Source organism: Eleutherodactylus coqui, unplaced genomic scaffold, assembly GCF_035609145.1.
Source record: "Eleutherodactylus coqui strain aEleCoq1 unplaced genomic scaffold, aEleCoq1.hap1 HAP1_SCAFFOLD_19, whole genome shotgun sequence".
In the NCBI taxonomy this organism is placed as follows: Eukaryota; Metazoa; Chordata; class Amphibia; order Anura; family Eleutherodactylidae; genus Eleutherodactylus; species Eleutherodactylus coqui.
In genome coordinates this window covers 1,330,448-1,474,626 of record NW_027102012.1, presented here as the reverse complement: position 1 = coordinate 1,474,626, position 144,179 = coordinate 1,330,448, and the positions used below count along the sequence as shown (strand labels likewise).

General features: G+C 44.2%; 1 long non-coding RNA gene across 1 annotated transcript; it reads right to left on the bottom strand.

Moving 5' to 3' along the window:
* Positions 1–122,193: 122,193 nt before the first annotated feature.
* LOC136594202 (uncharacterized) lies at positions 122,194–124,733 on the bottom strand. The gene is made up of 2 exons (XR_010788505.1): positions 124,704–124,733; positions 122,194–122,332 (listed from the first exon to the last, which is right to left on the bottom strand). It is a non-coding gene; the product is annotated as an uncharacterized lncRNA (long non-coding RNA).
* Positions 124,734–144,179: the final 19,446 nt, after the last annotated feature.

Sequence of the window (144,179 nt, the reverse complement as noted above, 5' to 3'; positions counted from 1 at the left end):
TACTTCCTGCGACAGGGCGTAAACTTACGTCCTGGGGATAGCGCGAGATCACATATGAGGAGCTGGCTGTCAGTCATAGCCGGCGTCCCGCTGCAACAGTGGGGAGGGCATCTCCTTCCCTGCCACTTTTTAAATGCTTTTTCTCATATTAGCATAAAAAACCCCACATATTTGGTATCGTCGTGTCCATAAAGACTTGTAGAATAAATCAAACATGGTTTTTATCCTGCACGGCAAAAAGCGTTAAACGCAAAAAACTGAGGCAACATGCTAATTTTTAGTATTTTGCCTCCCAAAAAACGCAATAAAAGTGATCAAAAAAATCCGTATGTACCCCAAAATGGTACCAGTAAAAACTACTGCTCGTCTCGCAAAAAATAAGCCCTCACCGAGCTCCGTCCATGGAAAAATAAAAGTTATAGGACTTTGAATGTCGCGATTTAGAAAAAGAAAATAATTTCCAAAAAAGGGTTTTTATTGCGAAAAAGTGAAAAAAACAAAAAAAAAAGTTTTGGTATCATCGTAATCGTTACGGCCCGTGGAAAAAATGTTTTGTGTCATTTATGCTGATGATTAACGCTGTAAGAAACCCAACCAAAAAAATCTATAGCAGAATTGATGCGCTTTGAATTTGTATTTTTTATACTTACTTTTCAGTCGCTGCATTCCAGGAGACATTATGTTTTTTATTTTTCCATCAATGGATCCTCTGAGTGCTTGTTTTTCTTTTTTGTTTTTTTGCCGGAAAGGAGACTCTAGTACCCTGTTGTACTGCCTCTAGCTATGATACAAGGTATGATACAGGCGGGCATGGAGACTCTAGTACCCTGTTGTACCACCTCTAGCTTGAATACAAGATGTGATACGGGCTGGCATGGTGGCTTAGTACTCTGTTGTACCGCCTCTAGCTTGGATACAAGATGCAATATGGATGGGCATGGAGGCTCTAGTACCCTGTTGTACTACCTCTAGCTGGGATACAGCATGTGATACAGTGGGCATGGAGGCTCTAGTACCCTGTTGTACTGCCTTTCTTTAGGTGTTTAGCGCCGGTCCGCGGCATCGGCGGGAAGTTTTGTTCTAAACACAAGGCCCGCTGCCTCGTGTCATGTGCGGCGTGCCGACGCCGCTCACCACTAAAGCGATTACCAGCTCAGGTGCCGCAGCTCCCTGCTGGTAATCGCGCTATTCCCACTGATCCAGCGCACACTGACGTCAGTGTGCAGCCAGGATCCTCCTCCCCGAGTCCCCTGCTCATTAGTTCCGCAGGAGAGGACTCGGGGAGGAAGCATGCCAGGCTACACACTGACTACAGTGTGCTCAGGGCAATTAGAGAGGGAGCGACGCTGACAGCAGGGAGGAGGTAAGTATATGGGTTGGGGGGGGGGGTGCTTATTACTAGGGGGGCTGTTTATTTCTGAGAGGTGGTGGCTGCCTATTACTGGGGTGGGGGGTGCTTATTACTGTGGAGGAGGCTGCCTATTACTGGGGGGGGGGCTGCTTATTACGGAGGAGTGGGGGCTTCCTATTACTGGGGGGGGGGGGGAGATAAATTATATGCTGCCCTATGTGTGTGCTTGGGGGGGGGGGGGGGATAAATTTTTGCTGCCCTATGTGTGTGCTGGGGGGGCAGGGGGAAATACATTATATACCGCTCTATGTGTGTGCTGCCAGGCTGGGGGGGGATATATTATACTGCCCCCTTCATAACCCCGCCCCATATAACCAAAGCACCACCCATGTCCCGCCCCACTCTGCCGGGCCTTGTAAAAATGGTCTTGCTTGAAGCCGGTCCCTAGTGCCAAAAAGGTTGGGGACCACTGCTCTAGATCATGCAAACTCGTGGGCTGTGGAAGTTGGCGTCCCAAATGGTCATATATATGTTCTATTGGTGATTAATCTGATGACCCACACCCTCACTTGGATGTCCGTGCCCTCGACCCTTACCCCTACTCCTCATCATGGCGGATTAAGAATAGAGCAGGGCCCAAATTAATTAGCCGACTGTACAGCACTGACAACTATGGCTTAATTCACCGCACACAGAGACTTGTAGATAGCGGAATGCTATGCTGTGACTTGAAAAAATTAACCCGCTGTCTTGCGCTGATACCTAGGGGTAATTTACTGCTCGCAGAGATTTGTAGATAATAGAGGCTGTATGGAGTGGGAGAAGACTCTAAAGCCAGTGGATAGTGCTGGTAACTGTGGCTATCTCAACCCCACCAAGAAAAGGGTATGGTGAGACGCTCTGCACAGCGGCAGAGCTGAAATATTTTGCAGTGGCCCAGGAAATATTACAGTACTGTTTAGCGGTGAGACCTCTGTCTAATGCACTGCAGACACCGAACGGTATAACTGAAGTTGTTTGCAGTAGGCTAGGAAATGTTAGCCTGGGTTCACACAGGGCGGATTTGCTGCGGTTTTGCCGCGGATTGCCGTTACATATCCGCACTGCGGCAAAACCGCTGCCTTTGCAGTGCAATGCAGCACAAATGAGTTTTGCAAAAAAGCTGTTCTCACAGGGCGGATTTTTTCCGCACAGCCGCAGTGCGTAAATGCAACTGCGGAGCGTTTTTCAAAGATGCAGCATGTCCACTCTTCTGTCTTTTCCGCAGCTCTTTTTTCCATAGACCTCTATGGACGCAGCAAAATCCCTACCAAAATACTCGGCAAAAACTTTTAAAAAACTGTGGAAAAGAATGCTTGCGGATTTTTCCACAGGAAAATCCGCAAGCCAAAATTAACCTTTTGAAGTCGTTTTGCCGCAGAAGCATTTCTTCTGCGGCCAAACCGCAACGGAAAAACTGCGGCAAATCCGCCCTGTGTGAACCCAGCCTTAGAGTGCAGTTTCATGGTGAGAGCTGGTTGTACGGCACTGCAGGCTGAGAACGCTATTACGGAAAGACTGGGAACAGGCCTAGATGCGTAATACAAAAGTTGGTGCACTACTGCTCCCAGCCAGCCACAATTGTAAAGTACACGGATCAGATGTAGCCCTAAGAAGGACCGTTGGGGTTCTTGTACGGAGGATGAGGACTGTATAACTTTCCCTATAGAAGCAGCTCTGTCCCTAAACTCTGCGTTATGCACTGCAGGCTGAGAACGCTATAACTGCAAGGCTGGGAACAGGCCTAGATGCGTAATACAAAACTTGATGCACTACTGTGTAGCCCTAAGAAGGACCGTTGGGGTTCTTGCACAGAGGATCAGGAGTACTGTAAAACTTTCCCTGTATAGGCAGCTCCGTCCCTAAACTCTGCGTAATACACTGCAGACTGAGAACGCTAAAGTTGAAATGGCCTGCACAGCCCGAGATGGTTAAAAAAAAAATTGGTGCACTACTGCTCCCAGCCAGCAACAACAGTAATGCAGACGATGTGGAGTAGCCCTAAGAAGGACCGTTGGGGTTCTTGACGACAGGATCCTACTCTAACACTGTCCCTATATCAGCAGCAGCACTTTCCCTAACCCCTGCCAGCATGCGTCTGAGGCGAGCCGCGGGCGGGACCAGTTTAAGTACTCGGCGGTCACCTGATCGGCCCAGCCACTCACTACTGGGGGAAGGGGGGCACGTCACAGCAGGAAGTGGTAATGCCTTCTCTCTTTAATGGCTAGAAAATGGCGCTAAACATGCGAGGAAGGCAATGCAATTGACTCCAGTACCGCGTGGTGATCGTCTCGAGTAACGAGCATCTCGAGTACCCTAGTTCACTCCTCTCTAAACTAGATACATCTGATATTGTTGTAATTATTCTGACAAAATAAAGTCAACATGTCATTTTAGCTGCAGGTTGTTTACTGTAACCCCCCCCCCCCCCTTTACAAAAAATGGCAAACCTGAGGGTTTGTTTTTCATTTCAGCTCACTTAGAAATGTTTAAAGGGGTTGTCCCGCGAAAGCAAGTGGGGTTATACACTTCTTTATGGCCATATTAATGCACTTTGTAATGTACATTGTGCATTAATTATGAGCCATACAGAAGTTATAAGAAGTTATTCACTTTCCTGTTCCGTTGCTAGCGTCCTCGTCTCCATGGTGCCGTCTAATTTTCAGCATCTAATCGCCAAATTAGACACGCTTGCGCAGTCTGGGTCTTCTTCTTTTCTCAATGGGGCCGCTCGTGCCGGATGCCGGCTCCGTGTTTTCCGCCCCGTCACGTGCCAATTCCAGCCAATCAGGAGGCTGGAATCGGCACATCAGGAGGCTGGAATCGGCAATGGACCGCACAGAAGAGCTGCGGTCCACCGAGGGAGAAGATCCCGGCGGCCATCTTCAACCGGTAAGTAAGAAGTCACCGGAGCGCAGGGATTCAGGTAACCGCTGTGCGGATTTTTTTTTTAGGTCCCCGCATCGGGTTTGTCTCGTGCCGAACGGGGGAGGGGGGGGGGGGCTGTTGAAAAAAAAAAAAAACCAGTTTCGGCGTGGGACAACCCCTTTAATGCACTTTGTAATGTACATCGTGCATTAATTATGAGCCATACAGAAGTTATTCACTTACCTGCTCCGTTGCTAGCGTCCCCGTCGCCATGGTGCCGTCTAATTTCAGCGTCTAATCGCCTGATTAGACGCGCTTGCGCAGTCCTGTCTTCTCGCTGGTGAATGGGGCCGCTCGTGCCAGAGACCTGGTCCTCGTAGCTCCGCCCCGTCACGTGTGCCGATTCCAGTCAATCAGGAGGCTGGAATCGGCAATGGACCGCACAGAGCCCACGGTGCACCATGGGAGAAGACGGCGGTGCATCGTGGGTGAAGATCCCGGCGGCCATCTTGGTAAGGTAAATAAGAAGTCGCCGCAGCGCGGGGATTCGGGTAAGTACTAAACGTTTTTGTTTTTTTTAACCCATGCATTGGGTTTGTCTCGCGCCGAACGGGGGGCCTATTGAATTTAAAAAAAAAACGTTTCGGCGCGGGACAACCCCTTTAAAAGCTTTTCAGTACATTATGTGGTACATTAAATAATACAATTGAAACATACAACTTGTCCGTAAAAATCAAGCCCTCAGGTGGATATGTTGCCGGACAAATAAATAAGGTATGTTTTTTTTTTTTTTTAATGGGGAGAAAAAAAAGAAAAATGTTAAACCAAAAATTGGCCGTTAAAAAACCCCTTTAAGGACGGTCTCTTTACATATGGATGATAATCACTATCGTCCACATGTGCCACAACGCAAGAACGCAGATGAGGAGGGCATTGATGTCTATAGATGGCACAGCTATGTAGTGTATTAACTATGTTGGCTCAGTGCCTCCCTCTAGTGTCTGCTTATTAAACTGCATTTGAAGGGATAATCCTACCCAACACATAATGTCATTGATGGCATATTATGTGATATCTGATGCTATGTGATATCCATGGATGTCTGCACCCCCCGGGTAACGGCTCAACTGTCCCTTTAGCTTTTTTCTCATAATAATGCTGGTGAATGCAGCTGCACTTCCTTTACAGCAAGGTGTGGGGATTGTAGGGGTCCCAACAGCGGACCCCTCACTAATCAGACAATGATGAGATATTCTATCAATATACCATCCGTGTGAACCTGCCTCCAATTCTGTCATATGGCACTGCTAACGTGGGCACCCCGTGGCTGGCACTGTGCAGTGCTCTGATATTGTGAACGGGGCTGTTGTTGGGGTTGAACTGTTTACTGGGACACTATGGCTGCTACTCTTTATAGGGTCACTGTCAGGCATGTGTGACCGAGCTGTTCATAGGGGCACGCAAGCTGCCTGTGTACACTGTTTATGGGGGCACTCTATCTAGCACTATTAATGGGGGCGCTCTGTCTAGCACTATTTGTGGGGACACTCTATCTGATACTATTTATGAGGGCACTCTGTGTAGCACTCGGGTGACATTCAGTATCTTGCCCTATTTATTGGGTCGCTCTCTATGGGTCACTATGAGGGCATTCTATCTGATACCATTTGGCACTATTTATGGCTTTTGCTCGTGATCAATATGTGGATTTAGATCTGTCAGTGGGCAAAATCCGCGTACTGATTCATGGATCCGCATGAAGAAGTAACATACGACTTTTTTTTCTTGAATACACGTCAAAAAACGTGCTCGCAAATTTTTCCCACTGATGGCTGCAGCCACGTGTGGATCCACGGCAAAAACTGCAGCAGAATGGAATTCCAGGTGGAATCCACCTTGTGAACATATCCTTACTGTCCCCTCATCTCACCATGAGTCACATTCATTACTGTCCCCTCATCTCCCCATATGTTACATTCCTTACTGTCCCCTCATCTCCCCATATGTTACATTCATTACTGTCCCCTCATCTCCCCATATGTTACATTCATTACTGTCCCCTCATCTCCCCATATGTTACATTCATTACTGTCCCCTCATCTCCCCATATGTTACATTCATTACTGTCCCCTCATCTCCCCATATGTCACATTCATTACCGTCCCCTCATCTACCCATATGTTACATTCATTACTGTCCCCTCATCTCCCCATGTGTCACATTCATTACCGTCCCCTTATCTCCCCATATGTTACATTCATTACTGTCCCCTCATCTCCCCATATGTTACATTCATTACTGTCCCCTCATCTCCCCATATGTTACATTCAATACCGTCTCCTCATCTCCCCATGTGTTACATTCATTACTGTCCCCTCATCTCCCCATGTGTTACATTCATTACCGTCCCCTCATCTACCCATATGTCACATTCATTACCGTCCCCTCATCTCCCCATGTGTCACATTCATTACCGTCCCCTCATCTCCCCATGTGTCACATTCATTACCGTCCCCTCATCTCCCCATGTGTCACATTCATTACCGTCCCCTCATCTCCCCATGTGTCACATTCATTACCGTCCCCTCATCTCCCCATGTGTCACATTCATTACCGTCCCCTCATCTCCCCATGTGTCACATTCATTACCGTCCCCTCATCTCCCCATGTGTCACATTCATTACCGTCCCCTCATCTCCCCATGTGTCACATTCATTACCGTCCCCTCATCTCCCCATGTGTCACATTCATTACCGTCCCCTCATCTCCCCATGTGTCACATTCATTACCGTCCCCTCATCTCCCCATGTGTCACATTCATTACCGTCCCCTCATCTCCCCATGTGTCACATTCATTACCGTCCCCTCATCTCCCCATGTGTCACATTCATTACCGTCCCCTCATCTCCCCATGTGTCACATCCATTACCGTCCCCTCATCTCCCCATGTGTCACATCCATTACCGTCCCCTCATCTCCCCATGTGTCACATTCATTACCGTCCCCTCATCTCCCCATGTGTCACATTCATTACCGTCCCCTCATCTCCCCATGTGTCACATTCATTACCGTCCCCTCATCTCCCCATGTGTCACATTCATTACCGTCCCCTCATCTCCCCATGTGTCACATTCATTACCGTCCCCTCATCTCCCCATGTGTCACATTCATTACCGTCCCCTCATCTCCCAGTATGTCCCATCCATTACTAGGGTTGCCACCCTCCTGGTAAATGACCGGCCTGGACAGTAATTACATCTAGAGGCCGGTGCGGGTAATAATTTTTTACTGGCAATTTTAATTATGAGAAAAAATGATGTTATGGCGGGGTGGCAACTTGGACAAATGTTGGGAAAAAATAAGTAGCTGATTTTGTGCACAAATATAGCCAGCACTAAGACTTGTAACTTTTGGGATTTTTGCACCACACTCCACACTTTTAGAGAAGTAAGTGGGGGCACCTACTATATTTAGTAGAATTTACACCAGGGAACTTCCTCATAGCTGGTAACGATTTCTTCTTCTGGCACATGAGCCGCCCAAGACACTTGTATTAAGTGGCATAGACCTCTTACCCTTAATGCCACAGGACATAAAGTTACATTACTGGTTACAGTTACTGGTCTTAATAAATCAGCCCCATAGTGTTTAAACATAGAAGAAAGCCGTGTTGTGTCTCAGTCCAGCATGGAGAGGGTCCTGGAGCCGCTTGGGGAAGAGTTGGGAGGATACTCAACCCTCATTCCATCCCATGAATTACACCTGCTGCTCTGACTGACCAGGTGAGAAGAGCTGACTCTTTCTAAGTCACCCCGCTTGCCTTCTGCATATTGCGCTGTAAATGACACAGCGATAATCGCTCAGGTCGTTGTGTATAAATGGGCCTTTACAAATGTCTACTTTACTTCCATGTTCTAAAGTTTACACTTCATTTTTTTTATTCTAGTTTGGTCTGATGACGACTGGCTCAAAAGATTTTCTGGTAAAACACTGGAGGAGAGCGAACAGGCTGAGGGGACAGAAGCTCCTAAACCTGCAGCACAAGAGGTACTGGTCCTATAATAATCATAGCTCCAAGTACAGATATTAGGAGGATACAAAACCTTAAATCTTATTACCTTAACTCTTATCCTAGGGAAAAAGTATCTTCACATGTGGCATATAAGCGGCATATTTTCTACCATGGATTTGCGTGCGGAAAATCCGCAGCATATTACAATACAGACGAAGTGGATGAGATTATAAGAAGTCTCATCTTATCCACATCCTGACGATTGTTAATTGACCCGCAGTGCGAATTTTAAATCCGCAGTATGTCAACTTATGCTGTGGGCTTTCACTATGGATCTCAGCACGTCAAATGTTTAGGGTTGTAATCTGCCGTGAATTTGCACCAAAATCTGGACAATACCGATCCTATTTGGCCTATTGGAGGAAGAGGAATGGCCGTACCACACCCGCATTTTCCTACAGAAGACCTTATTCTTGGCGCGTAAAACAATAGCTACTTATTGGATGGCTGCGGGAATCCCTACGATCTCATGTTGGGTTCGGTCGGTGAATACAGTAATCTCCTACGAAAAAATTATTTACCAAAACAGAGGCTGCCCAAACAAATTAAAAAAAAATATGGGATATCTGGCTAGATACCAATTCCACTTTATCTGTAGAATGAACTCCCAGACTCATGTTCCCTCTCTCCACCCCCCCCCCCCCCCCACACGCTCTCCTGTGTCCCCATTTACTAAGCAAATAGCAAACGCAGAGCTTTATCTCATAAAGAATTCATCCAATAGGCATGGACGGTTTGAGTTTAATTGTTTAAGTTTATCGCAACCTAAAAGAAAAAATGTACAAGGAATATGTTATGTTATTACGTTTAAGCAAGTTACAACACAGTATGTACTATTTGTAATATCGAGTTTGTTTACCATATGATTTTATTATGTACTGTGCAAATTTTCCTTAATAAAGAAAATAAAGTAAAAAAAAAAAATCTGGACAATACATTCCATGTGGAGGTATCCTAAGTGTTTGATGGTTACTGGACAATGTTCACCCATAGCACTAACTGTGCTAACATAACATAAGTAGCTGTACTTACCCGTCATCTGCCGCAGGGACCCATCACTGCAGCACCACCATCCACCCGCTGTTTGAAGTGGAAGATGTCGTCACAGGTTATCACCTGACTTCTGTAATGTCACTGCCCGCTCTCCTGGCATCAACACTCACATCCCGGCACCATGATGCCAGGAGTTTGTAATAGTGTTACTTACTGCGATTTACAATTGGCTGCAGCGGTCAGAGGATATCTGTTGATGTCTTCCTTAACTTAACATCGGGAGCACGGTTGGGCTCATCACCATGGCAATGGAAGGGTAAGTACAGCTGATTTAGTTATTTCTAGAACAGTTGGACCTGTAGGAGAAATTGTTATCCGATAACCAGGCAACCCCTACAGCCGAACATGCATGCCTGTAAATGTATTTAGTGTCTGTCATCTCGTGCCTCTTTTTTTCTTTTATCTTCTTTATTACTTGCAGGGAGAGCCACCTGCTAAAAAGGTACGAGCTAACCCCCAGGTATACATGGATATCAAGATTGGCAACAAGCTTGCTGGACGTATTCGCTTCCTGTTACGAGCAGATGTTGTTCCGATGACGGTAGGTGAGTGTCGGAATCTGATATTGCATAAATAATTCATGGTCACGTTGCGTTGGCTGTACATAATAGTTCTAGATCAGAAGAAAAGCAGATAACATTGGTATTAGAAATAACATTTCCTTTGTGAGAAGACATACATTCATTCTTACAATTTGTCAATTACACTCAACTCGTTTAGCAGTGTTTAACCCCTTAGTGACCACCCCATAGTCCTGGCCCGCTGGGCTTTATCCCAGAGGAGGTAAAAACATGCTTCCTTCAGGGATTAAAGCCCTGCAGGCTCTGGACATGACAGCTCCATGCTGTCAAGTACCCCCCACCCCAGCGATCGCATTAAAGGCAATGTAAAGTTTAAAAAAGTTAGTTTTAGCTCCCCTTAATGGATCAGATCTCAGGATACTCACCATCCTTCGCGATGTCCCCCGGCGTTCTGGTCCTGCAGGACCTGGCGTCTGTGCATGCGCGCCAGACAGCATTACGTCACACGAATGCGCACAGGGCCGGGAGGCCTGGGAAATTTAAAAACTCCCTGCTCTCGGCTAGTATGAGTAGCCGAGAACACGGAGTTGTCACTGGGAGCCGCTGTATGTGGTCCCCAGTCACATGATCGCTGTTATCCAATGGATAACAGTGATCATGTAAAAAAATTTTAAAAAAGAAAAAAAGTTTGTTTCATCTTTCCTCATGGATCATATCTGTGAGGGCAGATGAAATTACGTCCATAAGGCCCCCGGCTTTATCTGCGGACTTTATCTGGCTTCTGTGCACACGAATGGGTATGTTACTAAACACAAGACAAATACTGGTATCCATTTTGGGGTGCAAATCCTCATTTTCATGTGCACTGTAGAAAAAAAAATGTATTTTAAAATGACATATTTTCAAAATTATGAAATTTCATTTTTTCCCCTCAAAATTGTATTAACTTCTGAAAAGAAACTGTGGGATCAAAATACTCATGACACCCATGACAGTGAATATATTAAGATGTGTATTTTTTTAAAATAGGGTCATTTGTGGGGGTGTCTATAATTCTGACACTTATGAGCCTTTGCAATCTTGGCTTGGTGTAGGAAAACAAAGTATTCCTCAAAATGTTAATTAATGTTAAATTTGTACATCTGCTAAATCGCGTGTGTAAAAAAAAAAAAAAAAAAAAGAGAGAGAAAAAAAAGGTTTTCAAATGTGAGTCCAGAATAGAGTAAACGGATGGAAATATATATCTTATCAAACATGTGTACGGTATGTTTGCATATGTTTGAGACATTGCAATTGAAAATAAGAAAAAATTACAACTTTTTTTTCCAATTTTGGCGCTTTAAATAAATTATACACAAATTCTGTCGGTCTAATTTCTAAATAAAGTACAACACGTGGCGAAAAAACAATGTCAGAATCACCTGGATATGCAAAAGCTTTACAGAGTAATAATAATTTATGTTAAAGTGACACATGTCAGATTTCCAAAATTTGGTCTGGTCATTAAGGCGCAAACTGGCTTGGTCACTAAGGGGTTAATAGATTACACAAAGTCCTTGAATAGAAGGGTTGTACCAGTAATATATATGGCCTTAAAGCAACCTTCCGGTCCTGAAACAAAATTTTTCTTGGTACCAGACGCCGGCGTTCATTTTACCTGCTGCTCTTCTTTTCCAGCTTCTTGCTACAAATTTACCAATTGATGGGCCCTTTTTAGTTCTCGGAGATGGTCACATAGGTTCCCTAACTATCTGATGCACATGGTGTAGTGTCGGTGCATAGGTACTCTGAGGCGCTCCACATTGCTTTGATTGGGCAGCAATGCTTACATGAGAAATCTGCAACCGTGGTGGTGTGCACGGAGTAGTGACAGGAGCTGTACCAGCATCTTGAAAGACTGAAGGGGGGCTAGGAACTATTAGATCCAGGGGAGAAAGCTGTGAAAGGAGAGCCGCAGGTTATATTACTTCCCTCTCCGGTGCCTTTTGAAAAGTCAAACAGTTTTGTAGTTTATAGTTTTTATAGCTGTTCCCTGGTTACCAGATAACATCCATTTAATAGGGCTAATGCCACGGGAAGTTAGGTGACTGCTGTGGTGTCGCTGCTCATTCTATCGGCGTTGGTACTCTCATTCTGAACACCGTGATGCCAGCAATTCGGGAACGCGGATGAAGAGCAGGGTAGTGTGATAGAAGTGCAGCGCTCCCATTGATTTCAATGGTAGTGAAGCCTCCCCTGCACGCTGATGACAATGTCCTGCTGCACTGACATCCACAGAATAGATCATCAGTTGAAAGAAGGCCAGAATACCCCTTTAATCAAGAATTAAGATACAGAGGTTGGGCTGCCTAGCATTCTATCCAGGTGCTGGGAATAGGATCAATGCTATCCTGTGTACTTGGGAAAACCTTTCTTAGGCCTCATGCAGATTTTTTATGCGGATTTCCGCAGCGGATGCACTGCGAGTCATTAAATTGATTTTTTTATTGCTTGCAGGAGATCGCGGATTGCGTTTTTTTTCCCACGCAGATGCCCTTCGGATCATCCGTGTGGAACAAATCCGCAGCCCCACCTCCCAGCCTTTCCGCCACCTCCCGAATAGATTATAACCTTTAAATCTGCAAATGTATTTGTGGATGCACTGCGGATCGTAAGCTCCCATAGAGATGAATGGAGCCACATCCGCGGTAAAATGGAGCATGCTGCGATTTATTATCCCCAAATCAAATTGAAAATCCGCTGATGTTAAATGAAGTGCAGATGCCCAATGCTTCCCTATGGGCGGCTTGATTTGCAGATCTCACACACAGATGCCACGCGTAGATTCAGCAACTCAAATCCACCCGTGGACATTGGGCCTTAGGTTTAAAAATAAAAATTGAATCTACTTGCTGTTGATGGGATCAGAGCTGTTCTGGCAATGTATACACGGCTCTGTCAGAGCTAGGTTATTACAGACTATTGCAGGATATTTCTCTGTCAATGACCTGCATGTTTCATTTGCATTTCCTGTCTTTATCCAAAAAATCTTTTTTTTTTTCTTCTAGTTTTATGTTCGTTAATCTTGTCCAATGTATGATGAAATAGTATTTTAATTTATTTCAGTTTCTCACTTTTTGAGATGTTTGCTTTCAGTGATTTAAAGCATTTATGTTTACATCTAGATCTACACCTGATCATGTCCAAGCGTTGTCCAGCTTTGGTACAACCCATGAAGTTTGACATGTTCAAGGCAAGTTTTTCAGCCATTGCAATGTAACAAATTTCCACACTCACTGATGGCAAGCAGAGATCTGCAAAATAGAATTAAAATGGAGCAATTAAAGCAGAAGGGATGTTAGAAAGCTGCAAAGCTATTTTACTATTGTACATTCATGAGTATTGGAGAGATACTTGCAGAGGCATGATTCTGGGTGGGGAGACCTCTGAGCGCCTGCCCGCCAGGTGATTTAGTCAAATGAACCATAATCCAGCCATCGCTTCAGATCGTCCGACCCTCTGAACGCTACCCATGGTTGCCATGTCTTGTAGTATGCTTCCCAAGTTTTGGGGTCATCGGCTCCCAGTTCATCAAATCTCATGAGGGTGTGGAGTTCCTCCACCCACACGCCCCTAGTGGGAACGGTTGAAGAGCGCCAGAACCTTAGGATAAGTCTTCTCACCGCTAGTATGAAATGTTTTAGAAGGCATAATTTGGCGGCTCTCATGCTGTCCGGGAACAGCGAGAGCAGGGCTAATTTCGGTGTCATAATCACTCTTGAGTGGTTGATGTGATTATATAGGGTTGTCACTAGAGATGAGCGAGCACCAAAATGCTCGGGTGCTCGTTGCTCGAGTGGAACTTTCCGCGATGCTCGAGGGTTCGTTTCGAGTAATGAACCCCATTGAAGTCAATGGGCGACTCGAGCATTTTTGTATATCGCTGATGCTCTCTAAGGTTTTCATTGGTGAAAATCTGCAAAACCCAAGAAAGTGCTGGAAACGACACAGAAACGGAGCAGAGGCGTCACGGAGGACGGTGGTACGATCGGCTGCGTACTCCCTCACCATCTTCTTACAGTGCTCCCTCCGACTCAGCCTGGACTTGGGAGGTGTGAGACAGTCTTGCTGGGGAGCCATAAAGCTGGCAAAGGCCTTGGAGAGTGTTCCCCTGCCTGCGCTGAACATGCTGCCTGATCTCCGCGCCTCCCCTTCTACGTGGCCCTCGGAACTGCACCTTCTGCCACTAGCGCTGTCAGATGGGAAGTTTACCATCAGTTTGTCCACCAGGGCCCTGTGGTATTGCATCACTCTCAAACCCCTTTCCTCTTCGGGAATGAGAGTGGAAAGGTTCTCCTTATACTGTGGGTCAAGCAGTGTGTACACCCAGTAATCCGTAGTGGCCAGAATGCGTCTAACACGAGGGTCACGAGAAAGGCATGCTAACATAAAGTCAGCCATGTGTGCCAGGGTACCTGGATGCAACATATGGCTGTCCTCACTAGGACGATCACTTTGAGTATCCTCCTCCGGCCATGCACGCTGAATGGAAGAGAGGCAAGCTGCATGGGCACCCTCTGCAGTGGGCCCAGCTGTCTCTTCCTCCTCAGGCTCCTCCCCCTCCTCCTCCTCTTCCACGCGCTGAGATATAGACATGAGGGTGCTCTGACTATCCAGCGACATACTGTCTTCCCCCGCCTCCGTTTCTGCCCGCAAAGCATCAGCCTTTATGCTTTGCAGGGAACTTCTCAACAGGCATAGCAGGAGAATGGTGACGCTAAGGATTTGATTACAGCATCGCCGCTCACCATCAGGGTGGACTCCTCAAAGTTTCCAAGGACCTGGCAGATATCTGCCATCCAGGCCCACTCCTCTAAAGAATTGAGGAGGCTGACTCCCACTACGCCGCCCATGTTGGAGTTGGTATTCCACTATAGCTCTACGCTGCTCATAGAGCCTGGCCAACATGTGGAGCGTAGAGTTCCACCGTGTGAGCACGTCGCACAGCAGTCGGTGCACTGGCAGATTAAACTGATGTTGCAGGGTCCGCAGGGTGGCAGCATCCGTGTTGGACTTGCGGAAATGTGCGCTGACCCGGCGCACCTTTCCGAGCAGGTCTGAAAAGTGTGGGTAGCTTTTCAGAAAGCGCTGAACCACCAAATTAAAGACGTGGGCCAGGGATGGCACGTGCGTGAGGCTGCCAAGCTGCAGAGCCGCCACCAGGTTACGGCCGTTGTCACACACGACCATGCCCAGTTGGAGGCTCAGCAGTGAAAGCCAGCGGTCGGTCTGCTCTGTCAGACCCTGCAGCAGTTCGTGGGCCGTGGGCCTCTTCTCTCCTAAGCTGAGTAGTTTCAGCACGGCCTGCTGACGCTTGCCCACCGCTGTGCTGCCACGCCGCGCGACACCGACTGCTGGCGACGTGCTGCTGCTGACACATCTTGATTGCGAGACAGAGGTTGCATAGGAGGAGGAGGAGGAGGGTGGTTTAGTGGAGGAAGCCTACACCGCCGCAGATACCAGCACCGAGCTGGGGCCCGCAATTCTGGGGGTGGGTAGGAAGTGAGCGGTCCCAGCCTCCACTAAATTCACCCAATGTGCCGTCAGGGAGATATAGTGGCCCTGCCCGCCTGTGCTTGTCCACGTGTCCGTTGTTAAGTGGACCTTGGCAGTAACCGCGTTGGTGACGTTGTCGTGCAGGGCTGGGACGGCACATCGGGAAAAGTAGTGGCGACTGGGAACCGAGTAGCGCAGGGCTGCCGCCGCCATCATGTTTTTGAAAGCCTCCGTTTCCACAAGCCTATACAGCAGCATCTCCAGGCTGATCAATTTGGCTATGTGCACGTTTAACGCTGGAGCGTGCGGGTGCGTGGCGGCGTACTTGCGCTTGCGCTCAAACAGTTGCGCTAGCGACGGCTGCACGGAGCGCTGAGAGACATTGCTGGATGGGGCCGAGGACAGCAGAGGTGAGGGTGTGGGTGCAGGCCAGGAGACGGTAGTGCCTGTGTCCTGAGAGGGGGGTTGGATCTCAGTGGCAGGTCGGGGCACAGGGGGAGAGGCAGTGGTGCAAACCGGAGGCGGTGAGCGGCCTTCGTCCCACCTTGTGGGGTGCTTGGCCATCATATGCCTGCGCATGCTAGTGGTGGTGGCTCCCCGGCTGATCTTATCGCGACAAACCTTGCATACCACAGTTCGTCGGTCGTCTGCACTCTCAGTGAAAAACTGCCACACTTTTGAAACAGTTGGTGGATTATTCGGTCTGGCCCTGCCTCTACCCTTGGCCACCGCACTGCCTCTTCCAACCTGCCCTGCTGCTGCACTTGCCTCCCCCTCTGAAGACCTGTCCTCAGTAGGCTTAGCAAACCAGGTGGGGTCAGTCACCTCATCGTCCAGCTGCTCTTCCTCCGAATCCTCTGTGCGCTCCTCCCTCGGACTTACTGCCCTTACTACTACCTCACTGATAGACAACTGTGTCTCATCATCATCGTCCTCCTCACCCACTGAAAGCTCTTGAGACAGTTGCCGGAAGTCCCCAGTCTCCTCACCCGGACCCCGGGAACTTTCCAAAGTTGGGCATTGGTCATGAGAAACTCCTCAGGTGTTAGAGGATCCATTTTTTCGCACTCAAGGCCGGGACCCGAGAACAGTTCCTGGGAGCCTGCCTGCTCTTCTGAATGTGTCATTTGCTGGGAGGGAGGAGGCTGGGAGAAGGGAGGAGCAGCAGCGAGAGCATTCAGGCGTAGAAGACTGGGTGGTGACGGTGGATAGTTTGCTGGATGCACTTTCTGCCATCCACGACAGGACCTGCTCACGCTGCTCAGTTTCTAATAAAGGTCTACCGCGTGGACCCATTAATTGTGAGATGAATCTGGGGACCCCAGAAACTTGCCTCTCTCCTAATCCCGCAGCAGTCGGCTGCGATACGCCTGAACCAAGAGCTTGGCCTGTGCCCACACCCTGACTTGGGCCTCCGCGTCTTCGCGCGCGTCCACGTCCTCTAGGCCTACCCCTACCCCTCAGCATGGTGTATTACGAGTAGAGCAGAAACAGAACGCTGTAATTAATTGTGCCGCTTATTGGCCTGTGGTTGGAGGCTGACTTCGCTTACGGAACGCACAACAGAGCCAGGAAACAATTATGCGCAAGCCTGTAGTGAGACCTAGGTGCGTATGACTGAGCTACTGGAATTCACAGGGCAGAACCAGTCAAGTGGCAAAAGGCTAGTGGTAGGCCTTAAGTATTTTGCTTCAATTTTTTAAAATGGTGAGGTGAAAAACCAGACAGACACCGTATGCAGCGTATATATGTATACTCTTTCCCTCTGGCGGGATGACGGCGATCATGTAACGGACACAGCAGAGCCAGGAAACAATTATGCGCAAGCCTGCTTTAACGCTTAGCTGGGTAATAATGAGCGACTACTACCCCCAGCAGACACGCAGTAAACTGAAGACGGTCACAGGCAGCCCAAATATAGTATTTTTTTCCAATTTTTGGGAAAAAGCCCACTGCCTATATAGCCTGTATATGGATTTCCCTGTTGGAGGATGACTGTGGGTATTGAAAGCACAGTGCAGCCAGAAAGAATTATGCGCAAGGCTGGGTATTAATGAGCGACTACTACCCCCAGCAGACACGCAGTAAACTGTAGACGGTCACAGGCTTAGCTGGGTAATAATGAGCGACTACTACCCCCAGCACACACGCAGTAAACTGAAGACGGTCACAGGCAGCCCAAATATAGTATTTTTTTCCAATTTTTGGGAAAAAGCCCACTGCCTATATAGCCTGTATATGGATTTCCCTGTTGGAGGATGACTGTGGTTATTGAAAGCACAGTGCAGCCAGAAAACATTATGCGCAAGGCTGCAGTAACACCTAGCTGGGTAATAGTGAGTGACTACTACCCCCAGCAGACACGCAGTAAACTGAACACGGTCACAGGCAGCCCAAAGATTTTTTTTTTCCAATTTTTTTGAAAAAGCCCACTGCCTATATAGCCAGTATATCTCTTTCCCTGTACCACTGTCCCTGCCTCACCAGTACTGCCCCTATACTCAGTAAAATGACTGCAGACTGAGGACGCTATGGTCTGCACGCCCGATATACAAAAAAAAAAAATGTGCAAAACTGCTAAAAGCAGCCTCAACAGTACTGCACACGGTCAGATGTGGCCCTAAGAAGGACCGTTGGGGTTTTTGAAGACGAAGATAACAGCCTAACACTCTCCCTATAGCAGCTACAGCAGGACGGCACTTTCCCTAATGTCTCTCAGCGTGCATCTGTGGCGAGCCGCGGCCGGCCCCAGTTTATGTACTCGGGTGTCACCTGATCTCCCCAGCCACTCACTGCAGGGGGGTGAGATAGGGCTGGAACTTCACAGGAGGAAGTTCTAATGCCTTCCCTGTGTTTCTATTGGCCAGAAAAGGGCGCAAACTTTTCTGGGAAGAAAATGGAAGTGACTCGAACACCGCGTGGTCCTCGTCTCGAGTAACGAGCATCTCGAGTACCCTAATACTCGAATGAGCATCAAGCTCGGATGAGTACGCTCGCTCATCTCTAGTTGTCACCCCTTCCCATAGGTCCGCTACTGGCCGGCAGTCCCACCAAATGTGGGTCATTGTACCTCGGCTCCCACTGCATTTCCAGCACGCAGGGAAGAACTGGTGAAAGATCCTCTGTAGGTGGTCCGGGGTCCTATACCACCTTGAGACTATCTTATAGTTGAGGTCTTGTATTTTGCCAGCTGTGGATAGTGCCCAGATTTTACACTAGTCCTCCCCCGTAATGTTTTCTCCCAACTCCCGTTCCCAGGCCTCCCTATAATTCAGAGTCTCATCCTCCGTCTCCCGATCCAGCAACATTTTATATAACGTGGAGATCATATGCCTCTGATTTAGACTTGACAAACAGAGTTGCTCATACTCAGTCAGGGGTGCCGTCAGATTTTCTTTCGGGATCAGCGTGCTCACAAACCCTCTCAGCTGAAGATATTGCAACCAGAATCCTGGCTGCGGTGGAGACTGGTTTAAGATCTCCATCATGGGTTTCAGTCCCGTTTGCGTCACTACGTCCCTCAATCTAGGGATTGGGTCCGCAGGAATAGCCAGAAGGCCCTTCTGATTTGTAGTAGCTTCAAAGAGGGGATTTGCTAAGAGCAGAGTTAGGGGGCCTGGGGCTGTAACCAGCCTATATTGAGGGGCGAAACTCGCCCATGCCTTAAATAGTTGGAGGCTGAAGGGGGAGATTTGGGTATAGACTTGATCCATTTTGGCAGAATCCAGGGAGCTCTGTATAGGCCATCTGTTTCGCCTGTGTGGTCTATATCCACCCATAGCTTTGAGTTTCTGCTTTTTGAGGATGTCAAGTACGCAGTTTGCTATGTTAGCTTTTTGGTAGAGGGAGAAGTCCGGTAGGCCCAGGCCCCCCTTCTCTTTTCTCCTCTTTAGCAATGAGTATCTCAGGCGCGGTTTGCGTCCTTTCCAAACAAAGTTGGAGATTAGAGATCGGATTTTTTTCAGTTATGTTCTTGGGAGCCCAATGGGAATTGTTTGACAAAGATACAGGAAACGGGGCAGTACATCCATTTTAATTACCTTGGGGTAGAGCGTTCCAGAGGATGGGTGCTGCTCTGGTGAAGTCCTGTAGGCGAGCATGTGAGGTTCGTACTACAGGGGTGTTTAGTCTGAGTGTGTTAGCCGATCGGAGTGAGCAGGCTGGGTGGTGTACTGACAGAAGAGAGGCGATGTATGCTGGTGCAGCGCCATGCAGAGCTTTGTGAGTGAGGTAGAGGAGTTTAAATTTAGTTCTGCAGTGGATGGGCAGCCAATGCAGCGACTGGCATAATGCAGAGGCGTCTGAGTAACGACTGGATAGAGAAATGGGCCTAGCTGCTGCATTTAGTATGGATTGGAGTGGAGCAAGTCATAAATGACACAATACATTTTTTCAGCGGTCGGTACGATTACAACTGTAACAAAAACATAATTTTTTAGATTTTTCCACTTTTGCACAATAGACACTCTTTTCTTTTGGAAATTATAATTATTTTTCAATCGTTCCATTGTCGCAGCTATGTGAGGTATTGTTGTTTTGCGTCACGAGCTGTAGCTTTTATTTTTCCCATTTTAGGGTACATATAGCTTTTTGGATCGCTTTTATTGCGTCTTTTTGAAGGTAAAATGAATAAATAAGCCTTTAAAGGGGTTGTCCCGCGGCAGCAAGTGGGTCTATACACTTCTGTATGGCCATAATAATGCACTTTGTAATGTACATTGTGCATTAATTATGAGCCATACAGAAGTTATAAAAAGTTTTTCACTTACCTGCTCCGTTGCTAGCGTCCTCGTTTCCATGGAGCCGTCTAATTTTCGCCGTCTAATGGCCAAATTAGACGCGCTTGCGCAGTCCGGGTCTTCTTCTCTTCTCAATGGGGCTCCGTGTAGCTCCGCCCTGTCACGTGCCGATTCCAGCCAATCAGGAGGCTGGAATCGGCAATGGACCGCACAGAAGAGCTGCGGTCCACGGAGGAAGAAGATCCCGGCGGCCATCTTCAACCGGTAAGTATAGAAGTCACCGGAGCGCGGGGATTCAGGTAAGCGCTGTGCTGTTGTTTTTTTAAGTCCCTGCATCGGGGTTGTCTCGCGCCAAACGGGGGGGGGGGGGGGGGGGGTTGAAAAAAAAAAACCCGTTTCGGCGCGGGACAACCCCTTTAATCTTTTTTTCTTATTTTCAACAGTTTTTGCTGCACAGGATTACTGTGCTCAAATTATAGCACAGATCATTACGGACACAATGATACCACATGTGCGTTTTTGTTTCTTACGTTTTTTCATATAAATAGGGGGTTGTGGGTTTTTTTTTCTATTTTTTAATGTTTTTCGTTTTACACTATTTAGTTTTTTTACACTATTTAGGTCCTCAGGAACTTGATCCATTGCAGCTATGATCGCTGTGGTAAGGCATTGCAGGACTTCTGTCCTGCAATGCCTTATCGCTGGTTAAAGCGATCATAGGCAATGGCAAAGCAGGACGCCTGTAGCTAACGTCATGTTGCCATGGCAACTCGTCGGCTCTCCTCGATTAAATCGGGGGGGGGGGGGGATCCAATGACATCACAGGGAGTGAGCTCCCTCTGTGAACCCTTTATAAACCTCGATCTACAAAGATTGCAGCGTGTATGGGGTTAACAGCATGGGTCGCTGTCCCAATGCACCCCTACTATCAGTAATAGCTGGCGCCCGCTGCCGGATACCGCAGGATCTCTTCAGATCCCGCGAGTTCCATATGACGTAAGGTTACGTCATGTTGCCTTAAGTACCAGCCTGCAAAGATGTAACCTTAAGTCATGTGGCGAGAAGGGGTTAAAAGAGGTTATGCCAACATGCACAATCCCATTCAAAATGATGATTTCCTCAGGCTCAACTCTTGTCACCCCCATTAAAAGCTGGTAATGCGAGGGAAAGCTGCTGCTAGTGAGATATTTCCACTGCAGGGAAAATGTGGTATTACAGGATGGACTTTCACATGACTGGTTTGTTCCGGCCAGTGAACCTTGTCTTTTGACATTCATGAGCCTTAATATGAAGAGGGGATGCCATCTCGGCACAATGCTTTCATTCAATAAATTGAGCTAATTGATTTGTACGTAAGAATGTCCACATTTGTGTTTTTATGTTTTTGTTTTTTTAATTTGCAGAAGACTTTCGCTTCCTCTGTACACATGACAAGGGCTTTGGCTGCAAAGGAAGCAGCTTCCATAGAGTTATCCCTCAATTCATGTGTCAGGGAGGTGACTTCACCAATCACAATGGCACAGGCGGAAAATCCATCTATGGACGGAAATTTGATGATGAGAACCTCATTCTAAAATACACAGGTGCAGGTGGGTAAGCTTATTTTGATAGATTTCACTAGCAGAGGTGTTTCCTAAATCATCACTTCAAGACCTTCATACTTATACCGCAGTTATCAAGACTATAATACGAAGTATCTAATAAAACTTAACCTTTATTAACAAACCATACAAATTTGTAATACTAAACACAAAGTCCCATAAACACTTAGGAGCCTAGTTACTTAAACTGTTGCCTTATACTCTGATCAAAGTAAACTATGAGCTGACTCGATGAGATAAATGTATTAAGAGGAACGTGCCTCTTAATATATTTGTGGCAATTGGCAGTACCTCCATGTGCCAGACTAACCCCCAAGCTAGTGTAGGTTTCAGCTACTCTGGTAGGCTATGGATGGCCATGCCTCCTAAAGCTAGACCACAACCACTTCTAAAAAAGTGCATCAAACCTAAAGCCCCTGAAAAGTCACAATTTTATATGTACCAACATTGCAACCTTTGTATTGCAGAAATTTGGCATACATAACTTAATAGACATGTCCCAATTTGTACAACATATGTCTCACTGTATATAGTCAATGATAAAGAAGAATTTTACCAAAATTGACTAGTAATGTCATTCAGGGTCACTTGCGGATCCTTCAGTCTGCAGCAATTGAAACACCCCTATACTAGGTCAGTATTTTAGGCGGTTTAGTTTTTCAATTCTAAGGTTCTGTCTTTGTACAGGGTTACTCTCTATGGCAAATTCTGGTCAAAATACAAATGGATCACAGTTCTTCATCACATGTGACAAGACAGACTGGCTTGATGGGAAACATGTTGTGTTTGGAGAGGTGATGGAGGGAATGGATGTTGTATGACAGATGGAAGTAAGTATTTGCAAACTTACCCCATGAATTCTCTTAAATGTATCTATAATTCAATGTTCTTAAATGGCAAAGATGGATGGAGCCCAATAAGAAACCTCTTCCCTTATTCAGAAGAAACTTTCTCTTTCTTGAAGGAGAGAAAAGGAAAAACAATCACTGCTGTGATAAGAAGTGCTTGATAATTCAAGCAGTCTAGTTTTCCACATAAACTCGGTCCTCTAACCATCAACAGAATCCAATTTATTCTATATTATATATTGTGTGTACAGGGTGCTTCACTTGAAGTGCAACCCAGTAACATTGTAATATTTGTGTTCGAAACAATGTCACGAGTGAACTCATCAGTCCTCACAGAGCATGTTGAAAGTGGCCACCGCTACCCTCCAAGCACTGCTGAACCCGGCACTCTGTAGTCAAGTGTGCTGCAACATGCCCACATCAATGGTGGCAATTTCATATCTAATGTTCTTCAGTGCGAGGTTTATTGACAAACCGTTAACCCTTTTGGTGGCCCACAGGGAAAAGTCTGCTGGGGTAGGGTCCAGTGATCTGTGGGACAACCCACCTTCGAGTTGATTCTGTCCCCCAAGAAAGAATGAACTTCCATCATGTTGTGGTTGGACATGTGACAAGTTGCCTCTCATTAATCCATTCAGATGGGTTGTCTATCCAGGGATTATTCCAATTGCTAGATTAGAGTCAGGGAGAAAATATTTTCCTCCAAATGGGGAAAATTGGCTTCTAACTCATTGTTTGTTTTTTTTCCCCTTCCTTCCTCTGGATCAACGTGTGTGTTTGTGTGAGAGAAGTAATAGGTGGAACCGAATGGAATGGAGTGTTTTTTTTTGTAGATAGCTGTTGACGCGTTTAGACCCAACGGTTATCACTCAAAATATGGCTTTTGAGCAATAATCTTTGTGTCTAAATGGGCATTTACTGTAAGATAGTTTGGATAAATGAGACCCACCTACTTGGAAATGTGAACTGCACACCAGCAGTTGAACGATACACCCATGGCATGAGACAGAGCAAGGGTCATTAATAAACTCTAGACTCCTGAACATGGTTACAGTTCTACACAAATAAGTTGGAATAAGGGTTACGCTTCCAGTAAAACACCCTGTATAATATATGTGAGTGCATATAAGATAGTGTGTGTGTAAAATATATACATGCAGATGTAGCAAACAATCTGTACTGTGCATGTCTGACGGTGAGCTGACAGAGCCAGCCGGTTTAAAGGAGATGTCCCGCGCCGAAACGGGGGTTTTTTTTTTTTAAACCCCCCCCCCCCGTTCGGCGCGAGACAACCCCGATGCAGGGGTTAAAAAAACCACCCGCACAGCGCTTACCTGAATCCCGGCGGTCCGGTGACTTCAATACTTACCGCTGAAGATGGCCGCCGGGATCTTCTACCTTCGTGGACCGCAGCTCTTCTGTGCGGTCCACTGCCGATTCCAGCCTCCTGATTGGCTGGAATCGGCACGTGACGGGGCGGAGCTACACGGAGCCGCTCTCTGCTCCATAGAAGAAAGCAGAAGACCCGGACTGCGCAAGCGCGTCTAATTTGGCCATCGGAGGGCGAAAATTAGTCGGCACCATGGAGACGAGGACGCTAGCAACGGAGCAGGTAAGTATAAAACTTTTTATAACTTCTGTATGGCTCATAATTAATGCACAATGTACATTACAAAGTGCATTATTATGGCCATACAGAAGTGTATAGACCCACTTGCTGCCTCGGGACATCTCCTTTAAGGCCTCATGTCCATGAGCACGCATAGAATCCGAGTGCAGAATCCCACAGCCATAAGGCTAAAAATGACATTTTCTCACCTATCCGGACGCGGCACAACTCTTTCATCATGGCCGGTTCTTCTTTCTTCTGCCCGGCGGATCTGTCCAAGAGTCTTTAAATCTCCTGCTGTCCTACAGGAAGCTGCAGAAAATAAAGTCTGCAGCGATTTTTATCCCGCTCGTGCGATCCGCACACTAGGATAAAATGACATCCGTAGGTATTTAATTACTTGCAGATGCCCACCTCATTAAAAGCAATAGGAGAACTCCACGGTCCTCTGCCATGGCTGTGACAACCAGACCGGAGGATTCCTGAAGTGATGCGAGGCTGTTTTCACAGGACCCGGGCCTTGGGCAGTTGGGAGGAATCACTGTCAGCTGAATGAGTGCTCGGCCCTGCAGCTACCTTAGGGTACGCATATGCTGCTACTAAGGTATATCTAATATTCTATTAGATTGGAAGCTCATAGCAGCAGAGTTTCTATTGTACATTAGATTGTAAGCTCTTAGGAACAGGTTGTATATGTCTATTTCTGTACAGCGTTAGCTCTTCTAAATCTATAATTAATGTATATTTGCAGCAGGACAGATTAGATCCAGGGTGATAGCCGATTGCCACATCTAGTGTTGGCAGGAATTATATTGGAAGGGATTGCCTTTCTCTAGATCAAGGGTGTCAAACTCCTTTTCACCAAGGGCCACATCAGGCATATGGTGACCTTCAAAGGGCTGAATGGAAGACAGTATAGTAAGGGCCTGTTCACACAAGTGTATTTGCATACATAATATGCAGTGAATAGAAGCCATTGATTTCAATGAGTTCATTCACATGATGTATATTTTCACACAGTATGACATATTTTGTTGCGTACTACGCACCCCAATAGGCCATTGGAGTGAATGGGCCGCGCAAATACGTGGTGAATGCGCAGGAAACCTATGTATTCACTGCATATTTGCTGACCCTTTCAGTGAGCCCATCTGCGTTATTTTTTGTGTAACCAAATATTCAGACATAAGCGATTTTTGATTGCGCAAATACACAGCGTATTTGTGCGACAGAAATATGATTACGCCCATGTGAACGGGCCTTAATAGTGACCACTATAGTGGTCGCAGTAGTAATAGTGACTCTCATAGTGGCTCCAGTAAAAATAGTGACCCCCACAGTGGCCCCAGTAGTAATGGCGCCCCCCACAGTGGCCTCAGTAGTAATAGCACCCCCCACAGTGGCCTCAGTAGTAATAGCGCCCCCCACAGTTGCCCCAGTAGTAAAAGGGACTCCCACAGTGGCCCCATTAGTTATAGCAACCCCCAAAGTAATAATTTTAACCCCCCATAGTAATATTAACCCCCCTTAGTAATAATATTATCACAGTCAGTAATATTAACCTCCACAGTAATATTAACCCCCATAGCACTATTAACCCCCCTCAGTAACAATAAACCCCCTCAGTAATAATATTATCCCCCTCAGTAATATTAACCCCAGTCAGAAATATAACCCCCCTCAGCATTAATAACCCCCCCTCAGTAATATAACCCCCCCCCTATAGTAGTAATAGTTCCCCCCCTAACCCATATACTCGCCTCCTCCTTGCTGTCAGCGCTGCTTCCTTTCTGCTCGCCCTGAGCCCGGGCGCACACTGACATCAGTGTGTGCACCCAGAACCCTTCCTCCCTGAGTCCTCTCCTGTGGAACTGAAGAGCAGGGGACTCAGGGGAGGAGTATTCCGGCTGCACACTGACGTCAGTGTGTGCGCCGGGATCAACACTGCCAGCGTGATTACCAGCGAGGAGCTGCGACACCCCAGCTGGTAATCAGTACAGTGGCGAGCAGCCGTCGGCAAACTGCGGGCCACATAAAATGAGGCAGCGGGCCTTTTGTTTGACACAAGCTCTAGATCTTTGGGTCCGGTGCCTTTCATCTTAGGGCATTGGGGGACTGGTCAAAAGGACTGCAGCAAGTTTTGTGGTCTCCACTGGTCCTAACCTAAGAGTCGCTGGGATAAAATACATTTTAGTAATATAAAAATAACATGTAATATATGGAGCAGGTGAGGTCTGTATGTGGGAGTGTCATATGATGAGCTGAACCCCTCCTCTTTCATCACATGGAACTTGGCGACAATTATCGGGCTACTGCGAACGCTGGAGACACTTTGACGTGTGATGTGATGGACATTAGATAAGCCAATGACAATACGGGCATGTGGGGGAAAAATAACGTCCGTTATCAAGATCACAAAACCAAGACCACAATGGTACATGGATATTGGGGTGCAGGTGCTGGATGATGAGGATAAAGCAATACCAGATGACTGCCCTAAGTGTAAGATGCACCTATAGGCCTTAGTCAGACGGGCGGTTTTTCGCGCGATTTGCGGATCGCATGACGGATGCGCATCCGCAAATCGCGTGACCGGTGCGCGCAAGTCGCCCGAAAATCTGCTCCTAGCCGCGTTTCATTAGAAACAGGCCGGAGCTGTCCAGCGCATTGCATTCAATGGAGACGGCAATAGAGCCGCCTCCATTTAAAGCAATGCGCTGCGGGCGAGCCCGGGATGAATTGTCGGTAAGGGCTTAAATATATAAGCCCTTCCCTGCAATTCATCCTAAAATGTGTTAAAATAAAAAAAAATTGTATACTCACCTTCTCCCGGCAGCCAGAGCTCCGTGCGGCCGTCCTGCAGTGGGTGTGAAGGGGGTGTGAGTCAGACCTGCCCCCTGATTGGCTCAGCGCTGAGCCAATCAGAGGCATGCCTCACTCACACCCATTCATGAATGGATGTGAGTCAGACCTGCCCCCTGATTGGCTCAGCGCTGAGCCAATCAGAGGCATGCCTCACTCACACCCATTCATGAATTCATGAATGGATGTGAGTCAGACCTGCCCCTGATTGGCTCAGCGCTGAGAGGCAGCAGTCACTCACCCATTCATGAATGGGTGTGTGAGTGAAACCGGCCTCTGATTGGTCAGGGCTGTGACCAATCAGAGGCAGATCATTCAGCAGGCGGGGATTTTAAAGCCCCGCCGGCTGAATAGTGCCGAGAAGCAGTTCAGGAGAACTGACAGCGGCCGCGGCTGGACTCCGGCTGCAGCGGAAAGGTGAGTATACAATTTTTTTTTTTATTTTAACACATTTTAGGATGAATTGCAGGGAAGGGCTTATATATTGAACCCCTTCCCGACAATTCACCCCGCGCACGCCGGCAGCCCATTGCTTTCAATGGAGCGGCTGTATTGCCGCTCCATTGAATTCAATGGGCAAACATCGTTCTTCTCTGCCACAGCTGTTACAGCTGTAGCAGAGAAGAATGATTTGTCTTCTATATGTTCTCAATGGGGTCGGCGCTGCTGCCGCCGGCCCCATTGAGCGCATATACAGAAGAGAACAGGAATCGCAGATAGGTGCGATCTGCGATTTTTTTAATTTTTTTTTGTTCTATAATTTATCGGACGAGCGCATAAAAAGCGCTCATGTGTCCGATACCATTGTAAAGCAATGGTTTTAAAAAATCGCCGGACACATGCGCATGCGCAAATCGCGGCTAAAAACGCCCGTCTGACTAAGGCCATAGGGTGTTGAATATTGGGGTACATCTCCGCTGTGGGATGGTGCTTTAATAACCATTGATGATATAGTTTGATATTGGGATACAGGCTTGGAAGTAAATAAATATTGAGGTTTTGAGAGGAATGCACAGTAATCCCTGGAGTGGGATGTTAGATGGCGGTGAAGTGGATGAAAAAGTCCAATAAACAGGAGGGTGCTGAATGTTGGGGTGCAGTGTGAAGTGTTGGGGCAATGCTGATAAATGCTGCAGTAATCTGTCCATATACTCTGCATAATGTCACCAGCAGCGGATTGTGGAGCAGCTACTTCTAACACCGGATATGTGAATTGTTCGTCTCAGTGCTCCAGTCTCACTATGATGATGCACATTTCCTTCTGCTGACCACCGTCTTCAAATTTGACCCACGATTGTGGCATCCGGTGAGCTTCTGACACATTATTACACAAAGATCAACCAGCAATACGTAGCCCTATCATGAATCCAGAATGTCTGCAGTATTTCCAAATCCAAAACAGAGTCAAAATCCGCAACATTGGTGCGAATTTTGATTTGAAATAAAACATATACTCATTATCAAAAGAAATTCCTCCCCTAGAAGATGTTCTTGGAATCAAATGAACCTTTCTCTGTGTGATTGCAACGATGATATCAAGAAGTGATTACGATATCAGACCAAAAGGAGAATTTACTGCAGAAAACCGAACACTTGAAGGGAGGCTCTAGTACCCTGCTGTACCGCTTCTAGCTTGGATGTAAGATGTGATACGGGCGGGCATGGAAGCTCTAGTACCCTGCTGTACCGCCTCTAGCGTGGATGTAAGATGTAATATAGGCGGGCATGGAGGCTCTAGTACCCTATTCTACCACCTCTAGCTTGGATGTAAGATGTGATACGGGCAGGCATGGAGGCTCTAGTACCCTGGTGGGTCACCTCTAGTTTGGATGTAAGATGTGATACAGGCGGGCATGGAGGCTCTAGTACCCTGTTGTACCGCCTCTAGCTTGGATGTAAGATGTGATATAGGCGGGCATGGAGGCTCTAGTACCCCGTGGTACCGTCTCTAGCTTGGATACAAGAATACGGACGGGCATGGAAGCATACGGGTTCTGTATGGCAGCATATCGGTCCAGATTTGCTGTAACTGAGCCTCTAGATCATACAAACTCGTAGGCTGTCGAAGTTGGCGTCCCAGATGGTCCCATACATGTTCTATTGGTGATAAATTTTGTGCCCGGCGGGCCACGGAATTGTGGCAATATTGTGGAGGCGTTCCTGTGACACTTGTGTGCGATCGAGTATTATCCTGTTGGAAAATGCCTCTTGGAAGCCGCCATGAGAAGAACACACGTGGCTGCAGGATGTCCTGAACATATTGCTGAGCTCTCATTGTCCCTCGTGTCATTACTAGAGATGACTGTATATCATATTCGATGGCCCCCAGACCATCACACCATTGGCGACAGTGTGCAGCTCTACAGCAAAGGTAGAATTGAGGCGCTCACCCCTAGGTCTACAGACAGGAACACGGCGGCGTCGGTGCCCAAACTAAACTTGGATTTTTCGCTGAAGACAGCCCAGTTCCACTCCGTAGCAGTCCAGTTTAGCTGTGCACGACGCCACTGCAAACGGTGGGTGAGTGTCAAAGGCATAATGGGTGCCGTGACACCAAATCTCTTTCAGCCAAGTGGCCGGCAAATGTTTCGACAGAAGACACAGTGGCCTGTAACAATGGTGCCACCTGTCTGTGGATGGCAGACAATAATACGGTTGGAGCTGCTCATGCTTGTCGGGCAATCAAATGATCCTCCATACTGGTGGTCTATTAAGTGCCCTCATACATGCTCTGGTCCCAATGTCTCCTAACAGTCTGGTCAGCCCAGGTAATGGACGATTTATACATAGAACCATCCAGGTTCTCGCATTCCAATAATACCTTCCCATTGAAACTCCGTTAACTGGGCAAAATCTCTTTGATTATAACGTAGAGGCGTCTAGTGGTCAACAAGCTCTACACAAGCGGAAAAAGAGGTCCAATACACACAAGTAGTCTCTGAGAGCCTTTCTATAGGCCAAGGGTGGAACTAATTTAAAGGAGATGTCTCGAGGAAGCAGTTAAATTTTTTTTTTGCCCAGTCCCCCCCATTAAGTACACATTACTAAGCCCCCCTGTAAATGACATTTCTAGCTGGTTCGTACTTACCGTTCCAGCGTTTCAGCAACTTATAAAAGTTTCCTCAAGATGGCCGCCGGCTCTTTCCCCGTCGCTCGCTGCAGCCCGACGTGCGCGCTCCCGAGACGCCGCCAGCTGTGTCTCCATGGCAACCGGACGCATCGCAGCCGCCGACCAGACGCCCCGCAGCCGCCGACCAGACGCCCACCGCCAGGCAGCAGGTAACCGGCGCTAGCCCCCGGCTCCCCAGCGCTAGACCCTCAGCCCAGGTGAAGGCCCCGGAGCCCAGCGGTAGGTTCCGGAGCCCAGCGCTAGTTCCCCCGGCCTAGCGGCAGCCCCCCCCCCCCCCGGCCTAGCGACAGCCCCCCCATCGCAGCGGCAGCCCCCCCGGCGCAGCCCGGCGCAGCGGCAGCCCCCCCCCCCCCCCACCCCCCACCGACACATCACTTACCTGGGAGGCTTCTCGGGGCTGCTGGGCTGGGCTTCTCCGCTGGGCAGCTCCACTTTCTGCACCTTCCTCTAACAGAGGAAGGTACAGAATGGCCGCTGCAGCGCGCTCCCGAGCAGTGACAGCTCGTCTGCGCATGCGCAGAAGAGCTGTAGCGGGGAGCACACTGAAGCGGCTCGTGCTGAATGGAGAAGACCGGACTGCGCAAGCGCGTCTAAAAAAGCAAGCTGCCAGCGAATTTAGACGGAACCATGGAGACGAGGACGCTAGCAACGGAGCAGGTAAGTGGAATAACTTCTGTATGGCTCATATTTAATGCACAATGTACATTACAAAGTGCATTAATATGGCCATACGGAAGTGTATAACCCCACTTGGTTTCGCGAGACCACCCCTTTAAGGCCTCCTTCACATGGGCTACAAAATGCATGTATGTGAAGCCCATGGTGTCCATTGGGTTCTTTCACATGAGATGCTTTGTAGCCTGAAAGAACCCATTGGAAACCATGGACTTCACATACATGCGTTTTGTAGTGGCAATTTTGTAGCCCGTGTGAAAGAGGCCACAGCTGGCAGGACTGTTCATCTAATCATGCCACCACTATAATTATTTGCATATCTGCCGGAGATATAACTGCATGGCGGGTTTTGTAGTAAAACGACAACTAATTCTAGCTGCTTGATTTTTTTTTGACAAAGAGTGTATTATTTTTGCCGCACGGCTAATACCATTAGAAAAAGGATACATCGTACAAAAAGTGCACTTTTATTTCCAAGAAAAAAATATTATAGAAAGCGATTAAAAATCCGTACATACCCCAAAATGGTGTCAATAGAAACTAGAGTCCCCCTTCACCCCCCCAAAAAAGAAAGCCTTTAAACAACCAACTTGATAGAAAAATGAAAAAGGGATGGTGTCAGAAGATGGTGACAGAAAAAATATATTTTATATATTAATTTTAAAAATAAACTAGATACATGTGATATTGTTGTAATCATTCTAACAAAATAAAGCCAACATTCCATTTTAGCTGCAGGTTGTTTACTGTAACCCCTTCCCTTCCAAAAAATGGCGGGGGTTTTTTTGCATTTCAGCCCACTTAGAAATTTTTAAAAGCTTTTCAGTACTTTATGGGGTACATTAAATGATGCCATTGAAACCTACAACTTGTCCGCAAAAAACAAGCCCTCAGATGGTTATGTTGCCGGACAAATAAATAAGTTATGGGTTTTTTTTAATGGGGAGAAAAACACAAAAGTGTAAAACCAAAAATTGGCCATTAAGAAAACCCTTTGAGGAAGGTCTCTTTACATATGGATGATAATCACTATCGTCCACATGTGCCAAAACGTAAGAACCTAGATGAGGAGGATATTGATGTCTATAGATGGCACAGCTATGTAGTGTATTAACTATGTTGGCTCATTGCCTCCCTCTAGTGTCTGCTTATTAAACTGCATTTGAAGGGATAATCCTACCCAACACATAATGTCATTGATGGCATATTATGTGATATCTGATGCTATGTGATATCCATGGATGTCTGCACCCCCCGGGTAACGGCCCAACTGCCTCTTTAGCTTTTTCCTTGCCATAATGCTGGTGAATACAGCTGCACTTCCTTTACAGCAAGGTGTGGGAATGGTAGGGGTCCCAACAGCGGACCCCTCACTAATCAGACAATGATGAGATATCCATCCGTATGAACCTGCCTCCAGTTCTCTTACATGGCACTGTTAATGTGGGCACTCTGTGGCTGGCACTGTGCAGTGCCCTGATATTGTGAACGGGCCTGTTGTTGGGCTAGAACTGTTTACTGGCTAATAGTTTTTGCAGGGTCACTGTCAGGCACTGGTTATGGGGCTGCTCTTTGCGGGGACGTTATTTGGCGGACACTGTTCATGGGGAATGCTGACTGCCTACATTATAGAGGAATTCTGACACTGCTTATGGGGGCGCTCTGTCTAGCACTATTTGTGGGGACACTCTCCATCTGATACTATTTATGAGGGCACTCTGTGTAGCACTAGGGTGACATTCGCTATCTCGCACTATTTATTGGGTCGCTCTCTATGGGTCACTATAAGGCATTCCATCTGATACTATATATGGAGGCATTCTCTGTCTGGCACTATTTATGATGGTAGTCTGTCTGGCACAATGGGGGCACTCTCTATCTTATACTATTTATGTCACATTCATTACTGCCCTCTCATCTCCATGTGTGACACATTTATTAGGCTTTTGCTCTTGATCAATATGCGGATTTAGCTCTGTCAATGGGTAAAATCCGCGTACTGAATGTCTGACACGTTTTTGCATGGGTCCGCATGAAGAAGTAACATACGACTTCTATTCTTGAATGCACGTCACAAAAATTTGCTCGCAAATTTAGCCCACTGATGGCTACATCCACGTGTGGATTCACGGCAAAAACTGCAGCAGAATGGAATTCCAGGTGGAATCCACCTTGTGAACATATCCTTGTTGTCCCCCCATCTCCCCATGAGTCACATTAATTACTGTCCCCTCATCTCCCAGTATGCCCCATTCATTACTAGGGTTGCCACCCTGCTGGTAAATGACCGGCCTGGACAGTAATTACATCTAGAGGCCGGTGTGGGGAATAATTTTTTACTGGCAATTTTAATTATGAGAAAAAATGATGTTATGGCGGGGTGGCAACTTGGACAAATGTTGGGAAAAAATAAGTAGCTAATTTTGTGCACAAATATAGCCAGCACTAAGACTTGTAACTTTTGGGATTTTTGAACCACACTCCACACTTTGAGAGAGGTAGGTGGGGGCACCTACTATATTTAGTAGAATTTACACCAGGGAACTTCCTCATAGCTGGTAAAGATTTCTTCTTCTGGCACATGAGCCATCCAAGACACATCTATTAAGTGGCATAAACCTCTTAACCCCTTAATGCCACAGGACACAAAGTTACATTCATGGTTACTGTTATTGGTCTTAATAAATCAGCCCCATAGTGTTTAAACATAGAAGAAAACGGTGTTCTGTCCCAGTCCAGCATGGAGAGGGTCCTGAAGCCGCTTGGGGAAGAGTTGGGAGGATCCCCCACCCTCATTCCATCCCAAGAATTACACCTGCTGCTCTGACTGACCAGGTGAGAAGAGCTGGCTCTTTCTATAGGAGTACTAGTGAGTGATTGCTGTAAGACTGGAGCAGACAAAAGGGGTAAGACCAGGGCATAGACTGCTGATGTGGCTGTGCTGCTAGTATGGCCCTGCTAGCACGGAGGAGTACTACTGAGTGATGCCTGTAAGACTGAAGCAGACAAGAGGGGTAAGAACGGGGCATAGACTGCTCATGGGGCTGTGCTGCTAGTATGACCCTGCTAGCATGGAGGAGTACTACTGAGTTATGGCTGTAAGACTGGAGCAGACAAGAGGGGTAAGACCACTGCAGAGATGTCTGATGGGGTTGTGCTGCTAGTATGGCCCTGCTAGCACAGAGGAGTACTAGTGAGTGATGGCTTTAAGACTGGAGCAGACAAGAGTGGTAAGACCAGTGCATAGACTGCTGATGGGTCTGTCCTGCTTGTATGACCCTGCTATGCAATACATTGTGTATGTGTAGCATTTTCATATGCATCCCTGCATGTCTGTGTGATACTCATAGACTCATAGAGTTGGAAGGGACCTCCCAGGTCATTGGGTCCAACTCCCTGCTCAGTGCAGGATTCACTAAATCATCCCAGACAGATATTTGTCCAGCCTTTGTTTGAACACTTCCATTGAAGGGAAACTTGCCACCTCCCGTGGTAACCTCTTCCACTCATTGATTCCCCTCACTGTCAGAAAGTTTTTTTCTAATATCTAATTTGTGTGTCCTCCCTTTCAGTTTTATCCCATTGCTTCTGGTCTTTCCTTGTGCAAATGAGAATAGGGCTGATACCTCTGCACTGTGGCAACCCTTCAGATAGTTGTAGAAGGCTATTAGGTCTCCTCTCAGCCTTCTTTTTTGCAAGTTAAACATTCCCAGATCCTTTAACTGTTCTTTATAGAACATGATTTGCAGACCGCTCACCATCCTGGTAACTCTTCTTTGGACTTGCTCCAGTTTGTCTGTCTTTTTTAAAGTGGGGTGCCCAGAACTGGACACAGTATTCCACCATCCTGGTAACTCTTCTTTGGACTTGCTCCAGTTTGTCTATGTCTTTTTTAAAGTGGGGTGCCCAGAACTGGACACAGTATTCCAGATGAGGTCTGACCAAGGAAGAGTAGAGGGGGATAATTACCTCACATGATCTAGATTCTATGCTTCTCTTAATACATCCCAGAATTGTGTTTGCCTTTTTGACTGCTGCATCATATTGTTGACTCATGTTCAGTCTATGATCTATTCGTATACACAAGTCTTTCACATGTGCTGCTTAGCCCAATTCCTCCCATTCTGTATGTGCTTTTTTCATTTTTATTGCCTAGATGTAGGACTTTGCATTTCTCCTTGTTAAATACCATTCCGTTAGTCGCCACCCACTGTTCAAGCTTTTCTAGATCTTTTTGAATACTCCCTCTCTTCCCTAGTGTTAGCTATCCCTCCTAGCTTTGTGTCATCAGAAAATTTGATCAGTTTCGCATCAATTCCCTCCTCCAGATCTATATATATAAAATTGAATGTATGTCTGTCTGCGTGCGTGCGTGCATGTGTGCGTGCGTGCGTGTTTGTCCTTTATGCGCTACTACACCATTCATCCGATCGCCATGAAACTTTGGGAAGTTGTTGAGTACACTCCTGGGAAGATTATAGGCATAGTACAAATATCCTACGATAAATGGCGCGCGAGCTTCGTCGAAAGTTACGCCCCCCCCCCCCACGTAGATCGAATAAGTAAGCCACCTGCTATTGTGATGTCATCACTGATGTCATCAACATCGGACGCCCTTGAACATGCCCCAACATCTATATATATAAAATTGAATGTATGTCTGTCTGCGTGCGTGCGTGCGTGTGTGCGTGCGTGCGTGTTTGTCCTTTATGCGCTACTACACCATTCATCCGATCGCCATGAAACTTTGGGAAGTTGTTGAGTACACTCCTGGGAAGATTATAGGCATAGTACAAATATCCTACGATAAATGGCGCGCGAGCTTCGTCGAAAGTTACGCCCCCCCCCCCCCACGTAGATCGAATAAGTAAGCCACCTGCTATTGTGATGTCATCACTGATGTCATCAACATCGGACGCCCTTGAACATGCCCCAACATCTATATATATAAAATTGAATGTATGTCTGTCTGCGTGCGTGCGTGCGTGCGTGTGTGCGTGCGTGCGTGTTTGTCCTTTATGCGCTACTACACCATTCATCCGATCGCCATGAAACTTTGGGAAGTTGTTGAGTACACTCCTGGGAAGATTATAGGCATAGTACAAATATCCTACGATAAATGGCGCGCGAGCTTCGTCGAAAGTTACGCCCCCCCCCCCACGTAGATCGAATAAGTAAGCCACCTGCTATTGTGATGTCATCACTGATGTCATCAACATCGGACGCCCTTGAACATGCCCCAACATGTTCTATAAAGCTGCATTGTGATGTCATTAAGGCTCTATTATGACACGTACAGCTTGGAACCACTAGAGCACGCCAGCCAATTACCATTGGAGTTGGAAGTGGGTAAACAAGTACTAGGATATCTTCCTAAGAAGCCACAGCAGCCGGATAAATTGTATGTTCCACCCAACGGCTATTTTATTCAGCCCGCAAGGGGGAAGCAGCGGCCTACAAAATCTAATTCTCTCATTTCCTGATGTCATAGATAGATAGATAGATAGACTGTATGCAATAACCCTGATAGATAGATAGATAGATAGATAGATAGATAGATAGACTGTATGCAATGACACGTACAGCTTGAAACCATAAATACTAGAGCACGCCAGCCATTTACAGTCAGTCTCCATTGAAGTTGGAAGTGGGCAAACATGTACTAGGCCAGTGATGGCGAACCTTTTAGGGACCGAGTGCCCAAACTACAACCCAAAACCCACTTATGTATCGCAAAGTGCCAACACGTCAGGGGGCGGGGCTTATCACAACGTATGATTTTACCCCCGTCGTTCTAAAAAGGACAAGGCTGTTTCAGAATAGACCGGGTGCAGATTCTGACTGCTTTTTGGACGCGGAAATACTGCAGAATGTGCTCAGCGGAGATTTCTGTGGAAAATTCTGCAGCATTTCCGCATCTAAAAAGCAGTCAAAATCTGCACCCGGTCTATTCTGAAAGAGCCCTGCCCATTTCTGCCACATGTACACATACCCCAGCGGTAATAGTGACACCTTCACCCCAGCGATAATAGTGACATCCCACAGCAGTAATAATAGTGACACTCCCCCCATTAGTAATAAGAGTGACATACCCCAGCGGTAAACCTCAGTGGTCGCTGCTGCCGTCATCTAGATATATAAAAACGTAGTATGTATGTATGTCTGTCTTCGCAGCAACGCGCGAACATGCCCCAACATGTTCTCATAAGCTGCATTGTGATGTCATTAAGGCTGTATTATGACACGTACAGCTTGGAACCACTAGAGCACGCCAGCCAATTACCATTGGAGTTTGAAGTGGGTAAACAAGTACTAGGATATCTTCCTAAGAAGCCACAGCAGCCGGATAAATTGTATGTTCCACCCAACGGCTATTTTATTCAGCCCGCAAGGGGGAAGCAGCGGCCTACAAAATCTAATTCTCTCATTTCCTGATGTCATAGATAGATAGATAGATAGATAGACTGTATGCAATAACCCAGATAGATAGATAGATAGACTGTATGCAATAACCCAGATAGATAGATAGATAGACTGTATGCAATAACCCAGATAGATAGATAGATAGATAGACTGTATGCAATGACACGTACAGCTTGAAACCATAAATACTAGAGCACGCCAGCCATTTACAGTCAGTCTCCATTGGAGTTGGAAGTGGGCAAACATGTACTAGGCTATCTTCCCAAGAAGCCACAGCAGCCGGATAAATTGTATGTTCCACCCAACGACTATTTTATTCAGCCCGCAAGGGGGAAGCAGCGGCCTACAAAATCTCATTCAGGTAGGTAGGTTCAGTTCTTGGAGGTTGGGGAATGCTTATGGGCAAGGCCTTATGTCTCATCCCAACTTAATTCTCTCACTTCCCAATGTCATAGAAACTTAAAATTGATTATGTCATAAATAGGAAAAGTTAATGGGTCCCAACTCGATTATTCAATTCAAAGCGCCAAAGAATTAGCGTTCAAATTTTACGTACGGAATCTAATTCTCTCATTTCCTGATGTCATAGATAGATAGATAGATAGATAGACTGTATGCAATAACCCTGATAGATAGATAGATAGATAGATAGATAGACTGTATGCAATAACCCTGATAGATAGATAGATAGATAGATAGATAGACTGTATGCAATGACACGTACAGCTTGAAACCATAAATACTAGAGCACGCCAGCCATTTACAGTCAGTCTCCATTGGAGTTGGAAGTGGGCAAACATGTACTAGGCTATCTTCCCAAGAAGCCACAGCAGCCGGATAAATTGGATGTTCCACACAACGGCTATTTTATTCAGCCTGCAAGGGGGAAGCAGCGGCCTACAAAACCTCAGTGGTCGCTGCTGCCGTCATCTAGATATATAAAAACGAATGTATGTATGTATGTCTGTCTTCGCAGCAACGCGCGACGGGTACGCTAGTCATTTATAAAAATGTTGAACAACACTGGGCCTAGGACAGAGCCTTGTGGTACCCCACTTGATACATTCTTCTACTTGGATGTGCAGCCATTTATGACCACTCTTTGAGTACAATCACTCAGCCAGTTGTGAATCCACCTAACAGTTGCCTTGTTAATCCCATATTTGGTCATTTTTTTCAATAAGTATAGTATGAGATACTTTTGTCAAATGCTTTACTAAAGTCAAGATAAAAAATGATACGCGGGCATGTGCAGTGCCATACGCGGTCTGTGCCAGCTCTCTGGTCACAAGCAGAGGCGTAACTAGAAGCTCTTGGGCCCCGATGCAAAATCTATAACAGTGACCCCCTACTTACATGCGGTGTTTATAATACTTTGGTCTACTTATATGAGGGAGGGGCCTCTGTAGTTAAACTCGTGTTTTACACATAGCCCATGGGCCTGAGCCCTTAATAAATTTGGGGCATTTTGTGCCAAGGTTTGTAACAAATTCCAGTATTAGTAAATTCTTCCCCCATAACTTTACTTTTCTAGTGATATAGTAATTCAATCTGTGGCCAAGAGAGGGGGTAGGGTTAGCGGGATCCTCCCGCTAGCCCTGCCTTCTCTCTTTGCTAGACAAGAATCACTATGAGAATCCCTCTAGCCTCACCCTTCTCTCAGCTAAACCCTGAGAAAGCCCTTTAGCAGCGCCCCATATCTCTTCAAGATATGTCAGAGATCCCGTGTAGCTCCGCCCGCTCTCTCCCCTCGCTATGGGGGATTCCAAGACTGTTGTGCGATCTTCTCCTATTGATTTTAATGGGGCCCCGGCCCCATAAAAAACAATGGGTGATATTGCAAGTTTTTTTGTATCGCACGGAGGCTTGAGTAAATACAGCAAATGAGAAAGAAACCATTGAAAAACATTGGTTTCATAATCATGCATTTCCACTCACTAGAAAACCTATCGCCAGTGTGTAAGAGACCTTACTTTGGTCGCTCTGCTCCAAAAATGGGATAGACGGTTTGAACGGAGGCAATTACCAAAGCACTTATCTCCTACTACTTACCAGGCCAACTTTGTCACTTTTTTCAGACAACCAGAAGTGTTGCTTTTTATTTTGCATTTTAAATTCTACAGTAACGAGTGGCAATAATGTGTTACCTTTATTCTCAGTACAATTACAGTGATGCCAACTATGTAGAAGATTTTTCTTTATTCTTCTATTGCGCAATAACAGCATAGCTTGTCACTTAGTTTTTTTTTTTTTTTTTTTTTACAGAAAACCTGTCTAGTCCCCACAGCGCCATAAACAAAGTTATGGTGCTGTTGAGACACGTGACAGGGAGCCAGATATAGTATTTTTTAGAAACTCTCACGATGCCCCCTCTGAAGACAACGCATGGCACGAAATTCCGTTTCTTTTCCGAGTCCTGTGCATGCACACTCCCATACACGTCTGTTGGAGAGCACATGTATGAGACTCTTCACTGGATCATGGGGATCGGTGAGTATATATAATACATCGTCTGACTCGGTCACATCCCCTAATGGTGCACTAACTTTGTCTATGGTGCGGTGGGGACGTGACAGGTTCCATTTATATTCCTGCTCACAATGCAAAAAAATATATATTACATAGAAATAATGTATAGCCCCTTCTCCCAGGTTTGTGCAGCTGCAGTGTCACATCCGTCAGTCTTCTCTCTAATGCAGTGTGGACAGGCTGCAGTCGGCCTGTGTATGGAATGTCACAGGCAGATGGAGCCAATCAGATCTCAGCATTCGAGCACTGAGGTCTCTGATTGGCTGCCGTAGTCTGATTTTCTGTAAACGGGTTGAATGCAGACTGTCAACACAAACCCTATGCAGAGGGGAGTATTGGATCGGCATTTTACCAGTCAAAGAGGAGAACTGAGTGCTTAATACAGGGCTGTTTTTGTTAATCTCATTGAAGTAAATGGCGGCTAAGGAAACGGCACAGACCAACACTACACTGTTATCAAAAGTCTGGGAGTTAAGGAAGCAGCACAGTGCACGGTGTTAGGGCTTATTCAGACGTGCGTATATCGGTGGGGTTTTCACGCCCGGCTGATATACGCTGTTCCTCTCTGCAGGGGGAGGAAGTGGGCCAGGCCAGAAGCAGTGCACTGAGCTCTTGCCCCCTCTACGCCCCTCGCCACTATTTGCAATAGAAGGGGCAGGGTGGAATTTAGCTCCACCCCATCCCTCCCATTGCAAAGAGTGGCGAGGGAGCGGGAGCTCAGTGTACTGCTGGGCATGAAAACCTGGCTGATTTACGCACATCTGAATAAGCCCTTATGCTGTATCAGTAGCCTCTTTTTTCTTCAATAAGAGCTACAGAAAGAGCGCTGTGCTAATCTATACAATGGGTAGCCTTGCAGAATCTTGCATTGAGGCCTGCCAGAGGATATGTCCTCAATTCAGAGTCTAGAGGGCCCCTAGTTCAAATTAAGAACCAGGTCACAGACTACTACTGAAAGCGTGTGTAGGTAGATTTAACAACAACACACATTGCAGTAAAATAAAGGTCTTTATTTGACAGCTGAATTAGTGGTACAGTCACAAACTTGGAACAGTTTAAACTACTTTGACTATGCTTGCTTTACTATTAAACAACACTGTCTCTGTATGCAAGCTTTTGCAGGAACAAAGAGTCTTTTAAACCAGTGTTCCCCAACTCCAGTCCTCAGGGACCGCCAACAGGTCATGTTTTCAGGATTTCCTCAGTGTTGCACAGGTGATGTAATTATTGCCGGAGCCTCAGACATTGCCACAGCTGTTCTTGCCATAGGATATCCTGAAAACATGACCTGTTGGTGGTCCCTGAGCACTGGAGTTGGGGACCGCTGTCTTAAACTATGGAGCTGGTGGCGGCTTCTGTCTTGGGTGCAGCTGGTGGCGGCTTCTGTCTTGGGTGCAGCTGGTGGCGGCTTCTGTCTTGGGTGCAGCTGGTGGCGGCTTCTGTCTTGGGTGCAGCTGGTGGCGGCTTCTGTCTTGGGTGCAGCTGGTGGCGGCTTCTGTCTTGGGTGCAGCTGGGGGCGGCTTCTGTCTTGGGTGCAGCGGGGGCGGCTTCTGTCTTGGGTGCAGCTGGGGGCGGCTTCTGTCTTGGGTGCAGCTGGGGGCGGCTTCTGTCTTGGGTGCAGCTGGGGGCGGCTTCTGTCTTGGGTGCAGCTGGGGGCGGCTTCTGTCTTGGGTGCAGCTGGGGGCGGCTTCTGTCTTGGGTGCAGCTGGGGGCGGCTTCTGTCTTGGGTGCAGCTGGGGGCGGCTTCTGTCTTGGGTGCAGCTGGGGGCGGCTTCTGTCTTGGGTGCAGCTGGGGGCGGCTTCTGTCTTGGGTGCAGCTGGGGGCGGCTTCTGTCTTGGGTGCAGCTGGGGGCGGCTTCTGTCTTGGGTGCAGCTGGGGGCGGCTTCTGTCTTGGGTGCAGCTGGGGGCGGCTTCTGTCTTGGGTGCAGCTGGGGGCGGCTTCTGTCTTGGGTGCAGCTGGGGGCGGCTTCTGTCTTGGGTGCAGCTGGGGGCGGCTTCTGTCTTGGGTGCAGCTGGGGGCGGCTTCTGTCTTGGGTGCAGCTGGGGGCGGCTTCTGTCTTGGGTGCAGCTGGGGGCGGCTTCTGTCTTGGGTGCAGCTGGGGGCGGCTTCTGTCTTGGGTGCAGCTGGGGGCGGCTTCTGTCTTGGGTGCAGCTGGGGGCGGCCTCTGTCTTGGGTGCAGCTGGGGGCGGCCTCTAAAAAGAAAAAGAGAAAAGTGAGTATAGTACATAATTTTTTAAATATATGGGGTCCCGCGTAGGGCCTCTCGGCCGGTCTGTCCCGCGTAGGGCCTCTCGGCCGGTCTGTCCCGCGTAGGGCCTCTCGGCCGGTCTGTCCCGCGTAGGGCCTCTCGGCCGGTCTGTCCCGCGTAGGGCCTCTCGGCCGGTCTGTCCCGCGTAGGGCCTCTCGGCCGGTCTGTCCCGCGTAGGGCCTCTCGGCCGGTCTGTCCCGCGTAGGGCCTCTCGGCCGGTCTGTCCCGCGTAGGGCCTCTCGGCCGGTCTGTCCCGCGTAGGGCCTCTCGGCCGGTCTGTCCCGCGTAGGGCCTCTCGGCCGGTCTGTCCCGCGTAGGGCCTCTCGGCCGGTCTGTCCCGCGTAGGGCCTCTCGGCCGGTCTGTCCCGCGTAGGGCCTCTCGGCCGGTCTGTCCCGCGTAGGGCCTCTCGGCCGGTCTGTCCCGCGTAGGGCCTCTCGGCCGGTCTGTCCCGCGTAGGGCCTCTCGGCCGGTCTGTCCCGCGTAGGGCCTCTCGGCCGGTCTGTCCCGCGTAGGGCCTCTCGGCCGGTCTGTCCCGCGTAGGGCCTCTCGGCCGGTCTGTCCCGCGTAGGGCCTCTCGGCCGGTCTGTCCCGCGTAGGGCCTCTCGGCCGGTCTGTCCCGCGTAGGGCCTCTCGGCCGGTCTGTCCCGCGTAGGGCCTCTCGGCCGGTCTGTCCCGCGTAGGGCCTCTCGGCCGGTCTGTCCCGCGTAGGGCCTCTCGGCCGGTCTGTCCCGCGTAGGGCCTCTCGGCCGGTCTGTCCCGCGTAGGGCCTCTCGGCCGGTCTGTCCCGCGTAGGGCCTCTCGGCCGGTCTGTCCCGCGTAGGGCCTCTCGGCCGGTCTGTCCCGCGTAGGGCCTCTCGGCCGGTCTGTCCCGCGTAGGGCCTCTCGGCCGGTCTGTCCCGCGTAGGGCCTCTCGGCCGGTCTGTCCCGCGTAGGGCCTCTCGGCCGGTCTGTCCCGCGTAGGGCCTCTCGGCCGGTCTGTCCCGCGTAGGGCCTCTCGGCCGGTCTGTCCCGCGTAGGGCCTCTCGGCCGGTCTGTCCCGCGTAGGGCCTCTCGGCCGGTCTGTCCCGCGTAGGGCCTCTCGGCCGGTCTGTCCCGCGTAGGGCCTCTCGGCCGGTCTGTCCCGCGTAGGGCCTCTCGGCCGGTCTGTCCCGCGTAGGGCCTCTCGGCCGGTCTGTCCCGCGTAGGGCCTCTCGGCCGGTCTGTCCCGCGTAGGGCCTCTCGGCCGGTCTGTCCCGCGTAGGGCCTCTCGGCCGGTCTGTCCCGCGTAGGGCCTCTCGGCCGGTCTGTCCCGCGTAGGGCCTCTCGGCCGGTCTGTCCCGCGTAGGGCCTCTCGGCCGGTCTGTCCCGCGTAGGGCCTCTCGGCCGGTCTGTCCCGCGTAGGGCCTCTCGGCCGGTCTGTCCCGCGTAGGGCCTCTCGGCCGGTCTGTCCCGCGTAGGGCCTCTCGGCCGGTCTGTCCCGCGTAGGGCCTCTCGGCCGGTCTGTCCCGCGTAGGGCCTCTCGGCCGGTCTGTCCCGCGTAGGGCCTCTCGGCCGGTCTGTCCCGCGTAGGGCCTCTCGGCCGGTCTGTCCCGCGTAGGGCCTCTCGGCCGGTCTGTCCCGCGTAGGGCCTCTCGGCCGGTCTGTCCCGCGTAGGGCCTCTCGGCCGGTCTGTCCCGCGTAGGGCCTCTCGGCCGGTCTGTCCCGCGTAGGGCCTCTCGGCCGGTCTGTCCCGCGTAGGGCCTCTCGGCCGGTCTGTCCCGCGTAGGGCCTCTCGGCCGGTCTGTCCCGCGTAGGGCCTCTCGGCCGGTCTGTCCCGCGTAGGGCCTCTCGGCCGGTCTGTCCCGCGTAGGGCCTCTCGGCCGGTCTGTCCCGCGTAGGGCCTCTCGGCCGGTCTGTCCCGCGTAGGGCCTCTCGGCCGGTCTGTCCCGCGTAGGGCCTCTCGGCCGGTCTGTCCCGCGTAGGGCCTCTCGGCCGGTCTGTCCCGCGTAGGGCCTCTCGGCCGGTCTGTCCCGCGTAGGGCCTCTCGGCCGGTCTGTCCCGCGTAGGGCCTCTCGGCCGGTCTGTCCCGCGTAGGGCCTCTCGGCCGGTCTGTCCCGCGTAGGGCCTCTCGGCCGGTCTGTCCCGCGTAGGGCCTCTCGGCCGGTCTGTCCCGCGTAGGGCCTCTCGGCCGGTCTGTCCCGCGTAGGGCCTCTCGGCCGGTCTGTCCCGCGTAGGGCCTCTCGGCCGGTCTGTCCCGCGTAGGGCCTCTCGGCCGGTCTGTCCCGCGTAGGGCCTCTCGGCCGGTCTGTCCCGCGTAGGGCCTCTCGGCCGGTCTGTCCCGCGTAGGGCCTCTCGGCCGGTCTGTCCCGCGTAGGGCCTCTCGGCCGGTCTGTCCCGCGTAGGGCCTCTCGGCCGGTCTGTCCCGCGTAGGGCCTCTCGGCCGGTCTGTCCCGCGTAGGGCCTCTCGGCCGGTCTGTCCCGCGTAGGGCCTCTCGGCCGGTCTGTCCCGCGTAGGGCCTCTCGGCCGGTCTGTCCCGCGTAGGGCCTCTCGGCCGGTCTGTCCCGCGTAGGGCCTCTCGGCCGGTCTGTCCCGCGTAGGGCCTCTCGGCCGGTCTGTCCCGCGTAGGGCCTCTCGGCCGGTCTGTCCCGCGTAGGGCCTCTCGGCCGGTCTGTCCCGCGTAGGGCCTCTCGGCCGGTCTGTCCCGCGTAGGGCCTCTCGGCCGGTCTGTCCCGCGTAGGGCCTCTCGGCCGGTCTGTCCCGCGTAGGGCCTCTCGGCCGGTCTGTCCCGCGTAGGGCCTCTCGGCCGGTCTGTCCCGCGTAGGGCCTCTCGGCCGGTCTGTCCCGCGTAGGGCCTCTCGGCCGGTCTGTCCCGCGTAGGGCCTCTCGGCCGGTCTGTCCCGCGTAGGGCCTCTCGGCCGGTCTGTCCCGCGTAGGGCCTCTCGGCCGGTCTGTCCCGCGTAGGGCCTCTCGGCCGGTCTGTCCCGCGTAGGGCCTCTCGGCCGGTCTGTCCCGCGTAGGGCCTCTCGGCCGGTCTGTCCCGCGTAGGGCCTCTCGGCCGGTCTGTCCCGCGTAGGGCCTCTCGGCCGGTCTGTCCCGCGTAGGGCCTCTCGGCCGGTCTGTCCCACGTAGGGCCTCTCGGCCGGTCTGTCCCACGTAGGGCCTCTCGGCCGGTCTGTCCCACGTAGGGCCTCTCGGCCGGTCTGTCCCACGTAGGGCCTCTCGGCCGGTCTGTCCCACGTAGGGCCTCTCGGCCGGTCTGTCCCACGTAGGGCCTCTCGGCCGGTCTGTCCCACGTAGGGCCTCTCGGCCGGTCTGTCCCACGTAGGGCCTCTCGGCCGGTCTGTCCCACGTAGGGCCTCTCGGCCGGTCTGTCCCACGTAGGGCCTCTCGGCCGGTCTGTCCCACGTAGGGCCTCTCGGCCGGTCTGTCCCACGTAGGGCCTCTCGGCCGGTCTGTCCCACGTAGGGCCTCTCGGCCGGTCTGTCCCACGTAGGGCCTCTCGGCCGGTCTGTCCCACGTAGGGCCTCTCGGCCGGTCTGTCCCACGTAGGGCCTCTCGGCCGGTCTGTCCCACGTAGGGCCTCTCGGCCGGTCTGTCCCACGTAGGGCCTCTCGGCCGGTCTGTCCCACGTAGGGCCTCTCGGCCGGTCTGTCCCACGTAGGGCCTCTCGGCCGGTCTGTCCCACGTAGGGCCTCTCGGCCGGTCTGTCCCACGTAGGGCCTCTCGGCCGGTCTGTCCCACGTAGGGCCTCTCGGCCGGTCTGTCCCACGTAGGGCCTCTCGGCCGGTCTGTCCCACGTAGGGCCTCTCGGCCGGTCTGTCCCACGTAGGGCCTCTCGGCCGGTCTGTCCCACGTAGGGCCTCTCGGCCGGTCTGTCCCACGTAGGGCCTCTCGGCCGGTCTGTCCCACGTAGGGCCTCTCGGCCGGTCTGTCCCACGTAGGGCCTCTCTTTATGGAAAGATAAGTGGGTATTTTAGTTGTTTTTTGAAACAAATGAACGGCTTGTTCTGTATAGAGCAGGTGAGTGTACCATTTTCTTCAGATAGTGAGGTAATGGCATGCTTCTCTGATTCCTGTTGGTTAACATCAACATTGTATGAAGTAAGTTTACGTCATGGCAGCATGCTACTTAATGCACCAGGACATAAACTTATATCATGCGTTGCAACACCTGAGAACAATTAACATTAATCTTTGCTTTTAACCCCCTATAAGCCACTATCTATTTAGATCACGGTATGAATAGGGTTTACAGAGGGTGGGCGCTCTATTCGTGACCTTATTGGCCCCCCGCAATGTAATTGCAGCCGGGTGATGAGTTGCTATGGCAACAGCATGCCAGATACTGGTGTCCCGTCTTGCCATTGCCTATGATCGCTATTACAATCAATAAGGCATTGCTTTACGGAAGTCCTACAATGCCTTTTAATAGCGATTATTCGCATTATGATTCAAATCCCCTACAGGAAAATGAAGGGGGAAAAAAATGAAACGTTTAACCCCTTGAGTGGCACGCCCGGAAATTTTCCGGGACAAGCTCCACTGCTCATAGTGACAGCCCGGAAATCTTCCGGGCTATGTATCACTATGGAAGCTGCAGAGCACAATGCCACAAGCTGTGACACTGTGCTCTGCCTGCACAGACCCACAAAGAAGAAAGCAAGGGCTTTGAAAAACCAGCAGAAGATATTGCCGGCATATCGGCAATGTCCTGCTTTGTTTACAGGTTGCCATAGAGACCATCGGCTTGTCAGAAGCAAGCCGATGGTCTCTGTGACAGGGAGAGCTTGGTGCTTGGCTATCAGAGGACAGCTAGGTACCAGCTCTTAAAGCAGAGTTCAGAGAAAACCTCCGATCTCTGCTGTGTTAACCCTTTACATGCTGCAGTCTATGTGACTGCAGCATGTAAAGGGCTGTCACTACAGCATGTAAAGGGCTGTCACCATCAGACCCCCGGAATGTGATCCGGGGGTCCTGATGGGTCCCTGTGGAAGTCCCCTAAAGGGACAAAAAAAAAAAGTTAAAAAATTATTCAATGACATCATTGAATGGGTGTGATTGCTAACACACGTGCGCCTTCAGCCAATCACAGCCATTCAATGATGTCATTGAATAGTGTGATTGGCTCAAGCCACGTGTGTTTTAGCCAATCACAGCCATTCAATGCTGTCATTGAATGGCTGTAACTGGCTGACGGCGTGTGTATTAGCTTTCTGGAAGCGTGGATTTCAAGCCCCGCATTCAGAAATCAATGCTGCGCCGGGGACGAGGAGCGAGCGACATCCTGCCGGAGCGCGACAGAACGCCGGGGGAGGTGAGTAATGATTTTTTTTTTTACCCTTTTTTTTTTTTGTATTACCGGCGCATAAGACGACCCCCGACTTCAGAGCAGATTTTTCGGGGTTCAAAAGTCGTCTTATACGCCGGTATATACGGTATTTTCTTTTTGCCTCCCAAAAACGCAATAGAAGTGATTAAAAAAGCAGTACCCCAAAATGGTAACCAATATTAACTACATCTTGTCACGCTAACAGCAAGCCCTCACAGAGCTCCAAACATGACAGAAAAAACGTTATGGGACTTTGCAGCGATGTAGAAATGAAATATTGCGGAAAAGTGGAAAAGCTAAAAAAATAAGAATTTGTTATCGTCATAATTGAACTGACTCTCATAAAAAATGTATTATGCCGCATGATTAATGCTGTAAAAGAAACAATGGCAGAATTGACGTGTTTTCTCTCTTTGCTCTCCAAAAAGTTAAGATTTACAAAATATGGTATTTTTTCACTAAACATGGTACTAATAAAAACTACATTTCGCCTTGCAAGTAGAAGAAGCCCTCAAGTCATCAGAGAAATTAAAAAAAAATATGAGTTTTGACAAGTGGGCATCCATATGCCCAAAATACGTCATGTCCTTAAGGGGTTAAAGAGAGTGGGGATTGGGTGAATGAGATCCCCCCCTCTCTTGTCACATCCTCTTTCCTCTCCTGTCGGCTGCAGTAGTGGAACCATGTTGGCACATGCGCACTGTGCAAATTCAGAAATGAAAGCTGAAAATTAATGAACGTTGCTTTTTTTTGGGATAGAAAAATAGCACCCAGTTTTTGTCAACTGTTCATGAATTTATGGACGGTTGGCAGCCCTGAATTTGGGTGACTTGACAGGTTTGTTGTAACCGGGCACATTATTCTGCATACCATATGGAATGGACAAGTACATAAAGCGCTTCTTATACATACAGCGCCATAAACTTTAGACAGGAAAGAAATGTTCATTTTGGCAGCTTACCTTATTTGTGGCTGTTTTCTACTTCGGACTTCTTCCATTCAAATACTGTGTAGGTATGTACAATATATGAACAACCTGCAACACTTACATGACGTAATGTCTGTAGTGCTGTGATCCTTTCTACTGTGTCACAGCAATTATATTTATTTATTGTCTAGATATATGTGAGAGGTTTTTAACTTTTCAATATATTTTATTTTAAAAATGTTATTAAACACTTTTTAGTCCCATTAGGGGACTGGAACATGCGATTGCTGACAGAAAACACTGCAATACTTATATATATTACACCTTTTCACTGTTGAGACTTAAAAGGCCTTAATATACACTAGTCCCAGTAGCATTAACTAGGCCTTGGGTTACCATAGTAACCCATAGCCACCCTACAGTTGTGTTGCTGGGGAGGGATGGAGGGATTCCCTCTAACGGCTTAGATGCCACGTTCATCATTGAGTGTGAAATAAGTTAAGCAGCTGGCATCTGATCCCTGAAGGTGGATGTCTGCTATGTAACACATTGGGCACCCTCCGTGCTTGGAGCGGGCTTGGCTCCCAAACATGTACAACCTTTATTATGAAGGGGTTAATGAAATAACCAGCATTTTAGTTGTGTAATTTCCAGAGATGTAATTTCTACCAATATCTATAATAAAGCCCCAATGACCCGTATGTCATCACTACAAGCGCTTCAGTCATTGAGGAATAACGATCACTACTTACACCTACATATTAGTCTATTGTGGACTGACTGCTCCTTATAGAACCGTTTCCTTAGATAAACATGAAATAGATAAGGGTCCTCAATGAATACCATATAGGCCAAATAACTCAGTAGGAAATCGTTACTTGTGTATCGGCCCATTTGAGGAAAATACAGCAATGTCATATTTCTATATTAAAGGGTTTTCTGGTTCGGTGACGTTTTTCATGTTTCCTCTTTCTGTTCTCTGGATAGGTGATACCTGATAGATCGGTGAGGGTCCGACTGCCGGCATCCCCACCAATCACCACAATGGTAGTGCTGAAGTTGGCAGAATTAATTGAGCGTTGGCTGTACATACACACTGCTGCTCCATTTATTGCAGTAGGACTGCTAAAGGTGGCCATTTGAACGTCTTTAAAGCCATTATTCTGATGATCAATGGGAGGGGGTTCCCAGCAGTAGGACCCCCACTGATCGATCGATTTTCAAAAAATGTCACCGAATTGGAAAACCCTTTTAACTTTATTATTTCAAGTCTCAATGGCTATTCAGTGTGTGTGTATACATATATTATTGTTCTGTATATAATAGTCACACCAATATACTACATGTAGAATTAGGCCGCCTGCACACGGCCGTGAAGGGCTTCGCCGCGGAATATTCCACGGCGAAGCCCGTCATGGCGCCCCCCAGAGACCCCATACTTATCAGCGAATCTGGTGTTCTGGGTCCCGCATGACGCTTCGGCGTGACGAGCACGCATCGTCATGTGACACGCCGGCCACGTCACAAGACACGCCCACAGCGTCGCATGACGCGGCCGGCCATGTCATATGACGCGCGGCGGCGATGGGCGGAGAGGCGATTTCACGCTATCTTCCGCTGTGCTACAGCGGAAGATAGTGTGAGCGGAAGGCTTCCATTGACTGCAATGGAAGCCGGCCGCGTGTACACCCGCGGCAAATAGAGCATGCCGCGGGTGAGGACGGGAGATTTCACGGTGCGGAATTCCGCACCATGAGCATTGAGCTATTAGGTTCAATAGAACCTAATAGCTGCGGGCAACGCGGCGGATTTTTGCCGCATATTATGTGGCGGAAATCTGTCCGTGGGAAGGAGGCCTAATCGTCCAAATCCTCCTGGAGCATTAGGGTATATCACATGGGACAAGAATGATTTTCGGTGTGGACTTTGCGCAAGGTGAATCAGCAGCATTTACAATATAAGCCATGGGGATGAGAGTTTAGCAAATCTCCCCCGCAGAGTGCAGACGATCTCCCCGAGGGATACGCTGTGGACTTTATATCCGCAGCAGGTTAACTATGTGCTGCAGATTTCACCTTTTTGAATCCAAAGTGTGAAATCTGCGGCAAGTCCACCCAAAATGCAAGACAAAATCTATAACATTAAACTGTGAATTAAATGACTGCTAATCTTTGTGTGACTTGGTTGCTTACGGCTCCAGGTGACCCCCTCGCTGGCGCTCCTTGAGGCTGACGCTGCGGCCGGCACTGGCTTCCCCGCGGACAGCTGCAGATCACTGGTCCTATCAGGTAATAATCCAGTCCTTAATGTCTGTTCCTTCTGTCCTCCAATCCAACGTATTGGGCCCCTAGTTGGGTCTCCGCTGCGCTCTTTGTCTGCCTGGTCTTTGCTACAGGATAGATCTCCTTGGACTATGACTTTCTGTTGCCTCTTCTTTCTTCTTCATCTGCCACTGTCACCATTTCTCCTCTTCTGGCTTCTCCAGCTGTTCCTGGCAAAATCCAATCCAGTAGGGTTAGCTTCTTGTCAGCAGCAGCAACAGTTCTCATCTGGCTTCAAGATGGCGTCTGACTGACCAACTGCCACTTTTTCTTCTGGAAGCTCCGCCCACTTCAAGCTCCGCCCACTTCACTGCACTACACAGAGGATAACTGTTATGTCTTGTCTCACAAGAGCTAAATTAAAGGGCCCATGTCGCTCCATTACAATATATATATATATATGAATGTAAATGATGATAGTGCAAGGACTGATTATCACTGGTTAAGCTTGTACAATGCATGTATGTTATAAAACAGTATGTTTTATTTCTGGGTTTTCAGTGTTTTTTTCCTTGCATCTCATAAGTTAAAAACTCCCCACAGTGAGATCTCAGCTTTAGGGCTCATTCATACGGGCGCATGCTATTTTGGTCTGTGTGTAATTTGTGCTTTTTTTCACTTGTGCAAAAAAAAGGCCCAACTGATGTCCGCTCTTCTTCACACGGTCTTCTGGCATCAATGCAGTGAATATGCATTTGACAGCCGTAGGATAGTTTTTTTTATGCATCTATAGATTTGAATGTGCAATTTTGGTGTGTAAATATGGAATAAAATAAGACATGCTGAAAAACACCGCACACATGAATACACCAATGCAAATCAATGGTGTTGTAGGTTGTCCGTATTATGTCCATTAAATATATGAGGTTTCAAGCTGGGTTTACACATTCTGGTTAAAAAAACGTAACCGCTGCGCAGTTGTTTGGGGTTTTCAATTGATAGTTAATGACTGTGTGATTTAGTAAATAAATTACTGTAATATCGGGAAGAGGTGGGGCGTTAACCACCGACATGGAGAAACATCTCTGAGAGGAGTTCCCAAATTCAATATCCTGGCCTTCTGTTGGCATCCGCTGCCTCTTATCATCCAGTACTTACTGTTGCTGCCCTGGATCAGCCTCGCCCTCGATCTGTGGTGGAGCTTCAAGGACCAGCTGCCCATATCTCGCACTGCGGTCCAATACGGCTTAGCCACATGTCAGCTAAATGACTGTGTATATGTGTATATACATATATATATTATCTATCTATATATAGATGCATATATAGCGATATAGTTAGTTATCTGCGGCAAAAAAAAAAAAATGCATACCGTACGTTTAACTTCTTAGGCCAAGTCGATGATTATTATCATCCAAGCAGTTATTTTCCTGTTACTATAGCAATTATACTCTTGTATATAGGAGACAGTATTCTAGTAGTTATATTATTGTATATAGGAGACAGTATTCTAGTAGTTATATTATTGTATATAGGAGACAATATTCTTGTAGTTATATTCTTTTACATAGGAGACAGCATTATAGTAGTTATATTCCTGTACATAGATGGCAGTGTTCTAGTAATTATATCTTTGTACATAGTAGACCATATTCTAGTAGCTGCATTCTTCTACATAGGGGACAATATTCTAGTAGTTATATTCTTGTACATAGAGAACAGTATCCTAGTAGTTATATACTTGTACATAGGAGACAGTATTATAGTAGTTATATTCTTGTACATAGGAGACAGTATCCTAGTAGTTATAGTCTTGTGCATAAGAGACAGTATACTAGTAAATATATTCCTGCTAATAGGTGAAAGTATAGTAGTAGTTATATTCTTGTACATAGCGGGCAGTATTATATTAGTTATATTCTTGTATGTAACAGACAGTATTCTAGTAGTTATATTCTTGTACTTAGGAGACAGTATTCTAGTAGTTATATTCTTGTACATAGGGGACAGTATTCTAGTAGTTATATTCTTGTACACAGGGGGGGAACAGTATTCTAGTAGTAATATTCTTGTACATAGGAGACATTAGTAAAGTAGTTATATTTTTGTACATAAGGGGCAGTTCTATAGTAGTTATATTCTTCTACGTAGTTATATTTTAGTAGTTATATTCTTGTACATAGGGGGCAGTATTATATTAGTTATATTCTTGTATGTAACAGACAGTATTCTAGTAGTTATATTACTTTATATAGGGGGCAGTATTCTAGTAATAAAATCTTTGTACATAGTAGTCCGTATTCTAGTACTTATATTCTTGTACATGAGACAGTATTATAGTAGTTGCATTCTTGTACATACGGGGCAGTACTGTAACAGTTATATTCTTGTACATAGGGGACAGTATTATAGTAGTTATATTCCTGTACTTAGTGGGCAGTACTATAGTAGTTAGATTCTTGGGTACTGGTGTATCTTGTCTCCACCACGAAAATGGGTGTAGACCAGGGATTGTGCTGTGGAAGGTATAGGGAACACCTACAGCTGCTGATTGGCTTGGCTCCTGTCTCTGCTGTGCTATGCCTCCTTTTCAGCTTCAAGCGGCTTCACCACTGGGCTCCTTGCAATGCCCCCAGCTGTGACATCATGGGATGGCTTCGCCTGTGTTCAGTGGGAGCAGCATCAGCACCGTAGAGGGGAAGGGGTATGGAGTGGCGTAATAAATACCTTATTTGACAGCAGCACTCCACAATGCCCCTGAAATAAAGGGGGTGCGAGATAACTGACCACTGTATGCAGGCAGTCAGCTGTGAGGTAACCACTGCTTGGTATCTGTCAGCTGTGAGATAACTGGCCACTGTATGCAGGCAGTCAGCTGTGAGGTAACCACTGTATGCAGACTGTCGGCTGTGGGGTAACTGGAGGATGAGGCTGTGATGACCGGAGGAACAGAGATGGTTATTAATGGTTACCGGGACGCTGGTGTTTCCTCAGTGTAACTAGTTAGGTGGTTGTTAGACATCCTTGGGGCGCCTCACTACCTCGGTGTAACTGGTCAGGTGGTTGTTAGACATCCTTGGGGCCCCTCACTACCTCGGTGTAACTAGTGAGGTGGTTGTTAGACATCCTTGGGGCCCCTCACTACCTCGGTGTAACTAGTGAGGTGGTTGTTAGACATCCTTGGGGCGCCTCACTACCTCGGTGTAACTAGTTAGGTGGTTGTTAGACATCCTTGGGGCCCCTCACTACCTCGGTGTAACTAGTTAGGTGGTTGTTAGACATCCTTGGGGCGCCTCACTACCTCGGTGTGACTAGTTAGGTGGCTGTTAGACATCCTTGGGGCGCCTCACTACCTGGATGTGTGTTTACATTTATGGGATCGAGGTAATGGAGAGCTGTGGGTACTGCCATGAGGGCTCATATTGTGCCGCTCTCATCCATTTATGGTTGTTTTAGTCAGAAATCAGTACAAATTCCTTGCATCCAGGAAATAGTTTCCTGCAATAGGGCAAGACTCCAGTGAGCCTCTCATATTGGAAGTAGGCCCGGCTCAATAAAGAAGGATCCCGGTACGGCTTATATGTGCATGAGTTAAAGGGACCCGGCTGTGAAGGGGTTAATAAGTTAATTTCAGCTGTTTATGATCCTGAGGTAGTTAAATTGCTAATCACATAGATGAGGGCAGAGTTGCCGGTCATTTTGATACCCCCCCTTTTTTCAATTTGAGGTTGTCCCCTTTAAGGGTGATACCACAGAAGGAGTCTATCTCCTCTCAGTGATTTATCATCTATCTTACCCCAAGCAGTCTTCTCTGAATGCTGAGGCGCTCCTGAGCTGCTGGCATTAAGATATGCATCATGTGACTACATTGGCTTTGATATGGCACTTCGGTCATGTGATGCAGTATTCGGATAACTTCTTATTGGTTGGGGTTTTAATCCTTTGGTTTCCGGTTTGGCGTTACCGATGGGATCTAAGGCATCCTACTATTATTTAGGACTATCCTTATTTTTAGAGTAGGTGGAAGGAAGGAATCTCCGGATGTTGGTGTAATACACTACTTAGATGATTGTTGTTTATGGGGCATCAGGGTAATGAGGGGTGCACAAGTTTTAGAGGGCATGTGGTCAGGATGGAGGATTTTGGGGGTGCTGCTGGCGAACGGAAAAAATCCCATGGCCATGTACTCGGTTGGAATTTTTAGGTATTCAATTGATAGCATTGTGATGGTTGTTCTAATTGCCAATGTCAGGGGTGTATAGTTTATGGGTTTAATTAGTCAGACATTACGTATGAAGGACGATTACATGGAGGGAGTTGCAGCCATTAGCAGGTCGGTTCTGTTTGGCTTCACAGGTGATTATTATTGGTCCAGGTATTCCCGCAAGTTATGTGTGGTGATGTGCGACTGGAAGGCCCATACATCGCATGCGCAGATATCAAGGGAGCTAAAGCAGGATCTAGTGGTATGGTTGGTATCTGTGACTTTAATGGTCAGTCAGCTTGGTGATGGGAGTTTGTGGAAGCGGAGGAGTTATCATTAGTGGATAATGGTTATGGAGTGATTGTTGGTAAGAGCCGGTCGGCAGGAGTTAGTTCGTATACTAATCAGATTATGTCTAACATATAACCTCTTATTGAGGGTTAGAGATGGTCAGTGTGAGATTAATGCGGCTGCTATTTCATAGTCTTGTTTGCTGATGCAGCAATTCAGGGAAGAAGAGTCCAACATTTAGGATGCAGCTCATATAGCTCAGTTTGGAAGGTATTGTTGGGTATGGCTTTCTTTCAAAGATGGTATAATGTGGTACCTATTATTTCTGTTTTTCAGGTAGAGCGATTGATCAGGGGCTGTAGGGCAGTAGCGTATGCCGCTGATCAGGGGCTGCAAGGCAGTAGTGTACGCCACTGATCAGGGGCTGTAAGGCAGTAGTGTACGCCGCTGATCAGGGGCTGTAAGGCAGTAGTGTACGCGCTGATCAGGGGCTGTAAGGCAGAAGTGTACGCCCCTGATCAGCGGCTGTAAGGCAGTAGTGTACGCGGCTGATCAGGGGCTGTAAGGCAGGGCAGTAGTGTACGCCGCTGATCAGGGGCTGTAAGGCAGTAGTGTACGCCGCTGATCAGGGGCTGTAAGGCAGTAGTGTACGCCGCTGATCAGGGGCTGTAAGGCAGTAGTGTACGCCGCTGATCAGGGGCTGTAAGGCAGTAGTGTACGCCGCTGATCAGGGGCTGTAAGGCAGTAGTGTACGCCGCTGATCAGGGGCTGTAAGGCAGTAGTGTACGCCGCTGATCAGGGGCTGTAAGGCAGTAGTGTACGCCGCTGATCAGGGGCTGTAAGGCAGTAGTGTACGCCGCTGATCAGGGGTTGTAAGGCAGTAGTGTACGCCGCTGATCAGGGGCTGTAAGGCAGTAGTGTACGCCGCTGATCAGGGGCTGTAAGGCAGGGCAGTAGTGTACGCCGCTGATCAGGGGCTGTAAGGCAGTAGTGTATGCCGCTGATCAACGCTCTATCACATTTAGCTTACTAGGGAAGTTGGTAAAAGTTGCAGTTAATAAAAATAAAAAAAAAACTCAATGTAAATAGTGTCCACGCAGCTATACATGGCAAAAGTAAGATCTTATGGAGCAATTAGTAGAAGACCCTGTATTGTTTTCGGGAAGACGGGGATGATGGAGAATCATTATCTTTTAATCTTTAGCTTTTAATGTATAATGGTGCTTAAAAACTGTTTACAGGTGCGGTTTTATTGAAGAAAAAGGTAGACAGATGGGGTTCATCTCGGTGTAAGTTGTACATGTGCCTGAATAATATGGTGTACTAATTCTTCTTTCATTCTAGGAATTAAGAAAAGTATTGTGTGGATTGTTGGACACTCCTTTGTGTACTGGGCTTGGAGAAGGGCGGCGGATCACTGCTATTCCGAAAATTTGGGATTGTACAGATCACAGTTTGCGGTAATAGATGTATGAGGTGGAGTGGATTAATGGCTGAACTGATCTATAAAGAGTCACATGGGCTTAGAAAGTCACGTGGGCCCTGTCCAGATGTTTTAATTTTACACTTAGGGGGTTAATGACATAGAAGAGAACACATTGATGTGGCATGGGACATTGAAAGGGAGATGTGGAGCATTGAAACTAGGTTCCGGATACAGTGATAGTTTTTTTTTTTCCAGATTTTGTACCTCGATTATTATGGTCATTGCCGAGGTCTGTATATAGCGAGAGAATTTGGAGAAGGGTAACCCGATGGTAGAGAGCTCATGCCAGGAGTGGATTTTTTTTCTTTTATATATACTGATTTGGAAGGTTTTGGTCTAGGCTTCCATAGGAATGATCTAGTATACTTGTCAGAGATTGAGTTGGATATTTTTAACATGGATTTGTGTAGATGACTGAGGAGGCTGCGGGTGTTGAGGGGGCCATGTCATTAGTGGATGCCATGGCCTGGTGGGGGATTGTCGCCCGCATTAGGCGGGTGGGCAGGTAAACTTGGGGAGAGTTTGGTGGTGGTAAACTCGTGTCTGTAAGACAGAGTTTACATGAACTGTTATGGTTATTGATTCGTTAATAAACTTGGGTCTGTAAAACAGAGTTTACAGCAAGTAACTCTCCCTTCCTCCCCCCCCCCCCCCCCCCCCCCTGCTCCCCGCTGCGACTCACCTGTCAGCTGCGGCGGCTCCCGAATCTTCAGGGACGAGCAGGGAGATACTCGGCTAAAGCACATTACTCGAGCGAGTAGTGCTTTAGCGAGTATACTCGCTCATCCCTAGTTAGCATACATCACACAAAATATTAGATGCCACAGTGGGAAAGTGCAAGGACTGTGTGTATGGCGTAATAACCAGATCACAGTAACCAGTAAACAATATGAAGTAATATGAAGAAAGTTAAGGCTGGGTTCACACAGGGCGGATTTGTTGCAGTTTTGATGAGCTTTTACCGTAGCAGTTTTGCCGCAGAAGAACTGCTTCTGCGTCAAAACCGCTTCAAAGGTTAATTTTGGCTCACGGATTTTCTCGCGGAAAAATCCGCAAGCGTTTTTTTTCTGCAGCGTTTTTGCTTTTTGCCGCGGATTTTGCTGCGTCCATAGAGGTCAATGGACAAAAAAGCGCTGCGGAAAAGACAGAAGAATGGACGTGCTGCATCTTTGAAAACCACACCGCAGTTGCATTTCCGCACTGCGGCTGTGCGGAAAAAATCCATCCTGTGAGAACAGCTTTTTGCCAAAACTCATTTGTGCTGCATTGCACTACAAACGCAGCGGTTTTGCCGCAGTGTGGATATGCAACGGCAATCCGCGGTAAAACCACAGCAAATCTGCCCTATGTGAACCCAGCCTAATACTTAAAGGGGATCCCCTTATTGCTGGACTTCCTAGCTTAAAAGTGGATCTTTCATGACTTCTATGCTTACCCTATCTCAGGTCAGTATAGGAAAGAGTGGGAGATCCTGAACTCGGGGAAATCTAGAGTTCTATGGTTTTGTTCAATTTTTTTCTAAGCCATTGCTTAAATGCTGGCAGGACTTGTATAGAGAGCCTGTGAGTGCTGCTTTCCCTGCCCACACACAGTGATTGATTGCTCTTCTTGTATAAGGCCCCATTTACAGGCAACGATTATCACTAAATATTTGATCAAACAATGTCTTTTGAGGGATAACTGTTGTGTGTAAATGCTACCATTGTTTGCTTTTCTGCCGAACAATGATTTTTAGTTGAGCTTAAAATCCATCGTTCGCCGGATAGCTGATAGCAGGGACTGCACGCTGTGATTCTCCCTGGGACCACTGTTAACATTGTGTTCAGCTGCAGTGCTGCAGGAAAACATAGGGGCTGTATGCAGAGAACAGACCACCTGTTGTTCTCTATATACAGCTCAGGGAGGCTCATTTACATGCAAACGAAGGTAATAAGTGCCCATTAGCAGCTTATGTAAAATGATCGCTTAAAACTGTCAATCATCCTATCTTTTGAATGAATTTTGAGCGATCATATTTGCGTGTAAATGGGTCTTAAGTCTGTATATAGCCATTTCTGTCAGTCACCCTGCATGGGCAGTTGAAGTAGAACTCTCAACCTCTCATTGAGTCTTGACAGTATCTCAAAATTGTTTTACATAAAAATACTGAATCCGATCATAAACTGTAAATCTCTATAAGCTCAGCCTTTCCCCCTCTGTCTTATTCTGCCCTTATATTTAAAGCCCTTCCCTGAAAAACATTTCAGGGGTGATGGCAGCAGGATCCTCCACCGCAGCTGTCATGTGTGACAGCTGCGGTAGGGAATCCTTTATTCTCCGCAGGGATTCAGAATTCCCCTGCTGCATCTGTCACAGCAGCAGATGTGTTCTGCATCTGCGTGGGACAAGGCAGCGGCAGAGAGGTAAATTTTTTTTTTTTTACACTAATATTTTTGTTTTTCAGGGAAGGGCTTATATGTAAAGCCCTTCCCTGAAAAACATTTCAGGGGTGCCGGTAGACTATTGTTTTCAATGGAGCCGCCGGCAGCAACCGCGGCTCCATTGAAATCAAGTCAGGCAGCTACTGAGCATCGATCACCCTGAAAAATGCTCGGGTCTCTCATTGACTTCAATGGTGTTCGTTACTCGAAACGAGCTCTTGAGCGTTACAAAAAGCTCGGTTTGAGTAACGAGCACCCGAGCATTTTGGTGCTCGCTCATCTCTAATCGTATCCATGAGGGGAGATGAAATTGCATAACTAAAGTCCCCTGGTTTGTCCCACAATAGGATCTTTATCTGCGGACCTTACCCCGGCTTCGGAACATGCGCCCATCAGCAAAATAGCAGACACATGTGCAAAAGTCGAGGATTGCCCAGAAAATGAAAAAGCTTCCTGTTCCTGGCTACCGAAGGTAGCTGAGAGCCTGGAGATGTCACGGGGGGGGGCTGCAGTAAATGGTCCCTGGTCAATGGATAATGGCGATCACATAAAAATATTTTAAAAAGTTGAAGTTTCATCTTCCCTCACCAATGCGATCGGTGAGAGAAAATGAAACTTTTTACCGGAGGCCCGCATATTTGAACCCCAACGTAATCCTTCTCCATGGACCTTCCTGGCTTCTGCGCATGCGACCGCCAGCAAAATGCCAGACACATTCGCTAGAGCCAGGGAGCCCGGGAAATTTAAAATCTCCTTGCTCCCGGCAATCAAAGGTCATCGAGAGCCTGGAGCAGTGACCAGGGGCCTCGTTGAGCGGTCCCCGGTCACCTGATAAAAAAGGAAGCGATCTACCTCAGGCCAGTCTTATACGACTGGATAGAAATTTCCGACTCCACATGCGTCTGATTTGCGGTAATACGCGGATGAATCAAATCAATGGATTACGCAATTCTCCACAGACTAGAGGGTCGGAATTACGTAATCCACTCGCAGAAAACAGAACGCTGCATGTTCTATTTTATCACGGATATCCGTGACATAGAGTCCATTGTGCTCCATGGTCACGTATAAACCCACAACTCATACGCAGTTATATTATGTACGGGCTGCGGGTACCCATGTCATTCCTAAGCGACAGCGCAGGAAATACAAACAAAAAATGGTGTATTACACATGGCTGCCTGTGTAAGTATGCAGTTATGCGCAGTACATTACACGGCCATATGTAGCGCCACAGCCAGGCACACAGCTGGGATCCGCTGCGGGCCTTCACAAGCGGATTCTACATACAGCCGTGTGAGCCTGGCGTTATTCAGACCGCTACCAGTAATACGTAATTTACAAGAAGCCCTGGCAACTCTCACCTTCCTGCAGTTCCAGGAGCAGCTTGTTCAGCGCCTTCTGTGTGAGACCGCCGCACCTCACCAAGATTACAAAGCCTCACAGACCACCACTTTCTACACCCCATCCCTGCCGCTGAGGTCAAGAAATACCCCCCAAAAAAGCATGGGAGGAGGAGGGATACCTCATGTTTAAATGCCCCATGTGCCCATCCCCAGCAGCCTCTGTAATTACCCTTGTCTTCGGACACGCCACACAGTTTACATTATTACTTTTGTCTAAGATTTTACAATGGCGCCATCTGCTGGCTAGAGCCAGTACTGCGATGTGTGACATGCTGGAGAGGCCCCCCGACAACAGAGCGGCCAGTAATATACAGTAAGAATACCCTGCCGGACATCTTCTGACATCGAAGCTGTACAGGCTTCAATCAGAATGTCTTCAGATGTCAGACAGTGGGTTGGAAAGCGTTAAGCATCTTTAATTCTACAGCTTCAAAATGTTCAATAAAAAATTAAATTTGAAAAAAAATCTGATCTTGATATTTTTTCACTGTTTGGGTTAGTGTGCTAAGCAGCCCTGGTGTTTCTCTACTCTACCTTGGATTTCAGGTAGGAGGATATATGGCACCAATTTTAGCCTTTGTGTTGTAGATGTCCAGTCTGTCATCTAGTGGTCCCGACACGATAAGGAAATCTATGCATAGACTCTGCATCTCCTACTATCAACCTCTCCCGATTATTTGTGAGACTCATACTCCACCACAGGAGGATTTTTTTCAACCTCTGAGGCAAATCATTTATTTGGCCTAGTTTAAATCTAACTTTAAAGTTAAAAGATTCAAGCCTAAGCAATTCAATCTGCGGCCCAGAACTTGAGCCATAAAGTCCAGAGGGAGGTTCCCGACACTGCTGCGGTGCGGGCCAATAATCTTGCTGTATCCGCTTCGCAGATAAATTTTCCTGCCTAGCCTATCTCCTGCACAATGTCTAATTCTTCTGGCGAAGAGACAAAAGACTGCTGCAATGTAGTTGCTTGGCAGATTCGCTGGTGGCCCTACCGAACCAGGTAAAGACAAAAACAGGTTGTAGTGCCGAACCCTCTGCCCCAAAGGAAACTTTGGCTAGGGATTCAAAATTTTTGGCTCCTGCCTCCCTAAAGAACGAGGCATCAGCCATAGGCACTACTGGTAAAGACGAAATGATACAAGATATCTAAATGCTTTTGTTTGGTGAAGTGTTTGCTGGGAAGGTTTCATTCCCTAGCTAAAAGGTCCTCAAATTCTGTATGGGAAGGGAAGACCTTTGGGCGTCTGAAGGTAAAGGTTTTCTCAGATGAAGTATGTGTCAGACCCTTCAGGTGAAGGTTCACTTTCACTGCAAGTATTAGGCTACCAACCAGAGAGGAGAGTTTAGAGACCTGTTCCTCATTCAAGTCCAAATCCAAGTGAGACTCAGATAGTTCGGCTTTAACGCGATGGCAATGTAGGGGTGCTTGAAGATTGCTTTGAACTAGTAGGCCTAACCTACTTCCAGGACCTACCACCGGAAAGGTACGCATGGGGAAATAGTCATTGTTTGTTATACACTGTGGCAGTAGACAGTGCGGTCCAGCCTGTGTATAATAGCATTGGACGTCAGAATTGATGGCAGCGTTTGAAGGGTTAACAAACCCCGATGAGCAGCACTGCTTCTCAAGGCTATTGTGGGCGGGTATCGGCTGTAAAAAATAGCTGACACCTGCATGGTATAGAGCGGGATCGACCCGTGATCACCCTCCATTACACACCTTGAACCTCCAGGATGTAACTATATGCCCTGCAGTGGTATGGGGTTAATGGTTATAGCGCACATTCTGATGCATGGAATGCATTAGTTACATCATCCTGCAATACTAAAGAGGAGCGGTTGTGTATAGAGTGTACTTCATTTGTGAATTTACAATGAAGGCCTATATACTGGACACAAATATGAATCCTTCCACACAAGAGAGAAGAACCCAACAACAAAGCAGGACTGATAGAAGAAATGAATGACAAGTCATGTAATGAGATATCAAATACATTGTCTCAGGTCTTTAGAATGTTATGTACAGAATATACAGACGGGGGGGGGGGGGGCACAGTTATTCAGGATGTGTGTATGGGGGCGCTGAAGAGTCGGTTCCACTCATTGCGATACTGTTCTTGTCACTGAGGGCTCTGGTCACGGTGCTGGCAAGGGAATGCAGAACTTTTCTGGACAACCTCATTCTACCGTCGGTCGGATCACGGCCAAATTATTTCACTGGTTTGATAAGGAACAGACCGTTATCATTTCACACTGTTACCTGCAAGGAAACAAAAACCGGGCAGGGCATGATTTGTATTCGCTCTACTTATAGTAAATCTCCATGGTCAAACTATTGTATGTAATCACATGAAGAACCCTAAAAGAGAAGGTATATGTTTGCCTAAACTTGTGTGATCCCAGCGGGGTCTACATTCACTTTATGTAGATTTACTTCTCGAAGTTTGAGAATGGTCCAAGGCTGGACAGAAGCTTCACCTGAGGCTGAGATTCCTCACTGACAGATTAATAAACAGGGGTCATATTTGAGGGCGGCATTCATCTTCTTAGTCTACAGTCACATTTGCATTGGGGATTCCATTTTCCTTCTCTGTTTATGCAAGCTGAAAAAGGGAATCCTCTGGACAAATGGTTCAATGACCGAATGAACCCCATTGACTATAATATGGGTTCTGCTTGGCTCTTGCAGACATTTCATGTTGGATCTGCGCTGGAACTGAGCGGGATGATTAAACACAATGATAAGTGAACGAGCTCACAATGACTGTTAGTCCTGCTGAATCTCATTCTGTTATTGGCTTTTGTTTAAACCCAACAATTATCTTCACTTTCGCTCATTTGAACCATTTTTTGATGGATATCGTAATAAGGCAGCATTACTCAGAGCATCGTACTATTCCTGGCAGCCCTACTGAGTACTGCAGCATTGTCGCATTCACGTCAATGGGACGGCTAGAGATAGTCGAGCTCTTGTGTCACGGTTTTCTATTGTAAACAGAAGTGTGAACCAACACTTGGCATTATTGGAGCGTGTCTGCACTTGGGTTGTGTAGGATGATCTTGGATCACGTGTACCGTCATTACATATATTACAAGGAGCAGACTGGCTGTATGTTTATTACTAAATCTATAGCCTATATATGATTCTATCTATCGCTCTCTATCTATCTATCTATCTCGCGCTCTCGTCTACCTATCGTGAGCTGCTGGGATTTCCTGGCAAAGTTTCCATTTGAGTTAATACTACTGATATGAGCAGAGATCCCAATGATAAACTCTTTCCCACACAGTTTACATATTACTAACTAGAGGTATAAATGTGAGGTTCTTGGCGCACATTTTATTCCAATTGTGCGAGCCCATCTGCCCCGTCACGGCGACCTCATTCAGATGGGTCCCTACACTAAGACTAGATTTGTAGAAGAGGAGATACTCAGATGTGGCATGTGTCACTTCTCCATGTGGCTCATGTCATCCTCTGTCAGAGCACAGAATCACATTGTCCTCTATATGCATCAATATGATGCAGAACCTTCTAATAACTGATCTAGTTTGCAGTTGTTACACTGCACACATTGTATCTATACACTTCTAGGTGGCTTTTATTCTACATTATGTGCTTCATTCCAGCAGGAGCCTTGCTGTATGCTACCTTATATAATAACACATGGACAGATAATACTGATGTGAGTGACTATACAGGTAAAGTATCACACTGCTATGGTAAAGCATTCCCCGGGAATATATAACTAGCTGCTAGATAACCCGTCACTAGAGCTCTAACCTGTTATCCTCATCTATGATCAGGAGCATCTTTACACTGTGCGCCCCCTGCAGGGCAGAACCAGAGATCAGCGCTCAGGATTCTGTAGGGTCACAGTGATGATATAAGCAGGTCAGAGCGCATGTAGTGATCAGTTATGTATCTGCTATATAAATGTTACTTACATATAACCAGAGAATCCCTATAAAGCCGACCAATTACACTGGAGATCTCCTGTTCTACATATACAGTGTCAGTATAGGGACCCATCTCCATAAGGGGCCCTGGAGGGCCCGATGGGAAGAGAAATGTCATTTACATCCTGCTCTGCTTATTTAGTGACAATACTGAGTGTAATTGGAAGGCTTTGTCCATTGCAGCTTGTCCTGTATTCTGCTTCTTCTGTACGGTCAGTCACATCAGGGTCAGAACTTATCACATAATACAGTCACATAAACATTAACAGGATACAATAAGAAGCTTATACTGAAGATACTACTATTATCTCAAGCAATTAACAATACATTATACTTTATTATATATACTGTGTACATATATACAATGACATTAACATAACATTAATTACATTGAAGAGCATCACATATACACATATTCATATAATATCCATACAGGCATAAATATACACATTACCAATGCAAACAATATATACATTAAATATATAACATGAATACATTTGTGGGCACCAATCATATATACAGATATTGATGTGCTAATGCAATACACAGAAACATTAACAGGATATAGAAACATATCACATATGTATTACAGAATTATTAGTACATGGATGTGTATGCATATATAGATACTCACAGTCTTCAGATGTGAAGGCAGCCTAACTCATGGGAGAGATGCTTTTGTTACCATTATACTCTATACATATATTATATGACAGAAATAATAGTACACAGATGTATATGCATATATAGGTACATATACACTTTTATATACTCACAGTCTTCTGGCTCCCTAAGGATATAACATAAATACATGCGTGGGCATCAATCATATATACAGATATTGATGTGCTAATGCACGGAAACATTACCAGGATATAGAAACATATCACATATATATTACAGAATTAATAGTACACGGATGTATATGCATGTATAGATACAGTTACACTTATATATACTCACAGTCTTCAGATGTGAAGGCAGCCTAACCCATGGGAGAGATACTTTTGTTATATATTATATACATGGACATCAGTATATCCAAACTTTATATAAAAATAAACAGGCATAACACCAAAAAGTAAAGTACAAATATTATATGTATAAACACTGTGTGCACGTTATGTGTAGATTGTGTATAAATATATCTAAAACATATGGACATTTATAATATGTACAGACATTGCAATATTAATAATACATACACAAACACTATATACAAGAATATGTTATGTACATTGCATATGATATTACCAACATGAATATAAATTACATATGTGGACATTGCAGAATATATATACACCATTATATACATGCAGACAGTATATACAAGCAGAACAAATGAGTATTCAAAACAGGTTGTAATGCTAATGATTAACATATGTTTACGCCTTAAGGTGTAGGTTACAGACGTGCTACTATTCAGACGTGTGATTTCAAAGACACAAAAAGAATGAAACTACTAGCAGACATGTATGTGATAATGCCTCATGTCCACGGACACGCACGGTTTCAAAGTGTGGAATCCCGCAGTGGTTTCCACCCGTGCCCAAAGCCATGAGGCCTAAAAAACATTTTCTTACTTGTCCGAAGCCAGTGTGGGTCTTTTCTGTCCACGGCCAGATCTTCTTTCTTCTGCACTGCGGGTGCGCTGTGCTTTTTTTCTAACATTTAAATCTCCTGTTTTCCCGCGGATCTGCTGCACATCCACAGTGTCAGCTTCAATGGAAGCCGTCAGTGCTGGATCCACAGAAAAATGGAGCATGCTGTGATTTTTTTTTTCCTGCATGTACGATTTGCATGCCAGGAAAAATTGACATCCACATGGTTTTAGTTATTTTGTAGTGCTAATGCATCCCTATGGGTGGCTTGATTTGCGGATCTCTCGCATGGGTGCCTCATGAGAACGAGGTGTGGGGATACATAGAAAAACATTGCACATACAAGCATATAATATTAAACACGTTAACTATTTAGCTGCTGCTTATGCTAGCAGGGTGCTATATCTTGCCCAGGCTAGGAGACTTAATACATGTGTCCCCTTATTCATTTTAACTATTTAGCTGCTGCTTATACTAGCAGGGTGCTATATCTTGCCCAGTCTAGGAGACTTAATACATGTGTCCCCTTATTCAGATGAAGTATTTAGCTGCTGCTTATACTAGCAGGGTGCTATATCTTGCCCAGTCTAGGAGACTTAATACATATGTCCCCTAATTTATTTTAACTATTTAGCTGCTGCTTATACTAGCAGGCTGCTATATAATAAATATATGCTTTGTATTATGCTTTCAGGGACTTATATTATGTGGGGATCTTTTTAATGTAATGTGTTTTTATGATTTGTGTATTTCTGTGTTTTTCACATTATTATACTTACCTGGCTTCCCATTGATCCCTATTATGAACTCATCTTGTCCTTTGGCTTCGGTCATGTTCTCTTGGCATCACTTGCTTTCAGCTCTATATCAACAAAATAATTTGATATTTGTGACTGATAGGCTGTGATTGCTGTGATATATCTATACGAGAGGCCACATTGACACGTAACCATGGAAAGCAAGAGAAGACCTCTATATCCTCAGAGATAAAGACCCAAAATAGGACTTACAAGTGAGGAGCCTGCGGGCAGCAAATGCCCTCCATAGGGAATAAGTGCTCGTTCACCTGGGCGTATTCGCACAACATAAAACCCACACAAATTTTGCATGCATAATCCTCAGTAAATAGAACCCATTGATCTCAATTTCATGCAATCTGCGATCGCGTGAAAAATCTGCAACATGACCTTTCCTGGTGTCATTTGTGCACCGCAAGAGCCTATTGAAATCAATCCACTCAACATTTGTGTGCGCAAACATGTGGCAAATACATGCCAAAGCCGGCAAAATAAGCGGGCATCAGTGCATTCCAGTCACACAAAATGCTGCGTATTTCTGTGGCTGAAATGCCCTTACGCCCGTGTGAATGAGCCCCAAACACAGGACAACTATAGATCTTCTACTCGAGCTTCCAGTATAGATCTCCATCACATGTCTACTAGTACTGAATGGAGAGAAGAACATCACCCACCAATAACTGACTGCACACAACTGACAACTTTCAATTTGATGACCAGCAATCCTATTGGTGGTCGTCTCCTGACGTTACTATGGCAACATAAACAATTTATAAGGAAATACCTCTGTCATGAGACAGCATGTACATTTACTATCTATATAGGATTGCTATTATGACGCCTATTTTCCATAAAGAATAAAACTATCAGGTAATTGGTAGTTTTGAGTTCAAGTAAAATATATTAATAAATCTATATTTTATATATGATACTGCATTTCATGTAACGCTACAGCACAGTGCACCTCCTCCCCCTCCATGCGGACTCTATAACCCAGTTCCCATCTACTTACTGTATTGTTGGATGAAGAAGCGATGTATCATTTCCTCTGGTCTCAGATGTGCCTCCACCTCTTCAGAGTCAGTGCTGTTGTTCAGGTGGCAGAGAGAGTGATGTCATACCACTTATGGCAGATGTCTTGGTTACGATGAGGTCACAACACTGGAGTTCTGTAAGTGCTTAAAGAGGTATTCCAGTAATATAAAGTTACTCATAGGATAGGGCATAACTAAAGTTACAATCAAAATTATCCCCCCCCCCTGCAAATTAGGCTTGTCAGATTTAAGAACTTACGGCTGTTTGTAAAACTCAATCAAATAAAAGCAATTTAAATAAATCTACACAACTGATATAAAAGTGGTTTCTCCAAGTTGAAGATAGAATGCCACTTTTAAAACCTCCTGCAATCTGAGAAGTATTCAGCCCCTTCATGACGAGCGTCTTTAGGGCTTATTCAGACGACCGTATATCGGATAGGTATTCATGAGAGGGGGCAGGGCGGGGCGGGGACAGAGCTAAGTTTCGAGACCTAGCTCTGCCCTGCCTCGCCCCTCCCTTTGACAAATAGTGCCGAGGGGTGGAGAGGGCGTGGGAGCTCAGTGCACTACTCCCATCTCTTCCAGCCTCCTCCCCCTGCAGAGAGGGACACCGTATATTGGCCGGGCGTGAATACCTGGCCAATATACGGTCGTCTGAGTAAGCCCTTAGGCTGTATTTACACCAGCGGTAATAATCCGGGGGTTCTGTGTTGTTGCGCCGCGCACAGAACCTGCGTGTTTAAAGAACCAATTATTTTCAGTGGATTCGCTCTCATCCAGCAATGTTTCGCTCGTACCAATACAGTGAAAGTGAAAAATCACAGTTTGTCTTATTTTTGGGTGATTTTGTCTGCAAGGATCACCCAGTATTCTGTAGAGGAGACAAAAATACTGCATTACACTCATCTGCAAATGCAGTTCTCATGAGTTTGATGTGTTTTTCCATTTTAACTATTGAAGGCATGAGCAATTGTTTTCATGAGTGACAAACACGTTCAGCGATGCAAATCGCACGTTTTTAAAGGGGAAGCGCATTGCAGAAGCCTGTAAATCTGCGGTTTACGAGTGCGATATAGGTCTGAGTTATCACACTTGCCTGTGTACATATAACCTCATGCCCCATTTACATGAAACAACTGTCGGCTAAACGATCTGCGCGAACATGTGACGTCACCGCTGGTTGTTCGCGCTCGTGCAGAACGTTTAGACAGGCAGATCATCACATTCTGTGAGAAGCACGGAGCGGGGGGGTTAGTCGCAGCGAGAAGTAAGCAAACAGCAATGATTATTATGCTGGTTGAAACGAAAAGTAAACTAATAGCGCACGATGGCTGCGCATTTACACGCAAGGATTACGGCGCAATTTCTTTTGTTTGAACTAATTTAGAATGGAGCATTAGTACTTAGTAGGGCAGCGTCTGGCTTCCAGCTGTGTCTCTAGGGGCGTTCAGCGCCTCGTTATCTTTCTGTATCCCTTTCCTTGTCTATAAAAAGTAATAATCTCTTCTCTTAGGCCCAATGCCCATGGACGGACTTTTGCTGCGGAATTCGCAGTCAGACGCCCGCCGCGAAATCCGCAGCAATGTCCGTCCATTGACATGCAATGTTAAAAGATTCTTCCCTGCCCACTGGCGGAAATTAACTGTGATTTTCCGTTTGCGGGGGTGAGTCGCAGCAGGTTCTATTTAGTGCAGAAAAACGCACAGACAGTTTCCATTGCAGTCAATGGAAGCTGACCGGCCGTCAGCACTTTCGCAGTAGTATCGCAGGAATCCGTGTTAGAGCCCAGCGCTGGCGCGTTACGCCCTGCCCCAGCCGAAACACTCGTAGCGGATCCGGATAGGCGAGTATAGAGTCTCTGGGGGTCACCAGGTCTGATTCCGCTGTGAGATTTCGCAGTCGGATTCCGACCCGGCCGCGGGCAGGAGGACTTACAGGGGTTTTCCAGGGAAATACTATTGAAGATCTTTCCTCGGGATATCAATAGTTGATCGGCTGGGGTCTGTTAATGGGTGTCTCTCGTCTACCCATCTCACACCTACCGCCTCCCACCTACCTGTCTCACATCTCGCATCTATAGTCTATGCTTATTTAACCCCTTCAGTTCTGTGTAAATGTCTCTTCTCAGAGTCAGTGCTGACATTTTCACTACAGGATACGGTTTACTAGTAGATACATGACTATAAATGTGCTTTCAGGCCAGTTGTCACCTTTCTGTTCAGCGGCTCACTGTAAATAGATGTTTCTCATATTCTATTATATACACACAATTTTACAATCTCCTGTAATTGATGCTTATGTCTTCCGTTCCGAAGCAAGTGTGTGCATAGAGCTGTATAAAAATGAGAAATCAGTACGGTATGTAATCTTTAATCCTTAAAAGGAAGCTGTCACTAGGTTCATGCCACCCAAACCCACGGGCAGCATGAACCCAGGACAGAGATGCCCATTTGGCATGTGTCTTGTTTTATTCTGAACCGCTGCTGCGCTACAGAAAGAAATCTACTTAGAAGTTTGACGCAACACTCAAGTGAGGGGGCCGAGCCGCAGCGGGCGCTCCTTGCCGGTAGTATCCAGCCTTGGCAGATCTTCTCCTTGCTTGTGTATATTGAGTATTATTTTTGTATACCATGTGTGTTATCGGTGGGGAAACTCATTTAATATATTCTGTAAGGGAAAGGAGTATAGATTGTATATTCTCTAAATGTTGTTGGGCTAATTATGCATCTGTCAGACCCGTCTTACATATTTAATCTTCCCTCTCAAATGCTCTTGTTTTATTTCTAGTTGCATAAAAAGAAATCCTGCAGATCATGAATAGAACCATCTCAAAGCCAAGAGAAACCCAGAGAGAAAACAGTCCTGTAACCGGTAATACATGTATAATATTAAAGTGCAGTGCTAAATGGAAGCCAATTAAAGTCTAGTGAAGTAGAATACTTCACAAAGATCTGTTACCGGGTCGGAGGGAGAAGGGGGTATATAACCTGCAGTTGTTCTCTGCCGTCCCTCTGATCCATTGGTTCTGGGTACTGTTTTTGGTTGTCTAAGGTGGCTGATATAACCTGCTATACCTGCTCTCTGATTGGCCAGCACTGATCACATGAGCAACACTGGTCAATCAGAGAGCAGTGCACAGTATACATTAGATAGTTAGAAAACTGCAACAGCCATCTTGGGCGCCTGAAAAATGTGACCTGGAATTCGTGAATCGGATAGATGGCAGAGAAGAACAACTGCAAGTAATATACCCTCCTTCAGTCCAGGGTAGAAGTTTGGTCCTGAAACCAGAGGGTTGCTATAAAGCACTAATCTCAGGATTGTCTTGGCACCTATCCACAAAATAGGTGCCGAAAGTCTGATTGGTGAGGGTCTCGCCACCGAAACCAGCACTGATGCCAAGAACAGGGTCGCCGTATCCGCCTCTCCTGGTGCATGAATGAAGGTGCGGATGACTGTTTGCTTCTGCTCAATTCCTTTCAATCGGGCTGCCGGAGAAAGCTCAGGACAAGCACTTAAGCAGGACCACAGAATGTAATGGACTGGCATTGTACATGCTCAGCCGCCACACTAGTCAAGCTGCTCCTCACTGCGGGGTTTGAAGTGAGCAGCAGAGAGGGACACGGGATTGGCGTTTTTGGGATCGGTGGGTGTCCCAGTGGTGAGATTCGCGCTGCTGATCAGACTTTATCAACTGTTCTGTGGATAGGTGGTCGGTCCGTTCTGGAAATACCCATTTACAACTAAAAAAACAAGTCCTCCTAGCCAATGTTATATTCCAGTACCGGCCTGTGGAAGTGGTTTTATCCTTCCACTTAGTAGACATTGCTGAGTAGTTTGTAAACCCGATCACTAAACTGAATCATAAACTAATGCTTAATTTTCTAGAATTTTTTTTCAGCTCTATGCTGAATTAGGGGAAAAAAGCTATTCATACTTTGATCTGTTGCTCTTAAGAAGCTAGTGGTACACTTGATGGATGAACTGTACTTTTCCCGCAATATCATGGTAGAAATTGTTACCATTTCTGCTTCGTTTTCTAGACACTGTCCAAGCGCCATTGTCCAAGAGAACCAGATTTGTTGGACCTGGAGGATATCATTTTAAAAAAACCTTCAAGCTGAAACAGGTGAGTGACACAGCTTCACCCCTTTGTGTATTATGGCTTGGTGGGTCTGAGGTACTTAGAGGAGGGACCGTTGTCTGAGATTGTCCATCCATTAGGCCGCCATATGATTACCATGTATTACGTGTGTTCTGTATGCCCGTATGAAAGGTGGTAACTCGCAGGCAATTAATCGCATTGCCTTACGCAGTTCCTCTCAAATTAGCGTATCGGAATTGTGTAATACATGAGCGCAAAACAGAACGCAGCATGTTGTATTTTTGCCACATATATGCACATGATAGAGCCAATACGTGTGTATATATATATATATATATATATATATATATATATGGGCTTGTATATACACATACCCATATGCAATTACATTGGGGTGAGCGCCGCCTAAGGTAGATTGGTCAGTTTTAAATGTGTTAGTGGTAACCCTTACTAGGCTGTAAAGAAAGGGTGAGTCAGGGTGATGATGGGGAATGTATGTCTGCTTAACAATTGTGTTTTATTAATGGTGTCATGTCTGAGCTGAGGTAGCTGAGCTCTGAGGTGACTGGGCGCTGCTCTGAGGTGACTGAGCTCTGAGGTGACTGAGCGCTGCGCTGAGGTAACTGAGCTCTGAGGTGACTGAGCGCTGCGCTGAGGTAACTGAGCGCTGCAGGAGACTGTTCTGAGGTAACTGTCCACTGTCAGCTCTGAGGTAACTACTGCTTGGTATCTGTCAGCTGCGAGATAACTGACCGCTGTATGCAGACTGTCGGCTGTGGGGTAACCGGAGGATGAGGCTGTGATGACCGGAGGAACAGAGATGGTTAATAATGGTTACTGGGAGGTTGGTGTTTCCTCAGTGTAACTAGTTAGGTGGTTGTTAGACATCCTTGGGGTGCCTCACCACCTGGATGTAACTAGTTAGGTGGTTGTTAGACATCCTTGGGGTGCCTCACTACCTTGGTGTAACTAGTTAGGTGGTTGTTAGACATCCTTGGGGTGCCTCACTACCTGGATGTAACTAGTTAGGTGGTTGTTAGACATCCTTGGGGTGCCTCACTACCTCGGTGTAACTAGTTAGGTGGTTGTTAGACATCCTTGGGGCACCTCATTACCTCGGTGTAACTAGATAGGTGGTTGTTAGACATCCTTAGGGCGCCTCACTACCTCGCTCTAACTAGTTAGCTGGTTGTTAGACATCCTTGGGGCGCCTCACTACCTCGGTGTAACTAGTTAGGTGGTGGTTAGACATCCTTGGGGCCCCTCACTACCTCGGTGTAACTAGTTAGGTGGTGGTTAGACATCCTTGGGGCACCTCACTACCTTGGTGTAACTGGTCAGGTGGTTGTTAGACATCCTTGGGGCGCCTCACTACCTCGGTGTAACTAGTTAGGTGGTTGTTAGACATCCTTGGGGCACCTCACTAACTCGGTGTAACTAGTTAGGTGGTGGTTAGACATCCTTGGGGCACCTCATTACCTCGCTGTAACTAGTTGATGAGGTCACTGTCATGTGATCAGGGGCGGAGCATGTAACTCACCGACAGACGGGTGGTCGTTAGTATTTTGATTGTTTTTTCAATCAACATATGTAATGCCTAATAAATTAACCCATACAAGGGAAAGCATTGGTTTTACTAGTCGCGCTATGGTCTTGAAGGGGTCCAGCTCGAAAAAGGCCTTATTGATCAGAACTTACCGTGCATTCACAAGGTTAAAGGGAAAAATCTATTTCTACATCTTACAAAATCAAATGTGGATTCTGGAGTAAAAGCCTGAACGTGTTACACATAATTTACGTTGTTTACTACCTGCCTTCTCCTGATTAATGGTATTTGTCTTCCATTCACTCTAGGCAACCCTGTGTCAGCAGTAGTTACCTGTAATCTTTTTGTCGTACCAGCACTAAGAAAGATGCAGGGAATCCTGGATCCAAGACCTACAATCATCAAAGCCAGGGTATTTATACCGCCCATGTTATATGGAGAGCGGAATTCGTATCTGCCGTTCCATCGCTATTTATTGCAGTCACCCCTATTAGGAAATGTTATACACCTCTAAAACAGTGTGTGTTTCATGTCCAAGTGTCTAGTGAGGCGGCTCTATACACGTACAAAGGGTCTTTATTTTGAGAATTTACCATATAAAGCAGTTATATGACTTTACATCAACATGAATGTCTCTGTATATGAAGACACAAAATAGCTGCTCAATTTCCATTACTTTGCCGCTGTTTGAAAACTTATATTGTTTTTGTTTTATAAGTAAATGTTAAAGTGACCCTCCAGTTTTCTGGACAAAATTCTGCAATGGAGCCGGAGGAGGAACGTGGGTGTGTATATTATCTGCAGTTGTTCTTCTCTGCCGTCTTTCCAATTTGCAGTTCCAGGTCCTCTTTTCGGGCATTCAAGATGGCCGATTCAGTCTTCAATCTAGCTAATCTCTACAGTGTATTGGTAGTCTTAGACTAACGATGCATTATACCTGTTCGCTGACTTGCCAATGGACAATCAGAGAGCAGTGCATTAGGTAGTTAGAAAATAGCTGTAGCCATCTTGGACAGGTGGAGCCACGGCCTGAAACTGGCAGATTGGGAGGCGTGGCATAGAAGAACAAGTGCAGGTAATTTACCCTCCACTTCGTTAGGTACAAGGACAGAATTTTGAAGGTTTACTTTAAGAGGGATTTTCAACGATGGGATGTTTCAACGGTGGGGGTATGACTGCTGGGACCCCCAGTGTTCAGTGTTCCTGAGACTGGGGGACCTGCGTCCCGCTTATTTCACAGTTCAGCATACATCGTCTCGCTTCTGCAGGGAAGCAGGGAATAGAGCTGCTGGTCACACAGAACAGGCTGATTCCTCTCAACGGTGCAGGCAGATAGCCGAGTGCTGTGCTGTGTTTGCCTATATGTCTGACCTATTGAAATGAATGGAGTAGTGCCACTCCATTCATTTCAACGGGGCAGACAGAAATAGCCGAGTGCTGTGCTCGACTATTATTGTCTGCTTCATTCATTTCAAAGGGGCAAACAGCCAAGCACAGCAATCGGACGATCCCACTGATCTATCAGTTTTCACTGGATGGGTGAAAACTGGAAAAAATGTCCCATCGCCCGGAATACCGCTTTAAGGAAAAACTCCAGGTAAATGTGTATGTGATTAAGGCCGATTTCACATCGGAGTCGGAGGTTCAGTCGCAGATTCGGCTCAAAGTACTGGAAGAAAAAGTGCTGCATGCAGAGCTTTTTCTTTCATCTAAAGTTAGGCAGCCGAGTGGAAAACAGACGGACCTCATTATAATCAATGGGGTCTGTCTGGTGCTTGTGGTGCTGTCCAGAGAATGAGCCATTTGGTTGCAGAGATTCCCCTTTCCTGCTCCCCGAACAGAGCACAAAAGTGGAACCATGGCTGCAGATATAAAACCACCCTAACTTTACACTATACGGTCTTTGTGTTCCCCAATTTCACTACTACAATATGTTGCTAACAATTGGAGGAGGTTATGTTAAAGGGGTTGTACTGTTTTAAAAAAAAAAACATTTTCGTGTACCCTATTAGGGAATTATGAGTTAACCCTTTCCAATCAACTGTCTGACAGCTTCCGACATTCTGATTAAAGCCTGAAGACGTCCGACAGGGTATTTTTACTGTATATTGTCGGCTGCTCCGTCATCAGAGCCTCTTAGGTACACCACATACTGCAGTGCTGGTTTTAGCCAGCAGGTGGCGCTCTTGTATAATGACAGAAAGAAAAAGCCTCATAGGAATCCAAAATTAGATTAGAAGAGGGCATTGAGGGTCCCTGTCTCCTGAGGAGTGGAGAGCAGTTAGAAAGAATGTCTCCTGATCTGGAGGACTTGACCTGCCCTGCATTACACAGACCTCTTACTCATTTTAATGGGCTGTGTGTAATGCTCAATTTCACCATGGCTTATTTTTGTGCTTGAAGAAACTAGTAATTTAATTGGTATGCAAGCAGAACACCAGCTCCACTTGTACGGAGTTACATCCTGTATTATTCTCCAGAGCTGCATTCCCAATTCTTCAGGTTTCATTGCCAAAATACCCTATGATTTATTACTGGATGTATGTCTGGATATATATTGGCATATTTGGGAAATGTGATTTTCACATCAGGCACTGAATAGTTTCACTGCATCATAGGAGTGCAATGGGGACCAGCAGAATTATGGGCACAGCTCTTGATTATAATGCAGACTGTAAGTCATGATCAGTACAAGATAAGTAATGCTATATATTTACAAAGTCCTCTTTAGACCATTCCTTTTTGTTAGAAGGGACCCTCATTAAAAATAAGCTAATCCCAGTTTGTCCAACTGCTGGACCCCAAGCAAACCACTGGAATCTATGAGGGAAAAGACAGCAAGGGGAACTTCTACACTTGTCCATTGCTATCAGTGGCATGTCTGTGTAATACATAGATGTGTCTGTTTTTTCAGATGCTCCTAGCTGCCGCTCTTCACTCTCGTAGATGGTATTTAAAGTTGGACAGATGATTGAAATACAACAAGAAAAATAGGTGAATATGACTGAATATAGGAGAACATTTTCTTTTCTGTCTTGCAGTTATCTTGTGATGTAAAGTTGGATCCTCGCCCAGAGTACCATCGCTGCATACTTACGTGGCATCACCAAGAGCCACTGCCTTGGGCACAAAGTACAGGTCTCTATTGACTACATATAACTGGACACTTCTATCAGTTAGGTTGTAATGGATATTTTAATAACATTGCCATCAACTTGATAATATAACTAGCAGATATCACACAGTCAGAAAGTGCCATGGCGGGGTGCCCACCCCTACAGCTTCTAACAAAAAATAACTGCATAACCGGTAATGGAAGCCACCATTTTCTTTTCTTAGGGTAGCTTTTCACAGGATGACTTTCGGGTATGTAAGCGTTCGAAAGCCATTCCAACAACTAAGACTTCTGTACTTTCACACAGGAGCGATAGTCGTTCAGTTAATGGAGGCGAAGCGCGCTGGAGATCTCTTCCGGCTGTCAACCTCCGTTTACTGTGAACAAACAGTTGTTCAATGAGAACTCACTAGTTGCTTTGTTACACTTAGCCAAAACAAAATGATCAATGAGCAATTTCTCGCTCAATCGAATCCTGCGTTATTGCACAGAAAAACTATCAGTCAAAATTGCTAGTTCGAACGATTTTTCAGCCAATAGTTGGCACAGGTGAAGCCACCCTTAGGCTCCTTTTAGACTTATAAAGGTTGATTTCTATTAGCCCTGCAAGGAAGAAGAGGGATTTGAATGGAAATATGCTGGTGGATGACTCGCTATAAAGCAAAAAGAATTTATCATATCAGTCATGGAAGAAGTAAAAAAAAAACTGACCAAATGGTGGCAAGAACCATTTTTAGGAAAGGTTCCTATAGCTTGCTTGTATGGTAAAGCGTTAACAGTCGATGTGGCAAAACATTGCAAAAAGAACAGGCGTGGTGCATAATATGGTGTAAAAATACATTGGGATGAAATGGAAATCCGCTGGCTCTATTCTATATTGTATCATCAGGAGATCTGAAAATCCTTTAGCTGGAAACCTGACCTTGATTGCCAAACAGACATTACTCAACCCGTCACCACAATAGATGACCACTAAGGGTCCCACTACCTACATCAAGAAAGTCAGAGGAGTCAACTTGAATTATACACAGTATATTGTACCTTACATTGTTTTAGTTTTTACTTTATGTTCCTAAGGACCAAAAAAATGGATGCCAGGTTTGGAAAATCTTTTTATAGTTCCCATAAATATCATAGAATCGTGGATTTGGAAGGGACCTCCATGGTCATCCGGTCCAACTCCTTGCTCAATGCAGGATCACTAAATCATACCAGACAGATGTCTGTCCAGCCTCTGTTTGAAGACTTCCATTGAAGTAGAACTCACCACCTCCCGTGGTAACCTGTTCCACCCATTGATCACCCTGACTGTCGAATATCTAATTTGTGTCTCCTCCCTTTCACTTTCATCCCATTGCTTCTAGTCTTTCCTTGTGCAGATGAGAATAGGGCTGATCTCTCTGCACTGTGACAACCCATCAGATATTTGTAGACCGCTATTAAGTCTCCTCTCAGCCTTCACTTTTGCAAGCTAAACATTCCCAGATGCTTTAACCGTACCTAACAGGACATGGTTTGCAGACCGCTCACTATCCTGGTAGCTCTTCTCTGAACTTAATCCAGTTTGTCTATTTTTTTAAAAATTGGGGTGCCCAGAACTGGACACAGTATTCCAGCTGAGGTCTGACTAAGGAAGAGTAGAGGGAGATAATTACCTCATATGATCTAGACTCTATGCTTCTCTTAATACATCACAGAATTGTGTTTTTCATTTTTGCTGCTACGTCACAGTGTTGACTCATGTTCAGTCTGTGATCTATTAGTATAGTCAACTACTTCCTCCAGACCCTAAAGACGAATAACCCATCACACTAGAAGGTTAATCATTAGCCACTAGGTAGAGTAAGCTGATTAATGAACCAGTCTTTACATTACGTCGACTGATCCAGACACCAAGAACTCCCATATAGGAAATGTCCATTGTCATCTTGTCTTACGAGGAGTGTGCTAACGTCTATGTCTTCTCCACGCAGGTAATCAGATGAGCAGTCGCCTGATGAGTATGCGCAGTGCCAATGGACTGTTGATGCTACCTCCAAAGACAGAGCAGTATGTGGAACTTCACAAGGGAGAGGTGGTGGATGTCATGGTCATCGGAAGGCTATGATGACAAAAGCAAGAGAGAAGCATTGATGCATGTCCACATATCATTGACTGTATCCTGTAATATGCAACGGCACAGCTAGTTTTTATGATTTGGATAAAGTTGATCAGTGTAGTCAACATCTTGAACTAAATTTCAAAAACTGACTTTGAGGAGAAAAACTGAAAAAAAAATCTCCCCCCCCCCCCCCCCCAAAAAAAAAAACCTTATAAAAAAAAACTCTTATAAAACCTTATTCTGATTATATCAAGGCAACTTTTCCTTCATTGCAATTGCTTTGTGTGTTAAAATGCTAGGTCTAATAGCAGTAGCTTTTAGTAGACAGCAGTAGATGCCTGCAAAAGTTGTGTTTCTCTCATCCTTAAAGTACAAATACTTAAGCTCTTAACCAAGGCTGTCTGCTTACTTTATACTAGCTTAGATGACACTGCTGTTTCCCTTATCAGTATGCTTCATAACCGCTTCACAAGAGAGCTCTGCTTGTTCTTTATCTTGTATAACGTGTTGATGTGCCAAGTGGTTGCATCTGGATCCAGACTCCCATCTTCTTAACAAGGAGGAGAGACGTCCTGGCAATCACTCCGCTCAGTACTATTGGGCAGTAACTGAATACCTTTTCTTTGAAAAAAAAATTGCTTCCTTAAGTGCTGACAGCCTTTTTAACCAATACATTTAAGAAATGTACAGAAAAAAAAATCAAAAACTGATCTTGTACAGATTACAGTGTACCAGCATTCATGTAGAGAAAAAGAAGCAAAGAAAATACTGAAGAACTCTGTACCATAACATTTTCTGTAATGATATTGAAACAAGATGAATTAAATCCTTGACCATTATTTAAAAAATAAATAAATAAAATCTGTTCTTCTTTTGTCCTATGTTTCCTGACTTCAAAAAAGTGTAGTAGAGAATGTACAGCGCTGCTCCATCTCCGCAGTGATGAGTTTCTTTTTACTTTTATTGCTTTACTTTTTCTGTTGTTTTCGCCGAGTACTTTTTGACGAACTTTTATAAAGTTTCCTCGTAACGATGGAAGTAAAGTTATTGAGTTTGTTGTTGCCAAATCCTATGACCAACGATATAGTTAGAAAAAACACATGGATGCCATTGTATGCTGGTTTTGAAGATACAAAAATACAGTCAGGATCTAGATGATACATTGTTTTGTTTTCTATGGAGGATGCGCCTTTTATTATTAGGAGGATGTGGGTTGGTCCAATCATATTCTGTGGTAGTGTATATGCATAATTCTTGGATTCTGCTCTTGACTTATAATTTTATTGTTTTTAGTACTGTACCAAAAAAAATGTATCCAGATGTATCCCATAAAGACATATATACTTTTGGTGTATGTTGGTAGGTAAAAGTAAAGTCCCCTGGTGCAAGCACAGAGTCATGACTGACTCCTAGGGCCACGTCACGTCATGACATTTTCTTGGCAGACCGTTTTTGCCGTGTGGTTTGCCATTGCCTTCCCCAATGTTCGTACCCATACACATTAAACTTAAGTTGATGAAAATGGACAATATCAAGCAAAATCCTCATTCATAAGGTTAAATTTAACAATCAACAATTGTTTCATCTGACAAATCGCATACACTCATCTAGTCAGATAGTTGACTGCACTGTGGTGTAAGCTGGGTGCTAGAATAGGAGTTCCATCTGATATATGTAAGTAAGAACTCTGCATTATATGGTGCCATACACGTGACCGATGTCTTCTCCTTCGTGCAATTCAGCTAATCCTTTGTGATGATATTTGATTACCAGTAACAATTGTTTGAAAAGGGTCCAAATATGTGAGTGGAATGAAATGTTACTGACTTAGGATTGCCTGTCTAATGAAACCCTCACATCTACAATTGTATGTTGGAGTACAGAGCTCTTTCTTAGACATACAGACCTTGTCTGGAAATCTTTGTCCAAGGGTGAGGCAAAAGATTCGAAGAATCATGCACAAAAGCTCATTAGTCTGTCGCCAAGTGTCATTGAACTAGTATGGCCAGTTTGAACAACTGTGGCAGCCAACACGGACTTACAAACGTATGGCTACATCTGTGAAACAATCATTCACTAGATGAAAATTTAACGACTGATCAACCACCTTCTATACGTCTTTGTACATGAGCTGACAATCTGGCATGAACGATCACATGAACACCCTTTTGCCTGACTTTTGACCTATGTAAAGCTGTACCTGATCCACCATTTAATAAGCAAACATTTGTTCAGCAGCTGGTCGCAACTTTCATGCAGCTGAACAAAATCATCGCCAGCTGCAAACCTCATGATGTCAACAAGGGATGTGGTGCCGACAGCAATGATTCTCTATGTGGGACAAACGATTAGTCCTGCAGAAGGTTTGAATCAGCTTATGTAAAGGCTTGGTATACAAGTGCCAATGATTTGGCGCTTGGCTACCGGAGCAAATTGCTCCATGCAAAATGCACTTAAAGAGCCTCTGTCTTCAACTGTTGGCCCCATGAACTGTATAATGGGCCTCAAAGATAAAGGGACGGGGGATCAGGTAAGATGCTTTTTATAGCCACAGGGTCCCTGTTCCAGGACTGTGTTTCTGAGAAATTAGTGTTCGCATATATATGGTGACACTCTTCCCAAGGCTGTGTGCGCCCACTCTCCTAAAGAGATAGATGGGAGAGCGTATGCGCACAGCCTTCTGATATGGTCACTGTGTGTGTGTGTGCTGATTTCTCAGGGGCCCAGCACTGAAACAGGGGACACTGAGTATAATAAGCAGACCACCGGCCCTCACCTTTGAGCCCCATAACTTAGTTTACAGTTAGTGATGACAGAAGCCCTTCAACTAATGTGAATGGCCACCTTTACTTTAGAAATGCTGTATTATATGCTGTATGATTGGATATTTTTAAACATATTTTGCCATCTATAATTGCAATGAAAATTGTTCAATCCCATTGCAAGTTTATTTGCCAAATTTACAAACTTTCAGCTGTTTGCAAAAAAGCAGGGGATGAACAATTTAACCCTTTGCAATCCAATTTTGGATTCAGGGTTTCCTAGGGGGCTTTCTCTTTCTGCCATTATACAATGGCGCCATCTGCTGGCTAGAGCCAGTACTGCGGTATGGGACATGCTGGACAGACCCGAGACAACAGAGGGGGCCAGTAATCTACAGGAAGAATACCCTGCCGGACATCTTCCGACATCGAAGCTGTACAGCCTTCAATCAGAATGTCTTCAGACATCAGACAGTGGATTGGAAAGGGTTAAATAGCTCAACACAACTAACATAAGTGGTTTCTCCAAATACAACACAAAATATAATTTTTCATGACTACTGCACTTTTAGAATTATTCACCTTCCTCCCTCAATAAAATCCCTCATGGGAGCACACATTTGCAAATTAGGTGTTGTCTTAAGCACACCTGATGCAACTAATCAAGGGCTTTATTATCTATCTGGACTAGATAGAGGTTTGTGGACGACATTTGACTGCATGTTAGAAATATGGTTAAAGGCCCATTTAGACACAACAATTATCGCTCAAAATTCGCCTTTTGAGCGATAATCGTTATGTTTAACTGCACTAACTTCATGCAGTTTTCGTTAAGCTGTCGCTCAACGTTGTCTTTCAGCATGCTGAAAGACAACAATGAGCCTTATCGGGGATTCACAGCGGGATACAGCTGATACTATTGTTTCAGCTGTATCCCGCTCCCTGCTGACAGGCTGGGTATGAAGAACACAGCTGTCTAGCTGCGTTCTCCATACCCTTCTCGGGGCGTTCGGCTGGATAACAGCCGGGCGCTACATGCAGAAAACAGCTGGATGCAGAAGACAAGCAGGGCCACCCCGCTTGTCTTCTGCATCCTCCGCTCCGAGCGCTCGGCTGTATGACAGACGGGGGCTCCCAGCGGGGAACAGCTGGATGCAGAGAACAAGTGGCTCCCCGCTTGTCATCTGCATCCTCTGCTGGGATCGCAAGGTGATCGCTCAACGTTTGAGCAATCACCTTGTGCTTAAATGACACAACGATTATTGCTGAAAAGTCGCTCAAAAGACATCTTTCGAGCGATTATTGTTGTGTCTAAATGGGCCTTAACATAGTATGTTAGGCTGAAAGAAGACAATGTCCATCTAGTACAACCTGTTTCCAACCCCCTCTCCCCGGAAAGTGAAGACATCATTGCATAAACAAGGAAAATTATATAAAAAGTTAGCAAAGGCACTGACTGTTCCTATAGATACAGTTGGAAGCATAGTTTGCAAGTTTAAAGTTAAAGACACACTGGCTACACTACCTAAATGTGACAGAAAGAGGAAGCTATCACCGGCTCACACCAGATTCCTAAACAGGTAGGTGGTCAAATACCCTTGTATAACTGCAAAACACCTGCAGCAAGATTTGGTGGCAGCAGATACTGCGGTTTCAATTTGCACAGGAGTACAGCTCTACTGACCCAAAGCACAAGAAAAGTCAGCTCATGCCTAAAGCCATATAAATAAGCAACAGAAGTTTTGGGATTCTGTTCTGTGGAACATGAAACAAAAGTGAAACTTTTCAGGCCTGTGGATCAGCGGTATGTTGGGAAGAATAAAGCATATGCTAAAAAGAACCCCCTGCTACAGTGAAGTATGGCCGTGGCTGGGTGATACTCTGGGGCTGCTTTGTGTTGTTCTGGCTCTGGAAACCTCCAGTATGTAGAGGGCAAGATGGATTCAATCAAGTATCCAGGGCATCTTAGAAGAAATCATGCCTCTGTGAGGAAGCTGAAGCTTGGATGTCATTGGACCTTTATAATAGGACAATGATCCCAAACATACCTCAAACTCCACCAAGCCGTGGTTTCAGAAGAAGTCCTGGAAGCTTCTGGAGGGGTCTTCACAGTTGCCTGACTTGAACCCCGTAGAAAAAAATCTTTTGCGGGATGTGAAGAAGGCAATTGCAGCATTCAAACCCAAGAATATTGGTGAGCTGGAGGCCATTATCCATGAGAAATTGGGTAAGAGTCCTCAGGAACGCTGTCAGAAGCTGCTGTCGGGCTATGCATCACGGTTACAGCAGGTCATAACAGCAAAGAGCTCTAATTAGTACTAAAGACAATTCTCATGAGGGGGTTGAACAATTCTGAGACTGCAGGATTCTTTAAAAGTGTCATTTTGTGTTGAATTTGGAGAAGCCCCCTGTTATATTAGTTGCATTGAGATACTTAAATAGTTTTTGTTAGTTTTAGTTTTTTTTTTGCAAAGAGCCGGGAGTTCGTAAATTTAGCAATGAAATGTAATTTGGGGGTGAATAATTTTGATTGCAACTGTATATGATCAAACATGGTATGAATAGAACCCAAGGCAGGAAATACAATATTTGGGATCACAGTAAGAGTCAATAGAATTATTCTAGGTTAACGTATATTCAAAGCCTAATTTATTTTCCTTTCCATGAATATTTTGTATGTGGGTGTGTTTGTCGGGGGGGGGGGGGGACATAATATATAAGGAACTTCTGCTGCAGCATTGAGGCTCATGAAGGAAAAAAAGGAGGTGATTGGTTGGTTAAACTCTTTCCTATTGATGCTATGAAGGTGTTCAAAGCTCTAGTGCATATAACATTTGCAAAAGGGAAGCAGAATAGCCAGAGCAGGCACAAATATATTCAGTATTTTTATGCACTTGCACGAATGGGAAGGGGGGAGTAGTGGCACCTGGTGAGGTGCTCCTTTGTCTTTTGCTCTATGTACACCCATTTGTGTATTCCTATGGTTGAGAAATAAAATCTTGTTCTTTGCCTGGTTAGTGATTCCGATGATGGAATCAAGCATATTGTGTTGGAGTTACTTTTAAAAAATACTATTAATGTCTCAAGAGGACTGCCCTTAAAGGGGTTGTTCAGTTGTCAATTGTTGATGGCCTATTCTTAAGATGAGTGATCAATAGTAGAGAGGCGGGAGGCAGACCCACCGATCAGCTGTTCTCTGGGCTGGTGCACTCAGCTGATTTCCGCAGAAGTGTACAGCTCTGTTCCCACTGCAGTAACCCATCTTGGTATTGCATGCCAAGTGCCCATTCATTTAATTGAGAACTTAGCTAGCAATACCAAGCCAGGCCAGTGCAGTTGGAACAGAAATCAGCTTGGTACTTGAGCTCACTGACCCACAAAACAATCGACCGGTGGGGGTCCCTGGCACTAAACCCATCCCGAGAAAACGCCATCAATAATTTACCTCTTTAAGCTTGAAGATGGCCATACACCTCCCTGTAGAGATGCGTTGTTCAATATCATTCAATAGGTGAGAGCGACAAGCTGCTGTCAAACCAATCTGATCAGCTTCTATGAGGAGGTAAGTTCTAAGCTGGATCATGGTAAGACACTAGATATTGTACTGTATGTCCTGATTTTTCCAAACCATTTGATATTGTGACACATAAATGGTTGGGACATAACATGAGAATGCTTGGTCTGGTGGAAAATGTGTCTTTGGGCTCAGTGATGGAAAACAGTTGTTACTAAAGGCAAGGATTTAAGCCTGAAGAAGAACCCTGCGTTGGTTCTGAAATACTTTGTCCAGTTTTGAGCACCCCACTCTAAAAAAAGACATAGGCAAACTGAAGCAAGTTCAGAGAAGAGTTACCAAGATTGTGAGCCGTCTGCAAATCATATCCTATGAGGAGCAGTTAGGAGATATGGGAATGTTTAGCTTGCAAAAAAGAGGGCTGAGAGGAGACTTAATAGCTGTCTACAAATATCTGAAGTGCTGTCACAGTGCAGAGGGATCAGCCATATTCTTATCTGCACAAGGAAAGACTAGAAGCAATGGGATGAAAGTGAAAGGGAGGAGACACAAATTAGATATTCGACAGTCAGGGTGATCAATGAGTGGAACAGGTTACCACGGGAGGTGGTGAGTTCTACTTCAATGGAAGTCTTCAAACAGAGGCTGGACAGACATCTGTCTGGTATGATTTAGTGATCCTGCATTGAGCAAGGAGTTGGACCAGATGAGGAACTTCTGGTCTTGGAACGGAATAAAATTGCTGATTCAACTGCCAAGCTGTCTGTCAATGTATCAATTATTAAAGCAGGCTGCAAACTCTTAATGTGATGGTATCTGAAACCTCAAAGACTGTCCTGTATGTTTCCTAGGGTATCAGGTCTCCGGTTTCAGGCCTATGAGGGTGAGGGTACCTTCTTACATATATGGTGGAATTGCCCCAGACTTCACTACTTATACTAGCATGCTAAATCTTTCTAGTCTATAATCCAATAAAAGAGCTATTAATTGATACATTGATCTACAATTTCCTTAACATATACCTGGGTCCAGAAATGGTGAAGGGGATAAACGAAACCTTTCTATATTCGTGCATGGTACTGGTGGGACAGACAGCAGATAAGACAGTCTCCCAGAACCCCCCCCCCCCACCTTCATTCCTTTTCACTGAACTCATAACGGTCTCATTGTATGTTATAGTAACACCTTAAAAGGTGTAACTTATGTTAAACATTTTAGTTTCAGCCTATCATGTATTATTATTAACCTTGGAGGTATATACTTTTCCTGTGATGTCATTTATGGTATATAAACCAAATACACCTTTGAATAAATTAGAAATCATCTGATACCGCACAGGCTGGTGTGATATGTATTTCTCCTGGGTCCAGACTTCTGCACGAGATCTGGGATCATCTTCTCTTTGATAAACACATAAATTCTCCTTACATTTTTGGTCCTTCGAGACGGAAAGACTCACTGCAGAGGGAAGGGACAGCCTGGCTGTGAAAAGGTGGGTCTGAAGTACTCTCCAATCATTAAAAGACCTCCGTCTTGCTTAGACGTCATTAGAGGCCAGTCGGGCATCCTGTCTGAAACAGTGATGATTTTCCGAACTAGCCTAAGAATTTAGAAGCCTCCCAGATAACGTGTAGTAAGTATAACAATGGTTAAACTTTTCTTCTCTCTTCTTCTGTATGCTTTGGTGTTAGTAAAATTTACAATGGGTATTGTAAAAGAGAAGCAAGTATAGAGGAATGGGTTGTCAAGGGACAATAGCAGTAGTCTATGTGCGATGTGTATTGTAAATTAGAAGCAAGTATAGACAAATTTGTTGTCAAGGGACAATAGCAGTAGTCTATGTGAGACCATAGGCATTGTGAGAAGGCTACAGGAAAGAATTACTCCACGCAGCACGTAAAAGAATCGGTTAGATGACGTCATGGGGCACAGGGGTGTCCAGGAACTTTACTTCTTATCTTACTACTACTACTTTTTCTTTGATATTGTGTTATAGAGTAACTAAGAATATAAAGAGGGCGGCCGCCTACTAACATATTGTAATATTTGTATTGTTGACTTATACTGCATGAAGCGAATGTGTGAGTGATTTGAGATAAGCGGATCTGATACGTGGGCACTGACCTCTAGGACACATTAAGGACCAGCCTTGCTGTGCAGGTTGTTTTCGGACAAGCCCCATATTGTGTTTTATGTTCACAGGCCCTACTCGGAAAGGCAAGAAGGAGTCTTCGTGTATATAGCGAAGCACTGATTCTGGTCAGGAACCCCTGCGTTTTCACTATACATTTTAGTGGCCAGAGGCTTGTTTTATGTTGTTTGTCTTGTAAATCGATGTCAAGAACATAATTACTAACAATGGGAAATACAAATTGTAAGGCATTCTCCTGTGCATGTCTCTGTTGTTGCCAATGACAGGAAGTCCTTGAAGGGGATAAGAAGTACATGGACAAGTTAGATCCTGACTGTCAAATATTGTGACATAAGGGGGGATAGAAATATGGATTTAAAAAATAAATTAAAAGTTCCAAGTTGTAAAGAATTATGTGATAAAATACGGACAAAATCAGCTAAAGATCAGCAGAAATACGAATTATCCGCTGCTGAAGCCTGGTTAAAAGAAGCCCCAAACTGTCACGCCCATATAAATAGAGCCCCGACAGTTTTGATAAACAATTCAAAGGGTTAATGAGGAGTTACAATTAAATGGAAAGAGCAGATAGAAAAATTCTAGGGCCAGATTGGAGTTCTGTAGAAGGAAATTAGAATGGGAAGGGCGGAGATGGTAGAACTCTTCCATAGGATAACTAGGGGGAGAGAGATGATACTAACACTGCATATAATCAGCCATTATAAAGAATGCGTTTGTAAGTGCAGTAAAGAAGGAAATAGGAGGTTATATAATGATGTCGTAGAATTCCTTTGCGGAATCACGGCTTACTCAAGTTGGAATGTTTACACCCCTCCATATTAATTCTGAATTGATAATGCGCATAAGAAGTTTTCACACTGACACGAGGTTCAGCATGCATAGCTTCCTCAATTCTAACTTTAATGATCGGCGTGTAGCCTATTTTAAGAGTTTAACATATCCGCCCATCTGGGCAGGTCAAAGATTACATAGATACAACGTATTGTTTAATTATTGGATAAGCATCTTGCAATTCTTCCATCCTCCGGTCATCTGTGATTGGCCATCAGGTGGTGGATGAAATGAGTGGGTTGTCCTGGAGCCACGTGTGGTTCCTTCGATATGATTGGATGTTACATCATGAACTATAAATTGCACAAACCTCCCATATTATTTGCATACGTTTCCAGTAAAATTGCTTGGGTAATTTCTGCGGTGGCTGTTTCAGACTGTGGTTGTCCGTCTGAGTTATACTGTCCTCCAAAATTGCAAAACAGATGGAAAATGTAACGTGTTTATACTATATATTATCTTGTCAGCGTTTTGAGTACAGAAGTTTCATGTTGGCTTCCCCATGTCAGCAGAGTTATAAAACAGATATTTTCATATGAGCGGAAGTACCTATTGCATAACTGTAAGAACATTATATTTGTAGCAAGACAGAAAGCAAATATGTATACAGAATGTTAAATTGACAACTGTCTACTGCCAAGGCCCACGGATCCATATAGATATATACTGGGCTTCCACCACAGACCCCCCTTGAAACTATCTGTTTCACTAAACTCGCCCTGCTCCGTCCCACCCCAATCCCCCACCGCTGACCCTAGACTCGCATTGTGTTGTAGACGACTGGGCCTATTACTGCCATGGGGGTATAGGATGGTTCGACATCATCACATTCTGGATCCATGATGACGACGGTTGCGCTGACAGTGGGCTTTTTGTTGGACGTCGTAGTGGGACAGGTGGACCAGGCAGTCATCAGGGTCGGAATACACTGTATGCAACGACAAACAGAAATTAGGATGACTATAAAGGTGACAAATATAATTAATAACTTCCTTATCAGAATAACCTCTTGTGCAGAATGTTCTGAAAACTCAGTAGAGTGGCGGTCTTTCACAACTGTCGCTTAGGCTGTAAATGCCCCTCTGATACCTAGGTGTGGGTTCATGGCAATCGGGTCTTTTGGTACATGTGGAGGTCTAGGCTACCACCTGGGATCTCGAGGCATTAGGCATTAGGTGCGACCTTTACTATTTCAGGTAAACACTGCATAACTGGTATAGAACCCGCCTTCTTGACGTTACCTCGATTCATCGACAAGAGTGCAAAATCAGGACTATCTAATAACTGATCAACATGACTGAACCCCTGTCTTATTAGTACGTGCATTATCATATATATTAGTCTGGAAGGAAAGAGCTACAAGGTGATTATTCCCACTTCCCTTTTCCAGAGGCGGCAAGGTAACAGGACCAGGGGCGTTGTAGCACCGGTATGTTGCGTGGACATAAGCAGAGTGCACTGCAGATAAAATAAAGCAAAATCTTAGCGAAAACCTATCACAGTGTTCTAAATACACAATGTCTTAAAACTTATTTTTCTATATTTTTCCCTTCTCCTGTCAGGTACCTAACTGAGGAAAACAGACTAAGGTTAGCTCTTTTTAGTTAGTGCTTCTTAATGGCAACTGCGTCTTTACCTGCGGGTCACGTTTTGTCTGGAATGTAGGTACAAGTCTCCCTTATCATCTTACAGACACTCCCTTTTTTTGGCTAAATCGTACCTAGTGCCATTCTATTTTGGAAAGTCATAGTCGAGGTAGGTCCTATTGGTAGACTAGTCCCTATAAGGCGTCTCTAGTATAATTTATAAACCGCTGTTAATTATAATAAACATAATTAATCCAGTCAACATTTATTTACCCTAATAAATCAGGAAAATTCTTTAAAAACTCGTCAGGTACCCCCCTTGGCTGTCTTATGACGTCAACGTACATGTGTGGGTCAAAACTATCACCAGGAGCCGCTCTTCTCACTCTAATGTGCTGTACTAGAAGTACATACTAGTAGTGTGCACAGGTACGCACGGCGTGGGACTACCTAATCTTCACCCACACCAATGTCCCTCCTGGAGATAGTCCTAATGGTGAACACGTCCAGGTCGCCTCACCCTTGCGTCAGGGTTTTCCCACTGCCCGTAAGTCCCTACTCCTAGGAGGGGGGGGATCCCTACCTCACCTTAGAGGGAGGCCATGGATTCCCTGGGCTCATTTCCGGGCATCCATACCCTCTATCTGTACAAGTTAACACCCCACAGGGTGTGCCCTCGCCGGAACCTAAGGTCTTCTGCACTATCCCTTGGCAAATGGGAATTCCACTGACAATCCATCTTAGGAGATCGGGGCAGGCACAGTACTAGTACATTTCTCCTTTTCTTTGGTAGCGTATGTGGTTGGCATTATCGGAACTGGCTCTTCATCTTTTTTAAATAAGGGAAATATTGGTGAGTTCCCCAAAAATCTCCCTCTACCCTGCCTAATTGCCTGGCAGGTGTAGTTTCCAGGGTAGTCAGTAATACTCTCTCCGGTGCAAGACACTTAAGTAGTTATAGAGTATTCCTTCTTCCATTTCTCACGGACAGTGTAATTAGCGGAAATGTTCGTGAAGAGACTAATAAACCACTCTTCAGCATCTACAGGGAGATTTAGGGGGACCATCCCCGAGTGTAGTCGGGCACTACCGCACACGCAACAGTTAGACTTGTTGCTCCTGTTAGCATTGTACCTCATCAACATTGAACGAGTTATACTGGAAGGTAACCATACCCCCATATTCTTCCGACTAAGGATTCCAGTTGCCACCCTCCTCTCTCACTAGCCCTAACCAGAGTAATGTCCTTGGCACAACTAAGACTGGTCTCCCGGATCTGAAGCTTTCTTACAGTATGAAGCATGGATGGATCCATGTAAGTCTTTCGGCTAGTTTCACAGCTGTGGCAGTAGTCAGAAGCACCTGGTAGGGGCCATCAAATCAGGGCTCAGGAGGGTGCTTCCTGGGGAACTTCTTGATGCGCACCCAATCCCCAGGCTGCAAGATATGTGTCCCAGTGTCTGCCTCTGAGTCTGGAAGAGAACACCTGTGTACCTTCGTTTACCTCATTCACTTCCGGTACCCTGTATCTGCAGATTACCTCATTCATGAGCTTCTGTGTGGTTATCTGCTCATTTACCTTAGTATCAGGGTGGGCCTCCAACCTGAAAAAGACTCAAGCAACAACAAGCACATGTTCATACTCCCCAACAGGTGTGAGCTGAATGTGGTCAAATTGGCAATCCCTGAAATGGGTAGAGTGGTCAAGGCAAGTGTTATATGGCCACCTTACTTCTGTCCGGACTTGCATATGGCAAAGATCATGCTAACTGGACAAATGATGCAGCAGCTACAGAGAACCTAGGTGTCACCCATTCTTGTTCAGTGTCGACGTCATCGCTGCTTTTGATTCTGTGTACCAGTTGGGCCATCATGGGGGACAGGGACCTCTGTAGGCAAGTTCTGTTGATTGTTCGCCATACGCCGTCCTGTTCTGTCGCTCCCGTCTTTTAGCCCATCTGCTTTCTTTCCTCGTTGACTTGTAACTGTAAAGTCCTTGACATATCAAAGTCCAAAGTATTTATCAGAGTCCAAAGTATTTATCAAAGTCCAAAGTTTTTATCAAAGTCCAAAGTTTTTATCACTGACTCATGCTGTCAGTATTTATTCTTCTTTCTTCCACGGCTTGAGGGCCGCTGCCTTTGCTGTGTTGTCGGCGAGGGTGTCATCTCTCGCTTCTCCGTTGTAGAAATCGGTGTGGATTCTCCATTGCCAGGTAGTAGTAGTAGGGTTTCCATGAGACTCTGCACCGCTGCACCATTCTTAATTGGCTGTCCTACTGAGATAACAAGCTGTCTGGCCTTCCATATTGGGCCATAATCATGAGCTATGCCAAATGCATTCCAGGAGTCAGTGTAAAAAGTTGCCGACTTACCTTCCACCACTCCACACGCCTCAGTGAGGGCCTCCGGTTCCGCTTCTTGCCCTGAGACATGCGGAGGCAGAGCTTCTGCGTTTAGGACATCTTGTTGTGTCACCTCTGCATATCTGGTTCGGAATCATCAATCCTCACCCTGATACCATCTACAAAGAAACCTCAAAATATGCATCATTAACAGTGTGTACATCACTACAATAATGTCAGAATCTTGTTGCACAGAATTTTAACCAATTTTAAAAAATAGCTGATCTGCCATACTCAAATCACCTATGCCTCCCCTCCCCCCAGGAATACCTGATTAAAAGAAGAGTAGCCGGGTTCAAGGTATTACAACATTGGGAAGAGATATTGGGGGAGGCATGGAAAGAGCACATTGTAGCCGGATCTAATAGGCCAGAGATAAGTGCTTGGGTTGCACTTGCATGAGTATGTTCTGGGTGTCATTTGGGGTGCGGACCACTAGGGGGTAGTCCAATAACAACTTAGAAGATTTGTCAGCCATTGCCTGTACTGCTGCCACCGCACAAGCAGATGAGGGAGCTCCTCGAGTCACTGGATCTAACCTCATGGCTGTGGTTGTCCTCCGTGCTTTTGCGTCAATACTGTCGTATGGGTGGCAGTATGAAGCAAGGCCCTGAAAGGTGCGGAATTTGGCAACAGTGTATGTACAGGTATGGCCTGCAGAACTTGGTTAGTCTTTGGAGGCCTCCAGGCCTTACAGCCTTCTGCAAGAGAAATTAACAGTGAAATTGTGGCCGGTTGGCAGTTTTTCCGAAGCATCAGCACACAGCACCTGATCTGCGTGGCTGACCCTTCACCCCCTTTTTTTTTTTTTTTTTAACTAGGGGAATACTGTTTGACCCAGGGGTGTGTATCCGGGTCTCGTATATATTATCATGGTGGGTATATTCAATTTTCCTATGTCTGTCTTGTAGTTGTCCCATAATTTGTCAGGAACCGTGGAAAGCTGAGTTTGGGACAAGAGAAAAAACAAAACTTTTTCTTCTGGCTATCTATGATTCTTACCCCCTCCTTGGATAAGAGACGTGTTCTTGCATCATCTAGCTCCACCCCTCTGAGTGTGGCTAATCACTTACTTCCTTATTCTCTCATTCAATGTTTGGCAGTCCTTGGGCACACATCGCAACTCAATAAAGATAAAGTCTTATGCATCACACAATTTACATTTTACAAATTACGAGTCAATCTGCCCCGTTCCTCCTGTGGATACCTGGCCTTATCGTTACCTGCTTGTTTCCTATTCCTTGGCTTCTCTGCAGTTTCTCCACAGTTTCTCTTACTCCCTGTAGTTTATTTATTTATTTTATATTGTCTGTGAATATACGTTACTTGTGCTGGGACTACAGGGCAAGTAACTTCCTCTTTTCAGAATCTCTCCCTCCCGTGACAGCCCAGCGACAGGATTACAAGGGATTACAATTTTTACTTTTACAACAGTTTTTGTCCCAGACTTCCGGCAACCGGGCAGATGCAGTCTTAGATGCCGGGCATCTCCATCTGATTGGTAATGTACTGCAATTCTCTCTATTCACTAAACTGTTATATTGAACGCTGGTGCCTTTGGCGTGTATTAATACAGACGCCATTTCAACCCACCTTCTCTTCCCCTTTTCAGGTCTCTTAGGGAAATTCTAACGTCTAATGCATAAATCACATATATTATGTTGTAACTTTACGGTCACAGCGGTGACCACCTAACATTGTATGTGGTTACAATTGAATTGGGGACTGCTAACATGTATGCTGTTGGGGACTTGGCAAACATAGACGTATTTTCTTGTGGGCATGGTGGGCTACGCAGTCTGTATTCTTAAGAGCCCCCTCAGGATGTGAGTGGCATATAACTTTTTACATTTATGTGACGGGTGTATAACAAAGTTTAGAGATTACATAATAAAACATACGAGTAGTTTTAACATCCAACATTAGTTAAATAACTAACAAATGTTGGAGCACAAGAATCGCTTTGCTTCTATTAGGAGTTCCACTTCTTCTTTTTAAATGAACTTAGCAGCCTTTTTTTTCTTCTTTTCCTCCAAACACACTTACGGGCACAAGCCTATACTTCTATGCTATTGTTAACGTTTAACAATTCAAAGGCAACACAGTTTAGTAGTCTGTCTTTTACTAGAAGGGATCCAATAATGCAACCTAACCTATAAAGTCCAAACCCACAGCGCGCCACTGTGTACGGTGCATTATCTTGGCTATAACCCAGCCAATGCAATGCTCATTGCTAACAATCCCTTCTTACAGCTGAGCAGGACTGATACTAATTCTATATAATAACTCAGCAGGATTAGCTCTACACAACAGACAAGCACACTAACTTTATATAAAGGACAGGCAGGACGTTTTAAACACACAGAAAGATTGCTTGATTAATCAATGATAACTTGACTCTCCACCCCTTCCACACTTTCCTGGAGGGTGTAAGAATTAACCTCGGTACAATGTTCGCTGCCTTTCAATTTCAATCATGGCTGCCAGATTTATGATTATAGAAGTCTCCTCAGACGCCAGACACAATATGCCCCGCCCTAGAGTCTCTAGCATTTCTGTCGCTACACAGTTTATCAATCTACCCTCAGACGGAGGGATCTACTCGTGGACATTCAAACGATAAACAAATATTTGTGGACACACACAAATAGACAGAGCACCAGTACGGCTGGTTTTAGTCTTACTGCCCCTCGGGATCCGGTCTGTCAGTTCCCTTTCTTCGGAAGCCTTTTACCAGACTTTACCGAAGTAGCGATACCTGCCCAGACGTTTGACGGCTTTCTGACCCTTAGGCTTTGTAACCAAACCAGACCAGAGCAGGAAAGCCTTCCCGTCAAACTACCCTCACAGGTCCCTTACTCTTAGGTTTTGTAACCAAACCTGGACCGAGTAATCGGGACACCTGCGCAGGGTCAACCCCCCCCTTAAGGCAGCTACTGACCTCGCCACTCGACCAGTACTCTCAAAACAACAGGCATGTAAACATTCCTTTATATCTTATGACAGGTTCTTATCATGTGATCGAGACTTAAAGAAGTACCTGTCGTCGTGCGTCTCCAAATCTATCGGCCTGGCACGGCACATAGGCAAGCCCGGAGTTAGCCACACAGGTATAGATAATTAATTTATCCTACCGTGTATTTGGTGGGCCCGCTAAGTCCAAGTTGTCTATGTCCGTGCCTTGTGTCCGATTTCTTCGGAGCCTATCGATCACAGTCCCATCTGGGGTGCCACTGTCGTAGAATTCCTTTGCGGAATCACGGCTTACTCAAGTTGGAATGTTTACACCCCTCCATATTAATTCTGAATTGATAATGCGCATAAGAAGTTTTCACACTGACACGAGGTTCAGCATGCATAGCTTCCTCAATTCTAACTTTAATGATCGGCGTGTAGCCTATTTTAAGAGTTTAACATATCCGCCCATCTGGGCAGGTCAAAGATTACATAGATACAACGTATTGTTTAATTATTGGATAAGCATCTTGCAATTCTTCCATCCTCCGGTCATCTGTGATTGGCCATCAGGTGGTGGATGAAATGAGTGGGTTGTCCTGGAGCCACGTGTGGTTCCTTCGATATGATTGGATGTTACATCATGAACTATAAATTGCACAAACCTCCCATATTATTTGCATACGTTTCCAGTAAAATTGCTTGGGTAATTTCTGCGGTGGCTGTTTCAGACTGTGGTTGTCCGTCTGAGTTATACTGTCCTCCAAAATTGCAAAACAGATGGAAAATGTAACGTGTTTATACTATATATTATCTTGTCAGCGTTTTGAGTACAGAAGTTTCATGTTGGCTTCCCCATGTCAGCAGAGCTATAAAACAGATATTTTCATATGAGCGGAAGTACCTATTGCATAACTGTAAGAACATTATATTTGTAGCAAGACAGAAAGCAAATATGTATACAGAATGTTAAATTGACAACTGTCTACTGCCAAGGCCCACCGATCCATATAGATATATACTGGGCTTCCACCACAATGAGATACATGATTACCCTTAGGATGGGATCATTGCAGGATGTTTTGGAATATGCAAAACATGCAGAAAAGTTTTACAAAGAAAAGGTTGGGAAAGTGAGAGTTTTTATACAGGGAGAAGAATGTGACACGACGGTTCAAGAAAGTCAGAGAGGTCATTGGACAGCGAGAGGATGTGAAAGTATAGGCAAAGGAAGAAGCAGAGGTGGGATACAGCTCGGGGATTTAAATGTGTGTTTGAATGATTGGAAATCTGGTGATTTTGCCTGAGGATGCCCAGAGAAACAATGCTCACAGGCACCTTGGGGAAAAATGACTAAGAGGGATGGATGTACAACACTTGGAGGATCTCTTGGCAATTTCTACTGCCTGAGATAGATCTCCAGGTGAATGGGCTGATGATTACTTTCCTGGTGGGCTCAGGAGCCACCAGGGCATTAATACATCCCAATATATACCCAATGTAAAATGTAGTAATAGTCATATCATGGTAAAAGGGGTTAATGGACGGACCCACAGGGAATCCCTCTCTGAACCAGTTATAACAGACCTAGAGACAAATAAGCCTGTGAAATGTCAGATTATATAGTCTTAAATATGTCCAGTAAAATGGTTGAGATAAGATATTATGATAAAATTAGGTACACCTTCACCAGAGTACCTCAGGGCTGCTGTGAATCTCCAACAATTTTCTCCCAGGCTATGTCAGCAAACTTAGCTGACTACCTCTAGGATGCTGGAACTGGGCTACTACTGTATGTTGGTAGCTAGCAGCAGACAGTGGAGCGAATTGTGGGGGGACACAGTCGAACCCTTGAGGTTTCTTTATAAGCAAGGCCATAAAGTAAACAGGTAGAAACTCCAATACTGTCAGCAAACAGTTAAATATCTGGGGTATAACCTGTCACATGAAGGTAGGCAAGCAATTCTGGAAGTCCCAAAACCACGAGCAAATTCTGTCCTTTTTGGGAATGACAAACGTCTGCAGAGCCTGGATCCTAAATTATGCATCCCTGACAGCACCTCTTACCAGACTCATCTATGATGAACCTCTTTCTGCAGCTGACAGGATCCAGTGGGATGCACCCTCTGAGGAAGCCTTTGTCAGGTTAAAACAGACTCTGGTGGGCACATCAGTCTTGGGGGCTGCTGAACTACAGCAAGCTCTTTGTGCTGTTGACTCAAGGGAAGGATATATGACCTCTGTGTTAACTCAGGCACACAGTGGGAAACAGATCGCTGGCATACTACTCCTGCAGACTAGATCCAGTGGCCGAGCGCTCCCACCCTGTGTACAAGCGGTAGCAGCGGCAGCTGAAGCAGTCAGACCTGCCACTATAGTGCTGTTCCGCCACTCACACTGTGTACCGCACGCAGTTGGTTATACTCATATCTTTGTCCTTCCAGACATCCCTCCTACATGACACTACTGCTCTCACAGCCACACCTGACAACTGAGGGATGTACTACGCTCCATCCATCTACCTTACTGCCTATTTCTTCAGACGGTCCTCCATACAACTGTCTAGGAGAGATGGCACATAAGGTGTTACCCAGACCAGATCTGCAGGATGTATCTCTTGTAGATGCTGAATACACTCTTTGTAGATGGGTTGGACATCTCCGCAGAAGGAAAAAAAACTATCTTACCTAAATCGTTCTTCAGATATGCAGCAAATTTGAGCCATGGCCTGTGTCATTTCTCAACAGGGGGGATGGTAGCACTCATATCGAAAGTATTCACAGCCTATGCGTTTACAAACTACTCTAAAAATTTTTGTTTATCTTATATTCCCTTGTGCCTTGTGTTTAGCACAAATAATACAAGACCATGGAGGGGATGCTGTCCTACACCTCAGTATCCCCTCCAACACATTTGTATGGACTACATAGAATTAAACAAATGTGAAGGTAAGAAATACTGCCTAGTTATTATAGATGCTTTAGCCAAGTGGATAGAAGTGTTTCTCACAGGTCAGTCGCATGAAGCCTCAGTGGCTAAAGCATTACTAAGGGAAATAATACCAGGTGATTGGGTCCTCATCAAGGGGATAAAGAAAAAGAACTGGAAGACCCCAAAGTGAGAAAGACCTTACCAGGTACTCCTGACCACTCCTGCTGCAATAAAGATTGCTGAATGGCAGACCTGGATTCACCATTCTCACTGTAAAAAGGTAACACAGGCAGAGCAGGGACAGTGTGCTGAGGGGGTCTAGTTTAGCCCATTACAGGGGGGTGGGGGGGGGGCACATTAGGTGGTCTCCATCTCAACTCGGTGAAGAAATCCACACCCTTTCCCCATGGGCCTCCTCGGTAAGGACAAAAATAACAGGAATAACATTTCTTTTCGGTGTATTGGTGAGTCTGGGGAGCGCTATTGATGACAGCCCTGAAATTGTCAGAGGTCATCATCATATTACCCGATCCTACACGATGGGGGAATGGTGGAAGAGCTCTGACCATTGTCTGTATATAGCATCCCTCACTCTCCACCCCGCTATACTGTGCACATCTCCAGCCCCTTTACCTTCTGTATCACCCCATTGCTTGTGTAAGCTCGATGGAGCAGAACCCTCACCCCTATTGTTTCCATCAGCTGATTACTATGTATCCGTGGTTCTGTATTTTTTGTACTTTTGTCTTTCTGTATTCCCCCTGTCTATGTAAACACTGTGGAAATGTTGGCGCTATACACATAAAGATTATTATAGATATGTGTCAGATGAGGGACTTGTTGGCATTGTACACAAAGGAATAAGGCGTGGCTAGATGCTTGCCTGGCTTGATAGTACTCTTAGTCAGGCCACATCCCTGGTGGCCATTTTAGTGCTAGTCATGGCCTGCGGCCATTTTAGTACCTGCTGCAATACCCTCGGCTGTCGCCCAGGCGCCACCTTGGCTTCACACCTCCCATAGATGTACCTTTTACCTAGCATCCCAATGCTTGCACTGATTGTAGTACACAACACTAGTGATTAGTGCCTTCTTTGACTTGTGCAGGAATAGTAAGAACCCTCCATCACTGTCCTCTGTGTGTTGATGATATGTAGTCTACCTTATTAAGTGTGGGTTATAAGATACTTGTCACAGAGACGGAAAAAGTCTATAGACTAAATTATTTGGCCCTTATCACAGTTATAGACTAAAATGTATATACTTTAATGGAAATTTAACTTAAAAACATGAATGGGCTCACACACATGCGTATCGCATGGACGAACAAAACAACCACACAAAAACACAAAGGTCGCCTCTTCCTTATCTCAGGAAACTTATGGAGGCTAGAAAAATCAATATTGATAAAGGACTACTAATGTTATGTCCTCTATTTTTTATTTATATCACATAGGAGGTAAGAGGAAGGCTCTATCTGCTGTAGGGCGCCTGTAAGTATAATGCCCCCCGCAGAGTATTTTAGGTAGGGAACCTCTTCCTAACAAAAATTCGCCCCTCTGTGATTACAGTATAGCGCTTAGCGCATGACGAGATGGTTCAAATAGGAGAAACTCCAAGAGAACTAGACCCTTATGCGCAAGAATTACGGCGCAGACCAGGGTTATTCAATTGCAGTATGCTCGGCTCAACGCGTTTCCCCACACGAATGTGGTTCATCAGGAGCACAAATATTTTGAAGAAAGAATGATAAATCAGGATGATAACTGATTCTGCTTTTTGTTGTTTTTTCGTGATAAATAGATATTTTAAAATATTAGAACAGGGTGGCTTGGGAAAGCGCAATTTATGTGCTCGATCATATATAGACTGGATCACAGCATCTGATTTATTCAGGACAATTTCAAGCACTAAATCGCCATGGCGTGTCTCTATAGCCAAGTTCTTGGGAAATCCACACAATGGATAGCTATAGTGACAAATAACAGTACAGCTAGGGCTGAATGCGATTCACCACAAAAAGCCCACAAGTAGATCTTGCCCAGAACTAGGTATTGATTGCCGCAGGCAAAAGAAGTTGTTGCAGAGATAAATGCAACAGCCCCAAAAAGGCTAATAAGCCCTAGAGATTTTTTGACCCTTATTTGGTGTATTAGCTGCAGATGGTGCAGCCAGTTTCAAGAGTCAAAAAAATCTCTAGGGCTTATTAGCCTTTTTGGGGCTGTTGCATTTATCTCTGCAACAACCATTTGCTGCTCATGAGCTGCTGACTCTTGAAATTGGCTGCACCATCTGCAGCTAATACACCAAATAAGGGTCAAAAAATCTCTAGGGCTTATTAGCCTTTTTGGGGCTGTTGCATTTATCTCTGCAACAACCATTTGCTGCTCATGAGCTGCTGACTCTTGAAATTGGCTGCACCATCTGCAGCTAATACACCAAATAAGGGTCAAAAAATCTCTAGGGCTTATTAGCCTTTTTGGGGCTGTTGCATTTATCTCTGCAACAACTATTTGCTGTTCATGAGCTGCTGACTCTTGAAACTGGCTGCACCATCTGCAGCTAATACACCAAATAAGGGTCAAAAAATCTCTAGGGCTTATTAGCCTTTTTGGGGCTGTTGCATTTATCTCTGCAACAACTTCTTTTGCCTGCGGCAATCAATACCTAGTTCTGGGCAAGATCTACTTGTGGGCTTTTTGTGGTGAATCGCATTCAGCCCTAGCTGTACTGTTATTTGTCACTATAGCTATCCATTGTGTGGATTTCCCAAGAACTTGGCTATAGAGACACGCCATGGCGATTTAGTGCTTGAAATTGTCCTGAATAAATCAGATGCTGTGATCCAGTCTATATATGATCGAGCACATAAATTGCGCTTTCCCAAGCCACCCTGTTCTAATATTTTAAAATATCTATTTATCACGAAAAAACAACAAAAAGCAGAATCAGTTATCATCCTGATTTATCATTCTTTCTTCAAAATATTTGTGCTCCTGATGAACCACATTCGTGTGGGGAAACGCGTTGAGCCGAGCATACTGCAATTGAATAACCCTGGTCTGCGCCGTAATTCTTGCGCATAAGGGTCTAGTTCTCTTGGAGTTTCTCCTATTTGAACCATCTCGTCATGCGCTAAGCGCTATACTGTAATCACAGAGGGGCGAATTTTTGTTAGGAAGAGGTTCCCTACCTAAAATACTCTGCGGGGGGCATTATACTTACAGGCGCCCTACAGCAGATAGAGCCTTCCTCTTACCTCCTATGTGATATAAATAAAAAATAGAGGACATAACATTAGTAGTCCTTTATCAATATTGATTTTTCTAGCCTCCATAAGTTTCCTGAGATAAGGAAGAGGCGACCTTTGTGTTTTTGTGTGGTTGTTTTGTTCGTCCATGCGATACGCATGTGTGTGAGCCCATTCATGTTTTTAAGTTAAATTTCCATTAAAGTATATACATTTTAGTCTATAACTGTGATATGGGTTATAAGATAGGGTCAGTATGATACTGTGGGATATTTAGTCGTAGCAGAGGAATATGTATGGTCTCCTTCAGATAAGTGTCAGGTAGTGAGGGGACAGGTTGCTATGGATGACGGTAGTGCTGACAAGGATCAGAGATAGTAGGCAGCAGGACAGCAGAGATGATTACATGATGCAGATAGTCCTGGGGTAAGACAGTGAAGGAATGAAAGTTTACAGTAGTATTAAATGAAGTTGACAGACAATGGCTTGAGTGCTGGCTCTGTGTGGTGGGGTTAGCTCACAAATGGTTAAATCATCTGTTACATTGGAATGCTTGTTTCACTTTCACCCTCACCTTTCAGCTTTAGAGTTTAGTGAGAAGAAGGGAGGGGGGAGTGTGTGACTGACTCTCTAACGTAGTAGTCTGAGAGCGATGCTCTGCTTGCTTGAAATGAATAGACTTGTAATGAAGATGATCAGGAATTAAGTTTAATATAAACTTGTGTGAATAGGGAACATACATTCTTGCTGTTATTTGTGTACATGTTAGTTCTGTAATTGGTTTGCAGTGCGTTTGATTGTTAAATGGTGTTTTCAATGTGATAATGTCATGTAAGAAAAAATAATAATAATTAAGTTGTTAATAATGTGAGACCTGAGTGTTCCTATTAAGGGAAAAATATTCCAAGGATACTGCAGTTAGCTGTAGGAGTCTAAAACAGTTAAAGCTTTGTTTATCTTACTCCATCACCTCTCCTTGATAAGAGAAATTCCTGAGGGGGGGTTGTTAAGGTTGGAGGATTAAGCGGTTAAGTGTATAGAGAATTATATGTTATTAATAATTATATGAGATAGAAAGACATGACTGTACGATAGATAAAAGTTAATGACAAGTGGCATGGGGGGCGTGGCTTGGCATAGGAGAGGGAGGCCGCACATCTCAGAGCTCCGCTGCCACTGACTCTCAGAAAACCAGAAAACAAAGAAAATAGCCCATACCCGATGATGACTAGAGTGGGGAAGAGGAAGGCAGACCAGCCACAGATCCAGGGATCCCCTATAAGTCGGTTCCTGCACGGAACACACGCCGCCGGAGCGGGAAGACGGCTCTCCAACATGGCACTGGGTCAGCGCGACAAGCCCGCGCTGAAGCAGAGTGGAGATCCAGCAACCCTATCCACAGGCCAGGTGAAGGCAGGAGAGCCCCATGCTGGCACACCGCCAGGGCAGAGAGAGAAGCCCATACAACAGCGGAGCAGAGCCATACCCTGAGGGAAGGAGAAAATCCCCTGCCGACTAGACCCAGGGGCTACAGACAGAAAAGAGCGGGCAGCCAGTACAGGGTGCAGAAGCACCACCTTCAAATGCCGGAGGAGCAGCGCAGCTCCACACCAACACGGAGCAGGGGCAGCAAGAAGGACTAAGGGAGCAGTGGACCAAGAACCCAGGTACCTCACCACCAAACAGAGCCCAACACCCTGAACAGGATGGGAGGGGGAATAGGGCAGAGACCCCGAGGTCACCAGCGAGACATTCCACTGTACCCACACTCTACACAATTGGTAATGAATCCCATGAAACCCCCAGCCAGGGACACAGCCCTAACGCAAAGGGTGGCAGAAAGGGACCTGATGCAGACCATACCCCTTCCCGGAAGGACAACCCAAGCAAGAGCGGGGTAATGCAGGGAGATAATCCTATCCCTATCGCCCGACCTCCTTCTCAACAGAGAGACAACAGCAGAGATATAAATACCTTCCATGACTACAGCTCCCAGTAATTTCCCGAAACAGAAGCTCCTGGCAATCATACAGCGCCACCTGCAGACGATTCCCAAACACTACAAGCACTCTAGGTCATGATACGTGCCCTACCGACCAAAACAGACTTAGAGATGCAGATACGATGTATAGAAGAGAAACACGAGAGGGCCATCGCGGCAGTTAACCACTCAGTACAGGCCTTTACAGAACGGGTGATGGCGCTAGAAGAGAACCCCGAGGTCTCCTATATGGACTTTCAACAGCTAACAAGCTTCATAGAAAAACAGCAGAAACAGCTCAGTGAGTTAACTTTCCACCTCGACGACGTCGAAAACAGAGGCCGCCGCAACAACCTAAAGCTGAGAGGCGCCAGAAGCGCTCTATGAGTGTGTAACAACCGTCTTCAACAAGCTACTACGCCGTCCGGAAGACAGGACAATAGAGCTGGACAGGGTCCACAGAATGATGGGCGGGAGAACAAGGAACCCCAATCTGCCAAGGGATGTCATCTGCCGAGTGCACTTTTACAGACAAAAGGAGGAAATCCAACGCATGGCATGGGAAAGAGGTCCAGTTAACTTTAACGGAGTGGAAATTACTATCTTACCAGATGTCTCCAGACTGACCCTCAATAGTCGGTGACTGATAAGACCACTTGTGGACGCAGCACGCCAGGCGGACGCGACCTACAAATGGGGCCACCCCTTTCATTTAATATTACACAAGCGAGGCCGCCTGTACACCGTCAGATCACCCACAGACCTGGACAGAGCTTTCAGGTTCCTAGAAGTCCTGGCGGTGCCCATTCCAGACTGGACTATGCCCATGGACACGGCACAGAGCAACCCGTGACCCGCGAAGGACCCAGGGAACCTTTCCAACCGGCAAGGCAGCAGGGACCGAGACTAACAACCAATCAAAGAAATCGAGACTTATTGTGCCCCGCCAGCAGATACCCTACGAATGACGGCGGCGCGTTCCCCAGTCTCTTACCCGCCGGACGGGCTGAAAGCTGTCTAATTTTGTCTCTTTGCTTCCTCTTGTTTTTTTCCCACAGTACTACTTCTAATGATAGTGGCATCCCGCAAGTTCCGAGTAAGAAGGTTATAGAGGAACAGATACGGAATCGGTGGTCGTTTTCCTTGTTATCTGATCTCCGAGTTAGACAGCGGCCTTAACAGTAAGTGCACTTCCACGTTACCTCCAGTAGGGCATCAGGGGGCCTGGCTTAACCCCTTTTTTGAGGGGGGGAAACAGGCTCCCTGACTAAAATATAGTTGCTAGCCACCGGGCTAGCCTTAGTTGTGTTTGTCCCGGATTAGTTTTCCTTGTGTGTCGTGTAAGTGTCCATCCCCCCTCCTCTTTTTTTTTCTCTTCTTCTTCCACTCTCCCCTCTCCTTCCCCCTCTCTCTCTATATCTTTCCTGATTCTCAACTTGGTGCTTTCACTACCCCTTCTTTTTGCAACCTGATCTTCTCTCTTTCGCAATGTCAGGCTCCGCTAACCTCTCCATAATCTCCATTAATGCGCAGGAACTGAACGTGCCAGAGAAGAGGTCCTCCATCCTCCACCTCCTCTGGAAAAGAAGAGTACATGTGGCCTTTATCCAGGAGACCCACTTCCGCACGAACAAAAGCCCCAGATTTGCAAACGACAGATTTCCAAACACCTACCACAGCACAAATGCGGAATCCAAGTCCAAAGGGGTCTCCATCCTTATCGCCAACTCCGTCCCATGGGAGCAGGAAGAGGTCCGCTGTGATCCGGGAGGTAGATATATTTTCCTCAAGGGGAAACTCACTGGCACACAAATCACACTAGCGGCCATCTATTCACCCAACTCCAACCAGGTGTCCTTCTTAGAGGAGATCCTGGAGGAGCTGGAGGAATTTCAGGAGGGCACCCTGGTCCTGGGAGGAGATTTTAACATGCCGTTGGACCCAAGAATAGACACATCTAAAGGCAGCGGTAACCTTCCCAGGTCAGCGTACCGCAGGATCAAAAATACATTACACAAGTATCAGTTGGAAGACGCCTGGAGAACCTTACACCCCACCACAAAGGACTACACGTTCTTTTCCCAACCACACAACTCATACTCCAGAATCAATTTTTTTCCTCCTCCAACTCTCATCCCTAGCGAATCTAGTCTCGGCTACAATAGACACCATCACATTTTCAGACCACGCAATGATCATACTAGCGCTGAAATTACCTACCCTGCACAATAGAATATGGCATTGGATATTCAATACACGGCGAACTCAGACGAAATCCGCACAACATTAAGGAAATACTTTGAACACAAAGTCACTCCAGAGGTTGACCCACTAACGGTATGGAAAGCACACAAGTGCGTGATACGGGGTTTCTGTGTAGGCCTTGGCTCACGCATTAAAAAGGAACGTAGCGCACATCTCAGGGGACTCCTAGATCAGATCCAGGCACTAGAGTCCTCCCACAAATCGACACTAGACAGAGAGAAGGGAACAGAATTACTACGGTTGAAGGAGCAGGTCCGTTCCCACTGTCTGGGAAAGGCAAAAGTGAGCCTGACGAAATGTAGACGTCATTTCTTTGAATTTGGAGACAAACCGAGCTGCATATTGGCCCGGGCCCTCCGCGCAGCAAGAGCTAGGGCCTACGTTCTACACATTAAGAACTCCGAAGGCCACACACTACATCTTCCCGAACAAATCACAGAAGCGTTTTGGCAATATTACTACTCTTTATATAACCAATCTCCACCACAGTCCGAGCAAGCCAGAGAACACAAGAAAGCTAGGATCCACGAATGCCTACAATGATCAAACATTCGCAGATTCCCAAAGGAGGCCATAGAACTGATGGAGGCCCCAATATCCCCGACTGAGCTAGCAGAAGCACTGACAGACTCTCAGACAGGGAAAGCGCCAGGTCCAGATGGGCTAACCCTATCATATTATAAGAAATTCGCAGAAACACTTACACCCCACTTCATCCAAGCCTTCAATTCCATAACATCCGGAAACAAAATACCTAGAGATACCCTAACAGCACACATAGCGGTCATCCCTAAAGAAGGGAAGGACCCAGCGCAATGCCAGAGCTACCGCCCCATCTCTTTACTTAACGCAGACCTGAAATTATTTTCTAAAATTCTGGCAAATAGGATCTCCCCCTACTTATGTAACAATACACAAAGACCAAGTCGGCTTCGTCCCATTAAGAGAGGCAAGGGACAACACAACCAAAGCCATTAACCTAATACACCAGGCGCACAGACTCTCCAAATCGATATGCCTTTTATCCACAGATGCAGAAAAGGCATTTGACAGGGTGGAGTGGGACTTCCTATTTGCGACAATTACCCACGTGGGTATGGGCCCTAACATGTTACACTGGATTACAGGCCTATATTCCAGCCCATCCGCGTCCGTTAGAGTAAACAGCCAGCTTTCAAAGCCATTTTCCATTTCAAATGGTACAAGGCAGGGCTGCCCTCTATCGCCACTGATCTTTATAATATGCCTGGAGCCACTGTTGTCACAAATACTTAATAACCCAAACGTTAAAGGGATCACGGTGGGGGAGGAAGAATATAAGATCGCCGCATATGCGGACGACCTCCTGTTCTTTATCTCCAACCCACGAATCTCCTTACCAAACCTATTGGCAGAAATTAACCACTATTCCAAAATATCAAACTTTAAAATAAACTATCATAAGTCAGCAGCTCTTAACATCTCTCTCCCACAACATTTTGTGGAGGAATTAAAGGACTCGTTCTCATTTCAGTGGGAAAAGAATCACATTCAATACTTGGGGACCAAGCTAACGCCAAACATTGAGGACCTATACCCCGCCTACTTTCCAGCACTCTTAAGCGAAATTCGACAAGACCTCAACTCTTGGACCAAAGGGACTTTCTCTTGGTTCGGCAGGGGAGCAATAATCAAAATTAATATACTCCCCAGTATACTATACCTACTTCAGGCCCTTCCCATACAAGTGCCAAGGCTCTTCGTCCAGCATTTACAATCACTCACGTCCACATTCATATGGGCAGGAAAGGCCCCACGGATAGCAAGAGACACTTTATCTCGGCCGAAAAGCGAGGGGGGCATGGGACTACTAGATTACGTAAAATACCACCAGGCAGTACACTTAGTACGCATGGTGGACTGGCACCGGCATGCAGCCCTTAAACAGTGGATAGCAACAGAACAAACAGCAGCCCTGGCGCCGTTAGTAGCTCTCCCATGGTCTGAGGGACAAGCCCCCACAGAACTAGCACTCCATCCTACAATCGGCCCCACGCTAGGGATCGCCATCAAAGTACTAGCCAGGAAAGACATTTCTCCCAGGCCCTCACCCATGTTCCCGGTTCTGGGTAACCCGAGATTTCCCCCAGGCAATGAGAACAAAGTATTCCGTGCAAGGATTACCGAAGGCAGATTCCGGGCAGAACATTTTATGCAAGAAGGCCAGTGGCTCCCACTGGAAATGCTCAGAGGGAATACGGACTCACCCCAACTCCCATTATGGCAGGCATTACAAGTAAGACACTTTCTATCTACGCTACCCCGCCCCACTACTTTTGCCTGCCCAAAAACACAATTTGAAGTCATCTGTAGGGAGAAGGGACCCTCAGGCATACGCTATCCAAAATGTACAACATACTAAACACACAACCTGAGGCCTCACCACCTAAGTACATGAATAAATGGGAAGAAGAGTTGGGAGTCACACTTACACCGGAGGAAAGAGATAGAATTTTCATCATCACACACTCGGTTTCAATATTGAGCAAAATACAAGAATCTGGATACAAGGTTCTCACCAGGTGGTATAGGGTGCCCTCCCACTTGCATAGAATATTCCCGACAGTCCCCCCCACATGTTGGAGATGCGGGGCGGAGCAAGGGACAATGTTACATGTCTTTTGGGACTGCTCGGTCCTGGCGAGCTTTTTGATCAGAGGTGTGGCAGATAGCATCTAGATTCACCCACTACCCCCTGCCAAAATCCCCGGCCTTCTTCCTCCTGCATCACAGCGATATACCACTGGCGACCTACAAAGAATCTATAGTACGTTTTCTAGTGAGTGCGGCAAGATCATGCATTCCTAAACTTTGGAGACAGACAACCTCACCAACAATGGCTCTATGGCTCAATACAGTAAGGAGGATCATGGAGATGGAGGACTTCACTGCGGCACTAAGGGGCACACAGGAAAGCTTCAGGAACATATGGTATCACTGGATGGTGTTCCAGGAATCTGAGGAATATCGCTCGTTAATGGATCACTAAACGACAAAAGCGAAACCTGACCACATAGCTATACTCCACGCAACTTAATGGTTGAGTTTTATTTTATTTTTCCCCTAAATGTGTCCCCCTGGTTAATCCCCCTTGTGTCACGTCTGTCTAATTGGTCATGTTAGTTTATATAATATAGAAAGAAAAGAAACACAGATGACGAACAGAAGGACAACGAGTCTTGAATGTTGCAATAAGTTAAGTCTTCCTTTTATTCACAACAAAGAAAAACTGTTCTAATTCTTTGGTATGGTAATGTTCATAAAGTTGGTGTGACGGTGCGCAATGAACACTATGTAAACTGTAATCAAGTTATAATCTGAAAAATAAAGAATAAAAAAAAAAGTTAATGGCAAGTCTTCAAGCCGTGATGACCGTAAAATGTGGGATTAAGCTTCTTAACTGTACCTACACCCCACAGATAAGCGATCCATGTTATACATTGAGTTTGCTGTTTCCACCTGTGGGCAAGGACCTGCTGTTGTCTCTGATCCTGGGGTTATACTTGCTTTGCACTACCTGGTAATGGGACCAAGGCAGACTACGGGAGACTGCCTGAGGGACACTATATGGAGAGGAGAACCATGGAGGCACACTGTTTTCTGGGATATGGCCTGAGCTACAAAGAGCACACGCAGACGTGTGATGGTTGTGTGGTCACAGGTACCTAGAACAGGTGCCAGGTACAGGCCCTAACGGGATTGTGCTTTGGTACAACTGATAATGCCTGTGCACCTCATGACCTCCGAGGGCAACAGCAAGGGCCGTGTCCGGAAAACTAGGAATTCCTCTCCCAAAGGTTCCTTTGACGCCATCAGGGGTCCTAAGGGGGGTACTGAACGAGTATAGGGCAAGAAATCAGATGGCTGCAGCGGGTTTGAGTCTCTTCTTGCATGGTGGGCAACAGTGGATAAAAATGTAGACTGGATTAATTACACATACTATAACCAACAGAGATTTGTTAATTATACAAGAGATGCAATTAGGGGCCTAGAGGAACAACTAGGACATACCTTACTTATTACATGGCAAAATAGAATGGCTCTTGATATGTTACTAGCAGAAAAAGGAGAAGTTTGTAAAATGATTGGAGGATATTGTTGTACTTTCATTCCTAATAACACGGCACCAGATGATACCTGAGCACTGGAAGGGGTAAATGCATAATAAAATGAACTAGCTGATAACTCTGGCATAGACGATCCATTCAGGGACTGGTTGAAAGCTTGTTCGGACACTGGTCACAAGTCATATACTCCACACTAGTCTCTGTGTCAGTATTTGCCTCCATTCTAGTACTCTGTGGTTGCTGCTGTATTCCATGTATCCGAGGAGCACTGCATCAGCCAGTGCCCGATTAACCAATCACAGCCATTCAATGATGTCATTCAGTGATGTCATTCAGTGGTGCAAGCCTCTGGTTTGCACCACTGCCTCTCCCCCTGTGCCCCAACCTGCCACTGAGATCCAACCCCCCTCTCAGGACACAGGCACGACCGTCTCCTGGCCTGCACCCACATGCTCACCTCCGCTGTCCTCGGCCCCATCCAGCAATGTCTCTCAGCGCAGCGTCCAGCCGTCGCTAGCGCAACTGTTTGAACGCAAGTACGCCGTCGTGCACATAGCCAAATTGATCAGCCTGGAGATGCTGCCGTATAGGCTTGTGGAAACGGAGGCTTTCAAAAACATGATGGCGGCGGCGGCCCCGCGCTACTCGGTTCCCAGTCGCCACTACTTTTCCCGATGTGCCGTCCCAGCCCTGCACGACCACGTCTCCCGCAACATTGTACGCACCCTCACCAACGCGGTTACTGCCAAGGTCCACGTAACAACGGACACGTGGACAAGCACAGGCGGAGAGGGCAACTATATCTCCCTGACGGCACATTGGGTGAATTTAGTGGAGGCTGGGACCGAGTCAGAGCCTGGGACCGCTCACGTCCTACCCACCCCCAGAATTGCGGGCCCCAGCTCAGTGGTGGTATCTGCGGTGGTGTATGCTTCCTCCACTAAACCACCCTCCTCCTCCTCCTCCTACGCAACCTCTGTCTCACAATCAAGATGTGTCAGCAGCAGCATGTCGCCAGCAGTCGGTGTCGCGCGGCGTGGCAGCACAGCGGTGGGCAAGCGTCAGCAGGCCGTGCTGAAACTACTCAGCTTAGGAGAGAAGAGGCACATGGCCCACGAACTGCTGCAGGGTCTGAGAGCAGACCGACCGCTGGCTTTCGCCACTGAGCCTCCAACCGGGCATGGTCGTGTGTGACAACGGCCGTAACCTGGTGGCGGCTCTGCAGCCTCACGCACGTGCCATGCCTGGCCCACGTCTTTAATTTGGTGGTTCAGCGGTTTCTGAAAAGCTACCCACGCTTGTCAGACCTGCTCGGAAAGGTGCGCCGGCTCAGCGCACATTTCCGCAAGTCCAACACGGACGCTGCCACCCTGCGGACCCTGCAACATCGGTTTAATCTGCCAGTGCACTGACTGCTGTGCGACGTGCCCACACGGTGGAACTCTATGCTTCACATGTTGGCCAGGCTCTATGAGCAGCGTAGAGCTATAGTGGAATACCAACTCCAACATGGGCGGCGTAGTGGGAGTCAGCCTCCTCAATTCTTTACAGAAGAGTGGGCCTGGTTGGCAGACATCTGCCAGGTCCTTGGAAACTTTGAGGAGTCTACCCAGATGGTGAGCGGTGATGCTGCAATCATTAGCGCAATCAAGAAGGAAAATACTGTGGCAGCAGACAGCGATGCAGTAAAACTTCTTCCTTTATTCCTCCACACACATACGACGTTTCGATCAACACAGTGATCTTTGTCAAGTACAAATACACCCTTAGTTACAGACTATATATAGTGAAACAACAATTAAAATCCCACATGTAACAGCTGAACAGTACCTAATTCGCATGTGCTCACGTCCTCCATGGCTCCCGATGCTTCCGGTTTGTCATCTGAACGAGTGCGCCTGTGCATGATTTAGCCACTATCGCGAGATTTAGAAGAGCAAGAGGAATCTTGAGGGACTGATCGCGCATGCGCCTGGAGTCCTGCGATGCCGCTGATATAACTATTGGACTCTATTTAGTAAAAGAGACTTCAGAAGTTAAGTGCGCATGCGCTAGCAGTTCCACTGCTCTAATAGCAATAGAAGTATCGCTGGTCCACGGAGAAGACTATATGTAGTGGCAAACAGTATTAATTATAAATAAGATGCTGTTTATAGGTAGTCTTATAGGGAAAACTAGCTCCAACACAACAAATCCATATTATATATATATATATATATACATACATACATACATACATACATACATACATACACACACATATACATATACACATATATATATATACATATATACACATATATATATATATTCCACAGCAACATTAAACAATAATGGTAATATTGATCAGCCTCATATATCTGTATGTTGATTTAGCAACAAACTTTTTATTGGAGAGTGAGATATGGAGAAAATGATGTCCATTATTGAAATAAATGTCAAAATATAAATAATCTTGGGTAATAACCCTAATATATTAATAATCAATAATCTACCATATCTCACAGCAATATGTCTTTAATCATAGTTCATATCTCATACATATGACTCATGGGTCCAACAATTAGAGTACAGCTCCCTCTATTATCATAACCTATAGTGATACCTCATAAAGCAGCCAATACATAGAATGATATCATATTTATTTATTATGCACATTAGCACACATTAATGCACAAAATATTTTTTTTTGGGGGGGGGGGAGTTTATACTGGAAGCCAAACAACAAGTAATGGAACAACAAGGAGTCCAGAGCACATGCATCAAACAGGTATCTGTAACATAAAATAAAAGGTAATTAAAATCAAATACCGTAGATGAGATTATGTATACATAATTTGCAGATAGAGAAAGTGCACATTAGTCTGACACATGACTATCAACTGGACCTATTTATATACAGGACATAATGGGATACTCTATATTAAGACCCTTGGGGGAAAGGGTATCAAGTTCGTGTATCCAACGGATCTCTTTACATTTAAGGATTCCCTCCCGGTCCCCACCTTGAGGCAGTGGGGCAACAGAGTCAATGACCCTAAATTTGAGCTGACTGATTGTATGGTGAAATTCAGCAAAATGTTTTGAGATTGGTAGATCTGTCTTTCTTGTACGGATAGTGCTTTTATGCTACTACGCTAGCATTGGAGTCCGCTGTAGGCACGCGATTGCTGATGGTTTGTGCAGAGGCCTATGTCCTGGGTGCAGTGAAAGTCCGCTTCCAGCCTAGGATTGCTGAATGTGTGGGCCGAGGCCTATGCCATGTTTGGCCGCTCAGATCAATTTTTTGTTCATGTCTTGGGTTTCCTAGGACCCACCTATGCTGTTGGTGCAAACTTAGTTCCCATTGTGGTGTTTGACCTGTCTGGCACAAAGGCACTGACTGACTTGGGTAGGGGGCAGAGCGCTGACTGCTTTCCCCTTGCAGTGTGGATTGAGCTATGCGACACCTTGACAGAATGAATACTGTGTGGCACATGGATTCCCCATTGCTATGCCCACGTTTGCAGCTCCTGACGGAGGTGGCACAGGATTGGAGTTCTCATTGCTTCTGTACAGCATTGTGGGCTATCGCCCCGCCCCTTTTAAAGAGGGTCGCTGCCTGGCCCTGCTAACCCTCTGCAGTGTGTGCCTCCGGTTCCTCCTCATGGCAGACGCACTTATAAATAGACATGAGGGTGGTGTGGCTATGAGGCCAGTGTGTGGCATGAGGGCAGCTGAAGGCTGCGCAAGGACACTTTGGTGTGCGCTGTGGACACTGGGTCGTGCGGGGGGGAAGGGGGGGGGTTGGGCAGCATGTAACCCAGGAGAAGTGGCAGCGGAGTGTCATGCAGGCAGTGATTGTGCCTTGTTGGAGGTAGTGTGGTGCTTAGCTGAGGTATGCCTTGCTAATGAGGGTTTTTCAGAAGAAAAAATTGTTGGGGGGGGGCCCACTCTTGCCGCTATTGTGGCTTAATAGTGGGACCTGGGAACTTGAGATGCAGCCCAACATGTAGCCCTTCGCCTGCCCTATCCGTTTCAGTGTCAATTTCTTGAATTTCCCAGATTTTCAGAAATGAGAACCTTAGCGAGCATCGGCGATATACAAAAATGCTCGGGTCGCCCATTGACTTCAATGGGGTTCGTTACTCGAAACGAACCCTCGAGCATCGCGGAAAGTTCGACTTGAGTAACGAGCACCTGAGCATTTTGGTGCTCCCTCATCTCTAATTATGACATCATAATGGAGTTCTATATTACATTATAATGAAGTTTTACGTTGTATCTTTTGTTATTACTAGATTGTGACATCATAATGGAGTTGTAAATTCTACCCCCTACTATAATTACATTATGACATCATAATGCAGTTTTACATTATGACATCATAATGGAGTTCTATATTACATAATAATATTGTTCTACATTGTATCTTTTGTTATTACTAGATTATGACATCATAATGGAGTTGTAAATTATATTACCTGCTATAAATAAATTATGACATCATAAAGCAGTTTTACATTATGACATCATAATGGAGTTCTATACTACATTATAATGAAGTTCTACATTGTATCTTTTGTTATTACTAGATTGTGACATCATAATGGAGTTGTAAATTCAATCCCCTGCCATAAATACATTATGACATCATAATGCAGTTTTACATTATGACATCATAATGGCGTTCTATATTACATAATAATGTTTTTCTACATTGTATCTTTTGCTATTACTAGATTCTGACATCATAATGGAGTTGTAAATCCTATCCCCTACTATGAATACATTATTACATCATAATGCAGTTTCACATTATGACATCATAATGGCGTTCTATATTACATAATAATGTTGTTCTACGTTGTATCTTTTGTTACTACTAGATTGCGACATCATAATGAAGTTGTAAATTCTATCCCCTACTATAAAAACATTATGACATCATAATGCAGTTTTACATTATGACATCATAATAGAGTTCTATATTACATTATAATTATGTTGTATCTTTTGTTATTACTAGATTGTGACATCATAATGGAGTTGTAAATTCTATCCCCTACCATGAACAGATTATGACATCATAATGCAGTTTTACATTATGACATAATGGAGTTCTATATTACATTATCATTAAGTTGTATGTTGTATCTTTTGTTATTACTAATTTGTGACATCATAATGGAGTTTTAAATACTATCCCCTACCATGAATAGATTATGACATCTTAATGCAGTTTTACATTACATTATGACATCCTAATATAGTTCTATACTAAATTATAATGAAGTTCTACATTGTATCTTTTGTTATTACTAGATTGTGACATCATAATGCAGTTGTAAATTCTACCCCCTACTATAAATACATTATGACATCATAATGCAGTTTTACATTATGACATCATAATGGAATTCTATATTATATTATAATGAAGTTCTACAAAGTATCTTCTGTTATTACTAGATTGTGACATCATAATGGAGTTGTAAATCCTATCCCCTACAATAAATACATTATGACATATAATGAAGTTTCACATTATGACATCATAATGGAGTTCTATATTACATAAAAATGCTGTTCTACGTTGTATTTTTTGTTATTACTAGATTGTGACATCATAATGATATTGTAAATTCTATCCCCTACCATAAATAGATTATGACATCATAATGCAGTTTTACATTATGACATCATAATGGAGTTCTATACTACAAAGTAGTGTTGTTCTACGTTGCATCTTTTGTTATTACTAGATTGTGATATCATAATGGAGTTGTAAATTCTATTACTTGCTATGAATAGATTATGACATCATAATGCAGTTTTACATTATGACATCATAATAGAGTTCTATACTACATTATAATGAAGTTCTACATTACATCTTTTGTTATTACTAGATTCTGAAATCATAATGGTGTTGTAAATTCTATCCCCTACTATGAATACATTATGACGTCATAATGCAGTTTAATATTATGACATCATAATGGAGTTCTATATTACATAATAATGTTGTTCTATGTTGTATCTTTTGTTATTACTAGATTGTGACATCATAATGCAGTTGTAAATTCTATCCCCTACTATAAATACATGATGACATCATAATGCAGTTTTACATTATGACATCATAATGGAGTTCTATATTACATAATAATGTTGTTCTACGTTGTATCCTTTAATAGTACTAGATTGTGACATCATAATGGAGTTGTAAATTCTATCCCCTACCATGAATAGATTATGACATCATAATGCAGTTTTACATTACATGATGACATCATAATGGAGCTCTATATTACAATATAATGAAGTTCTACGTTGCATCTTTTGTTATTACTAATTTGTGACATCATAATGCAGTTTTAAATACTATCCCCTACCATGAATAGATTATGACATCATAATGCAGTTTTACATTACATTATGACATCCTAATATAGTTCTATACTAAATTATAATTTCACTGTGAAAGTACCCCAGAAATATTAGATTACCATTCTTCATTTGGGGCATTTGAGTACAAAAGACAGAGGCTATTTGTCTTGATCCTGATGAATCGGCTCACTTATTACATCAGGGCCGTAGAAACACGTCGATTAAATATTATTTGTCTATCATCCTTAGCCTTCTGAAATAAAATTTATACCGTTATTACCACTGTATAAATAGCAATATAACCGTACCTGTAAATCTATTAAGGGAACGGTAATTAACATCGGTATAGCGGATCACCACGATAAGGTGATATACCTATCCCCTGTCCTGTATGTTCTTTGGGTGTTTGTATGTTTATGTTCGTCTAGTTTTCTGATGTGTGCTGGGCCATTTGGTGGTGTGATTTAGTGTATTTTAAATAAAGTCCTATAATAAAAGTTATATTTTATTAATAGAACAGATTATCTAATCTAATATTTCTGGGGTACTTTCACAGTGAAATTGTATTTCATTTAAAGGACCCCACCTGTCCCAGTGACGACTGTATACTAAATTATAATGAAGTTCTACATTGTATCTTTTGTTATTACTAGATTGTGACATCATAATGCAGTTTTACATTATGACATCATAATAGAGTTCTATATTACATAATAATGTTGTTCTACGTTGTATCTTTTGTTATTACTAGATTGTGACATCATAATGGAGTTGTAAATTCTATTATCTGCTATGAATAGATTATGACATCATAATGCAGTTTTACATTATGACATCATAATGGAGTTCTATACTACATTATAATGAAGTTCTACAAAGTATCTTCTGTTATTACTAGATTGTGACATCATAATGGAGTTGTAAATCCTATCCCCTACAATAAATACATTATGACATCATAATGCAGTTTCACATTATGACATCATAATGGCGTTCTATATTACATAATAATGTTTTTCTACATTGTATCTTTTGTTATTACTAGATTCTGACATCATAATGGAGTTGTAAATCCTATCCCATACTATGAATACATTATTACGTCATAATGCAGTTTCACATTATGACATCATAATGGAGTTCTATATTACATAATAATGTTGTTCTACGTTGTATCTTTTGTTATTACTAGATTCTGACATCATAATGGAGTTGTAAATTCTATTACCTGCTATGAATAGATTATGACATCATAATGCAGTTTTACATTACGACATCAAAATAGAGTTCTATACTACATTATAATGAAGTTCTACATTGTATCTTTTGCTATTACAAGATTGTGACATCATAATGGAGTTGTAAATTCTATCCCCTACCATGAATAGATTATGACATCCTAATGCAGTTTTACATTACGTTATGACATCATAACAGAGTTCTATACTAAATTATAATGAAGTTCTACATTGTATCTTTTGTTATTACTAAATTGTGACATCATAATGGAGTTGTAAATCCTATCCACTACAATGAATACATTATGACATCATAATGCAGTTTCACGTTATGACATCATAATGGAGTTCTATATTACATAAAAATGCTGTTCTACATTGTATCTTTTGTTATTACTAGATTGTGACATCATAATGGAGTTGTAAATTCTACCCCCTACTATAAATACATTATGACATCATAATGAAGTTTCACATTATGACATCATAATGAGTTCTATATTACATAAAAAGGCTGTTCTACATTGTATCTTTTGTTATTACTAGATTGTGACATCATAATGATATTGTAAATTTGATCCCCTACCATGAATAGATTATGACATCCTAATGCAGTTTTACATTACGACATCATAATAGAGTTCTATACTAAAATATAATGGATTTCTACATTGTATCTTTTGTTATTACTAGATTGTGACATCATAATGGAGTTGTAAATGCTATCCCCTACTATGAATAGATTATGATGTCATAATGCAGTTTCACATTATGACATCATAATGAAGTTCTATATTACATAATGTTTTTCTACTTTGTATCTTTTATTATTATTAGATTGTGACATTATGGAGTTGTAAATTATATTACCTGCTATAAATAAATTATGACATCATAAAGCAGTTTTACATTATGACATCATAATGGAGTTCTATACTACATTATAATGAAGTTCTACATTGTATCTTTTGTTATTACTAGATTGTGACATCATAATGGAGTTGTAAATTCAATCCCCTGCCATAAATACATTATGACATCATAATGCAGTTTTACATTATGACATCATAATGGCGTTCTATATTACATAATAATGTTTTTCTACATTGTATCTTTTGTTATTACTAGATTCTGACATCATAATGGAGTTGTAAATCCTATCCCCTACTATGAATACATTATTACGTCATAATGCAGTTTCACATTATGACATCATAATGGCGTTCTATATTACATAATAATGTTGTTCTACGTTGTATCTTAGATTGCGACATCATAATGAAGTTGTAAATTCTATCCCCTACTATAAAAACATTATGACATCATAATGCAGTTTTACATTATGACATCATAATAGAGTTCTATATTACATTATAATTATGTTGTATCTTTTGTTATTACTAGATTGTGACATCATAATGGAGTTGTAAATTCTATCCCCTACCATGAACAGATTATGACATCATAATGCAGTTTTACATTATGACATAATGGAGTTCTATATTACATTATCATTAAGTTGTATGTTGTATCTTTTGTTATTACTAATTTGTGACATCATAATGGAGTTTTAAATACTATCCCCTACCATGAATAGATTATGACATCTTAATGCAGTTTTACATTACATTATGACATCCTAATATAGTTCTATACTAAATTATAATGAAGTTCTACATTGTATCTTTTGTTATTACTAGATTGTGACATCATAATGCAGTTGTAAATTCTACCCCCTACTATAAATACATTATGACATCATAATGCAGTTTTACATTATGACATCATAATGGAGTTCTATATTATATTATAATGAAGTTCTACAAAGTATCTTCTGTTATTACTAGATTGTGACATCATAATGGAGTTGTAAATCCTATCCCCTACAATAAATACATTATGACATATAATGAAGTTTCACATTATGACATCATAATGGAGTTCTATATTACATAAAAATGCTGTTCTACGTTGTATTTTTTGTTATTACTAGATTGTGACATCATAATGATATTGTAAATTCTATCCCCTACCATGAATAGATTATGACATCATAATGCAGTTTTACATTATGACATCATAATGGAGTTCTATATTACAAAGTAGTGTTGTTCTACGTTGCATCTTTTGTTATTACTAGATTGTGATATCATAATGGAGTTGTAAATTCTATTACTTGCTATGAATAGATTATGACATCATAATGCAGTTTTACATTATGACATCATAATAGAGTTCTATACTACATTATAATGAAGTTCTACATTACATCTTTTGTTATTACTAGATTCTGAAATCATAATGGTGTTGTAAATTCTATCCCCTACTATGAATACATTATGACGTCATAATGCAGTTTAATATTATGACATCATAATGGAGTTCTATATTACATAATAATGTTGTTCTATGTTGTATCTTTTGTTATTACTAGATTGTGACATCATAATGCAGTTGTAAATTCTATCCCCTACTATAAATACATGATGACATCATAATGCAGTTTTACATTATGACATCATAATGGAGTTCTATATTACATAATAATGTTGTTCTACGTTGTATCCTTTAATAGTACTAGATTTTGACATCATAATGGAGTTGTAAATTCTATCCCCTACCATGAATAGATTATGACATCATAATGCAGTTTTACATTACATGATGACATCATAATGGAGCTCTATATTACAATATAATGAAGTTCTACGTTGCATCTTTTGTTAATACTAATTTGTGACATCATAATGCAGTTTTAAATACTATCCCCTACCATGAATAGATTATGACATCATAATGCAGTTTTACATTACATTATGACATCCTAATATAGTTCTATACTAAATTATAATTTCACTGTGAAAGTACCCCAGAAATATTAGATTACCATTCTTCATTTGGGGCATTTGAGTACAAAAGACAGAGGCTATTTGTCTTGATCCTGATGAATCGGCTCACTTATTACATCAGGGCCGTAGAAACACGTCGATTAAATATTATTTGTCTATCATCCTTAGCCTTCTGAAATAAAATTTATACCGTTATTACCACTGTATAAATAGCAATATAACCGTACCTGTAAATCTATTAAGGGAACGGTAATTAACATCGGTATAGCGGATCACCACGATAAGGTGATATACCTATCCCCTGTCCTGTATGTTCTTTGGGTGTTTGTATGTTTATGTTCGTCTAGTTTTCTGATGTGTGCTGGGCCATTTGGTGGTGTGATTTAGTGTATTTTAAATAAAGTCCTATAATAAAAGTTATATTTTATTAATAGAACAGATTATCTAATCTAATATTTCTGGGGTACTTTCACAGTGAAATTGTATTTCATTTAAAGGACCCCACCTGTCCCAGTGACGACTGTATACTAAATTATAATGAAGTTCTACATTGTATCTTTTGTTATTACTAGATTGTGACATCATAATGCAGTTTTACATTATGACATCATAATAGAGTTCTATATTATATAATAATGTTGTTCTACGTTGTATCTTTTGTTATTACTAGATTGTGACATCATAATGGAGTTGTAAATTCTATTACCTGCTATGAATAGATTATGACATCATAATGCAGTTTTACATTATGACATCATAATGGAGTTCTATACTACATTATAATGAAGTTCTACAAAGTATCTTCTGTTATTACTAGATTGTGACATCATAATGGAGTTGTAAATCCTATCCCCTACAATAAATACATTATGACATCATAATGCAGTTTCACATTATGACATCATAATGGCGTTCTATATTACATAATAATGTTTTTCTACATTGTATCTTTTGTTATTACTAGATTCTGACATCATAATGGAGTTGTAAATCCTATCCCATACTATGAATACATTATTACGTCATAATGCAGTTTCACATTATGACATCATAATGGAGTTCTATATTACATGATAATGTTGTTCTACGTTGTATCTTTTGTTATTACTAGATTCTGACATCATAATGGAGTTGTAAATTCTATTACCTGCTATGAATAGATTATGACATCATAATGCAGTTTTACATTACGACATCAAAATAGAGTTCTATACTACATTATAATGAAGTTCTACATTGTATCTTTTGCTATTACAAGATTGTGACATCATAATGGAGTTGTAAATTCTATCCCCTACCATGAATAGATTATGACATCATAATGCAGTTTTACATTACGTTATGACATCATAAGAGAGTTCTATACTAAATTATAATGAAGTTCTACATTGTATCTTTTGTTATTACTAAATTGTGACATCATAATGGAGTTGTAAATCCTATCCACTACAATGAATACATTATGACATCATAATGCAGTTTCACGTTATGACATCATAATGGAGTTCTATATTACATAAAAATGCTGTTCTACATTGTATCTTTTGTTATTACTAGATTGTGACATCATAATGGAGTTGTAAATTCTACCCCCTACTATAAATACATTATGACATCATAATGAAGTTTCACATTATGACATCATAATGAGTTCTATATTACATAAAAAGGCTGTTCTACATTGTATCTTTTGTTATTACTAGATTAAGGAAATAGTGACTGGCAGCATTCAGCAATGTAGAAAAATACAAGATTTATTTCCCCATTACAAAAATTACGGCAACGTTTCGGTCGTAATAGACCTTCCTCAAGCCAATACATATCATACAAAGTGCACCATATATATAGGAAATGTGAACACCATTAACCAATGACATACAAACATGCACAGGAGTGTCTCATCACTGATTACCTCTCTCCACACGTCTCAGCTGTTATCTGGCGCATCGTTGATGATGTCATATGAGCCTCGTGTGGTGCAGAGTGTAAGCTCTCGCCCACGACCCGGAGGTTGCAAGCTCGATTCCCACATGAATCAGGCTCAAGGCCGACTCAGCCCTCCATCCTATCACAGGGAGAATATATCTATCCAATATAATATAGATGACCTTTTATTAGGTCATTAGATATATGTTCTATATCTAATAAAAAAGGGGTATATCAACAACCTACTGGTATTATCAAGTAATGTCCCCATATTCATCTAGAAAGTCATACCTTCCAGGTCTATTCACGTTGACAAAGGCTATCTTATCTAATAATATACATTCTCACCCATAGAGTATGAATAGTCCAATGTTAACCCATTGTATAAACCAATAAAAAAGAGCAGAACACCAACTGTTAACTGCCTAGTCAAATTGTGATTTTATTGATACTATACATCACTATGCATGAATCTATATTTTTTCTTCAAGATGATGAAATAATGGACCGTCATATCTCAGACGTGTGGCGAGGGAACCAGCGAGAGACCAACAACCTGTGTAAACAAAACAAAAAGAATACAATTACACATATACCCATAAAAAATTCATTAATAAAACATATGTACAATTCATATACTGATGTGTGTAACAAGATTTACAAGAACGGCTGAAAGATGTACTCCTGATTAAGCCCTTTTGGGTGCATGGTGTCCAACTCGTATATCCATTTTAACTCACGCTTTTTTAATAAAAATTCTCTATCACCCCCCCGTGGAAGTACGGGGACATGATCAATGACCCTAAATTTGAACTGGCTGATGTTGTGTTTAGCCTCCAAAAAATGTCGCGATACAGGTAATTGTAGATTTTCCGTCCGAATTGTACTCTTGTGCTTCACCATACGTGATCTCACCTCCATAGTGGTTTCACCCACATACCCAAGGCCACATGGGCAGGTGATGAGGTAGATCACGTATGGTGAAGCACAAGTATATCTCCCCTGTATCTTGTACCTATTGCCCCTGAGAGGATGCCGAAATTCGTCACCCCTCACCAAATTGTTACAACAACTACAGGCAAGGCATGGGAAGTTCCCCTTTCTAGGGGGTTTAAAGAAACTCTGGACGGCTGATTTGTGTGAAGCAAAGTGTGAGTGGACCAGTTGGTCACCTATGTTTCTACCTCTTCTATATGCATTTATAGGCTTATTTTTAAATTCAGGTATTACAGCCCCATCTAATGTCAGCAGTGGCCAATGTTTTTTGATAATGTTACCAACGGTTCCACTAAGACTATTAAAGGTACTGACAAACGGAATCCTGTCCATTGTCTGTTTCTTTAATTTAGGTGTCAAAAGATCTTGTTGTGGTATTGCCCTAGCTCGTATGGCAGCTTTTGTGATGATTGGTGCAGGGTATCCCCTATCTAGGAACCTCCTACCCATCTCATCCAATCTTAAATCAATGGTTTGATCGTGTGCTATTCTTCGCACTCGTAAAAGTTGACTCCATGGTAGTGAGTCCTTCATGGCGACCGGATGGTTGCTACTATAGAGCAATAAACTGTTCCGATCTGTCTTTTTTGTGTAAAGATCCGTTACCAATCCCATTCCTTGTCTTTTAATCAAAACGTCAAGGAATTGGATTTCCACAATGGAGTAAGACATAGTGAACTGAAGTTCTGGGTAAATAGCGTTTAAAAAGGTATGGAATTCCTGTAATGTTTGGAGCGAACCCTTCCATAAAGCAAACACGTCGTCGATGTACCGACCCCAGTACACCAACGACGCCGCATATATGGAGGTATAGATATACTTCTCCTCAAATTGGCGCACAAAAATGTTGGCGTATGTTGGCGCCACATTAGAGCCCATAGCAGTGCCCTATCGCTGTCTGTAGTACACCCCCCCAAACAAAAAATAATTGTTGCGGAGGATGTACTCCAGCAGCGACAGGGCAAACTGCATGCACTCAGAGGACATATCCGATGCCATCAGAAATTGTCTGACGGCATCTATCCCTTTATCGTGACTGATAGAGGTGTATAGCGCAGTCACATCAAAGGTGACCAGAATAACATCTTCGGTCATATCAAACGATGCAATTTTTTTCAAAAAGTCAGATGTATCCCTGATGTGTGAATCCGCCTCATCTGCAAAACGCCTCAGGACCTTGTCTAAAAATCGTGCGATATTGCAGAAGAGTGAGTTTCTGCCTGAAACAATCGGTCTCCCAGGGGGATTCTGGGGATCCTTGTGGACCTTTGGGAGGGTGTATAAAGTGGGAACAATGGGGTGCTGGATATCAAGGAATTTCAACAGCTTTTTATCGATCAAACCTGCCCATAGTGCCTCATTCAACATTCCCCTTAATTGTAATTGAAACCGTATGGTAGGGTCCGATCGCAATTTTTCATAAACATTTTCATCATTTAATTGTCTGAACACTTCTGTTGTGTACATACTGGTATCCATCACGACTATTGCTCCACCCTTATCGGCTGGTTTAACCACAATCGCATCATCCTGCGCAAGAGAATTAAGGGCTTTCCTTTCCCTCATATTAAGGTTATTCTTAAGCCTCCTCTTGTTACCCAATGTTTTGGATCTCAGTTTTTCAATATCTTTTAATACTAATTTAGCAAATACTTCAATTTGAGGATTTGATGTAGGTGGTTGATACGTACTTTTGTTGCGAAGACCAGTTCCAACCAGGGAAAAAGACCCCGGTGTAGTGGTCTGTGCAACCGTACGTGATGGTTGTGAGGAAAATTGATTTTTAAGCCTTAAATTTCTGAATAAACGCTGTACATCAAGATTAAGATCAAACCAATTCATAGAAGTTACACAGCAAAATGATAGACCCTTGCCCAATACAGTCGTCTCATCTGATGTCAATACCCTGGAAGAAATGTTGATTACAATACCGTCACTGGTAGGTTCACAAGCTCCAACATCAACTATTTCCTGAAGTCCATCAGCGGTGGTCGTTTCGTGGATCGGGTCATCACCCCGTCGGGATCTCTTGTATGCCCTGTGATGTTTTCGTCCGCCTCGGCGGCACCGGAAGGTCCCTCTTTTCTCTTCATCCTGTTTGGATTGCCACGGCCCAAATTGGTTTCTATTCCTGGGTTGACGGCGTCGTTGTCGTCTTTGTTTGGTATTCGATTCAAAGGGATCTGTGACTTTATTCTTTGATGTCTGCCAACAATATACACGACCATAAGCATAATCGTCGACATCCCTAAACCACTTGGTTTTTTTTATACTCTCCAATTCCTCCTGATGTCGTTTGAGATATGTTGTTTTTTTCTCCTTATGTTTATTCCAGTCCTCTGGTGTCAAGATCTCTAGAATATTCTTTTCCAAGGAGGATATGCGAGCTGTACTCTCAGCAATCTCCAACTGTAAGAACTCAACATTCAAGACAATCATGTCAAACGAAAATTTATTCACTATGCCTTCAAATTTTGAACAAAATGTCTTGTTATCTGCCATTAAGGTCGGGCGCACATGTGGGCGTAGCCCTCTCGGAATGCGTTTTACCTTAAAATATTCACATAGTGTGGACATGTGCAAAGATAGGGAGATGTTCTTTTTATTTTCCATCTCCCACTTCCGTAGTAACATATCCACTGTTGGCATTTCTAGATAGCTATTCTTGCGTGTAGCTCCTGCAATAATCTTGTTAACATCCACATCCGAATACGAAAAAATAACAGGGTTACCTGGTCTGTCAGAGTCCGGGTATTTTTCCATTTTGTGCCTGTATCAGGTGCAAGCTGGATCTGGTTTGTAGATATCACTGAGTAGAAAAAAGAGGTTCCCAGCAGCACAGCATATATCCTCACATAGAGCCAGGCAAAACAGTGTGCAAAAGCCAGTCAGGAAGCCTAAACCAGAGAGGCTCCAAGGGTGCAGTCAGGAATAAGGAAATAGTGACTGGCAGCATTCAGCAATGTAGAAAAATACAAGATTTATTTCCCCATTACAAAAATTACGGCAACGTTTCGGTCGTAATAGACCTTCCTCAAGCCAATACATATCATACAAAGTGCACCATATATATAGGAAATGTGAACACCATTAACCAATGACATACAAACATGCACAGGAGTGTCTCATCACTGATTACCTCTCTCCACACGTCTCAGCTGTTATCTGGCGCATGATCTACCTCATCACCTGCCCATGTGGCCTTGGGTATGTGGGTGAAACCACTATGGAGGTGAGATCACGTATGGTGAAGCACAAGAGTACAATTCGGACGGAAAATCTACAATTACCTGTATCGCGACATTTTTTGGAGGCTAAACACAACATCAGCCAGTTCAAATTTAGGGTCATTGATCATGTCCCCGTACTTCCACGGGGGGGTGATAGAGAATTTTTATTAAAAAAGCGTGAGTTAAAATGGATATACGAGTTGGACACCATGCACCCAAAAGGGCTTAATCAGGAGTACATCTTTCAGCCGTTCTTGTAAATCTTGTTACACACATCAGTATATGAATTGTACATATGTTTTATTAATGAATTTTTTATGGGTATATGTGTAATTGTATTCTTTTTGTTTTGTTTACACAGGTTGTTGGTCTCTCGCTGGTTCCCTCGCCACACGTCTGAGATATGACGGTCCATTATTTCATCATCTTGAAGAAAAAATATAGATTCATGCATAGTGATGTATAGTATCAATAAAATCACAATTTGACTAGGCAGTTAACAGTTGGTGTTCTGCTCTTTTTTATTGGTTTATACAATGGGTTAACATTGGACTATTCATACTCTATGGGTGAGAATGTATATTATTAGATAAGATAGCCTTTGTCAACGTGAATAGACCTGGAAGGTATGACTTTCTAGATGAATATGGGGACATTACTTGATAATACCAGTAGGTTGTTGATATACCCCTTTTTTATTAGATATAGAACATATATCTAATGACCTAATAAAAGGTCATCTATATTATATTGGATAGATATATTCTCCCTGTGATAGGATGGAGGGCTGAGTCGGCCTTGAGCCTGATTCATGTGGGAATCGAGCTTGCAACCTCCGGGTCGTGGGCGAGAGCTTACACTCTGCACCACACGAGGCTCATATGACATCATCAACGATGCGCCAGATAACAGCTGAGACGTGTGGAGAGAGGTAATCAGTGATGAGACACTCCTGTGCATGTTTGTATGTCATTGGTTAATGGTGTTCACATTTCCTATATATATGGTGCACTTTGTATGATATGTATTGGCTTGAGGAAGGTCTATTACGACCGAAACGTTGCCGTAATTTTTGTAATGGGGAAATAAATCTTGTATTTTTCTACATTGCTGAATGCTGCCAGTCACTATTTCCTTATTCCTGACTGCACCCTTGGAGCCTCTCTGGTTTAGGCTTCCTGACTGGCTTTTGCACACTGTTTTGCCTGGCTCTATGTGAGGATATATGCTGTGCTGCTGGGAACCTCTTTTTTCTACTCAGTGATATCTACAAACCAGATCCAGCTTGCACCTGATACAGGCACAAAATGGAAAAATACCCGGACTCTGACAGACCAGGTAACCCTGTTATTTTTTCGTATTCGGATGTGGATGTTAACAAGATTATTGCAGGAGCTACACGCAAGAATAGCTATCTAGAAATGCCAACAGTGGATATGTTACTACGGAAGTGGGAGATGGAAAATAAAAAGAACATCTCCCTATCTTTGCACATGTCCACACTATGTGAATATTTTAAGGTAAAACGCATTCCGAGAGGGCTACGCCCACATGTGCGCCCGACCTTAATGGCAGATAACAAGACATTTTGTTCAAAATTTGAAGGCATAGTGAATAAATTTTCGTTTGACATGATTGTCTTTAATGTTGAGTTCTTACAGTTGGAGATTGCTGAGAGTACAGCTCGCATATCCTCCTTGGAAAAGAATATTCTAGAGATCTTGACACCAGAGGACTGGAATAAACATAAGGAGAAAAAAACAACATATCTCAAACGACATCAGGAGGAATTGGAGAGTATAAAAAAAACCAAGTGGTTTAGGGATGTCGACGATTATGCTTATGGTCGTGTATATTGTTGGCAGACATCAAAGAATAAAGTCACAGATCCCTTTGAATCGAATACCAAACAAAGACGACAACGACGCCGTCAACCCAGGAATAGAAACCAATTTGGGCCGTGGCAATCCAAACAGGATGAAGAGAAAAGAGGGACCTTCCGGTGCCGCCGAGGCGGACGAAAACATCACAGGGCATACAAGAGATCCCGACGGGGTGATGACCCGATCCACGAAACGACCACCGCTGATGGACTTCAGGAAATAGTTGATGTTGGAGCTTGTGAACCTACCAGTGACGGTATTGTAATCAACATTTCTTCCAGGGTATTGACATCAGATGAGACGACTGTATTGGGCAAGGGTCTATCATTTTGCTGTGTAACTTCTATGAATTGGTTTGATCTTAATCTTGATGTACAGCGTTTATTCAGAAATTTAAGGCTTAAAAATCAATTTTCCTCACAACCATCACGTACGGTTGCACAGACCACTACACCGGGGTCTTTTTCCCTGGTTGGAACTGGTCTTCGCAACAAAAGTACGTATCAACCACCTACATCAAATCCTCAAATTGAAGTATTTGCTAAATTAGTATTAAAAGATATTGAAAAACTGAGATCCAAAACATTGGGTAACAAGAGGAGGCTTAAGAATAACCTTAATATGAGGGAAAGGAAAGCCCTTAATTCTCTTGCGCAGGATGATGCGATTGTGGTTAAACCAGCCGATAAGGGTGGAGCAATAGTCGTGATGGATACCAGTATGTACACAACAGAAGTGTTCAGACAATTAAATGATGAAAATGTTTATGAAAAATTGCGATCGGACCCTACCATACGGTTTCAATTACAATTAAGGGGAATGTTGAATGAGGCACTATGGGCAGGTTTGATCGATAAAAAGCTGTTGAAATTCCTTGATATCCAGCACCCCATTGTTCCCACTTTATACACCCTCCCAAAGGTCCACAAGGATCCCCAGAATCCCCCTGGGAGACCGATTGTTTCAGGCAGAAACTCACTCTTCTGCAATATCGCACGATTTTTAGACAAGGTCCTGAGGCGTTTTGCAGATGAGGCGGATTCACACATCAGGGATACATCTGACTTTTTGAAAAAAATTGCATCGTTTGATATGACCGAAGATGTTATTCTGGTCACCTTTGATGTGACTGCGCTATACACCTCTATCAGTCACGATAAAGGGATAGATGCCGTCAGACAATTTCTGATGGCATCGGATATGTCCTCTGAGTGCATGCAGTTTGCCCTGTCGCTGCTGGAGTACATCCTCCGCAACAATTATTTTTTGTTTGGGGGGGTGTACTACAGACAGCGACAGGGCACTGCTATGGGCTCTAATGTGGCGCCAACATACGCCAACATTTTTGTGCGCCAATTTGAGGAGAAGTATATCTATACCTCCATATATGCGGCGTCGTTGGTGTACTGGGGTCGGTACATCGACGACGTGTTTGCTTTATGGAAGGGTTCGCTCCAAACATTACAGGAATTCCATACCTTTTTAAACGCTATTTACCCAGAACTTCAGTTCACTATGTCTTACTCCATTGTGGAAATCCAATTCCTTGACGTTTTGATTAAAAGACAAGGAATGGGATTGGTAACGGATCTTTACACAAAAAAGACAGATCGGAACAGTTTATTGCTCTATAGTAGCAACCATCCGGTCGCCATGAAGGACTCACTACCATGGAGTCAACTTTTACGAGTGCGAAGAATAGCACACGATCAAACCATTGATTTAAGATTGGATGAGATGTGTAGGAGGTTCCTAGATAGGGGATACCCTGCACCAATCATCACAAAAGCTGCCATACGAGCTAGGGCAATACCACAACAAGATCTTTTGACACCTAAATTAAAGAAACAGACAATGGACAGGATTCCGTTTGTCAGTACCTTTAATAGTCTTAGTGGAACCGTTGGTAACATTATCAAAAAACATTGGCCACTGCTGACATTAGATGGGGCTGTAATACCTGAATTTAAAAATAAGCCTATAAATGCATATAGAAGAGGTAGAAACATAGGTGACCAACTGGTCCACTCACACTTTGCTTCACACAAATCAGCCGTCCAGAGTTTCTTTAAACCCCCTAGAAAGGGGAACTTCCCATGCCTTGCCTGTAGTTGTTGTAACAATTTGGTGAGGGGTGACGAATTTCGGCATCCTCTCAGGGGCAATAGGTACAAGATACAGGGGAGATATACTTGTGCTTCACCATACGTGATCTACCTCATCACCTGCCCATGTGGCCTTGGGTATGTGGGTGAAACCACTATGGAGGTGAGATCACGTATGGTGAAGCACAAGAGTACAATTCGGACGGAAAATCTACAATTACCTGTATCGCGACATTTTTTGGAGGCTAAACACAACATCAGCCAGTTCAAATTTAGGGTCATTGATCATGTCCCCGTACTTCCACGGGGGGGTGATAGAGAATTTTTATTAAAAAAGCGTGAGTTAAAATGGATATACGAGTTGGACACCATGCACCCAAAAGGGCTTAATCAGGAGTACATCTTTCAGCCGTTCTTGTAAATCTTGTTACACACATCAGTATATGAATTGTACATATGTTTTATTAATGAATTTTTTATGGGTATATGTGTAATTGTATTCTTTTTGTTTTGTTTACACAGGTTGTTGGTCTCTCGCTGGTTCCCTCGCCACACGTCTGAGATATGACGGTCCATTATTTCATCATCTTGAAGAAAAAATATAGATTCATGCATAGTGATGTATAGTATCAATAAAATCACAATTTGACTAGGCAGTTAACAGTTGGTGTTCTGCTCTTTTTTATTGGTTTATACAATGGGTTAACATTGGACTATTCATACTCTATGGGTGAGAATGTATATTATTAGATAAGATAGCCTTTGTCAACGTGAATAGACCTGGAAGGTATGACTTTCTAGATGAATATGGGGACATTACTTGATAATACCAGTAGGTTGTTGATATACCCCTTTTTTATTAGATATAGAACATATATCTAATGACCTAATAAAAGGTCATCTATATTATATTGGATAGATATATTCTCCCTGTGATAGGATGGAGGGCTGAGTCGGCCTTGAGCCTGATTCATGTGGGAATCGAGCTTGCAACCTCCGGGTCGTGGGCGAGAGCTTACACTCTGCACCACACGAGGCTCATATGACATCATCAACGATGCGCCAGATAACAGCTGAGACGTGTGGAGAGAGGTAATCAGTGATGAGACACTCCTGTGCATGTTTGTATGTCATTGGTTAATGGTGTTCACATTTCCTATATATATGGTGCACTTTGTATGATATGTATTGGCTTGAGGAAGGTCTATTACGACCGAAACGTTGCCGTAATTTTTGTAATGGGGAAATAAATCTTGTATTTTTCTACATTGCTGAATGCTGCCAGTCACTATTTCCTTATTCCTGACTGCACCCTTGGAGCCTCTCTGGTTTAGGCTTCCTGACTGGCTTTTGCACACTGTTTTGCCTGGCTCTATGTGAGGATATATGCTGTGCTGCTGGGAACCTCTTTTTTCTACTCAGTGATATCTACAAACCAGATCCAGCTTGCACCTGATACAGGCACAAAATGGAAAAATACCCGGACTCTGACAGACCAGGTAACCCTGTTATTTTTTCGTATTCGGATGTGGATGTTAACAAGATTATTGCAGGAGCTACACGCAAGAATAGCTATCTAGAAATGCCAACAGTGGATATGTTACTACGGAAGTGGGAGATGGAAAATAAAAAGAACATCTCCCTATCTTTGCACATGTCCACACTATGTGAATATTTTAAGGTAAAACGCATTCCGAGAGGGCTACGCCCACATGTGCGCCCGACCTTAATGGCAGATAACAAGACATTTTGTTCAAAATTTGAAGGCATAGTGAATAAATTTTCGTTTGACATGATTGTCTTGAATGTTGAGTTCTTACAGTTGGAGATTGCTGAGAGTACAGCTCGCATATCCTCCTTGGAAAAGAATATTCTAGAGATCTTGACACCAGAGGACTGGAATAAACATAAGGAGAAAAAAACAACATATCTCAAACGACATCAGGAGGAATTGGAGAGTATAAAAAAAACCAAGTGGTTTAGGGATGTCGACGATTATGCTTATGGTCGTGTATATTGTTGGCAGACATCAAAGAATAAAGTCACAGATCCCTTTGAATCGAATACCAAACAAAGACGACAACGACGCCGTCAACCCAGGAATAGAAACCAATTTGGGCCGTGGCAATCCAAACAGGATGAAGAGAAAAGAGGGACCTTCCGGTGCCGCCGAGGCGGACGAAAACATCACAGGGCATACAAGAGATCCCGACGGGGTGATGACCCGATCCACGAAACGACCACCGCTGATGGACTTCAGGAAATAGTTGATGTTGGAGCTTGTGAACCTACCAGTGACGGTATTGTAATCAACATTTCTTCCAGGGTATTGACATCAGATGAGACGACTGTATTGGGCAAGGGTCTATCATTTTGCTGTGTAACTTCTATGAATTGGTTTGATCTTAATCTTGATGTACAGCGTTTATTCAGAAACTTAAGGCTTAAAAATCAATTTTCCTCACAACCATCACGTACGGTTGCACAGACCACTACACCGGGGTCTTTTTCCCTGGTTGGAACTGGTCTTCGCAACAAAAGTACGTATCAACCACCTACATCAAATCCTCAAATTGAAGTATTTGCTAAATTAGTATTAAAAGATATTGAAAAACTGAGATCCAAAACATTGGGTAACAAGAGGAGGCTTAAGAATAACCTTAATATGAGGGAAAGGAAAGCCCTTAATTCTCTTGCGCAGGATGATGCGATTGTGGTTAAACCAGCCGATAAGGGTGGAGCAATAGTCGTGATGGATACCAGTATGTACACAACAGAAGTGTTCAGACAATTAAATGATGAAAATGTTTATGAAAAATTGCGATCGGACCCTACCATACGGTTTCAATTACAATTAAGGGGAATGTTGAATGAGGCACTATGGGCAGGTTTGATCGATAAAAAGCTGTTGAAATTCCTTGATATCCAGCACCCCATTGTTCCCACTTTATACACCCTCCCAAAGGTCCACAAGGATCCCCAGAATCCCCCTGGGAGACCGATTGTTTCAGGCAGAAACTCACTCTTCTGCAATATCGCACAATTTTTAGACAAGGTCCTGAGGCGTTTTGCAGATGAGGCGGATTCACACATCAGGGATACATCTGACTTTTTGAAAAAAATTGCATCGTTTGATATGACCGAAGATGTTATTCTGGTCACCTTTGATGTGACTGCGCTATACACCTCTATCAGTCACGATAAAGGGATAGATGCCGTCAGACAATTTCTGATGGCATCGGATATGTCCTCTGAGTGCATGCAGTTTGCCCTGTCGCTGCTGGAGTACATCCTCCGCAACAATTATTTTTTGTTTGGGGGGGTGTACTACAGACAGCGACAGGGCACTGCTATGGGCTCTAATGTGGCGCCAACATACGCCAACATTTTTGTGCGCCAATTTGAGGAGAAGTATATCTATACCTCCATATATGCGGCGTCGTTGGTGTACTGGGGTCGGTACATCGACGACGTGTTTGCTTTATGGAAGGGTTCGCTCCAAACATTACAGGAATTCCATACCTTTTTAAACGCTATTTACCCAGAACTTCAGTTCACTATGTCTTACTCCATTGTGGAAATCCAATTCCTTGACGTTTTGATTAAAAGACAAGGAATGGGATTGGTAACGGATCTTTACACAAAAAAGACAGATCGGAACAGTTTATTGCTCTATAGTAGCAACCATCCGGTCGCCATGAAGGACTCACTACCATGGAGTCAACTTTTACGAGTGCGAAGAATAGCACACGATCAAACCATTGATTTAAGATTGGATGAGATGTGTAGGAGGTTCCTAGATAGGGGATACCCTGCACCAATCATCACAAAAGCTGCCATACGAGCTAGGGCAATACCACAACAAGATCTTTTGACACCTAAATTAAAGAAACAGACAATGGACAGGATTCCGTTTGTCAGTACCTTTAATAGTCTTAGTGGAACCGTTGGTAACATTATCAAAAAACATTGGCCACTGCTGACATTAGATGGGGCTGTAATACCTGAATTTAAAAATAAGCCTATAAATGCATATAGAAGAGGTAGAAACATAGGTGACCAACTGGTCCACTCACACTTTGCTTCACACAAATCAGCCGTCCAGAGTTTCTTTAAACCCCCTAGAAAGGGGAACTTCCCATGCCTTGCCTGTAGTTGTTGTAACAATTTGGTGAGGGGTGACGAATTTCGGCATCCTCTCAGGGGCAATAGGTACAAGATACAGGGGAGATATACTTGTGCTTCACCATACGTGATCTACCTCATCACCTGCCCATGTGGCCTTGGGTATGTGGGTGAAACCACTATGGAGGTGAGATCACGTATGGTGAAGCACAAGAGTACAATTCGGACGGAAAATCTACAATTACCTGTATCGCGACATTTTTTGGAGGCTAAACACAACATCAGCCAGTTCAAATTTAGGGTCATTGATCATGTCCCCGTACTTCCACGGGGGGGTGATAGAGAATTTTTATTAAAAAAGCGTGAGTTAAAATGGATATACGAGTTGGACACCATGCACCCAAAAGGGCTTAATCAGGAGTACATCTTTCAGCCGTTCTTGTAAATCTTGTTACACACATCAGTATATGAATTGTACATATGTTTTATTAATGAATTTTTTATGGGTATATGTGTAATTGTATTCTTTTTGTTTTGTTTACACAGGTTGTTGGTCTCTCGCTGGTTCCCTCGCCACACGTCTGAGATATGACGGTCCATTATTTCATCATCTTGAAGAAAAAATATAGATTCATGCATAGTGATGTATAGTATCAATAAAATCACAATTTGACTAGGCAGTTAACAGTTGGTGTTCTGCTCTTTTTTATTGGTTTATACAATGGGTTAACATTGGACTATTCATACTCTATGGGTGAGAATGTATATTATTAGATAAGATAGCCTTTGTCAACGTGAATAGACCTGGAAGGTATGACTTTCTAGATGAATATGGGGACATTACTTGATAATACCAGTAGGTTGTTGATATACCCCTTTTTTATTAGATATAGAACATATATCTAATGACCTAATAAAAGGTCATCTATATTATATTGGATAGATATATTCTCCCTGTGATAGGATGGAGGGCTGAGTCGGCCTTGAGCCTGATTCATGTGGGAATCGAGCTTGCAACCTCCGGGTCGTGGGCGAGAGCTTACACTCTGCACCACACGAGGCTCATATGACATCATCAACGATGCGCCAGATAACAGCTGAGACGTGTGGAGAGAGGTAATCAGTGATGAGACACTCCTGTGCATGTTTGTATGTCATTGGTTAATGGTGTTCACATTTCCTATATATATGGTGCACTTTGTATGATATGTATTGGCTTGAGGAAGGTCTATTACGACCGAAACGTTGCCGTAATTTTTGTAATGGGGAAATAAATCTTGTATTTTTCTACATTGCTGAATGCTGCCAGTCACTATTTCCTTATTCCTGACTGCACCCTTGGAGCCTCTCTGGTTTAGGCTTCCTGACTGGCTTTTGCACACTGTTTTGCCTGGCTCTATGTGAGGATATATGCTGTGCTGCTGGGAACCTCTTTTTTCTACTCATTGTTATTACTAGATTGTGACATCATAATGATATTGTAAATTTGATCCCCTACCATGAATAGATTATGACATCCTAATGCAGTTTTACATTACGACATCATAATAGAGTTCTATACTAAAATATAATGGATTTCTACATTGTATCTTTTGTTATTACTAGATTGTGACATCATAATGCAGTTGTAAATGCTATCCCCTACTATGAATAGATTATGATGTCATAATGCAGTTTCACATTATGACATCATAATGAAGTTCTATATTACATAATGTTTTTCTACTTTGTATCTTTTATTATTATTAGATTGTGACATAATGGAGTTGTAGATTCTATCCCCTACCATGAATAGATTATGACATCATAATGCAGTTTCACATTATGACATCATAATGGTGTTCTATGTTAAATAAAAATGTTGTTCTACGTTGTATCTTTTTTTATTACTAGATAGTCACATCATAATGGAGTTGTAAATTCTATCCTCTGCCATGAATAGATTATGACATCATAATACAGTTTTACATTACATTATGACATCATAACAGAGTTCTATACTAAATTATAATGAAGTTCTACATTGTCTTTTCTGTTATTACTAGATTGTGACATGACAATTGAGTTGTAAATGCTATCCCCTACTATAAATACATTATGACATCATAATGCACTTTTACATTATGACATCATAATAGAGTTCTATATTACATAATAATGTTGTTCTACATTGTATCTTTTGTTATTACTAGATTGTGACATCATAATGGTGTTGTAAATTATATCCCTTATTATGAATACATTATGACATCATAATGCAGTTTTAAATCATGACATCATAATGGAGTTGAAAATTCTATCCCCTACCATAAATACATTATGACATCATAATGCAGTTTTACAATATGACATCATAATGCAGTTCTATACTACATTATAATGAAGTTCTACATTGTATGTTTTGTTATTACTGGATTGTGACATCATAATGGAGTTGTAAATTCTATTACCTGTTATGAATAGATTATGACATCATAAGGCAGTCTTACATTATGACATCATAATGCAGTTCTATACTACATTATAATGAAGTTCTACATTGTATCTTTTGTTATTACTAGATTAAGAGATCATAATGGAGTTGTAAATTCTATCCCCTACCATGAATAGATTATGACATCATAATGCAGTTTTGCATTATGACATCATAATGGAATTCTATATTACATAATAATGTTGTTCTACATTGTATCTTTTGTTATCACTAGATTGTGACATCATAATGGAGTTGTAAATTCTATTACCTGCTATGAATAGATTATGACATTATAATGCAGTTTTACATTATGACTAGAGATGAGCGAGCGTACTCGGAAAAGCACTACTCGCTCGAGTAATTTGCTTTATTCGAGTATCGCTGTGCTCGTCCCTGAAGATTCGGGTGCCGCTGCGGCTGACAGGTGAGTCGCAGCGGGGGGCAGGGGAGAGAGGGTGGGAGAGAGGGAGAAAAAAGATCTTACCTCCGTTCCTCCCCGCTCTCCCCTGCAGCTCCCCGCTCCGTGCCGGCACCCGAATCTTCAGGGACGAGCACAGCGATACTCGGATAAAGCAAATTACTCGAGCGAGTAGTGCTTTTCCGAGTACGCTCGCTCATCTCTAATTATGACATTATAAAGCAGTTCTAGACTACATTATAATGAAGTTCTACATTCTATCTTTTGTTATTACTAGATTAAGAGATCATAATGGAGTTGTAAATTCTATCCCCTACCATAAATAGATTATGACATCATAATGCAGTTTTACATTACATTATGACATCATAATGGAGTTCTATACTACATTATAAAGAAGTTCTACATTGTATCGTTTGTTATTACTAAATTGTCACATCATAATGGAGTTGAAAATTCTATCACCTGCTATGAATAGATTATGACATCATAATGCAGTTTTACATTATGACATCATAATGGAGTTCTATTTTACATTATAAATAAGTTGTATGTTGTATCTTGTTATTAATACATTGTGACATCATAATGGAGTTGTAAATTCTATCCCCTATGATTAATAGATTATGACATCATAATGCAGTTTTACATTACATTATGACATGTTAATGGAGTTCTATACTACATTATAATGAAGTTCTACATTGCATCTCTTGTTATTACTAGATTGTGACATCATAATGGTGTTGCAAATTCTATCCCCTACTATAAATACATTATGACATCATAATGCAGTTTTACATTATGACATCATAATGGAGTTCTATATTACATAATAATGTTGTTCTACATTGTATCCTTTGTTACTACTAGATTGTGACATCATAATAGAGTTGTAAATTCTATCCCTTACCATGAATAGATTATGACATCATAATGCAGTTTTACATTACATTATGACATCATAATGGAGTTCTATATCTATATATATAAAATTGAATGTATGTCTGTCTGCGTGCGTGCGTGTCTGCGTGCGTGTCTGTTTGTCCTTTATGCGCTACTACACCATTCATCCGATCGCCATGAAACTTTGGGAAGTTGTTAAGTACACTCCTGGGAAGATTATAGGCATAGTACAAATATCCTACGATAAATGGCGCGCGAGCGTCGTCGAAAGTTACGCCCCCCCCCCACGTAGATCGAATAAGTAAGCCACCTGCTATTGTGATGTCATCACTGATGTCATCAACATCGGACGCCCTTGAACATGCCCCAACATGTTCTATAAAGCTGCATTGTGATGTCATTAAGGCTGTATTATGACACGTACAGCTTGGAACCACTAGAGCACGCCAGCCAATTACCATTGGAGTTGGAAGTGGGTAAACAAGTACTAGGATATCTTCCTAAGAAGCCACAGCAGCCGGATAAATTGTATGTTCCACCCAACGGCTATTTTATTCAGCCCGCAAGGGGGAAGCAGCGGCCTACAAAATCTCATTCAGGTAGGTAGGTTCAGTTCTTGGAGGTTGGGGAATGCTTATGGGCAAGGCCTTATGTCTCATCCCAACTTAATTCTCTCACTTCCCAATGTCATAGAAACTTAAAATCTGGCACGAGCATTGATTATGTCATAAATAGGAAAAGTTAATGGGTCCCAACTCGATTATTCAATTCAAAGCGCCAAAAAATTAGCGTTCAAATTTTACGTACGGAATCTAATTCTCTCATTTCCTGATGTCATAGATAGATAGATAGATAGACTGTATGCAATAACCCTGATAGATAGATAGATAGATAGATAGATAGATAGATAGACTGTATGCAATGACACGTACAGCTTGAAACCATAAATACTAGAGCACGCCAGCCATTTACAGTCAGTCTCCATTGGAGTTGGAAGTGGGCAAACATGTACTAGGCTATCTTCCCAAGAAGCCACAGCAGCCGGATAAATTGGATGTTCCACACAACGGCTATTTTATTCAGCCTGCAAGGGGGAAGCAGCGGCCTAAAAAACCTCAGTGGTCGCTGCTGCCGTCATCTAGATATATAAAAACGAATGTATGTATGTATGTCTGTCTTCGCAGCAACGCGCGACGGGTACGCTAGTCTATATATATAAAATTGAATGTATGTCTGTCTGCGTGCGTGCGTGTCTGCGTGTCTGCGTGTCTGTTTGTCCTTTATGCGCTACTACACCATTCATCTGATCGCCATGAAACTTTGGGAAGTTGTTAAGTACACTCCTGGGAAGATTATAGGCATAGTACAAATATCCTACGACAAATGGCGCGCGCGCGAGCGTCGTCGAAAGTTACACCCCCCCCACGTAGATCGAATAAGTAAGCCACCTGCTATTGTGATGTCATCACTGATGTCATCAACATCGGACGCCCTTGAACATGCCCCAACATGTTCTATAAAGCTGCATTGTGATGTCATTAAGGCTCTATTATGACACGTACAGCTTGGAACCACTAGAGCACGCCAGCCAATTACCATTGGAGTTGGAAGTGGGTAAACAAGTACTAGGCTATCTTCCCAAGAAGCCACAGCAGCCGGATAAATTGTATGTTCCACCCAACGGCTATTTTATTCAGCCCGCAAGGGGGAAGCAGTGGCCTACAAAATCTCATTCAGGTAGGTAGGTTCAGTTCTTGGAGGTTGGGGAATGCTTATGGGCAAGGCCTTATGTCTCATCCCAACTTAATTCTCTCACTTCCCAATGTCATAGAAACTTGAAATTTGCCACGAGCATTGATTATGTCATAAATAGGAAAAGTTAATGGGTCCCAACTCGATTATTCAATTCAAAGCGCCAAAGAATTAGCGTTCAAATTTTACGTACGGAATCTAATTCTCTCATTTCCTGATGTCATAGATAGATAGATAGATAGACTGTATGCAATAACCCTGATAGATAGATATGGAGATAGATAGATAGATAGATAGATAGATAGATAGATAGATAGATAGATAGATAGATAGATAGATAGATAGATAGACTGTATGCAATGACACGTACAGCTTGAAACCATAAATACTAGAGCACGCCAGCCATTTACAGTCAGTCTCCATTGGAGTTGGAAGTGGGCAAACATGTACTAGGCTATCTTCCCAAGAAGCCACAGCAGCCGGATAAATTGGATGTTCCACACAACGGCTATTTTATTCAGCCTGCAAGGGGGAAGCAGCGGCCTACAAAACCTCAGTGGTCGCTGCTGCCGTCATCTAGATATATAAAAACGAATGTATGTATGTATGTCTGTCTTCGCAGCAACGCGCGACGGGTACGCTAGTTACATTATAATGAAGATCTACATTGTATCTTTTGTTATAACTAATTTGTGACATCATAATGGAGTTTTAAATACTATCCCCTACCATAAATAGATTATGACATCATCATGCATTTTTACATTATGACATCATAATGGAGTTCTATACTACATTATAATTAAGTTCTACATTGTATCTTTTGTTATTACTAGATTGTGACATCATAATGGAGTTGTAAACTCTATTACCTGCTATGAATAGATTATGACATCATCATGCAGTTTCAAATTATGACATCATACTGGAGTTCTATATTACATAATAATGTTGTTCTACGTTATATCTTTTGTTATTACTAGATTGTGACATCATAATGGAGTTGTAAATTCTATCCCCTACCATGAATAGATTATGACATCATAATGCAGTTTTATATTACATTATGACATCATAATGGAGTTGTAAACTCTATCCCCTACTATAAATACATTATGACATCATAATGCAGTTTTACATTATGACATGATAATGGACTTTTATCTATATATATAAAATTGAATGTATGTCTGTCTGCGTGCGTGCGTGTCTGCGTGTCTGTTTGTCCTTTATGCGCTACTACACCATTCATCCGATCGCCATGAAACTTTGGGAAGTTGTTAAGTACACTCCTGGGAAGATTATAGGCATAGTACAAATATCCTACGATAAATGGCGCACGCGCGAGCGTCGTCGAAAGTTACACCCCCCCCCCACGTAGATCGAATAAGTAAGCCACCTGCTATTGTGATGTCATCAACATCGGACGCCCTTGAACATGCCCCAACATGTTCTATAAAGCTGCATTGTGATGTCATTAAGGCTCTATTATGACACGTACAGCTTGGAACCACTAGAGCACGCCAGCCAATTACCATTGGAGTTGGAAGTGGGTAAACAAGTACTAGGCTATCTTCCCAAGAAGCCACAGCAGCCGGATAAATTGTATGTTCCACCCAACGGCTATTTTATTCAGCCCGCAAGGGGGAAGCAGCGGCCTACAAAATCTCATTCAGGTAGGTAGGTTCAGTTCTTGGAGGTTGGGGAATGCTTATGGGCAAGGCCTTATGTCTCATCCCAACTTAATTCTCTCACTTCCCAATGTCATAGAAACTTGAAATTTGCCACGAGCATTGATTATGTCATAAATAGGAAAAGTTAATGGGTCCCAACTCGATTATTCAATTCAAAGCGCCAAAGAATTAGCGTTCAAATTTTACGTACGGAATCTAATTCTCTCATTTCCTGATGTCATAGATAGATAGATAGATAGATAGATAGATAGACTGTATGCAATAACCCTGATAGATAGATATGGAGATAGATAGATAGATAGATAGATAGACTGTATGCAATGACACGTACAACTTGAAACCATAAATACTAGAGCACGCCAGCCATTTACAGTCAGTCTCCATTGGAGTTGGAAGTGGGCAAACATGTACTAGGCTATCTTCCCAAGAAGCCACAGCAGCCGGATAAATTGGATGTTCCACACAACGGCTATTTTATTCAGCCTGCAAGGGGGAAGCAGCGGCCTACAAAACCTCAGTGGTCGCAATAGCAGGTGGCTTACTTATTCGATCTACGTGGGGGGGGGGTGTAACTTTCGACGACGCTCGCGCGCGCGCCATTTATCGTAGGATATTTGTACTATGCCTATAATCTTCCCAGGAGTGTACTTAACAACTTCCCAAAGTTTCATGGCGATCGGATGAATGGTGTAGTAGCGCATAAAGGACAAACAGACACGCAGACACGCAGACACGCACGCACGCAGACAGACATACATTCAATTTTATATTTATAGATAATAATGTTGCTCTACGTTGTATCTTTTCTTACTACTAATTTCTGACATCATAATGAAGTTTTAAATACTATCCCCTACCATGAATAGATTATGACATCATAATGCAGTTTTACATTATGACATCATAATGGAGTTCTATAGTACAATATAATTAAGTTCTACATTGTATCTTTTGTTATTACTAGATTGTGACATCATAATGGAGTTGTAAATCCTATCACCTACTATGAATAGATTATGACGTCATAATGCAGTTTCACATTATGACATCATAATGGAGTTCTATACTACATTATAATGAAGTTCTACATTGTATCTTTTGTTATTACTAGATTAAGACATCATCATGGAGTTGTAAATTCTATCCCCTACCATGAATAGATTAAGACATCATAATGCAGTTTTACTTTATGACATCACAATGGAGTTCTATATTACATAATAATGTTGTTCTACATTGTATCTTTTGTTATTACTAGATTGTGACATCTTAATGGAGTTGTAAATCCTATCCCCTACTATGAATAGATTATGACGTCATAATGCAGTTTCACATTATGACATCATAATGGAGTTCTATATTATATAATGATGTTGTTCTACGTTGTATGTTTTGTTATTACTAGATTGTGACATCATAATGGAGTTGTAAACTCTATCCCCTATGAATACATTATGACATCATAATGCAGTTTTAAATTATGACATCATAATGGAGTTGTAAATTCTATCCCCTACCATAAGTACATTATGACATCATAATGCTGTTTTGCATTATGACATCATAATGGAGTTCTATATTACATAATAATGTTGTTCTACATTGTATCTTTTGTTATTACTAAATTGTGACATCATAACGGAGTTGTAAATTCTATTACCTGCTATGAATAGATTATGACATCATAATGCAGTTTTACATTAGGACATCATAATGCAGTTCTATACTACATTATAATGAAGTTCTACATTCTATCTTTTGTAATTACTAGATTGTGACATCATAATGGAGTTGTAAATCCTATCCCCTACTATGAATAGATTATGACGTCATAATGCAGTTTCACATTATGACATCATAATGGAGTTTTATATTACACTAGCGTACCCGTCGCGCGTTGCTGCGAAGACAGACATACATACATACATACATTCGTTTTTATATATCTAGATAACAACCAATCAAAGCGTAGCTTTCAAGTTACCTCAGCGGTATAATATATAACAACCAATCACAGCACAGCAGCTTTCATGTTACCTCAGCAGTATAAGAAATAGCAACCAATCACAGTGCAGCTTTTATTTTACCTCAGGGGTATAGGAAATAACAACCAATCACAGCACAGCTTTTATGTTACCTCAGCAGTATAAGAAATAGCAACCAAGCAAGAATTTTAGCGCAGCTATCCAATCCAGTTATTTACACTTTGCTTGTCTGCCTGTGTGCCGTGGATTATTCTAGGGGTTTTGCCCAGCTCGCAACATTGTATCCAATAAGCGAGTTCTCCACTAAACATTGTTCTCCATGAAAGAACTGAGCGTACCTTTTTTAAAAATGACGGCAGCAGCGACCAATAAGCTTTGTAGGCCGCTGTTTCCCCCTTGCAGGCTGAATAAAATAGCCGTTGTGTGGAACATCCAATTTATCTGGCTGCTGTGGCTTCTTGGGAAGATAGCCTAGTACATGTTTGCCCACTTCCAACTCCAATGGAGACTGACTGTAAATGGCTGGCGTGCTCTAGTATTTATGGTTCCAAGCTGTACGTGTCATTGCATACAGTCTATCTATCTATCTATCTATCTGTCTATCAGGGTTATTGCATACAGTCTATCTATCTATCTATCTATGACATCAGAAAATGAGAGAATTAGATTCCGTACGTAAAATTTGAACGCTAATTCTTTGGCGCTTTGAATTGAATAATCAAGTTGGGACCGATTAGCTTTTCCCATTTATGACATAATCAATGCTCATGCCAAATTTCAAGTTTCTATGAAATGTGAGAGAATTAAATTCCGTACATAAAATTTGGACGCTA